Below are 136448 nucleotides of genomic sequence, written 5' to 3' on the forward strand. Positions count from 1 at the left end.
AAGATATTTCTGGGAATACATTCAGGGAAATTATTTGGGTGGAACTCAGAAATAAAAAGGGATGATCATCCATTGTATTATGGATCCCCTAATATCAGCGGGAAATTGAGAAACAAATTTGGAAAGAGCTTTCAGTTGTCTGTCAGAATAACAGGTTAGTTATGGTAGGGCATTTTAACTTTCCAAACATAGGCTGGGACTGACATAGTGTTAAGGATTTAGGTGGAAAGAAATTTGTTAAGTGTATACAAGAAAATTTTCTGATTCAGTATGTGGATGTACCTACAAGAGAAGGTGCAAAGCTTGACCAAGTCTTTTAAATAGTGGCACCACATTAGCCACTATTTAAATAAGGCAGGGCAGGTGATGAAGGTGTCAGTGGGGAAGCACTTCGGGGCCAGCAACCATAATTCTATTAGTTTTAAAATAGTGATAGGAAAGGATAGACTGGATTTAAAAGTCGAAGTTCTAATTTTGAGGAAGGCTAATTTTGATGGAATTAGGCAAGAACTTTCAAAAGCTGATTGGCTGCAGATGGTTGCAGGTAAAGGGACAGCTGGAAAATGGGAAGCCTTCAGAAATGAGATAACTAGATTCCAGAGATGGTATATTCCTGTTAGGGTGAAAGGAAAGGCTGGTAGGAGTAGGGAAAGCTGGTTGACTAGTGCAATTGAGTTCTTGGTTAAGAAGAAGAAGGAAACATACAAAAAGAAGAAAGTATAGACAGGAGAGATCGAATGAATCTTAAAAAGGGTAGAAAGGCAGTAGGAATATAATGAAGAAGGAAATCAGGAGGGCAAAATCAGACATGAGGTAGCTTTGGCAAATAGGGTAAAGGATAATCCAAAGGGTTTTTTATAAATACATTATGGACAAAAGGTTAACTTGGGAGAGAATAGTGCCCCTCAAAGATCAGCAAGGCAAGCTTTGTGTGGAGTTGTAGGAGATGGGGGAGATACTAAACGAGTATTTTGCATCAGTGTTTACTGTGGAGATGAATATGGAAGATGTAGCATGTGGGGAAATAGATGGAGGTGTCTTGAAAAATGTCTATATTACAGAGGAGGAAGTGCTGGATGTGTTGAAATGCATAAAAGTGGAATCCCCAAAATCCGATCAGGTGTACTGTAGAACTCTGTGGGAAGCTAGGGAAATGATTGTTGGGACCCTTGCTGAGATATTAGTATCATTGGTAGTCACAGGTGAGGTGCTGGGAACTGGAGGTTGGCTAATGTGGTGCCACTATTTAAAACAGATGGTAAGGAAAAGCCAGAGAACTATAAACCAGTGAGCCTGACATCGGTGGTGTATAAGCTATTAGGAAATCCTGAGGGACAGGATTTACATGTATTTGGAAAGGCAAGGACTGATTAGGGATAGTCAGCATGGCTTTGTGCATGGGAAATCATGTCTCACAAACTTGATTGAGTTTTTTGAGGAAGTAACTAAGAGGATTGATGAGGGTAGAGCTGTGGACATGATCTACATGGACTTCAGTAAGGTGTTCAACACAGTTCCTCAGTAGACTGGTTAGGAAGTTTAGATCTAATGGAATACAAGGAGAACTAGCATTTGAATACAGAACTGGCTGGAAGGTAGAAGACAGGGAGTGGTGGTGGAGGGTTGCTTTTCAGACTGGAGGCCTGTGACCAGTGGTGTACCCCAAGGATAGTGCTGGCTCCACTACATTTTGTCATTTATATAAATAATTTGGATGTGAACATAGTTAGTATGTTTGCAGATGACACCAAAAAATTGGAGGTGTGGTGGACAGCAAAGAAGGTTACCTCAGAGTATAAAGGGATCTTGATCAGATGGGCCAATGGGCCGAGGAGTGGCGAATTGAATTTAATTTAGATAAATGCAAGGTCCTGCATTTTGGAAAAGCAAACCAGTGCAGGACTTGTACACCGAATGGTAAGGTCCTGAGGAGTGCAGATGAACAAAGAGAACTTGGAGTTCAGGTTCATATTTTGTTGAAAGTAGAGTCACAGCTAGATAAGATTGTGAAGAAGGCGTTTGGTATATTTTCCTTTATTAGTCGGAGCATTAGGTGTAGGAGTTGGGAGGTCATGTTGCGGCTGTACAGGTCATTGGTTAGGTCACTTTTGGAATATTAAATGCATTTCTGGTTTTCTTCCTATCGGAAGGATGTTGTGAAACTTGAAAGGGTTGTAGAGCAAAGATTTACAAGGATGTTGCCAGAGTTGGAGGATTTGAGCAATAGGGAGAGGCTGAATAGGCTGGGGCTGTTTTCCCTGGAGTGTCAGAGGCTGAGGGTTGACCTTATAGAGGTTTATAATAAAATCATTATGGGCATGGATAGGATAAAAAAAAAGGTCTTTTTCCTGGGGTGGGGGAGTCCAGACTAGAGGGCATAGGTTTAAGGTGAGAGGGGAAAGATATACCAGGGACCTAAGGGGCAACTTTTTGATAAAGAGGGTGGGGCATGTATGGGATGAGCTGCCAGTGGAAATGATGGAGGCTGGTAAAATACATTTAAAAGGTATCAGGATGGGTATATGAATAGGAAGGGATGAGAGGGATATGGGAAAAGCTTAGGTTAGGATATCTGATCAGTACGGATGAGTTGAACCAAAGGGACTGCTTCTACCTATGATTATGTGGCCAAATTTCATACGAACACCTTCTATAAGTTTGTTGACCGTACCACCATTGTAGGCTGGATATCAAACAATGTTGCATCAGAATGTAAGAAGGGGATAGAGTGCTTGGTGCCATGGTATGATGATAATAACCTCTCTCTCAATATCAGCAAAACAAAAGAACTGATCATTGATTTCAAGAAGAAAGGAATAGGACGTGCCCCTATCTACATCAATGGAGCTCAGGTGGAGAGGGTCGAGAAGGTCAAGTTTCTAGGAGTGACAATAACTAACAATCTGTCCTGGACCTCCCACGTAGAAATCATGGTTAAAAAAGGCATAACAATGTCTTTGTTATAAGGCTTAGGAAATTTGGCATATGCACAAGGATCCTCACCAACCTTTATAAATACATCATAGAACACGTTCTATTTGGATGATAATGGCTTAGTATGGCAATTGTTCTGCCCAGGACTTTAAGAAACTACAGAAAGTTGTGTACAAAGCCCAGACAATCATGAAAGTCACCCTCCCATCTACGGGCTCCATCTACACTTCTCGTTCCTGCTGAAATGTTGCCAACACCTCAAAGACCCTTCCCAACCCTTCCCAACACTTCCAACCTCTTCCTATAGGCAGAAGATACAGAAGCTTAATCATATGTACCAACAGGAACAAGAACAGCTCTACTCTGCTGCTATTAGACTGCAGAATGGACCTCTCCAATTCAAATCTAATGTTGATCTTACTTTAGTGCACCTCCTGTGCAGCTATAACCTTGTAAACCTCTCTCTGTCTAAACACCCTAGATCTCTACATCTTTGTATGTTTTGATCTGCCTGTATTGCTTGCAAGACAAACTTTTCACTATACTTAGGCACATGTGACAACAGTAAATCAAATCAAATCAAATTAAATCACTTTGCAGGCAATAGTTGGGAAGGAAAGTGGTGAATAATTCTCAAAGAGCTTGCAGAGGGATGTAGACAGTTAAATGAAGGGACAAAATTTTCTGATGAAATATAATATAGAAAAATATGAGGCATAATTAGAAAGAAGGTTCTTTCACTCTCTCTCTCTCTCTCACATTCACTCTGTCTGTCCCCCACCCCCAACAATGTATCCTGCTGCAGGCTTACTGTTCAGCAACAAATGCAGGACAGAACAATTCTGTGACTGAGGAGCAGCTAGCAGTCTGAGACATGGAAATGTGGGAAGCTTGAGGCCTGGAACCAGAAACAGCCCAAGGGCTGGATTATCAAACAGCCCAAGGCTTGGAGTTAAGAGCAGCCTGAGACTTGGAACTGGTAGGAGTGTAGACCTGGAGCTGGGAGCAGCCTGAGGCCTGAAGCTGTGAGCAGTGTGAGACCTGGAGCTGGGAGCAGCCTGAGGCCTGAAGCTGTGAGGAGTGTGAGACCTGGAGCTGGGAGCAGCCTGAGGCCTGAAGCTGTGAGGAGTGTGAGACCTGGAGCTGGGAGCAGCCTGAGGCCTGAAGCTGTGAGGTGTGTGAGACCTGGAGCTAGGAGCAGCTGGAAGCCTGGAGCTGTGAGCAGTGTGAGACCTGGAGCTGGGAGCAGCCTGAGGCCTGAAGCTGTGAGGAGTGTGAGACCTGGAGCTGGGAGCAGCCTGAGGCCTGAAGCTGTGAAGAGTGTGAGACCTGGAGCTGGGAGCAGCCTGAGGCCTGAAGCTGTGAGGAGTGTGAGACCTGGAGCTGGGAGCAGCCTGAGGCCTGAAACTGTGAGAAGTGCAAGACCTGGAGCTGGGAGCAGCCTGAGGCCTGAAGCTGTGAGGAGTGTGAGACCTGGAGCTAGGAGCAGCTGGAAGCCTGGAGCTGTGAGGAGTGTGAGACCTGGAGCTGGAAGCCTGGAGCTGTGAGGAGTGTGAGACCTGGAGCTAGGAGCAGCTGGAAGCCTGGAGCTGTGAGGAGTGTGAGACCTGGAGCTAGGAGCAGCTGGAAGCCTTAAGCTGTGAGGAGTGTGAGACCTGGAGCTGGGAGCAGCCTGAGGCCTGAAGCTGTGAGGAGTGTGAGACCTGGAGCTGGGAGCAGCCTGAGGCTTGAAGCTGTGAGCAGTGTGAGACCAGGAGCTGGGAGCAGCCTGAGGCCTGAAGCTGTGAGCAGTGTGAGACCAGGAGCTGGGAGCAGCCTGAGGCCTGAAGCTGTGAGGAGTGTGAGACCTGGAGCTGGGAGCAGCCTGAGGCCTGAAGCTGTGAGGAGTGTGAGACCTGGAGCTAGGAGCAGCTGGAAGCCTGGAGCTGTGAGCAGTCTGAGACCTGGAGCTGGGAGCAGCCTGAGGCCTGAAGCTGTGAGCAGTGTGAGACCTGGAGCTGGGAGCAGCCTGAGGCCTGAAGCTGTGAGAAGTGTGAGACCTGGAGCTGGGAGCAGCCTGAGGCCTGGAGCTGTGAGGAGTGTGAGACCTGGAGCTGGGAGCAGCCTGAGGCCTGGAGCTGAGAGGAGTGTGAGACCTGGAGCTAGGAGCAGCCTGAGGTCTGGGGCCAAAAGCAGCCAGAGCACCAGGCAAACAGGCATTCTCAAGTGTAGAACATTATGAATTAAAATTTTATAATATATTGGGGTAGTGATGATCTATTATCGAGGGCGTATAGCAATGATCTGCTTTTTAGGTGGATCTGTGAATCAACCCCAGTTTCAGTCTGTATTGTTGACACTGCAACAAACTTCAATAAACTATATTGAAAACAGAAAAAGGGAAACATATAAGAACATACCATATTCATTACACTTTTATTTGCAAATGGAAAGTAATTTATTTTATGCTTTCACATAACCAAAATTGCATATGTGGTCATAATATGATTCAACTTCCAGTACAATATCAAATGAATATATGCTAGCCAACACACAGTGATGCATCCAGGTAGAATGCTGATAATTCACTGAGCAAAATATTATGCCAAATGCGTCACAGAAAAATAACTGAATCATTTCAGAAAAAGAAATAAAATAGCTTCAATATGTCAGTAAGGCATTCCGACTTCAGAAACAAAAGACAATATCAGTTAAGCTAGCAAAGATCTATTGTTAGCATTCTGGGTTAACTAAATAAATCCAGATTACAAGGGACTACATTTCTGGGGAATTTTGCTCTGAGAGATCAAACTCAAAAACCTAAGGTGTTATGGTAAAAATAATGGCAGTGGGCTGTAAGTCTGTATTTTCCTTTCAAATGCTTTTCTTGATTCAATTCCAAAATCATTGCACAGGAGGTTCTAGAGCATTCCAAATTATTAATGAAACTGCTGTGCAAATGTTCACATTAAACCTGTACTTCTCTGTCATTTTGGACATTTGAAAATAGCTGTTTTACTTTCATAATGAAACTAATACTTTCTTCCTGGTGCCTTTAGTTATAGTTTTGCAGTCGTAAGAATGCCCAGTTAAGCTTCAAGTATCCTTCTATCAGACAAGCAAATGTTAAAATAAAACTTTTTGTTGTTTAGTTACATGAAACCAGCTGTTTTGATATAGTTAGACCTCCTCAGCAGCTGGCATGTACACAGAAATAGAAAACATATTAGATATTTTTACGTAGCTTTTAATCGTAAATATAAAGGAGGAAATGTAAGTAGGACTTCCAGAAGTTCTTTGAATTTGATTCAAAGTCACAGAAAAAAACCATATGAAGCTGAGCCGTTTGCTTGATTAAGTGTTGCTCGAACCCTTTCAGCTTTGTGCATGTGGACTAAACAGGAGCCTGTGTCAGTCATTCTTTGCAACAGATCCACAAAATTATAAATCATGCACCTTAGTTTAAACGCTATTATTTTATTCTTCATGAGTGACACATTAGCATATTGAGATGTTGTACACATTTTTTCTATCCATTTTGTGAATTTCTAATATTTTTGGATGTACATTAAGAAAAGTCAATGTGAATACCTTCCATCATCTTTGTTTACTTTCAAAAGTACTTGAGGAAGTTAAGTGTAATATTTATCAGAAACTGGGAATACATTTAAGAGATAAATTCTTATGGCTGTAATGAATCACCAGGACTGGATGACGAGTTGTTGGTAACTTGCTGGAAGGTGACCAGCAAATTTATTTCAGATGTGTTCAGTTAGGGACACATGCTAGGACTAAATTTGCTTGTACATGAATAGGATGAGTGGAATCCACCTTGAAGAAGATGTAACTTTTCTGGTCATTCTTTGACACATCAAAACTAATTTCATTGAGAGAAAAACAGAGTTAATGATTTGAGTCTAGTATGATTCTTTGTCAGTTCTAAAGGTAATCATACTAGACTCAAAAGATTAGCTGTCTTATTTCTCTACAGATGCTACCAGAACTGGGGAGTTTCGTCAGCTCTGCATTTGGTTCAGAATTCTAGCATCTGCAGTAATTTGCCTTTATTTAAGTCTCATATTATGATTGAATCCATTTTTGACAGCAATTACATTCAGTGAACATTAATAATAGAAAGATGTAAACAGATGACTTTTGTTATAAATACAGCTGATGTTATTACCTGACACTTCAGATCCTAGACAGAAATCTAGTTTGATAGGTCATATTTTGATCTGTTTTGGTTTTAACCAAGTGGAATTTCATTGAACAATAACATACAATGCTGCAGAATTGACTTCACAAAAAAACAAAAATTATTAACAGATAAAACCAAGATATAATCCAACCAAACCAACAAGACAATACACAGTAAGAGTAGAGTCTCTGTATCTAAAACTTCTGTAACTTTAAGTCACTTGTGACTTCAACTTTTAGACTGAAATTACAGATATCTTCTTCCTGGAGCCATTATACAACCATAGTTAAATGTAACAGCTTGAAGTAGTCACTTCAGAATTTTATCGGCTCAGTTAAGCTTCAAGCGTCCTTCCATCCGACAAGCAAATGTTAGATCGACCTTTTAAAATAAAACCTTCATGGTCTTTCATATGTAAAACCAATTGTTTTGATGCATTTAGATCTCCTTCTTCTAATATGGCATTAACACTTACGTGGCACTCTAAGGTAACTTTGTTATCTATATATCCACTTCATCGGAGCACTGGCTAATACAGCTAAGGACTTCACAGGACTGTCCCAAACCTTAAAAATATTTCTCTGCAGCGAGGCCTCAAAAACTGTGTTAAAAAAAACCCACCATGGTCATACAAATGTTTAAGGTACATTATGCATATTGTGAATGCATTTGATTACCACAATGAGGTTTTATGTTTTGCTCTTTTAAATATACAAACAGTTTAAATAGCCCCAGTAGTGCACTGTAACAAAGCATTAAACAAGTGACAATTGAAACTTAGTAAAATGATAATGTAAAATTATGGAATTAAAGTTTCCAGAGGTGACAATGCAATGCTCACTGAGTTTGAAAGGATGTTTACATTCTAGGTAGACCTAATTTAATTCAAAATTACATATTGAGCTCTTTTTCTCATAAAACCATCAGAATAGTGTTTCTGCTTTGGAGTGAATTACAACTTAGGTGAATACAATGTTCAAAATACTAATCATTTTCAAAATGAGTTTGTGTTTCAAGTTTCCACTCAAACTTGTTTCCATCAGGTACTATTTAGAATTTAATTTGTTTTTTTGTTGTTCCATTAAAAATATTCTTTACAGCAATGGGTGTGGTCTCCTCATGTAAGTTTAATAACTCAAGTAAATTTAGGAAGGACAATTAAATATTCCTATAAGGTATCAACAATTCATATCTATAAAGCGCCTTCAATGTAGTGAAATGCTCCAAGTTGCTTCATAGCAGCCTAATCAGAAAATAATTGCCACTGAGCTACATCAAAGGAAACATAAGACAGGGAACAAAATTTAGAGACTGTGTCAGTGAGTACTGGAATTCTTTGCCTCCCGCCCACTTAAATTCCCCTCCCGTCCTGCTAAAACTTCAAGTGGGTCCAGGAGATTTGGCCCAATGTGAACAAATTAGAATCACGGTTTTTGTATCCAGGAACCAATATAGATCGGCAAGAATATCAGTGAGGCATGAACACAACTTGGTTCTTGTGTGTAACCACAAAATATATTAAACAAAATGCTGACATGAATTTGCTAGGATTGCATTAAACATGCAAAGGAATATTTTTTAAGTGAATTAATAAAGGAATTCAAAGTTACTCTGTATCATATTACTTATTTTGCCATTAAAAGCCCAAACTCAAAGACAATGAAAATATAAAACAGTAATAACTCAAATTAAAGCAATTGTGAAATTGACTTGTACCCTCCCCTCATACTTTAATCAAAAGGTCTTGGATAACCTTTTGTCGGTTGCTAAGGAATAAAGTCAGTACATTTTTTTTGTTCATGCAAAAATAATGATAAACATCAGTCAATGATTAAGATTCCAGACTGGAAAAGGTCAGATTTCAGGCATCTAAAAGTTGACCTGGTGCAGATTGATTGGAAATACATTTTGGTGGATAAAACAGCAGATGAGAAATGGCAGAGTTTCAAAACAGAGTGGTGTGCAAGCATGGTACTTAGAGTTGAAAAATAAATACAGGGTATCCAAAACTAGAATGCCTGGATGAATAAGGATATAAATGTGAAAATAAGAAAGGAAAAGGTGGTATATGATACACACCAGAATAATAATAACCATAGAAATCAGAAAAAGTGTTTCAAATGCGGGAGAGAGGCGAAAGTGGAATAAGGATGACTCAGAGATAGCATGACAAAAAGATGGCAGGCCAGTGCTAAACCAAATAGTGATATGTTCTTTAAGCTTATTAATTGTAAAAGATTAGTGAAGGATAGAATGGGTCCCAGAAGAACCAAGCAAGGTAAGCTGGTCTCTGAAGAAAAGAGTATGACAGAATTACTAAATGAGTACTTTCCTTCTGTGTTTACCAAATTAGAAGATGGTGACAATGGCTTAGTTGAAAATGTGGGCAACTGAGTAGTATAGTGATATACTGGTATTAAAAAGGCTGGCAGCATTCCAGGTAGGGAAGTCACCACGCTCAGATGGGATTCATTGTAGATTGCTGGAAGAGGTAAAGAAGCAAATTGAAGACCAATTGACAGGAACTTTCCTGGTCTCTCTGAATGCAGTATTAGTTCTGGGAGACTGGAAAATTGTGAATGTGACACTGTTGTTTAAAAAAAGGGGTAAAGGATATCCCAGGAAACCACAGGCCTATTATTTTGACATCAATAGGAGGAACACTGATGAAGGCCAAAATACAGCACAAAGTAAACATGTACTTGGAGAAAAATAAATTAATACTTTATAGTCAACATGGCTTTGTCAGGGAGGTCATGTCTGACAAATTGATTGAATTCTTTGATGAGGTGACACAGGCAGTGGATGAGGGCAGTGCTGTGATGTTGTATATTTGGACTGGTAGAAAGCATTTGATTGGGTGCCACATGCTAGGTTGGTTAGCAAATTAGAAATGTTTGGGATTGATTGGTCTTTGACAGCATGGATTAGACGTTGGCTACAAGATATAAAATTGAAGGTGGGTATAGATGGGCATTTGTCAGATTTGAGATGAGTTGAAAATGATAGTCCACAGGACCGTTGCTTTTTTTTGATATATATAAATGGTTTGGATGTGGGTGTTGAGGACAATATCTCTAAGTTTTCAGATAATATTAAGCTAGGGAGAATAGTGAATTGTGAAGTTGATGCTGAGAGATTCAGAGGGACATTAACAAGTTAGCCAAATAGGCAGGCACACTGGCAGATGAATTTCAATGCAGAGAAATGTGAGGTAATGTATGGTGAGACAATACAGTCTCAAAGGTACACCTTTGAGGGGACTACAGGAACAGAAGAAGTTTGGGATTCTAATTCATAATTCTCTGAAGGCAGCCAGGCAAATTGAAACAATTGTTAAAAAGGCTTATAAAATTCTTAGAGTAGAGGCAAAGAAGGTGGTGCAGGAAAAGCACCTCTGGTCAGACAGCATCTGAGGAGCAGGAGAGCTGATGTTTTGGGCATAAGCTTTTCATCAGGAATGAGGAAGGGCTTAGGCCTGAAATGTCGACTCTCCTGCTCTTTGGATGCTGCCTGACCGGCACCACACTCATCACCTCTGATCTCCAGCTTCTGCTGTCCCCACTTTCTTCCCTCATTCCTGATGAAGGGCTTATGCTCAAAACGTCGACTCTCCTGCTTCTCAGATGCTGTCTGACTGGCTGAGCTTTTCCAGCACCACACTCATTGTCTCTGATCTCCAGCATCTGCAGTCCTCACACTCTCCTAATTGTTTATAAGTAAAGGCATAAGTGTAAAAGCAAGGAAGTGATGCTACATCTTTACAAATCATTGATCAGTCCACATTTGGAGTTTTGTGATTAGTTTTGAGCAGCTTATGTAAGGAAGAATGTTAAAGCTCTGGAAAGAGTGCAAAGGAGATTTACTAGAATGGAACCAGAAATGAGGGATTTTAGATATAATATGTTAGAAATATTAGAAAAATTGGGCTTATTTTCCTTGGAGCAGATACAATAAAGTGGTGACCTGAATGAGGTGCTCAAAATTAAAGAAGGATATTCTGCTTTCACTAGTGAGTGTGTTAGTAACTATGGGTCACAATTTTTGGACTGTCAGCAATGGAGCTAGAGGTGAGATGAGGAGAAACATCTTTATTCAGAGAGTTGTTAAGATAAAGAATGCATTGCCTGGGAGTGTGATGAAAGCGAATTCCATCGGAGGTTTTAAAAGAGAGCGAGATATATATTAGAAAGTGATGAATTTAGAGGGCCATGAAGATAGGGCTGGAGAATGTGACTAGCTGGATAGCTCTTTTGGGAGTTGGTACAGACATGATCGGTCAACTGATTACCTCAATACTGTAAATTGTATGATTACATATGTGTATGAAGTATCTGAAGTCAGAACTGACTTCAGTTCACTTTTCAATTGCCTATTGTTATGTGGTGGCTCAGTCATGTGTATCAAATGGGCTGAGAGTCATAGATTCAGAGAGATCTACAGTGCAGAGAAAGGCTTTTCAGTCCATCATGTCCATGCTATGCAAAAACAACCATCTAATTATTCTAAGCCCATTTTTCAGCACTTCACATTATATGCCTTAGCATTGTGAGTGCATCGCAATGCTATGTCTAGTGACGATGGAGGCTCCAATTCTTTTACTATCATGTTGCTGACTGGGAATGTTGCCAACCTTTACTGTCTACCATTGGCATGTATGGGAAGGATTTACGAACTGGTACTCATGATAATCATCATGTTTGGTTGCATTATGGACACACCTTCCAAGGCCATCAAGTCTTGAAAGTAGACTTGAATTCGGAGCATCTAGCTCAGAGGCAGAACATTACCCACTGTGTCACTGGAAACCCATCCCTTCAAATGGCTGATCCTCTGGAAAAGTGGGTGACAGCAAATTGCTCTGATTTGGAGAGTTAGAGTTAAACCTATATCTTACTCTGCAGCATTTATACTGACCACGATAAGACTCTTTAATCCCACTCAGATGCTGTAAGTGGTAACTGCCAGGGTGAAAGAGACAAAAATACAGATGGGTAATTCACCATAAAATACATTTTGTGGCACAAACAAATAGAACATTGCACAGGGGAAAAGGAATTGGAAATGAAGAGTGAATGTATTAAGAATTTATTTTAGGCAATTTAAAACAATACCGAGGGAATTCACGTGGAATACACTTAATCTGCCAAACCTTAATGACAAAAACCTGGACAGGACAGAAACATTGAGAGAGGATCAAAAGCTTTTTTAAAGAGGTTTGAAACCAGCTTACATAGCTCAATGAGAACTGAAGAGGCCTTTTAATTAGTGTATAATTGTCTGTTTGGTTCCATCTGCAGAAAAGACCAACAGATTTATCAGAAAAACCAACGTGCATAATTCAAGTTACTTAGATCTTGTGTACACTTAAAATTTCAGCTAAAATCAATGATACATTTTGGCACATTGATTACTTTTGCTTTCTGAAAAAATATTTTAAGAAGATCTACATGATCAAATTTTTCCACAAATCTTCAAATGTTGATTCTCAAGGCACAAAGAAATAATTATTTTCCACTCAACTTAGTAGGTATTTTTCAGTGTTTCATTGTTGCTAGTCTTTTTCTGAGGCAATAGATCTCTTGTAGAGAGCACAGTATTGATCTCTGTGCCCCATAAGCTCCTGGGTTAATTGTTTTCCTTTATTTCATGCAGTTCTCCATTTTTGTTTCATCTGACTCAACCGAACAGATACTTTTTGTGACACGAATGCTGACTTCTTTTGCTGGCATCTTGTTGGAATCCCATTTTTTCTTCTAAGTGAGCAGAAACAAATTATTAAATATAAGAACAATCAGAGACATCATATTACAATACAGAACTAAGATGCACAGCAAAATGATTGTCACATGTCAACAAGTTAAGTATCTGTCTGATCCCATTATAGGCTTGACATGTATGCAGGTAAAGTTCATGGTGGAAAATTGAATACCTGAGAACAGGTGACTAGAGGTGATGTGTCTGAAAAATTGTTACAGCTTGATAACCAATAGTTAGTGCATAGGAGCAGATGTGGAAGAAGTAAGGAGTGGCTGCACTACCAGCTTGTTCCTGCCAGTGGGATGTCTCAGCCATTTTGAGGACGGTATTACTCTTCATGAGCTTCTGACTACAAATAATTGACTCCTGGCAGAATACTGGGCACCTAGAAAGTGGCTCCAGCTAGCAAGGAGGTTGAATCCATGGGAGAAATTCCTAAAGGAGAAGTAATTTGCTGGGGGTAGCACGGTAGTTCCACCCGGACGATTGTGTAGAGTTTGCACATTCTCTCCGCGTCTGCATGGGTTTCCTCCAGGTGCTCAGGTATCCTCCCACAGTCCATAGATGTACAGGTTAGGTACATTGGCCATGCTAAATTGTCCATAGTGTCCAGGGATGTGCAGATTAGGAAGATTAACTGTGGGAAATGCAAGGATGGGGTAGGAGCTGGGTCTGTGTAGAATGCTCTTTGGAGGGTCAGTGTGGACTCAATGAGCCAAATGGCTTGTTTCCACCCTGTAGGGATTCTAGGATTCTGTTCTATGATTCAATGGACCACATTATCTGAATTACTGTCATCTACAAGAGGTGGAAGATGTTTGGAATTCTCTTCCGCAACTGAATGCAGGATCTGTTTTAATTATAAATCTGAAATTGATGAATCTTTGTTAAGCAGAACTAGTGAGGGATATGGACCAAATGCAGTATATGAAGTTCGGCCACGAATCAGCCATGGTCCAATTGAATGATGAAACAGGGTCGAGGGACTGAATGGCCAATTCCTTGTTCCCATGTCTTCTGCTTGCATATATTCCAGCCCTGGAAATGTTCCACCCCACGATACCAATTTACATGGAATAAAGAGGTTCCTTTCTGGCCCAGAAGCAAATCTCAGTAACTACAGTGACGGAACAGAAGCGATACAGTAGGTTGACCAGTTCCTTAAACTTTTTGACCACAATGATACCTCAGTTGAGCTAGGTTGACATTGGCAACTCAAGATAGCAAGTCCCTGCTTCAAATCATCAAACCATTCCCAGAACTAGATGACAGTCAAGTCGCAGCATATTTTTGGCAAAATGTATATTTAATATATCTCTTCAGGCTGTTTTTAACCTGAAACTTTGCCTATGACAGTGGGGTTCTTTTCTACATTGTTACCTTAGCGGCTCTTGTTTACAAATAGTTTTGTAACAGAAACATTTGCATTTGTTTTAATTATGTTTGGCATGGATGATGTTTTGTGCTGGTGCCTCATTTCACTTGAATTAACATTGATCCCTTGACAAGTAAAGTAACATAAAAACAAAAGATTTGGTCATTCAATCATTTAGTTCTGTATGTAGGCGTGAAATATTGGATTTAGGCAATGACCATTTGCCTTGCGTGTTTCCAATATTCCTTTGTAGTTAGCTAACACAATCATTAAAGCAAATTATATAACATGTATTAATATTAATATGGTGGCTTGCACATTCTCGAGATATTCCAAAGTACTTTACCAGTATTATATTCATTATGAAGGGTTATTATGTTTTGTTGATATTCTCAGTACAGCCAACAATAACTTGCATTAATAATGTTTTTAATGGATTAGCAATTCCCATGCCAATCATAATAGTAATCGATTAGACACACAGCCATGCAAAGAAATATGCAACCAAAAGCTTGTTGAAAGGGATAGGCTTTAGGGAAGATCTTGAAGGAGGAGGCAGACAGAAACAGAGGCAGAGTCTGAACAGGGAATTTCAGAGGTAAGGACCCAGGCAGCTGAAGGCATAAGAGCTGATGGTAGACTGAAGAAAATCATGGAAACTCAAGTTTGGATGAGCAAGTTTGGATGAAGAGCATTACTGTTCTTGAAAAATCAGGCACACAAAACTGTCACATCTGAAAATTGCCCAGCCGCGCTACTCTGTTCAAAAATAATTATTCCTTTTGCTAACTCATTCATGAATGCAAGAACCAGTGATATGTCTGGGAATTGCATTTGTTTCTGTGTTAAAACATTCAGCTTTTGATTACACACAGTGAAGTGTACTACTATAGCCATGTCTAGAAATCTTAAATGTAAAGAATGCCCCAGAATGTACAAGCAATTGCCAGTCCCAGCTCTTCACAATATATGTTCTGAAGTAGTCATACCAGACACACAATGATAATTCTGTTTTTCTTCACAGATGCTGCTGGATTTGCTGAGTTCCTCCAGCAATTTCTGTTTTGTTTGTTTCTTTCACATTACAATTCCAGAGAGTAATTAATGTTTCTAACTGATTTGCTAGCAAGCCTCAATTATTCCACGCATCCTCATCACTAACTATCACATTGTCGAATTCTTGCTCAGATTTAATGTTACCTTCTGAGTCCAATGTTACTTCAGTAACCTTTGCTTTAGACCTTTGGTCTTTCTGAGTTTCACTGTCATTCAGAACTTTTGTTATGATCAAAGATAAGATCTACAAGCAGACAGTTTAAACTGATTCTCATCTACTCAAGTTGGTTAACCGTCATGACCACACTAATTGTTTATCTCTGTGAAATAACTACACAGAGGCCTGTATCTGATCCCCAAATCCCCCATTATTTACATGTGGACAGTACATGGGCTCTGACCAGTCAGATCAAAGCCAGTCCCGAGAATGAGGAAACTCTCTGAATCTCATGTTTATTTTTTTTCCTCTTCTTTTTATTGTTTTTTTACCCCCACACTATCGCCCAACTGCGGTAGTGCTTATTGTTTTCCCCCAGCACCCATGTTGTGTGTGTACAGGAGTGAGACACAGTGAGAGACACAAGGTCTCTCATGGTCATTTTTTTTTTCTTTTTTTTACTCCAAATCCCCTGTTCATTTTTTTCTTTTTTTTCTTTTTTTTTCTTAACCCCCACACTACCGCCTAACTGCGGTAGTGCTTATTTTTTCCCCAGCACCCATGTTGTGTGTGTGCAGGAGTGAGACACAGTGAGAGACACAAGGTCTCTCATGTTCATATCTGTCAGCCTAGGCTCCCTGATTGGCCCAGACTAACAACCAGGATCTCATAGTTAATGTGATCAAGCTGTTCTAATCACTACACTTTGCTAGTATAAATAATGATTAGATTTATCTACTATCACACTAAAATAAGACTACATCATTTGCTCAAATCCACAAGCAAAACTTGTGCATGATTTCATTCTTAGATATGAATTGAGACAATTTAGCAATTGATCACTTTCCACCTCTCACTTTGAAAGCATGACCTCTCGTTATTGAATCTTTCACCTCGGGGAAAAAGCTTGTCTCTACCCATCCTGTCTATACCCTTCATGATTTTGTAAACCTCAATCAGGTCCTCCCTCAATCTCCTTTTTTCTAGTGAAAATAAACATAACCGACTCAACCTTTCTTCATAGCTAGCACCTTCCATACCAGGCAACATTCTCGTAACCCTTCTCTGCACCTTCTCCAAAGCGTCCATATCCTTTCGGTAATGTGGCGCCCAGAACTGTACACAGTATTCTAAATGCGGCCGAACCAATGTCTTGTACAATTTTATCATGACTTGCCAGCTCTTGTATTCAATACCCCGTCCGATGAAGGCAAGCATACTATATGCCTTCTTGACCACTCTATCCACCTGTGCAGCAACCTTCAGGGTACAATGGACCTACACTTCCAGATCTCTCTGCCCATCAAATTTTCCCAAGGCTCTTCCATTCATTGTATAATTCGCCCTAGAATTAGACTTGCCTAAATGCATCACCTCACATTTTTCAGGATTGAAAACCATCTGCTGTTTTTCTGCCCAACTCTCCACTCTATGTATATCCTCCTGTACTCTCTGACAGTCCCTTATGCTTTCTGCCACTCCACTAATCTTTGTGTCATCTGCAAACTTGCTGATCATACCAACAGTGCCCTCTTCTAGATCATTTATGTATACCACAAACAACATTGGCCCTAATACTGACCCCTGTGGAACACCACTGGTCACCTTTCTCCATTTCGAGAAACTCCCTTCAACTACTACTCTCTGTCTCCTGTTGCTCAACCAGTTCTGTATCCACCTAGCTGGAACACCCTGCACACCATGTGACTTCACTTTGTCCCTTAGTCTACAATGGGGAACCTTATCAAATGCCTTACTAAAGTCCATGTATATGACATCAACAGCCCTTCCTTCATCTAACAACTTGGTCACTTCCTCGAAGAACTCTATCAAGTTGGTAAGGCATGATCTTCCCTGCACAAAACCATGTTGCCTATCACCGATAAGCTAATTACTTTCCAAATATAAATACATCCTATCTCTCAGTACCCGGTGTCTGGATGACAGAGGGAAGAAAAGCACGTTGTTCAAAACAGGTGGAGATCTGGGATTCTTGGGAATGGAATGTCCGAGCAGATGTGGTGGAGGAACTGGGAGAATGGGATGGAGTTCTTGCAGGATACAAGGTGTGCGTAGGTATAATCCAGGCATTGATGGGAGTCTGTGGGTTTGTAGTGAACGCCCGTCTGGAGTCTATTGACAGAGATGGAAATGGAGAGGTTAAGAAAGGGGCAGAAAGTGTCCAAGATAGATCACGTGAATTTGAGGGCAGGGTGAAAGTTGTTGGCGAAGTCGATGAACTGCTCCAGTTCAGCCTGGGTGCAGGACGCTGCTCCGATACAGTCATCGATGTAACAGTGGACAAGTTGGGGCACAGTGTCTGTGTAGGTACTGAAGAGGGACTGTTCAATATAGCCAACAAAGAGGCAGGCATAGCTGGGGCCCACCCGGGTGCCCATGGCTATCCCCTTGATTTTGAGGAATTGGGAGAAGTTAAAGGAAAAGTTGTTGAGGGTGAGGACCAGTTCGGCGAGGTGAAGGATGGTATTGGTGGAGAGGAACTGGATGGATCTGTTGGAGATGAAGAAGCAGAGGGCCTGGAGGCCATCCTGGTAGGGTATGGACATGTAAAGGACTGCATGTCCACATTGAAGTTAAAGCTCAGGGGTTCAGGGAACTGGAGGTTACTGAAGAGATGGAGGACATGGTTGGTGTTGCGGATGTAGGTGGGAAGTGCCTAAACTAAGGAGGAGAGGATGGAGGTGAGGTAGGACGAGATGAGTTCGGTGGGGCAGGACCATGCCAAGACAATGGGATGGCCGGGGTAGTTGTGCTTGTGGATCTTGGAGAGCAGGTAGAGCCAGGCAGTCTGGGCTGAGTGACAATGAGATGGAGGCAGTGGAGGGGAGCTCATCAGAGGCAATGAGGGCACAGACAGTGTGAGTGATTTTGGCATGAGGGTTGCAGTGGGGTCATGGGCAAGGGGGAGGTAGGATGTGGTGTCAGAGATTTGGTGTTCAGCCTCTGCGATATAGAGGTCCATTCTCCAGAATACCACTGCGTGCCTTTGTCAGCGGGTTTGATGATGAACTGGGAGCTGGTGCAGACAGAGTAGAGTGCTGTATGTTTGGAGGAGGGGAGGTTGGAGTGTGTGAGGGGGGGTGAAGAAATTGCAGCAGTCATCAGTAGTCAGCAATGAAGGGCTCTGGGGCGGGCACAAGGCCAGCGGGGGGTGACCAAGTCATGGATGAAGGTTGGAAGTGGGAGAAGGGGTCCTCAGAAGGAACTTTGGAGTTTTGTCAAAGAAGAAGACATAGACGCAGAGGCTCATATAGCTACTATCATACAGCAGATTTACACTAGATACCGCATTCATTTATGCAAATCTCCTTCATGAGCATTTTATCCTGGTCATTGTCCAGTGTAATGTAGTGTGTGAGGAAACTTTACTCAGCTGTAGTTAGCAAAGCATCAGGAATTCCTTATGGCAATGGTTAATTGTGGGTCAGAGTTGGGAATAGAAAGCGAGCAGGCAAAGATATCATGATACAATTTCTTATATTTGTCATGCTGTGAGCCATTTTGCTTGGAATGTTAAAAATAGTTCAATATTGCTTTCATATATCAATTAGACTCATTCCCAGGTAGGAGATATGTAATTTGAACTGCATGACTCCACCATGAAGTATGACACAAGTCATGTCTCTATTTTCAATCAATTGGACTAAGAAAATGTAATTTTAAACATATTTCCTTTTGCTCAGGAAGAAAGTGATTTTAGCAACTGTGCCCAGCAAAAAAATGTTCATGCATGAGGCTGTAACTTAAAACTGAAAGCACCAGTGGTGTTTTACTTCCAGAACCTTAGCAAGTACAGAGTCTATAGAAGGGAAATTCCCAGAGGAAATTCTGAATTTAACTGCCGAGTGGAAAATTCAGTGCCTCCAGAATGAGAACTCCAGAGTTAATCCAGAGGAAAACTAGGATTTCAGGACATACACCATATATATTAAAATAAAACATTGCTGAATATATCAGGAGATTAAAAATAAGCTTATTTGGACTTTTCCATGTATCTTTGTGACAAATTACCCTAAAACTGCCAACAATTGGTCAAAAGAAATCAAAAATTTATTTAAAGTTGAAACTGACTTAAAAATAAATGTAATAAGTTGCCATTTCATTAATTCTCTATTAATAATATATAATGTTGCTAAGCTTGTAACACTATTATGCATTACAAACATACCTCTTCTGTTCTGAATAACCGTCTTTTCTGTTTCATAGTTGGTGGGCCTTGTGTGAGGTGTTGTTTTCCAATCTGTGTATTTGTCCCAACAGTTGATGTCTTTTTATCAGTGCTCACTTTTTCATGTACAATAGAAGATACAGTCACATGGGTCTGGGTTTGGATTCCTCCTCCTAAAGTATCTGTTCAAAACAGGATTTTTAAAAATTGCTGCATTCTCAAACAGCAAATGAAAAATTACTAATACAGACAAATGGCACATAAAGAAATCCTCAACCCAAGATTTGATCCAGACATCCTTAAAACAATAGTCTCTTTGGACATCCTGAGAAACTGTGATGATAGTCTATATGAGCTAGATTCAACATTCATATACACCATGAACCTAGTTCCATCAGGAAGTTTATAGACAGCATAAGTGATTCTAAACCTTGGTGGGTGAAGGAGAAGGACAGTGAACTAAATTACTTGCAGCACTGTTTTGGGTCTTTTGTTGTGTAGTATTGGAATGTCAAACGTGAAATATTTTATGTGGAAACCGAATGCATGTTCAATAACTACTCTATACGATTATACAATGGTTCTAATGTGGTGGCATCATTTTTTCTATTGCACAAATCCATCATTTGTTTTGCATTGCCGAATCAAAAATCAATATCACACCTATTCTTTTTCTGAACAGAAAATTGGAGGGATATTTGAAACAGATGAAGAGAGACTAGGCTGCAGCGAGAGTGGCAAATTTGGATTGCTCACCAAAAGGTAAGCTGAGCCGATTGGTCTGCTCCAGTGATGTGAACTTCTAATGCTTTAAAGTATCTATCTGTCATGAATGTGCGATTGCAGAGTTACAAGTGTATATGAGATGCAAGGTTTGAGTGCGAGGCTTACCGCTGTGCTAAATGTGTGATGGTATAATAAAGCACATTGAGTTGAAGGGTTGGGATTGCTGATAGGTGAGGGTAATGATATGACCAGTGAGTGAGGCTGGTTACATGGTTGGTAGGATATGGCTTTTGAAGATCAATTTCATTTGTCTTGAAAATTCATATGGGATTATGAAAATTCTCCCTGTGCTGTGTAACGATGTTGCTTCTTTAACAAGGTTATGTGGTCCTTGTTTTCTTTTCAAAAGGGGTTATAAAAGGCGGAGGTCTGTCGTTCCTATTTTGTCTGGGTTAGGCTACTTTGATTGTATCTAACAGATACTGCCTAAGGCAACAATCAGGGAAAAGGGCTTTTCAGTTTTTTTAAAAACACTTGTACAATGAAAGGGGAGTGGCCAATTCTCCAAATTCAGGGAATTTTGCCAGCTTGGTTTAGTTTTAGCTGGTAACCCAGAGAAGCTGCTGGAGTGAAGATGTTCCATGCTTCAGTAAATGATCCCTAGTTGATTCTCTCTGCCATCTCTCTCCTGTAAGAACCTGTGTTTGAATTAACCTCTTTGCCAAGAGGTGTGTTTATGGGATGTTGCAGGAAATTGGAATAGCTCTTTGTTAAGTTGTGGGGAATATCGTGTCAGTTGGGTTTTCACATCATTGTTATTTTCAATTCTGTTTTCTTCTGTTTGTGATTCCTTTGGTGGTGTGTAAATAAATTCTGGTTTACTTGAAGCCAAGCGGTTTAACCAGCTGCATCACTTCTGGGATATCCACCTGACATCTGCCTGAAACAAGTCGAAAAATTAGGGTCTGTGCTACCTTCTTAAAATGTTTTGAGGGAGTCTGGTCTGGTCCATAACAGCTGCCATCCATATTTGAAGAGTACTACAAATGGCACTTACTTCTGTTGCTACTTGCTCCCTCTGCATCCTGAGTATGGACTTGAAGGTATCCTGTACCCTTGCCCCCATAGGACATTTCAGAATCACAGAATTGTTATGGCACAAAAGGGGCCAAATGGCTCTTCATTCCTGCACCAACTATTCAAATGACCATAATTACCTATTGCCAATGTCCTGCTTTTCCTCCACACACTTGCACGCTATTCCTATCCTATGACCTCCTTGTCTTTTCTCTTGTCTTCACTTTTTCCAAGGACTTGGTGATAGATATCCGTTGGTTTGGTGCACACTTGTGTGATCAGGTAGGTTGGAAGGAACTAGAGGCTGACAATAGTCATGCCATATTAAGTGACTCAGTTGAATATGCCTCCATCACGCTTCCAGGCAGAGAAATCCCTAACCAAACCATTCACTGTTTGAAAATCTCTCCTTTTTGCCACTTCTACCAATGTCTCCAGTACAGCTGAGCACTTTGTGCACACATTCTTTCAAATGTTCATCTATTCCTCATTACAGCATATATTCAGTTTTCAAATTACTCCTAGCGCTTTCAGTTACCACAATATGTATCTTCATTAAATGGTGTAGGATGCCTTTACATCATGTTGGTTACTTGTGCTATGACGCACCCCCTCCAGTAGTTACTCTGATTACATGCAGCAGTCACGTGGGTACTGTTTGCAGCATACTGAATGGATCTGCACTTATTCCAGGTTAGTTGTGGATTAATCATGATCTCTCTATTGGTTTCTCCCCACCTCAGTAATCAACAACATTTTCATACTAAAATGCCAATTAATAATTATAACATAAAAGTGTATATTTCGAACTCACCCTATGACAGGTGATGGAGACATTGAAAACATATTTTATGTACCGGGACAAATCAGTTGGAGAGTTTTGAAGTTCAATCATAGAAAATAATTTCTTGGAGGGAGTAGAACATCTGAATATATCAGTGGCTTTACCATCCAAACATCAGAGTTCAGTATCTTGAGTCATGTTTTGAATGTCAATAAGAGGTGGTGCTTAGATGAAAGGTAAATTCATCATTCAACCAGCTAAAGAAATTATGTGTGGCTATCTAGTACAAAAGAATTCTAGCGACCTGCATGGGCCACTTGTATTATCTTCACTTTTCCCGAGGACTGGGTGATAATCATCCATTAGTTTGGTCCACACTTGTGAGATCAGGTAGGTTGGAATGAACTAGAGGCTGATAATAGATCTCTTTGACCATGTTCCATGTCCAACAAGTGCTAAGACTGGATTTGCCGATGGAAAATCAAGATTTGACAAATCTGTTACACTTGAAGATGTTAATAACAAAATTGATTTAAAAAAAGAGCCAATGGACATTATTTGCTTAGATATACATAAGCCTGGATGTAAGGTTCATTTTCAGATGTTTCGTCACCATACTACAAAGAGCAGAGGAAAATCACCTATACAGCCTATTCAAAAAGAACGGGTACCAATGAACATAGTTCACCTATTTCTCAGCAACAAACCCAAACAAGCAAACAAAACACATCCAGGAACCATAGCCACTCTCCCCTACATCGGAGACATCTCTGGAATGACTGTCAGACTACTCAGACCCCTTGGCATCATGGCAGACCACAAACCCATCAACACACTAAAACAGCAACTAATGAACTTGAAAGACCCTATACAGACAACAAGCAAAACTAATGACATTTACAAAATACCTTTGAAGAACTGTAACAAATACTACACTGGACAAGCGGGCAGAAAACTAGCCACCAGGATGCATGAACATCAACTGGCCACAAAAGACATGACCCACTCTCACTAGTATCCTTACATATAAATAAGGAAGGACACCACTTTGACTGGGACAACACAGCCATCCCAGGACAAGCCAAACAAAAACATGCACAATAATTCCTAGAGGCATGGCATTCCAACCAGTACTCTATCAACAAACACATCGATTTGCATCCCATCTACCACCCTCTGAGAAAAAGAACCAGAAACGACATCACCACAGGAACTGACACCACCACGGGAAATGACATCACTGACCCAAGGAAACCTAAACACATAAATAGAAAGCGGGTCACTAACACCAGTGCTTCACTGATGATGTTACCTAGTATGGTGCTGAAATGTCTGAAAACGAACCTTTCAGCTCAGTGAGCAAACCTATATCCATAACCTCAAGCTCAGCCACAAATCTTCTCAAAACTTGCTAATTCATAAGTCTTTTTGATAAAGTCACCCACAGGAGGGTGGTTAAAGAATTTAAAGCACATTGGATGGGAGATAATGTCTTGGAATAGATTACTGATTGGCTAGGCAGAAAACAGACAGCAGGAATAAATGGATCATTCTTATGTTGGAAGGTTGTGACTATAAGGTTCAGTATTTGAGCCTTAGCTGTTTATAATACATAGCAATGATTTTGAGGTGGACACCAAATATAGTCTTATTTGCTGTTTGTCAGATGATACAAAGCTCAGTGGGAAGGTACATTGCTGTGTTCCACAGGGATTGGTGCTGGGTCCACTCTTGTTTGTCATTTATAGAAATTATTTAAATAAGAATATAGAAGGCATGGTTAGTAAGTTTATGGATGACACCAAAATTGGTGGTGTAGTGGACAGTGAAGAAGGTTATCTAAGATTACAAAGATATCTTGATCAATTGGGTCAATGAGCTGAGGAGGGGCAGGAGTTTAATTTGGATATATGCAAGGTATTGCATTTTGGTAAAACAAACAAGGGCAGGAGTTATACAATTAAAAGTAAGGGATTGTTTAGTGTTGTAGAACAGAGAGACTAGGGGTTCAGGTACATAATTTTTTTAAGTTTGCATCACATGTAAACAGGGTGATAGGGAAGACATTTAGCATGCTTGCCTTCATTGTGTAGGAATTGGGATGCCACATTGAGGTTGTACAGAGTGTTAGTGAGGCCTTTTCTGCAGTACTGCCATGTCATGAGAAGTATATTATTAAGCTGGAGAGGGTTCAGAAGAGATTTATCAGGATGTTGCCTGAAATGGTGGCTTTTACTTATAAGGGGAGGCTGGATAGGTTGGGACCTTTTCACTGGAGCATAGGAGGTTGAGGAGGTTTATAAACCTTATGGATGTTTATAAAATCACGAGGGGTATAGGTGAATGGCAGGTGCCTTTTCCTTAGGGTGGAGGATTTCAACACTAAGGGGGAATGTTTTTAAAGTGCTAGGAGAAAGATTTAAAAAGATATGAAGGGCTTTTTTTTACACAGAGAGTTGGTCGTGTGTGGAACCAACTTCCAAAGAAGTGATGAATGTGGGTACAGTTAAAATGTTTAAAAGGCATTTGGATAAGTACATGAAAAAGAAATGTTTGGAGGGATGTGGGCCAAGCAAGTGGGACTAGTTTAGTTTGAGATTATGGTCAGCGTGAACTAGTTGGACCAAAGGATGCGTTTAAGTGCTGTATGACTCTATAAGAAGTGCTTTCAAGATGATTTGGGCAGACTTAACGAATGAGCAAAAATGTTGTCATAATATACTGTGAAAAAATGTGAGATTATCCACTTTGGCTGGAGAAACAAATGTGCAGAGTGTTTTTCAAATGGTAAAAGATTTGAAAGTGTAGATATAAAAAGGGACTAAAGTGTCTTATCAAAAAGTCACTGAAGTTGACATGTAGGTACAATAAGCTATTAGGAAGGCTAATAGAATGTTAGCCTTTATCATAGTAGGATTTGAGTACAGGAATTGTCATGCCTTGCTTCAGTTGTATATGAGCTTGGTTAGACCAAGATGTATCCCTTGTTTGGGGAGTCTAGAACTAGTGTGCACAATATAAAAACAAGAGGGAACTTAAATAGGATCTAGATTAGAAGAATCTTTCTTTACTCAGGGAGTTGTGAGGCTTTGGAATTCTTTAACAAAGACGACTAGAGAATCTCAGTCTTTTTGAGTCTGTTTAATGCAGAGGTTGATCGATTTCTGATTGCCAGTGGTGTATTGAGTTATAGAGATGGAGTGAAAAAAAGTAATTGAAATGTTCAATAAGCCATGATCATATTGATCATCTTATTCCTGATGAAGGGCTCCTGCTCCTCGGATGCTGCCTGACCTGCTGTGCTTTTCCAGCAACACACACTCAACTAAGAGGTGAAGTAGTCTCAGGAGGGGTCTGGCCTGATGGAGATGCTAAGATAGAGAGGCACTATTTGAATATGATCATGACATATTCTGATCAATTGCTGAGAAGTGGTGGGTGCATTGCCAGTTTAGGGAGAGGCAAGAGATGCAATGGTACTTGGGGTGATCCTTCTGTCAGGACAACTGTTTGTAAAGGTTCTGCTAGAGTCCATTCTACTTATCTGGCTTTTCCATTTCTGAGCTGTAGTATTGCCTCAGAAATATGCATCCTGGCACCTTTTTTAAAATGTCTTCTATTTCTGATTTGTAGCATCCATAGTTCTTTCAATTTTTAAAAATCACTTCAACTATTTCAAAATCTTTGTTTTTTTTAAAATGTATGCAGTTGAAAGTCATACGAGCCCATGTTTTTATGTGTGGTTCTTTCCTTTCTCTTTTACTACAATCTCTTTAAAATACAATGCATCTTTATCTTATTCATATTTCTGATCAAAGAGCTACATCGGTACATACTGATAAGGGTACTGGAACCATTTTGTGATTCTAATTTGCTACCTGCAGTGCTTTGTCTTATTCATTTAGCATTGAATAACAGTCAGAAACAGAAATTCTGACAGATTTGTAGCTGCCGAAATCCACTGAGTTCCCTGAATTTGGCACAGTGGACATGCTGGCAACATGTTGGCAACACACATATATATAGATCTCATTTGTAATTGTTTAATAATGGACATACAGGTTATATTTCAGAATAGTAATACATCTGAGAAGTTCAGCTAACCCTGTAAACCTGGAGGTGTATGTAGTTCATTTAAATCATTCACTGAAGTTAGAACCAGAGTATTATGTTACTCTGATATTAACATACAGAAGGATACTTGTTGCATACATTCAACTTGTCTGTGCCTGTTATTTGAACAGACATTGGGGATTGATTTTTCTAATTAAATAATATGTAATGAAACATCTTACAAGTATGCTTAATATCACCAAAAATAATACCTAGCTACAACCTTATGTTACTGTCCTTAACTCCTGGCGGAATTCTGTTTCTTTATTTCACATTCTTTATCAAATTTTGTGACTATTAAAGAGTGTTAAGTTAGTCTGGAGGAATACTGAAATACAACGAGTAATGATCACTCTTGTGTAAAAAATGACCCCAAACTTTTAACCAAAAAATATCCAAACTTTTTGCACTTATTGTCTACTTGATACTGATGTCAAGCTTGGCCTGGTGCGAACTCTTTCTTGGAACCCACAGAATAGCTCAGTATTGAACATGGATGTTCAGCTCCTCATCTCTGCATACATCAACATGTGAAGTCAAGGTTGCCAGCTCATTGGTGCACACTGTATCCCCACCAATACTGCCCTCCTGGCCACATGGCATCAAGAAAGAACAGTAAAATAGCCCACTTCTGAATCAAAGTCATTGAGATTGTGCAGTAGATAAATAATTATGCAGCAGCTGGAGAATTGCAGATATCAATGAAGAATGTTGGAGAGTGGAGGGACTTGTCCACAGCTTTGGCAGAGACCCAAGAATTGCTGCACAGAGGAAAGCCTCACATGTGGCCACAGCTGACTTTGAAGACTTAAAATACATTAATGAAAATCATCAGAATGGATTCTCATTTTCTTGCACAATTCTCTCAATCTTTATTCTGAAAACACGCATGAAATTTAGGCACTGCCCATTTCAAAGCTAGCCTTGGATGGTGTATCAGATTCATGAAGAGCTAAAATTTTATCCCGACAGAAGACTAATATTTTGCAGTATCTCCCAGGGGAACTTGATGACAGGTCTATCATATTTCAGCAGTTTAGACTCAAGCATTGATTAATGAAGTGTTAGTGAAGACAACAATAGAATAGTTTCAGTTACGCTGTCATGTATATTTGACAGAATAGAGCTTAAGCCAACAATGATATTCAAGAGAAAAACATTCGCAAGAGAGAATAGATTAATGAAGGTGACTTGAAAAGAAGCATGAAGGAAGTTTACAATGTGGATTGTGTTAAAAAATTGAAGTTTGCACCTGGGACATGTTGTTGAAGCTAGATCAGAAATCAATGATATTCCAGACTCCATAGAGACAGTTGCCCAAGGCTGGAATCAAACCTGGGTCCCTGTGCTGTGAGGCAGCAGTGCTAACCATTGAGCCACCATGCTACCCTATTGCAGTGATTCCCAAAGGTAAACCAGCTATGCCTAACAGTCGGGTGTCTAATAAGCTTTTCAGTGGTAGCATAGGAAATAAATGGAATGCTTGCTTGATCAGAGGACAGGAGACATTCACTGAGGGAGGTAGCATTAGGCTCTAATGCTCCTTACCCAGTGAAAAGGTTGCAGTGGCCGAGAATTGAATTAGAATGGAGATTGTGATCAAGTCATTTAAGAAATGTGGGATTAAAACTGAAAGAACTGTGGACGCTGTAAATCAGAAACAAAAATAGACATTGCTGGAAAAGGTCAGCAGGTCTAGAAGAGAAGTCAGAGTTAACATTTCAGGTTGAGTTACCCTTCCTCAGAACTGATGGTTGCTAGGAAAGTGTGGGTTTATAGGAAGAAGGTAGAATGGAGGGAGGTGTTAAGGAGTAAGTGATAGGGAGGGATAGAGTTCAAATAGAGAGCAGAGCAGTTGGACAGACAAAAGAGTGGATAACAATCTGGCAAGGAGTGGGAATAGCTATTAATGGGGACTGTTAGTGGCTAACAAATGTTGTGTGTAATAGCAGACCATGTGATAACAAGGCCCGGTTTGTGGAGGTTGGAGTAAAGTCATGGGAGAGCTGAAGACTTAGAGTCGTTGAACTCGATAATGAATCTAGGAGGCTACAGGGTCCTCAAGAAGAAAATTAGGAGTTCTTATTTTGAATTTGATAAATTCGATGAATTAAGTGTGCAGAAATGAATGCCTGTTTCCATGGACAGTTATTATTTTATCTATAAAAATTATTTTAATAATAAAAATACTTCTGGCTCATTTTATGCTACTTTTTAGGGTTGTGTTGGGATTTTGGGGAGCAACCTCTGATACAGTGGTCCTAATAGCAAGGCAATGGGAAGGGATAGAATTCAATCCTTTCAAAAATGACCCTCATGTAAAAGCCCACCTCCTTTTTTGACTATGAATATAGTCATAGGGATTCAACTTTGACCTGAATATAAATGGTATATCCCACTTTGTCAGTGATGATATTAAACCTTAAATATAGTACAGTTCAATTCACTGGTCGTTCAAGTATTTTCAGACTTTTGAGGACACAACAAATGCTATATCAATATAGCTGTATGATAAGTCAATAAGACCATAACACATAAGGTGAGTCAGCCCATCAACTGTGCTCCACGATTCAATAAGATTATGGCTCATTAGATTATCACAATAATCCTCAACACCATTTTCTTGTCTTTCCCCATAAACCTCGATTCCCTTACTGATTAAATATCTTTCTCTTCTCAGCATTGCAATTACTTCACGATCCAGCTTCTATTGCACTCTGTGGTAAAGATTCACTGCCCTCCAGAAATTCCTCTTCATCTCTGTCCTAACTGGGTGACTGTTTTCTCTGAGATTATGCACTCTGCTTGTAAATGTTCCCACAAGGGGAATTCACTTCTCTACATTCTCTACATTCATCCTGTCAGTGTCCATATATTTCACTATGTTCATCTTGCATTTTACAAACCTTCAATGAGGACAAGTGTAACTCAGTAAACCTCATCTCATAAGGAAATACTTCCGTACCTTCCCTGGAATGGCTTCAAGCCAATATCTTTTCCCTTAGATAAGAGGCTCAAACCTTACATAATATTCCAACTGTGGTCTCACTAGTGCCTTGTATACTTTTATCAAGACTCCCTGTTTTTAATACTCCAGTGACTTGAAAATAAAACCAACATTCCATTTGCCTCCTCTATTTTCTGCTGAACTTACATGCTAGCTTTTTTTGGTGATTCATAAATCATACTGCACTCAGGCAACCTAAAAAGGGGCTGAATTTCATCTAAACTAAAATGGGACATCTTCACATATACTTTAAAAATAAAGAGCTTCATTCATTGTCAGTCCAAGGTCCATGTCATTCAATTTTCAGGCTGGCCCCAAAATGGGAAGCTAGTTCTCCACCTTATTTTAACATTTATATCAGGGTCCTGTGCTAGTGATATGGCTCAATGGCATGTTTGACATTAATGGGAATGGAGTGCAGGATACGCAATGTGCCCATTGGTTTGGACTTCAAGTGGCCTTGAAGGATTACTGAAAACTGCAGCCAAATATATGAGTACAGACAGACTGACAAAGACCTTTGGCGCATACAGCCTGTCTTGAACAAATGTGGCACCTTTTACAGCACCATAAATACATACTTCATTCCCCTCAAAAACCATGAAATTTCTTGGGAGTGGTAGAAACTAGAGAAAAATTCAGGCCAACGTGGAGAAATGTATCTGGAGAATTCCTTCCAAGTGAGTGAAATTAGCCAAGGAGATCAAGATCACTCCGAATAAATAATTTCATGTAGCATCTAACTTTTTGTACAATGCAATCTCTGACCCAGTCAGAAACAAGCCTAGCTCTTGCTAGAAGGCAGTCAGTGAATCAGAGACCATGTGCAAACCTGTTTCAGAAGTTCACAACCTTCTGAAATAAAACTGTTTTCTTGAGCTGGCTTAAAACTTAAAATTGGGAACTGAAATTTTCCCTAACCCATGTATTGGAACAAGCTGTCAGTAAAAGTGCAATTGATTTCTTTCATTGTCAAATAAATCCAAGTAGGTCTCCCGGAGGTCTGTGCTTTCTTAAGGTATAGAGTCCCAGCTTGTTATAGAATCATAGAGATGTACAGATGTACATCGGTCCAACCCGTCCATGCCGACCAGATATCCCAACCCAATCTAGTCCCATCTGCCAGCACCCGGCTCATATCCCTCCAAACCCTTCCTATTCATATACCCATCCAAATGCCTATTAAATGTTGCAATTGTACCAGCCTCCACCACATCCTCTGGCAGCTCATTCCATACACGTACCACCCTCTGTGTGAAAAAGTTGACCCTTAGGTCTCTTTTATATCTTCCCCTCGCACCCTAAACCTATGCCCTCTAGTTCTGGACTCCCCAACCCCAGGGAAAAGACTTTATCTATTTAGCCTATCCATGCCCCTCATAATTTTGTAAACCTCTATAAGGTCACTCCTCAGCAACAGAATTGAGTCAAACAGTCAGGGCAGTCAGGGACAAGGTAGGACTGATAAATTAAACTGCATTTATTTCAATGCAAGGGGCCTAACAGGGAAGGCAGATGAACTCAGGGCATGGTTAGGAACATGGGACTGGGATATCATAGCAATTACGGAAACATGGCTCAGGGATGGGCAGGACTGGCAGCTGAATGTTCCAGGATACAAATGCTACAGGAAGGATAGAAAGGGAGGCAAGAGGAGGAGTGGCATTTTTGATAAGGGATAGCATTACAGCTGTGCTGAGGGAGGATATTCTCGGAAATACATCCACGGAAGTTATTTGGATGGAACTGAGAAATAAGAAAGGGATGATCACCTTATTGGGATTGTATTATAGACCCCCCCCCCCCCCCCCCCAAAAGTCAGAGGGAAATTGAGAAACAAACTTGTAAGGAGATCTCAGCTATCTGTAAGAATAATAGGATGGTTATGGTAGGGGATTTTAACTTTCCAAACATCGACTGGGATTGCCATAGTGTTAAAGGTTTAGATGGAGAGGAATTTCTTAAGTGTGTACAAGACAGTTTTCTGATTCAGTATGTGGATGTACATACTAGAGAAGGTGCAAAACTTGACCTACTCTTGGGAAATAAAGCAGGGCAGGTGACTGAGGTGTCAGTGGGGGACCACTTTGGGGCCAGCAACCATAATTCTATTCATTTTAAAATAGTGATGGGAAAAGGATAGACCAGATCTAAAAGTTGAAGTTCTAAATTGGAGAAAGAACAAATTTGACGGTATTATACAAGAACTTTCAAAAGCTGATTGGAGGCAGATGTTCGCAGGTAAAGGGACGGCTTGAAAATGGGAAGCCTTCAGAAATGAGATAATGAGAGTCCAGAGAAAGTATATTCCTGTCAGGGTGAAAGGAAAGACTGGTAGGTATAGGGAATGCTGGATGACTAAAGAAATTGAGGTTTTGGTTAAGGAAAAGAGGGAAGCATATGTCAGGTATAGACAGGATAGATCGAGTGAATCCTTAGAAGAGTATAAAGAAAGTAGGAGTGTACTTAAGAGGGAAATCAGGGGACATGGGATCGCTTTGGAAAAAGAATTAAGGAGAATCCAAAGGGGTTTTACAAATATATTATGGACAAAAGGGTAACTAGGGAGAGAATAGGGCCCCTCAAAGATCAGCAAGGCAGCCTTTTGTGTGGAGCCACAGAAAATGGGGGAGATGCTAAATGAATATTTTGCATCAGTATTTACTGTGGAAAAGATATGGAAGATATAGACTGTAGGGAAATAGATGATGACATCTTGTAAAATGTCCAGATTACAGAGGAGGAAGTGCTAGATGTCTTGAAATGGTTAAAGGTGGATAAATCCCCAGGACCTGATCAGGTGTACCCGAGAACTATGTGGGAAGCTAGAGAAGTGATTGCTGGGCCTCTTGCTGAGATATTTGTATCATTGATAGTCTTAGGTGAGGTGCCAAAAGACTGGAGGTTGGCAAACGTGGTGCCACTGTTTAAGGAGGGTGGCAAGGACAAGCCAGGGAACTATAGACCAGTGAGCCTGACGTAAGTGGTGGGCAAGTTGTTGGAGGGAATCCTGAGGGACAGGGTGTACATGTATTTGGAAAGGCAAGGACTGATTCGGGATAGTCAACATGGCTTTGTGCGTGGGAAATCATGTCTCACAAACTTGATTGTGTTTTTTGATGAAGTAACAAAGAAGATTGATGAGGGCAGAGCAGTAGACGTGATCTATGTGGACTTCAGTAAGGCTTTCGACAAGGTTCCCCATGGGAGACTGATTAGCAAGGTTAGATCTCATGGAATACAGGGAGAACTAGCCATTTGGATACAGAACTGGCTCAAAGGTAGAAGACAGAGGGTGGTGGTGGAAAGTTGTTTTTCAGACTGGAGGCCTGTGACCAGTGGAGTGCCAGAAGGATTGGTGCTGGATCCTCTAATTTTTGTCATTTACATAAATGATTTGGATGCGAGCATAAGAGGTACAGTTAGTAAGTTTGCAGATGACACCAAAATTGGAGGTGTAGTGGACAGCGAAGAGGGTTACCTCAGATTACAACAGGATCTGGACCAGATGGGCCAATGGGCTGAGAAGTAGCAGATGGAGTTTAATTCAGATAAATGCGAGTTGCTGCATTTTGGGAAAGCAAATCTTCGCAGGACTTATACACTGAATGGTAAGGTCCTCGGGAGTGTTGCTGAACAAAGAGACCTTGGAGTGCAGGTTCATAGCTCCTTGAAAGTGGAATCGCAGGTAGATAGGATAGTGAAGAAGGCGTTTGGTATGCTTTCCTTTATTGGTCAGAGTATTGAGTACAGGAGTTGGGAGGTCATGTTGCAGCTGTACAGGACATTGGTTAGGCACTGTTGGAATATTGTGTGCAATTCTGGTCTCCTTCCTATCGAAAAGATGTTGTGAAACTTGAAAGAGTTCAGAAAAGATTTACAAGGATTTTGACAGGGTTGGAGGATCTGAGCTACAGGGAGAGGCTGAACAGGCTGGGGCTGGTGTTCTAGCTTGTCTCAACAAAGATGATGTGTTAAACTGGGAATTATTCTTTTGGCTATTCTCTGCGTTTTTCCAACCCTTTGTGTTAGCTAATGCATAGGTGAGGAGGTGGACACTGTGAGGCTTGATCAGGGCCTTAGGCCATAAGATCATAAGACATAGGTGCAAAAGTAGCTCGTTCAACCCTTCTTGGCTACTTTAGCATTCAATGAGATCATGGTATACTTTTCTACCTCGTCCCCCATAATCCTTGATTTGCTCACTGATTAAAAATCTATCTTGGTATTGATTGTACACAATGACCTAAGCCTCAACAACCCTCAATGGTAAAAGTTTCTACAGATTCACCACCCTTTGTCAGAATGAAATCCACCTAATCTCTGTTTTTAGCGGGTGACTCCTTTCTCTGAGGTGATGCCCTCTGGTGCTAGACTTTCCCAGAAATGATAACAATTTTATACTTCAAAAAGTTCTCCCGTCATTCTCCAAAACTGCTAAACGTAGTGAACTTTCTCCAGACTTCCTTCAAGGCCATATAATTCCTTTGATAAGGGGACCAAAATTGTTCACAGTCTTCGAACTTTGATCTGACATGCGCCTTTTATAGTTTTAGCAAAACCTCCTTACTTTTAGACACCATTCCTTTTGAATTTAAAGTCAATATTCCATTTGCTTTTCATATTACTTGTTGAACTTGGATGTTAACTTATTGTGATTAATGCATGAGATTCCCAGAACAAATCCACCAGTTCTGCAGCTTTCTGCAATCTTTCCCCATTTAAATATTCAGCTCTTCCTGCCAAAGTGCACAACCTCACTTTTTTCCACATTATATTCTATCTGCAAATTTTTGCTCAATTGCTCTGCCTATGTCCTTCTGCAGATTCTGTGTTACCCCCACTAATTGCCTCCCCACGTATTTTTGTGTCATACGTAAACCTTGTGACAGTACATTAATTTCCTTGCCTAAGTGATTGATAATTATTATATATAGTGAATAATTGGGACCCCAGTATCGAACCCTGCAGCAGTCCACTAGTTATAGGACAACATCCTGAAAATATCTCCTTTATCTCAGTTTTCTGTCTTCTATTAGTTAACCAATCTCCTTTTCCAGGCTCCAACAATACCCCAAATATCATGGGCTCTTGTTTTATTAAGTGTGACGTCTGGTATTTATTGAGTGTCTTTTGGAAATCTAAATATTTTATTTATTCAGGTTTACTTTATTTACCCTCCTTGGTACTTGCTCAAATCAATAAATTTGTCAGACATGACTTTCTCTTCATGAAGCCATACCAACTCTGCTTAATCATTTTGCATTCTCATCTTTTATAACAGATTGTAACACTTCCCAATGACAGATGTTAAGCTAACTAGTCTGTTTTCTATTTACCTCCCTTCTGTGAACAAGTGTGTTACTTTAGCTGTCTTCAAATCCACTGTGACATTTCCAGAGCCTAAGGGTTCTTAGAAGATTACTACCAGTGTACTGACCATCTCCATGCTTATTTCCTTTAGAATCCTAGGATGCACCTCACCACATCCAGGTAACTTATCAGCCTTTAGTCTCATTAGTTTGCTCTAGTTTTCTCATGTGATAGTTGTTATGTTTATTTTTTTTCTTCCATTTCCTTTAGTCCTTTCATTATTTAGTATTTTTGGAATGCTATTAATATTCTCTACTGTTAAGATTTATGAACAGTATTTGTTCAACACCTCTAACATTTTATGACTTCCCGTTATTATTTCCTCAGCCTTGTTCTTTCAGAGCCTACTTTTACCTCTCTCTTTCTTTTTATATATTTGAAGAAGCTTTGGATGTCCATTTTTACATTACTTGCTAGTTTGCCCTCACAGTTTATTTACTCCCATCTTTTGTTGGCTTTTAAAACTTTCCCAATTCTCTGACTTACCACCAGTCACTGCCATATTCTTTATTTTTATTCTCTCAATTTGACAATGTCCTTAACTTTCTTGTTTAGTCATGGTTGGCTTATTTCATTCTTAAAATTATTTTTCCTCATTAGGATGCATCTTTGCTGTGTATCATGAATTAGCTTTTAAAGTATATCCTTGATCATTAACTGTATTTTCTGCTAAACTCTCACCCCCAGTCCGCTCCAGCCACTCCGCCCTCATTTCCATGTAATTAACCTTATTTAAGTTTAGCACCGTTGTTTCTGACAAAGGTTTATTATGCACAAACTGAAAGCTACATTCTACCATGTAATGGTAGCTGTTCACAAGGGCTTCTTTTACTAGAGATCATTTAGTAAACCTGCATCATTGCACATTACCAGGTCTAAAATTGTTTTATCTCTGATTGGATCCATAATATATTGTTATTTGAAATTAGCCCAAAAATGCAGTCTATAAATTATTCCCGTTGGTTATATCTGTCAACTTAATTTTGCTGACTGGCTGAAAGAGTAATGTCACCTATGATTAATGCTCTGTCTTTTTTGCATGTCCTCATTACCTTCTGATTTATTCTTTCTCCTCCAGAACTCTGGTATCAGGACAAACTTGTACACTTCATCTTATAGTTAATTGTCCTGTGAAAGGAACCCGACACCCTATTAAAAAGCAAATAAACTGCAGGTGCTGTAAATCAGAAACCTGCTGAGCATTTCCAGCAATTTCTGTTTTTGTTTTCAACACCTTATTACTTTGCAACATTTTTCATTTTATAGATCTATGCACCAGAATATCAGATGTTGTACCTTTGATCCATGATAGCCACAGGAGGTGGGATTTTTCTTAGTGGGAGAAAGTGAGGACTGTAGATGCTGAAGATCAGAGCTGAAAAATGTATTGCTGGAAAAGCGCAGCAGGTCAGGCAGCATCCAAGTAGCAGGAGAATCAACGTTTCGGGCATAAGCGCTTCATTCCTGAAGAAGGGCTCATGCCCGAAACGTCGATTCTCCTGCTCCTTGGATGCTGCCTGATCTGCTGCACTTTTCCAGCAATGGATTTTTCTTAGTGAACATTATTAGTGATAGTACATCAGTTGAAATTCACAAAACGCCGTGATTTATTTCACATTTTGTGGTGTGTGTACTGGGACCAACACAACCTGTTGGTTGGAAAACATCTGAATGTTAATTTGGAAATTGAGAATTTAGATTAGTAATTTTTGAGAAGATTTGTAGCTCAGATTGATGGTAAGTATGTAAGTTAGCTCGCTGAGCTGAAAGACCTTTTGTCACCATGACTAGGTAACAGAGTCTCCGATGAAGCACTGGTGGTATGTCCTGCCTCTCTATTTATAGGTCTTGGTTTCTTAAGGTGGGTGATGTCATTTCTAGTACTTTTTTTCAAAGGAAGGTAGATGGGATCTAAGTTGATGTGTTTATTGATGGAGTTCTAGTTAGAATGCCATGTCTTTAAGAATTCATGGGTATGTCTTTGTTTCACCTGTGCTAGGGTGTGTGTGTTGTCCCAGTCAAAGTGGTATCCTTCTTTGCCTGTATGTATGGAAACTAGTGAGGGTGGGTCGTGTATTTTGGTGGCTTGTTGGTGTTCATGTATACTGGTGACAAGTTTCCTGCTTGTTTGTCCAGTGTAGTGTTTTTTTACAGTTCTTGCATGGTATTTTGTAAATGATGTTAGTTTTGTTAGTAGTATCTTTAGTTTTAGATAAGAAAAGGAGATTATGGTTTGTGGGTTCATGTTCTATGTTGTGTTGCAGTAGGTTTTCCTGGAAACAAAACATGATTTCTGACTTAAATGAAATCAGTTTAAATTTGATTCAACATTAAAGCCAGAAAGTTGCTTTGAAATGACTGAGATGTGATTATGAAATAAGAACCTTCAAAGATTTGATTCAGTTTAGCTACAATCATATCCAGCAGTGATCTCGATTACACTTGTTATTCTCCCAGATGGTGCACTCAAATGTCATTCAGGCGATAGGATGAAGAAGTGTTGACTTATTTTTGTCTACCAGTGGGAATAATATCAGCTGAACACATGCCTTTTGACTTTTAAATGGAGGTAATTTCACTGTGAATCAATTTTTAAAAAGAGCATGAGAGTGCGCAGGAGAATATTTTCACAAAGGCCGAGAAGGTATGTGCAAGACTTGATGGTCTTTTTGTTGAATGATCTTTAATGTTTTTAATGATTCCTTTTATACCAAGTCTAAATTACAAAGCATCATTGATAACTTTCTGAAATCATGCAACATTTGCTGTTTTATTCAGCATTCTTCCACAGAAGTATGGCCCAACTGCCAGAGATATTGTGCACATTGATAACATCATTTAAAAGGCATTTGGACAGACAAATGAACAGGCAGGGAATAGAGAGACATGGACCATGTACAGGCAGAAGGGATTAGTTTAGATTGATATTATGGTCAGCACCAGCATGGTGGGCTGAAGGGCGTGTTCCTGTGCTGTACTTTCTATGTCCTGTGTTAACAGCACTGGTTTGCATACACTTTTAGTTCATCATTTAAGCTGTTTTATTCATACATGTGGATGTGGATATCTCTGTGACTACCAGTTTCCATTCCTCATCCCAAATTGTTTTTAAGAAGTTGGAGGGTAAGCTGCCTTCTTGAACAGTTGCTGTCGACAGTTGCTGCAAATCCAGTAACAATGCTGTTAGGTAGGGAGTTCTGGCATTTTGATCTAGCAACAATGAGAGAACAATGATATATTTTGTTGCATATTTTGTGTTGTGAGTGTGTGTTTTAAAGTCAACTTTAGTGGTGCAGGTGTTCCCTAGCAGCTGATCTTCTTGCTGCTCTGGGTGATACAGGTTGAGAATTTGGGAGATGCTGTCGAAGCAGCTTGGGTGAGTTGCTGCAGTACATCTTGCAAAAGGTATGCTGCTGCCACTGAGCCACAGCAATAGATGGGCTGAATGTTCATAGAGTGCATTAGGGATAGTTTCCTAGAGCAATATGTCATGCAGCCAATCAGGAACAGGTAGTGAATTAGGTTTAATAAATACCTCTGAGTAAAAAAAGTAGTGAGCATAACACGATCAAATTTAGCATTCAGTTTGAGTGCAAAATTTGGATCAGAAACAATTGTGTTTAACTTAATTTAAAGAAATCAACATGAAGCAAGGATAGAGTTAGCTTAAGAGGACTGGGCAGATAGCAGGAAAGACAGTGAGCAAGCAGTAGTGGATATTTAGGTGGGTAATTCATGACTCTCATAAAAGTATGGAGAAAAGTTTCTAAGACAGGGATAAACCAACCATTGCTAATCAAGGGAGTTGATTAAGGGATTGTGAAATTGAAAAACATATAAGGAGGCCAAAGTCAGTAATAATCCCCAAGACTGGGATAAATCAGAACCCAGCAAAAGAGGTCTAAAAAGATAATAAAGAGAGAGAAAATAAACTATGAGGGCATACTAGCATAGAATGTAAAAACTGACAAGAAGAGCTTCTTTAAAGACATAAAATAGGAGAGGTCAAAATGAACATAAGCCCCTTAGAAAATAAATCTGCGGACATAGTTATGGGGCAATTAAATGGCAGAGGAATTAAACAGCTATTTTGCATTGTTATTTACAATGGAAAATACTTCAAACATTGCATAAATACTAAAAAGTAAGAACCATGAATTAAGTATCATCATCATCATGAAAGAAGTAGGGTTAGAAAAACTAATGGGGCTAAACTTAGTTCAGTCCCTTTATCCTGATGGCTTGTATCCGACAATCCTAAAAGATGTAACAGAAAAAATAGAGGATGCATTAGTTGTAATTTTCAAAAGATCCCTGGATTCTGGAGAAGTACCAGAGGACTGGATAACTGCTAATAGAGTCATAGAGTTATAGAGCTTTACAGCATGGAAACAGACCCTTCAGTCCAACATGTTTAGCTATCCTAAATTAACCAACTCCCACTTGCCAGCATTTGGCCCATATCCCTCTAAACCCCTTCCATTCATATACCCATCCAGATGCCTTTTAAATGTTGTAATTGTACCAGCATCCACCACTTCCTCTGACAGCTCATTCCATACACACACTACCCTCTGCATGAAAATATTTCCCCTTAGGTCCTTTTTAAATCTTTTTCCTCTCACCTTAAAACTATGTCCTCTAGTTTTGGGCTCTCCCACAAGGTAAAAAACTTTTGGCCATTCAGTTTAGCGATGCCCCTCGTGATTTCATAAATCTCTATCAGGTTACCCCTCAGCCTCCAATGCTCTGGGGAAAAATGCCCTCGCCCATTCAGCCTCTTCTTTGGCCCAAACTCTCCAACCTTTGCAGTATCCTTATATATATCCTTTCCTGAACCCTTTCAAGTTTCACAAAATCCTTCCTATAGCAAAATTAAAAATCACACAACACTAGGTTATAGTCTAACTTCTTCTCAGAAGCACTAGCTTCTGAGGTACTGCCTCTTTATCAGATGGTTGTGGTACATGACCACAGGACACAGAATTTACAGCAAAAGGGTTACAGTGTCATGGAGTTGTAATGATATGTTAAAGAACTTTAGTTAAAAATCACACAAAACCAGGTTATTGTTCTTAAACAAATTTAGATTAAGTCTTTCTCCTTTTAGAATGGGATATGGTGGTTTAGGATCTTTAATATGTAAATCCCAGAATTATATTCTCAAGGTGGTGTCAAGATTAGCGTAGTGCTGGAAAAGCACAGCAGGTCAGGCAGCATCCAAGGAGCAGGAAAATAGACGTTTCGGGCAAAAGCCCTTCTTCTCAAGGTGGCATCTGCTTATCTAATAATAGGTGTTATCTCAGCTCAGACAATACATTAAATGTGTGAAGGTAAAGCCTGGACCAATGTTGAGTCAATTCTATTTCTAAAGTGAAGCTTACAGAATCTTACATGGATTTATGTAATTTTTGAGCAAAATAAAATGTAATTCTGCAAAATCAAATTTACCCCATAAACTTATATGTACACATGTGCAGGAGAGACAGAGTGGACATGTATGTGAGTGTGTGCATGTGAAACAGTGTGTGTAAGCTTGGTCAAGTATGTGTATAAGTGTGATGGGGTATAACCTTGGGAGAGGGTGTGTGCATGGGGGTGAGTGCAGGGTGTGCATGTATGGGTGTATGAGAGAGAGCTTGTCTGTGTGTGTGTGTGTGTGTGCGTGTGTGTATAAGATAGCGAGTGTGTATAGTACAGTGGGGTCACCTGTAGTATAATATGAACCCAAGGTTCCAGTTGATGCCTTCCCCATGGGTATCCAACTTGGCTATCAGTCTCTGCGCAGCCACTTTGAGTTGTTGCTTGTCCCAAAATATACCTAGGAGGATGGTCACCTAGAGGTCCGAGGCCAAATGTCCCAGACTGCTGAAGTGTTCCCCAACTGGGAGGGAACACTCCTGTCTGGTGATCATTGCGTGTTGTCCATTCATCATTGTCACAGCGATTGTCCAGCCTCGCCAATGTATCAAGCCTCAGGGCTTCCCTGCCTGCAGCTTATAAGATAGACAACATTGGCCGAGTCACATCAGTACCTGCCGCGTACATGGTGGGTGGAGTCCCCATGTGTAATGATAGAATTTGTGTCGATACACTGACACATATTACAGCAGCTGCCGTGACAGGGTTGCATGGTGTTGAGATCGATGTTGTCCTGAAGGCTGGACAGTTTGCTGGGAACAATGATCTGTTTGACATTCAGTGGTTGTTTAAAGGTGAGACATGGCGGCATAGGGAAGGTCTTAGCAAAGCATTTGTCCTCATCGATAATGTGTTACAGACCGCGAAGAACATCACGTAGTCTTTTGGTGTGCACATGCACACATATAGGCTTATGGGGTGAATTTGTATTTGCAGAATTACATTTTATTTTGCTTAAAAACTGCATAAATCCATGTAAGATTCTGTAAGCCCCACTTTGGAAATAGAATTGCCTCAACATTGGTACAGACTTTACCTTTGTACATTTAATGCATTGTCTGAGCTAAGATAACACCTATTATTAGATAAGCTGACCATCTTGAGAATGTAATTCTGGGATTTACATTTTAAAGAACCTAAATCACCATATCCCATTCTAAAAGCTGAAAGACTTAATCTAAATTTGTATAAAAACTATAACCTGGTGTGTGATTTTTTAACTAAAGTTGTTTAAGATGTCATTATAACTCCATGACACTGTAACCCTTTTGCCGTATGGTCATGATTCACAACCACTTGATGAAGAGACAGTGCATCGAAAGCTAGTGCTTCCAAATAAACCTGTTGGACTATAATCCAGTGTTGTGTGATTTTTAACTTTGTCCACCCCAGTCCAGCATTGGCACCTCCAAATCATCCTTCCTATATCAGGGAGACCAGGACTGCACGCAGTATTCCAAGTGGCCTAACGAATGTCCTATACAGCAGCAATATGACTTCCCAACTCCTACATTCAATGCTCTGACCAACAAATGCAAGCACACCAAATGCCTTCTTCACTATCCTGTCTGGAACTCCACTTTCAAGGAACAATGAACATGCACTCCGAGGTCTTCTTGTTTGGCAATATTCCCCAGGACCTTACCATTAACTGTATAAGATCCATTCTGATTTGTCTTTCCAAAATGCAACACCTCACATTTATCTAATTTAAACTCCGTCTGCCATTCCTTGGCCCATTGTACTCTGAGGTAACCTTCTTTGCTGTCCACTACACCTCCAATTTTGATGTCATCTGTGAACTTACTAACCATACCTCCTATGTTTCTCTCCAAATAATTTATATAAATGATGAAAAGAAATGGACCCAGCACTGATCATTGTGCCATGCTGCTGGTCAGAGGCCTCCAGTCTGAAAAGCAACCCTCCTGCCATCTTCTACCTTTGAGCTAGTTCTTTATCCCTATAGCTACTTCTCCCTATATTCTGTGACAACTCTATTCAAAAAGGAATGGAGGTAAAATGCAGGAAACTATAGGCAGATTAACTTAACATCTGTTGCTTGAAAAGTATTGGAAACAATTATTAAAGAAGCAATAGCAGAACATTTGAAAATCATAAAGAAATGAAGCAGTTAGTATAACTTCACTAAAGGGAAATCATGTCTAATTTATTAGAGTTTTTGACAAAGTCTCAACCACGTGGACCAAGGGGAACCAGTAGATGTGTTGTATTTCAACTTCCAGAAGGCATTCAACAAGATACGTCACAAAAAATTAAGTCAAGAGATGCTTGAAAGAAGGGTCACTGGACTCGAAGCATTTGTCTCCATTGATGCTATGATGTGGAGGTGCCGGTGTTGGACTGGAGTGAACAAAGTTAAAAATCACTAGACACCAGGTTATAGTCCAACAGGTTTATTTGGAAGTACAGTTTATTTCGGAGCTCTGCTCCTTTATCAAGTGGCTTGTGTTTGGAAGTACAAGCTTTCCAAGTGCTGCTGCTTCATAAGGAGCAACTGTCTAAAAACTTGTACTTTCAAACACTAACTACCTGACAAAGGAGCAGAGCTCCGAAATAAACTGCACTTCCAAATAAACCTGTTGGACTATAACCTGGTGTCGTGTGATTTTTAACTTTGTCCACTGATGTTGCCAGACTTGCTGAATTTCTCCAGCAATTTTCATTCTTGCTTTTATGTTCAATTCATTTTGCAATAAAGGACAACATGTCAATAGCCATTTTTATGACTTCTGTACCTGTATAATATGTTTCTGTGACTCAGGCTCTAACACAACAAAATCATTCTGCAGATCAGACCTTGCCATATTGTTGACATTTTCCCACAATAATTCCGTCTGATAGATTTCCTGTTCTCCTACTCAACCAATCTATATTGGTCTGTAACTCCTCATATTCCCTTAATAACATTCTTTCTTAACTATAGAACATAGAGCAGAATAGCACAGGAATGGGCCCTGTTTTTGTAGGGGAATGGGTCTGGGTGGGTTACTCTTCGGAGGGTTGGTGTGGACTTGAGCCAAATGGCCTGTTTTCACACTGTAGGGATTCTATGATTTTGTGTTGTCTGAAGTTTTACCTTCTATGTCTTTACTACCCTCATTTAAGTCATTGACATAAATAGTAAAAAGTGTACTTTTCTGAAGGATGTCATTCATCATTTCCCATCAATCAGTAAAAGATCAATATCTGCAAACTATCTGTTTCTTGCCAGCCAACCACTCTCTAGTCTGAATGAACTTTTCCTGAATCTAGCTAATTTTGTAAGCATAAGACCAACTCATCTGCTATTTCAATAACATCTTCTGTTAAGACCCTAGGAGGAAATTCATCTGGACCCAGGCACTTGTCAGCTTGCAGCTCCCTTAATTTGCTCAATTTCTGGTGATTATTATGTTACCGAGTTTTAGTCTCTTTTTTGAATCTCTTGATTTGGAGCTCTTATTCAAAGATTTTTTTGTTCCTCTATTGTGAAGACAGAACATTCCATCTGCTACTTTCCTATTATCTGTTAATAACACCCCATTATCAGTCTCAGAAGAATCAATATGGATTTACAAGGATGTTACCAAGACTGGAATATTTGAGTTATAAGGAGAGGCTGGATATGATCATTTCCCTGGAGTGTAGGAGGCTGAGGGGTAACTTATTGAGGTTTATAAAATGGTGAGGGGCATAGATAAAGTGTGGGCAAAGGTTTAAGGTGAGGGGGAAAAGGATTTTTAAAAGGGACCTGAGCAGCAACTTTTTCAAGCAGAGGGTGGTGCATATATGGAACCAAGCTGCCAGAGTAAGTGTCGAGGTGAGTAAAATTAAAAGACATTTAGACAGGTACTGGATAGGAACATTTTAGAGAGATATGGGTCAAACATAGGCAATTGGAATTAGTTCAGATTAGTAAACCTGGTTGTCATGGCTGAGTTGAGCCAAAGGACCTGTTTCTGTGCTCTGTATCTCCATGATCTTAGTGATGGTATTTAATTACTTTACCACATTCTTTATATTAATGGAATGTCTGAAGTATCTTCCACTGTGATGACTGATGCAAAATATCTCTTTATTTCCTCTGCAATTTCCATGATTCTCATGACTCCCTCCCCAGATTCATTTCTTAAGGGGCCAATGTTCACTTTGACCTCTACCTTCATTTTTACAAGTTTAAAGAAGGTCCTATTGTCAGTTTTTCCATTCTTCACTAGTTTGCCCTTATCATTAATTTTCTCTTTCTTTATTACCTTTTTACTCCCAGGCCTTGGCGCTATCACTGACTTTAACCTCCTTATATGCGTTTTCTTTCAACTTTATACTCTCCTTAACTTGCCTAGTTAGCCATATTTTGTTTATCTCTTTCTTAAAGTATTTTCTCCATACTGGTATGGATTTTGCTGAAATTACCTCCTTAAATATCTGATGCTCTAATTTATTCCTCTGGATTAACTTTTACTCTTTGTCCGTCATTCTATATATTCTGACTAATCATCTGACCTGCCATTCATCTTTGCAACTATGTCGCTTTTTCCTTAAATTTGATGTTTTCCCTTACTTCTTTAGTTAACCACGGATGGCGACTCCTCCCATCAGAATTTTTCTTGATCGTAAAATATGCTTATTCTGAGATTTCTAAGCTATCCCCTCAATTGTCTACCACAACTTCTTTACTGATCTATCCCCTAACCTTGAATGCCAGTTCACCGGTTAACTTAACTTTCATACCCACACAGTTGCCCTAATTTAGATTTAAAATACTGGTCTTATACTGAAAGGTTTGTCTTTCAAATGGATGTAAAATTCAATTATATTGTGACTGTTGCTTCTTTGAGGTCATTACTTTAACTAGTCTCACTACACAATACCAATTCTAATATAACCTATTCTCTGGTTGATTCCAGAATCCGTCACTCAAGGAAACTATCTTAAAAGCATTAATGAACTCTTCATCCAGGTTACAAATACCATTTTGATTTTTCCAGTTTTAATATAGTGTAAAATCACCCATGATTATTTGCCCTCCCTTTATCACAACTATCCAATACTTACACATGTATAATTAGTCCTACATTATGGCCGCTATTACAGGACTCTGGACCATTCCCACTAATGACATTTTTTCCTTACTATTCCTCATCTCCACCCAACTGATTCTAGATCCTGATCTCCTGTACTAAGGTCATCTCCACCTATTGCACCAATGTCACCCATGATTAATAGTGCTATCCCTTCACCTTAATCTAGCATCCTACTCTTTTTGAATGTCATATTCCCCTCAATATTTAGGATCCAGTCTTTGTCATCCTTGTTTTGATTTGATTTATTATTGTCAGATGTACCTAGGTACAGTGAAATGTTTTGCTTTGTGTTTACTTCAGGCAGAATATACCATATAATGTGGTTTAGGGTAATAGAACAGAGTGAAGACTACAATGTCATTGCTGCAGAGAACATGCACAAAGGGTGAGATCAATATTAAATTTAAAATTTGAGAGGTCCATTCAGAAATCTAATAACAGCAACGAAGAAATTGTTCCTTAATCTTTTGGTATGTGTGTTTAAGGTTTTGCATCTTCTGCCAAACAGAAGAGGTTGGTAGAGATTATAACTGGGGTAGGAAGGGTCTTTGACTATGTTGGTTGCTTTCACAAGGCAATGAGAAGAAGAGATGGAGTCACTGGATGGAAGGTTGGCTTGCATGATGGATTGGGCTGTGTTCACAACTCTCTATAGCTTCTTATGGTCCTGGGCAGAGCAGTTGCCATACATCTCCACAATGGCTATCAGATCATAATTACTTACTTCAATGTGGACCATCAATTTGTTTACTTTGTTATGAATGCTAGGTGCATTCAGATAGTTTTGCTTTTTTAACACATTGACAGAGCCTCTATTTATCCCAGCATTTTCTGTTGCAGTTGGAAATGTTGTGCATAATGATAATGTAAAATACACAGCAGTCAACTTTTCAAGTAGGTCAGAATAGAACTTTCTGAAAGGGATGGAATTGATTGTGAAAAATTGGAAAAAAAAGCACTGGACACTATTTACCTCTCAACCTGAGTAACTTTACCAAAAGAAAAAAGATAACAATAAAACTGAGCTAGCAATTTACCACCTATCAAGACCACTTTCACTCTAGCAATGTCTGAAACTGTTATCTGATGACAGGTCATAACCTGAAACATTAACTCTGTTTCTCACTCCACAGAAACTGCAGAGCCTGCTGATTGTTTACAGTCTTTTTCTCTTCTTATTTCAGGTTTCCTACAACTGCAGTATTTGGCTTTTGAAAATATGAGGTTTCAAATTTTAACTTACTGCCTTGGTGTGGCATTGTCTTTGCAGACTGACCTCTTATTATATAAGCAATGTGATGAGCCTTCCCATTTGTATTGGACAATTATTGCCTGGATCATTGTGAGGGGGTTTAAATCCTTGAATCTGTTAAAAACAACAACAGCCTGTGACAAATGAAATTCAAGAAATTCAAATATTGTTGTGGAAAAGTAAATCTCATATGCCAGTCAGGTTGTTTGAACAAAGAACGCTGCTCTGAAACAGGTGAAAAGGCTTAAAAACTCAAACATATATTATTCAAACTGATTTAAAAGTGACATGGTAAGTAGATGATATGTTGCTGCCTGATATTATACTCAACTCACCAATCACAGCAGCAACATTTCCTTTATTCTGTGTTTTCAGTGTGACATGGGTCATATATTATTCAAAGGCTGGTACAAGTAACAGTGAGGTATGTGGTGCAATCATGGCTTCCCTTTCTCTGGGCCAGAGTCAGGATTTGAATCCCATGCCAGGATTTGTGGCCATAGAAGGTGTGCCTGTAATGTAGCCAAACAGGTTGTTCGCCAGCTTTATATCCTTCCAATTTGCCTGATAGTCTCTTGGTAAGAGCATGACAGTCCCTTGCTCTGTATTTCTGCAGGGGACAGTGACAGATCATGACAGTGTTTTGCCCATAGGCATGGACCAATCAAATGGAAACCCATTGCCTCATCCTCTAACAGATAGATCATGAGTTTACCATAATGTTAAAAGGGATTCCTCAAATTCCAGATTGATCATTCTCCCTGGTACATGACCCAGACCATGTCTTGTTCTGTCTCACTGTTTCCCTGAACTTACAGAGGTCTCTCTACCCTCTCTTCTGTCTCTCTCCCCTCTCCCAGCCTCTGTTTCTGTGCATCTCCCTCTGCCTGTTTCTGTCTCCCTCTTCCTTCTCCATTTCTGTCTTTCTCTCTGAATATCTGTTTCTCTGACTCTCTCTCCCCATCTTTGGGGTCTCCCCATCTTTGAGTGCTCATGACTGCCATCCTTTCCATTCCTCCACATCCTCTAACACAATGATTACAGTTCAACTGTGAATTATAAGCTGTCCCCTTTTATTGCCAGTGCATTTGCTTTCTGAGGTTGGAGTCATTCAGAATAAAGCCAGGACTGAGTGTCCAGGTGACCATTTGGCCAGTTATTCTGAGCTGTGTGCTATCTCAATTACGGGGAAGTTAATTGCAACATGAATAGAAGACACCATGACAAATTGTTTAAAGTGCCTGGTTACTGTGGCAACACCAGTAGTCAGGTCCCAAGAGCTCTCATGCTACAGTTGAACCTCCCTCTTCCTGGGATTAAGTGCAGCATTGTTTGAAAGTAGCAGGGTGTGTGGGTGCAGATCTGCAGGAAAGGGTGTCAAACAGTGTTCCCTTTTCATCTCATTATATTGAACAAGATTCCTGGAAAGAATATTGTGCAAAACATGACTACAAACCCGAAATGCTGCACTGACCCATTGCAGTTTTCAACTGTTGTCAAGAATGACGGTTTAATCCAGAATGATTGCCCTAGGCCATGTGTCAGGGAGAGGGGACAATCTGGAGTTTGAGGAATCCCTTTTAACATTATGGGTCTGTCTGTTTGGGGACGAGGCCATGGGGCTCCATTGGATTGGTCCACGCCTATGGGCAAAGCTGAGCTTTCCCAGCAATTTCTGTTTGTTTTTCATTTACGGCATCCGCAGTTCTTTCGGTTTCTACAGAGCGAGACAGAAACAGATACACACGTAAAGACACAGAGGGATCCAGAAGGAGAGAGAGAGACTGAGAGCTCTCTTGTGAAAACCTAAACTGAAGGGATGCCAGGAGCTGCGAGCCGCATCCACTCGGGCTGCTCTTGAATTGCCTGGCGCGCCGGTTTGAAGTGATTTAAACACCCATCTGCAAAGATAAATGTAGACAGATGTCCTTCTCCAAACCATCCGCTCTTAAACACTGCGATTATACTTACTGGAATACACATGCTCCGCGCCTTTCTCTAGAGCACTGGGCTCGCTAGTGAGGCTGCTGCAGCCGTTGGCAATGCCCGGCAGAGGAGCCTCTGTGTCGGTGTTAGTCAGCCACGTTGACTCGGTTTCCCTCGTCCAGCTCTCGTAGTACCTGGGCTCGATGGTGTCAGCACGGCTACCTCCACAGCCCATTCCGTCCGCTCCAAGGCGTGGATCGTAGCTGGAAAGCACCCTCCGCGCAGCCACGCCGTTTACTCAGCATCCAGTGTTTGCACAACAACCCCGGCCCACTCCAAAACCAGAGGGAGACATCACCGCTAGCTGTGTGTGTGTGTCTGGATGCTCTAATGAGATCCCCACACCTCCACACTCTCACCGGGGTGGGGGGGAAAAAATCCTGACGTCAAGGGCACTGTGCTCAGTAAATCCCGCACCTTTTAATTCTTCGACCAAAACGCCACACTGACCATCCCAGTTTCGTGAAAACGCTAAACAAGGCTGGCACTTAGTGCAAATTATGAACCAGAATCAATTTCTCTGCCGTAAGCAAAGACAAGGCTGCTGGAAATACAAAGTCCTTGGTGAAACTGCTAGACGTCAATTTCCAGGGATGCTGAAGGCTGGCTATTGCGTGTTGGCTTCAACGTCCCTTTTCATATGTTGAAATCGAGTTTATTCGCAATTATGCGATCGCCCACCCTGCACCAAGAATGCAGCACTGTTGCTGCTCCAGGACTGCGGTGGTGCTTTTGCGTTGTAATGATCAATATATCTAGATTTCAAACCCGTTTCAACAATGTAAATGTGAAAACACTAGGGCGTGATGAGGGCGATAGTGGTAATATCACTGGACTAGTAATGCTGAGCTCTCGATTAATGCTTTAGCGACGGGTTCAAATTTCCCCCACTAGTATAAATTAACGATTCAATTGTAGTAGTTATGTGGGACAATACATAATCTACAGGATGAAAAAGTTAGTCCATTATGGTCACAGCCAAACTATCTAATGCCAAAAAAAAATCCTCATGCGCCTCTAATGCTCTTCTGCTTTTCTTCAGTCTGCTCTCCATGTCACTCGGGACCCATAGCAATGTGGTTAACTCTGAAACAGGCAAACCACTCAGTTCAAGGGCACCAATGGGTAGGCAAAAATGCTGGTGTTGCCAGTGACCCCCACAGGCCTTGAAAGAATTTTGAAAATATGTTTGGAAATATAGAATGATGCTTCACAGGTCTAGTTTCTCCCCAGCGTTCTGTTTCTGATTGGACTAACGCTACTAAGGGAAGTCATTGAACAAGACAAATGAAAACACACTTAGGAGTTACCTGGGGAGGCGCAAATCATATGGGATGCCCTCATGTGGAGACTAAGTGGGCGAATTGGAAAAATACAGGTGGGGATTTGAGAGAAAAGATCATAGATTAACCTATAATGAATGCAACTATAAGTCAGAGCCCGGAATACTAGAATTACCTTTAGTATCAATATTTAAGATGAAAGTCTAATAAATCGAACTTTATTGTTTGAACTTGAGTCTGAAACCCACAATTCATTATGAACCATCTTTTCATTTCAGCATGCTTTGGTTTTGTTCACCACAATAGTTCTTCATTGTTGGTTGTATTTGAGAGTATCATCAAGCTCAAATAAAAGTTCTCTAGTCCATAATGGATTGTGGGTTCTAGCCTCAAGTTCAAACAGTAGGCAAAGTTTCCCACCAATGTGGTGTCAGGATGATGGTGCAATGCATACAGCTAATCTCGTACCCATGGACAAAAGAAGGGGGAGTCAATGTCAAGGTGTACTTACCCCACCCCCTCTCCCCCCCCCCCCGGAAACAATAGGCCAGTTATTTTAACATCTTTCGTTGGGAAGTTCTTAGAATCTATTATTGAAGAATTACTAACAGGACATTTGGAGAGTTAAAACACAAGCCAAGAGAGTTAGCATGGTTTTATGAAGTGTAAATCATGTTTGACCAATTTGCTAGTGCTCCTTGAAGATATAATAAGCAAAGTGGGTAAATGAGGATGCTGCGAATGTAACACATCTGGGCTTCCAGAAAGCATTTGACAAAATGCCACACAAAACGTTAATACACAAGATAGAATCACATAGAGTTAGGGGTAATTTATTGGCTTGAATAGAGGCTTAGCTAACCAACAGAAAGCAGAGATTCAGTATAAATGGGCCTTTTTCCTGATTGACAAGATGTAATTAATTGTCCATCATGGGGTTTGGTCTATGGGCCCCAATCATTTATAATCTATGTTAATGATATGGACGCGAGGTTAGACTGTACAAGAGCCAAATTTACTGATGATACTAAAACAGGTGGGAAAGTAAGTTGCAACAAAGAAATAAGGCATTTACAAATAATGTAGTTAGGTTAGGTGAACGGATCAAAATTTGACAGATGGAGTTTAATAGATGAATGTAAACTTAACCATTTTGATTAGAAGAATAGAAAGACAATTTCTTATCTAAATGGGGAGAAACTTCACAGTGTTTTGATGCAGAAGGATCTGGTGTCCTCATGCATGAATTTGGGGAGAAGGCAGAAGAATGGGACTGAGAAATAGATCAGCCATGATTAATGGGCTGATTGGCCTAATTCTGCTTGTATATCTTGTGATTTTTATGGTCTAATCACAGAAAATAGTATACAGGTACATCACACAAAGGAATTTTGGCATTTATTGCCAAAAGAATGGAAGGGAAATGTAGGGAAATGTTGCTGCAGCTGTGCAAGACATTAGTGTGACAGCACCTGGAGTATTTTGTACAGTATTGGTTTCCCTACTTGAGGAGAGATGTAGTTATATTGGAGGCAGTTCAGAGAACGTTCACAAGATTGATTTCCGAGATATGAGGTTTGTCTGATGAAGAGAGACTGAGTAGTTTAGACTTATACTCTCTAGAGTCTAGAAAAAGTAGGGGAAGTCTAATCAACGTATATAAGATGCTAAAGGGGCTTAACAATGTTGATGTAGAGAGGATGTTTCCTCTTTTGGGGTAATCTAGAATGAGGTCACAGGTTTGGTTTATGGGGTAGCAGATTTAAAACAGAGCTGAGGAGAGATTATTTCTCTCAAAAGTTTGTGAATCTGTGGAATTTACTACCCAGAGTGTGTTGGATGCTGTGATCTTGAGTAAGTTTAAGGATGAGATAGACAGATTTTTAATTAGTAATCTGTTAAAGGGTTACGGAGACTGGGCAGCAAAGTGGAGATGAGCCAAGATGAGATCAGAAATGAGGAGGCTCAAGGGGCTGTGTTGCCTACTCCTGCATCTAGTGTTTACATTGCTCTGGATGTTTTGCTAGAGCTCCTTGATGTCAATTCTATCAAATGTGTGTCTGGGTGGGATGCTCTCCAGAAAATTGGTGTGGACTTTTTGGGTCAACTGGCCTGTTTCCACACTGTGAGGATTCTAAGCATCTTAATAAAGATTGGACAAACCATGTTCGCTGTAATAATGTGGAGAATGGGTTCATGGAGGACATGTTCACGGGTACAGGATAGATTTCTCCAACAATTATGTCAAGGATCTAATTAAAGGAATGGTTAGTTTCGATCAACTTTAATATTGTACCCTATAAGGATGGAACTCTGGCAGTTTTAGCTGGTCTGGTCTGGCCTACGTGTCTCTCAAAACCCAAAATCAGAGCTGCCTTCTGCTAATTTTGTCAGTGGGACCCACATGCTGTGAATGAGTTGTAACTTGAAGTAAAGCAGTCTCAATGGAAAAGTGACCAAAATATGATAAAATCTTACATTGAGTTGGACGTTTATTTATCCTAAGATGCAACTGTTGCTGGCTGGACCCTAATTTGAGAAGATGGGGTGAGCTGCCTTTTTGAAATGCTCCTGTTCATTTGGTGTAAAGATTCCCACTATGCTATCCAGGAGTTTCTGGGATTTTCATACAGAGGGAGTGAAGGAATTGTGATATGTTTCTAAGTTAGGACAGTGTGTGGCTTGAAGCGGAACTGATATCCTAAAATATCACCTGCCCATGTCCTTTAGATCGTAATGACTTCAGGTTTGGAAAGTGCTGTCATGAATGGTGAATTGCCGAAAATCATTTTGTATTTTGTAGATGGTACACATTGCTGCTACTGTGCATTAATGGTGAAGGGAGTAAATGTTGAAGATGGGAGATAGGATGATAATCAAGTGGGCAGCTTTGTCCAGCATGGTGTCAAGCTTCTTCAGTGTTGTTGGAGCTGCACCCATCCAGGCAAATGGAGAGAATACCATCACATTTCGATTTATGCGGATGGTGGACAGGTTTTTGGAACACAGGAACTAAGTTTATGTGCTGCAAATTTCCTAGTCTCTGACTTGCTGTTATATGGCAGGTCCAGTTCAGTTTCTATTCAATACTAATCCTCAAGGTACTAATATCAGTGACGGGAATGCCGTTGAACATGAAAGGGCATTCAGTGGAGGTGTGAGGTCTCTCATTGAAGATTGTCCTTGCCTGGCACCTGTGAGGCATGAATGTTATTTTCCTCTTAATTCTGAAATACCTCCATGAAGCCTGGTATGCCGTCACCAAGTCACCCTTTATTTGCATATACATTATATATGACACTGACTTAGCTAGTTCAGAGCTGGCTCTTTGAGTGAGCAAAGCTCCTGACTATCCTATTTATTTTTTTTACCGTGGAAGAGATGCAGACACTCCTGTTTATTTTTTTGTCTTTTAACCCCCACACTCCTGCCTAACTGCGGTAGTGCTTAATTTTTCCCCAGCACCCATGTAGTGTGTGTGCAGGTGTGAGAGACAGTGAGAGACACAAGGTGCATGAACCTTTATTCAATTTCCACCACCAGGAAGAAAGGAAACACCCGAGTGGCCAGTAACAAGCAGTGCCCTTCACACCAAAGGGCAATGCTGTGTGATCAAACAGTGAAGGGGAGGGCAGGGATTAAATCAAAATAGAGTTGGAGGGGTAAGTAATGCACTCCACTCCCTGCGGCGCCCACCTCTCCCTGAACAACTCCAGGGTGTTGGTGGAGACCGTGTGCTCCTTCTCCAAGGACACCCGGGCTCTAACGTAACCCCGGAAGAGGGGCAGGCAGTCGGCCCTAACGATCCCCTCCACGGCCCGCTGCCTGGACCTGTTTATGGCCAGTTTGGCCAGGCCCAGGAGCAGACCCACGAGGAGGTCTTCAGACCTGCCCTCCCTCCTCCGTACCGGGTGCCCAAAGATCAGGAGCATGGGACTGAAGTGCAACTAAAAGCAGAAGAGGAGCTCATCCTATTTATTTATTTATTTTTTTGACAAGCAGTGGCCCTTCACATCAAAGGGCAATCACTCCTGTTTATTTTTTTTCTTATTTTTTTACCAAAGGGCCAACTCCTGTTTATTATTTTTTTTTCTTAACCCCCACACTACCGCCTAACTGCGGTAGTGCTTATTTTTTCCCCAGCACCCACGGTGTGTGTGTGCAGGTGCGAGACACAGTGAAAGACACAAAGTGCACAAATCTTTATTCAATTTTCCACCACCAGGAAGATATGAAAAACACCCGAGTGGCCAGTGACAAGCACTGCCCTTCTCATCAAAGGGCAATGCTGTGTGAGCAAAACAGTGGAGGGGAGGGGAGGGACTAAATCAAAATAGAGTTGGAGGGGGAAATAATACACTCCACTCCCTGCGGCGCCCACCTCTCCCTGAACGACTCCAGGGTGTCGGTGGACACCGCGTGCTCCTTCTCCAAGGACACCCGGGCTCTGACGTAACCCCGGAAGAGGGGCAGGCAGTCGGCCCTAATGACCCCCTCCACGGCCCGCTGCCTGGACCTGTTGATGGCCAGTTTGGCCAGGCCCAGGAGCAGACCCACGAGGAGGTCCTCGGACTTGCCCTCCCTCCTCCGTACCGGGTGCCCGAAGATCAGGAGCGTGGGACTGAAGTGCAGCCAGAAACAGAGGAGAAGGTTCTTAAGAAAATCAAAAAGGGAGTGCAAACGCCCACACCCAATATATACATGGTCCACGGACTCCACAGCGCCACAGAACAAGCAGTTGGGCTGGGAGTCCGTGAACCACCGCAATCTGCGGTTGCAGGGGACTGCTGCGTGCAGCACCCTCCACCCCAGATCCCCGAGAGAAAGGGGGAGGACTCCCGCGTAGAGAGCCCTCCACTGGGGATCTCCGCCGCCCGGTGGCAAATGGGCACGCCAAGGCGTGTCCGGACGGTGGATGAGGGAGAAGAGGTGGACGGTGTGCAGCAGCAGTCGATACAGGGCCCTCCTTTTTATGTCCCTAAAAGCAACAAAATTAAAATTCCGGAGGCGGCTCAGGTTGTGGGGCACAGGCTCCCGCGGGAAGTACGGGACCTCGGGGCCAATGTGAAATTCCGTCCGGGCCGGGGTGAGCGCGGACGGGATCCCACCGCACACCTGAGCGTCCTCCAACCGGTGCACTGCGTCGGGTCCGAGCACCGCCGTTTTAAGGCGTCGGATGGCGGTGGCCACGTACCGGACGTCTACCGCTGCCCTGCTAGCTATGTCCTGCGGCAGCGTCCAGCCCAGGCCCCCCGGCACCCAGCACGTCCCCGACCCTGGTCGCCCTCGCCGCCACGGCCCTCCCCTCCGACAGCCACTCGAACCCGCGAGTACGGAGGTGCGGATTCCTGAGCAACGGCTCCCTGACGACAGCCGCTACTCCAGCCGGAGGGTAGGCGCGACGCGATTCGACCATGTTCCAGACAGTGATCAGGTCCTGGTAAAAGACAGGCAGCACCTTGAGGGCGACCTCCAAACCGTCACGGTCGACGAACAGGAGCTGCGTGTCGTAGTTGAGGTTACGCACCTGGCGGAAAAAATACGTCGCCAGGGCGCACCACCTAGGAGGAGGCTCGACGTAAAGGTATCGCCGCAAGGTCTGAAGGCGGAACGTCGCGATAGGGAGACTCAGAACCTGCGCGGCGACCCAGTGCATCTTTTTGTCCCAGAAGAAGTCGACCAACGTTCTCTGGATGTCAGCGACAAAGCCAGGAGGAGGGACCAAAGTGACCAGCCGGTACCACAGCATGGCGGCCACCAGCTGGTTTATGACCAGCACTCGACTCCTGTAAGATAGCACTCGGAGCAGTCCTGTCCAGCGGCCTAGGCGAGCCGAGACTTTGGCCTCCAGCTCCTGCCAGTTGGCCGGCCAGGATTCCTCAGCCGGGCTGAGGTAGACCCCCAGGTAGAGGAGATGGGTGGTGCTCCAGCTGAACCCCCGTAACTCCTCCGGCAGAGAGTCCACCCGCCACGGACCGACCAGTAGTCCGGAACACTTGGCCCAGTTGATCCTGGCGGAAGACGCCGCCGAGTACACGGCCTGGCACTCACGCATCCTCCCCAGGTCAGCCGGGTCGGTGAAAGTGAGGAGCACGTCGTCGGCGTAGGCCGAGAGGACCACCCCCGTGCCCGCGCCGCGCAGAACCAGCCCCGACAACCTCCTCCGCAAGAGGCGCAGGAAAGGCTCCACGCACAGGGAATACAGCTGGCCGGACAGGGGGCAGCCTCGACGCACTCCTCTCCCGAAGCGAAGGGGCGCCGTCAGGGACCCGTTAACTTTAACCAGACACTCTGCGGCGGCGTACAAAAGTCGGATCCGGGCGACGAACCGCGTCCCGAACCCGAACGCCCGCAGAGTCCCGAGCAGGTACTCGTGATCGACCCTGTCGAACGCCTTCTCCTGGTCGAGAGACAGGAAGGCGCTCGGCAGACCAGCCCGTCGACAGAAATGGATCAGGTCCCGGACCAGGTGGACGTTGTCGTGTATCCTCCGGCCCGGGACCGTGTAGGACTGCTCCAGGTGAATCACGCGGGCCAGCACGGAAGCCAGGCGAGAAGACAACACCCTGGTGAAAATTTTGTAATCCGTGCTGAGGAGGGAGACCGGACGCCAGTTCTTCAAAGAACGAAGGTCCCCCTTCTTCGGCAGCAGGACGATGACCGCCCTGCGCCAAGAAAGGGGCAGCTGTCCGGCATTTAGACACTCCCCCAGGACCTGTGCGTAGTCGTTCCCCAGGACGTCCCAGAACGCCCTGAAGAACTCCACAGTCAGCCCGTCCAGCCCCGGGGTTTTGCCCCTCGAGAGCCGGTCGAGGGCGCCGGTCAGCTCCTCTAAAGTGACGGGAGCGTCGAGCCTTCCGGCGTCCTCCGGGCCGAGCTGCGGCAGGTCCTCCCACAGAACTCTGCGAGCGTCCTCGCTGGACGGATCCGGAGAGAACAGAGCCGTGTAATAGTTTTGGACGTGGGCCCTGACGCCCTCCGGGTCCGAGACGAGGGACCCGTCGTCGGCCAGCAGCACAAGGAGCTGCTGACGGGTGCCGCGCCTTTTTTCCAGCGAGTAGAAGAAGGGGGAGCCGCGGTCCAGGTCCTGCAGGAGCCGGATCCGCGACCTCACGTACGCGCCCCGAGCCCCGACGAGCTGCAGGTCCCGGAGCGCGGCCTTCTTCTCTTCGTACACCCCGCGCAGGGCCGGGTCCGCGTCGGGCTGACCGAGGCGTGACTCCAGGTCGAGCATCTCCCTCTCCAACTCCGCGATCCTGGATTTCCGCCTCTTGGTCGACCCCCTCGCGTACTCCTGACAGAAGACGCGGACGTGAGCCTTGCCCACGTCCCACCATAGCCTCAGGGAGGGGAAGCTTCCCCGCTTCCTTCTCCAGCCGGCCCAGAAACGACGAAACGAGTCCCGGAACCGCTCGTCCTCCAGCAGCAGGTTGTTAAAGTGCCAGTACGCGGAGCCGAGCCTGGCGCCGAACGGAAGGAGTTCCGCCCACACCAGGTGATGGTCCGTGCACGACACCTGCCGCGTGGAGGCCTTCGGAAAACAGGAGGCGTACGCCCGCGAAACGTACAGGCGGTCGATTCTGGACGCTCCGACCCCAGGCCTCACGAAGGTGAAGGCGATGGAGTCGGGATGGAGAGTCCGCCAGACGTCCACCAGGTCGAAGGACTTGACCAAGTCCCCCAACCTCTTCCCCGACGCGCAGCCAGTGCGGGCACCGCCGTGGTCCCTGCCCTCGAGGACGCAGTTAAAATCTCCCCCGAGGACGACGCACTGGTTCTCGTCGATGGAAGCCAGATGAGCGGACAGTTCTTCGAAGAAGCTCGCTCGCCTCGGCCCGGCCAGGGGAGTGTATACGTTCACCAAGTGAAGCACCGCACCCCCCAGCCGAACCGTCAGGTGAAGCAAACGGCCTGGCACCGGCTCCCTGACCCCCAAGATCTCGGGCTGAAAATGCGGGGCCAACAGGATAGCCACCCCGCCAGATCTGCGGGTGAGGTGACTCATGTAGACCCCCCCTCGCCACTCCAGGAGCCAGGTGGCTTCGTCTCCCGGGGTAGTGTGGGTTTCTTGCAGGAAGCACACCGCATACCTCCCGTCCCGAAGGACCGAGAGGGTCTGGAATCTGCGCTGTGACTCCCTGCTGCCGTTGATGTTGAGGCTGGCTATAGTAGTCTCCATGTCGGAAGCGTTGTGCTACCACCACCAGTACAGTTAAAAAACAAGTACAATTACTGGGAGGACGAGGGAGGGGCACAGGAGTCCCTCGCCCTCACCAGGAGTGCCCCCAGGAAGTTCCTGACTCGCTTTCGCTCGTTGACGTCGAGCCCAGGCGCCTGGTGTGCAGCGTGGGCCGACCAATAAACTTTCTCAAAAGAGCTCCAGCGGTCGAGCGCCAGTTGGGCTCTATCCCGGCGACCTCGAGTTTCCTCGACAAATTCCCGGAGTTCCTCGAGGGGGATGAGGGGGAGATCGGCGGGGGGCACCTGGGACTCAAAAACGTCACTGCAGACGGAGTCCGCGTCGTCCCCGGTGTCCGCCACCGACCCCGAACCCTCCTCCGGGAGGTCGCCCTCGGTCGCCGACCCCTCCCCCACCGAGAGGATGGGGGCTGGTCCGGCGCCGCCAACCGGCCTCGAACCCCCGGCGACCCCACCCCCAGGGTCACCGGCGGTACCTTCCTCGGCGCACCCCGTCCCGGAACGCCCCGAGTTCGGGTCGTCGGGCGGCGGAGGCTCGGGGCCCCGCTCTCCTCCCGACACCGGGACGCCTGGCTCCTCGGGGAAAAGGTCATCCCCCAGGAAAAGGTCGTCCCCCAGGGCCAAGGCACCCGGAAAAACAGTCTGGGAGGGAGGAGCGGGGATAACACCTACCTCCCCTCCGCCGCTCGGCGACCCAGTAAAGGGTCCGTTGTCGACGCCCGCACCGCGGCCCCCGTGGCCGTTGTCGGGCAGGTCGGGATTGTCGGGGGGTACCGTGGGCCTGTCCCCCGGAGAGGGGCAACGCCTCCGGCGCGCTGCAGGACTCTCTCCCCCCTCCAAAGGCCAGCACCTCTTCCCCAGAGAGACAGGGGGGGATTTATGGGCCTTCCCCTCCCCGCCCGTCGTGGTGGTCATGGGGCCTGAGGCCCCTCCCCCCAGCCTCTCCCGGAATACGATTGGCTGGGGGAAAGCAGGGGGCGTGGCCAGGGTGGGGAGGGTCAGCCGTGTCACTTCCTGCCCCGCCCCTGGTTTATCAGGTGATGGCGGGCGGGGCAGGGGCCCAGTTCCCTCTCCGGGGCCCGGAGACACGGTCGCTGCGGGAGGTCGGGCAGCGGTGGTCCCCCCGAGGTTAGTGCTAGGACGTGGCTGGGTGGGGCGGGGCTCGGGCTCGGGCTCGGGCTCGGGCTCGGGCTCGGGCTCGGGCTCGGGCTCACGGTCCCCCGGGCCAGGTGTCGCAGTGCCTGGGGCGGGCGTCGAAGCCCCAGGGGTTTCTCGGTGGGGGTCGGGGGTAGACATGGGGTCAGGGTCGGGTACGGGTTCGGGGGTTTGGGGGTCAGGGTTCCCGCGCCGGGGCGACGATGGCACGGCCGCAAGGGCATTGTCGTGCCGGGGCGGGGCAGGTCGTGGGCTGGGTGTCGGGGATGGGGATAGGGTGGTCTCCCCGTGGGCGGGCCTGACGCGTCGCGCCTTCCTGAGCGCCTTCCGGCCGGCCGGACGCTCACCCCCCTCCCTGCCGGAGGCTGGAGGATCGGATGCCTCCGGCTCAGGCACCGGTGCCGGGGCCTGCGGTGTTGACTCTGGGGGAGGGGGAGTGGGTGCGGCGGCACCACCGTCAGCCGTTGGCGAGGGCTGGGCGGCCTTCTGGGTAGGGCAGTTCTTTCGAATGTGCCCCACCTCGCGGCACAGGTGGCACCGCACGCCGTCCGCCGTCCAGAAGGCGCGGTAGGCCACGCCCTCGTGGGCGAGGGTAAAGGAGCCCTCGGTGACCTCCTCCCGGGCCAGGCAAATAAAAACCTGGCGTCGGAAGGAGTAAATGTGCCGGAGGGCGGGGTCCTTTAGACCGAGCAGGAGCGGTTGGATCCCTGACCGGATTTCCCCCAAGGTGGTGAGGTGGGGGAGAAGGAGCTCGCTGGCAATAAAGGGCGGGACGTTGGAGATCACGACCCTCTGGGCCGTAACCTCCAGAGGGTCGACGGGCAAATGTGTCCCGCCCACAGTGAGCCCCCTCTCCACGGCCAGGTGGACCGCCTGCTCGGTCTTTAGGGAAAAGATGGCCTTCCCGTACATCCGTGCCGCAGCGACGATGGCCAGTGGGCCGACCACACTAGCCATGGCCTTGCTACAGGCCTCGATGCTCATGTTAGGGTGGGGATAGGCCTTGACCCCCAGGCGTTTAGTCAGGTGCCTGAAGGGGGTCCGGTTCGCAGCTGGGGCTGAGACAGCCGACCCTAAGGCAGCGGCTACCCCGGCGTAGGTGCGGCTGGGCCCCGCGACCTTCGGGCTCGCCATCCTCTGCCGCCGGGTGGTGGAGGTTGCTGGGGGGGTCCCAGGCAACGACTGTGGAGACCTGCCTCAGGTGGCAACAGCAGTGGAGGCAGGCCTCAGTCCCAGGTGGGCCTTCGGTCGTAGTGGTGGGGGGCAGACCTGTTGGGGAAGGCCCCAAAGGCAAGTCCCAGGCAGCCCCCAAAATTGAGTCCCAGGCAGCGGATGTGGAGGCAGGCCTCGGGCAGCAGCAGCGGTGGAAGGCAGGCCTCCGGCAGGTCCTGGGCAGTCCCTCCAGTCACAGCAGTGGTGGGGGGGGGCAGGCCTGTTGGGGAGGAACCCCAAGGCAAGTCCCAGGCAGCCCCCAAAATAGAGTCCCAGGCAGCAGTGGTGGAAGGCAGGCCTCTGGCAACAGCAGCAGCAGTGGTGGAGGTCCTGGGGAGGGGCCCCCAAGGCAAGTCCCAGGCAGTGATGGTGGAGGTAGGCCTCAGGCAGCAGCAGCAGTGGAGGCAGGCCTCTCCTCAGGCAGCAGCAGTGGAGGAGGTCCTGGGGAGGGGCCCCCAAGGCAAGTCCCAGACAGTGATGGTGGGGGTAGGCCTCAGGCAGCAGCAGCAGTGGAGGCAGGCCTCTCCTCAGGCAGCAGCAGTGGTGGAGGTCCTGGGGAGGGGCCCCCAAGGCAAGACCCAGGCAGTGATGGTGGAGGTAGGCCTCTGGCAGCAGCAGTGGAGACAGGCCTCTCCTCAGGCCACAGCAGCAGTGGTGGTGGTGGAAGTCCTGGGGAGGGGCCCCAAGGCAAGTCCCAGGCAGCAGCAGGGAGGCAGGCCCCAAGCAGCAACAGGAACAGTCCTCGCACAGCCACAGAGTCACAGTCACAGAAATGGTCCAATCTCTCCAGCAGGGAAGGAAACACTCGAGTGGCCAGTCACAACTCCAGGGTGTCGGTGGACACCCGCGTGCTCCTTCTCCAAGGACACCCGGGCTCTAACGTAACCCCGGAAGAGGGGCAGGCAGTCGGCCCTAACGACCCCCTCCACGGCCCGCTGCCTGGACCTGTTGATGGCCAATTTGGCCAGGCCCAGGAGCAGACCCACGAGGAGGTCTTCGGACCTGCCCTCCCTCCTCCGTACCGGGTGCCCGAAGATCAGGAGCGTGGGACTGAAGTGCAGCCAAAAGCAGAGGAGGAGCTCATCCTATTTTTTTTTTTTTTTTTTTGTTTTTCCCCCGTACCAACAGTAACATACTGACTGTAGCACCAACCAGCACAGAGTCAGTCCCCTAAACTGAAGAGACTCTGAATCTCCTGTTTATTTTTTTTTTCTTTTTTTTTTTTATTAACCCCCACACTACCGCCTAAGTGCGGTAGTGCTTATTTTTTTCCCCAGCACCCATGGTGTGTGTGTGCAGGTGTGAGACACAGTGAAAGACACAAAGTGCACAAATCTTTATTCAATTTCCACCACCAGGAAGATATGAAAAACACCCGAGTGGCCAGTGACAAGCACTGCCCTTCAAACCACAGGGCAATGCTGTGTGATCAAAACAGTGAAGGGGAGGGTAGGGACTAAATCAAAATAGAGTTGGAGGGAGAAATGATGCACTCCACTCCCTGCGGCGCCCACCTCTCCCTGAACGACTCCAGGGTGTCGGTGGACACCGCGTGCTCCTTCTCCAAGGACACCCGGGCTCTAACGTAACCCCGGAAGAGGGGCAGGCAGTCGGCCCTAACGACCCCCTCCACGGCCCGCTGCCTGGACCTGTTGATGGCCAGTTTGGCCAGGCCCAGGAGCAGACCCACGAGGAGGTCCTCGGACCTGCCCTCCCTCCTCCGTACCGGGTGCCCGAAGATCAGGAGCGTGGGACTGAAGTGCAGCCAAAAGCAGAGGAGGAGCTCATCCTATTTATTTATTTATTTATTTTTTTTTTTATTTTATTAACCAAATTACAAAACACAGTTTACAAAAAACAGTTAACATTTACAGCTGTTTACAACAGCAATTTTACAAGGGAGAGGAGCAGCCAAGCTAGGCACCAAACCCTACCATTCAAACAGTTTATAGGGAGAGGAGGACAAACCCCAAATCCCAGTTCCACATATAAAGGTCAGTGACAATGACATTTGTACATTAAAAAGCCAACCCAGTTACATAAACAGTGTACAATACAGACCCAGCAAGTCCCCGTCCCTCCCACCTTCCGGCCACTCTAAGACAGCCCGCCCTATGTACCTTCCGGCTCTCGGTCCACCCCATGCCCCTTCCAGTTCTCGGTCTGCCCTGACGTACCTTTCGACCACCTCTAGGGCAGCCCACCCCGGTACCCACCCAGGGTGACAGCGGTCAGGACGGCCTACCCACCCTCCGGCTTCACTAACCACCCTCAGCACCTTTCGACCACCTCTGGGGCAGCCCGCCCCGGTACCCGCCCGGGGTGACAGCGCTGAGGACGGCTACCCGCCTTCTGGCTCTCGGCCTGCCCCTACGTACCATTGGGCTCTCACCCACCCCGATGCGCCGTCCGGCCAGTGGGCTATCCTGGCACACCTTCCGGCCACCTCTAGGACAGCCCGTCCCCTTCCCTGGGACGACAGCGTGCAGGGTAGCCCACAAGCCTTCCGGATCTCAGTCTGCCCCACGTGCCTTCTGACTCTCGGCTGCTCTGACACACCTTTCGACCACCTCTAGGACAGCCCGTCCCGATTACCCCTTCTCGGGACGACAGCGCTCAGAACGGCCTACCCACCATCTGGTTCCTGGGGTGACTGGCATCAGGGTGGCCTACCCACCCTCAGGCTTTCGGGACAGCCTACCAACCTTCAGGTTCACAGGATGGCCTACCCACCCTCCGGATCACAGGGTGACAGCTTTCAGGACGACCCATGAGCCTCTCAGCTCACAGTAAGACCTGCCAGACCCAGAGACACGCAAGACAGTGCAGCTGATAGACCCAAACAACACAAAAACAGTTAATTACATAAAAACAGAGTCCTTTCTGGTCCACTGTCCAAATATAGAGTCCATTCCCAGGAACAGAGTCCACTCCAGTTTACAAGGTGCATTGTCCAAAACAGAGTCCACTCCGAATGGCAGAGTCCACTCCCGAGGCAGCAAATACACACCCCATAGCACAGGTGTTCAGTCTCTGTGGAGTCCTGGCCCAGCCTTGGAAAACCAGGCCCACTCACAGGAACATAGTACATTGTACAGGTGCAGTTAACTCACAGGGGTTTGGTCCACTCCTGAAGGCAAGATCTTCACTCAAACTCCAGGATACAGCAACTGCTCACCTCCCAGCACACACACACACGCACAGGTGTTCAATCTTCAGAGGCCCAGTCCCAGGGCTAGGCCTCCCCACAGGAACAGCTTCTCTAGTGAAATGTATTTCTTCCACAAGGGCTCAGTCCAACCACCAAAAACAGTGAAGACACTTACACAAAAAGCAAAGAAAACTAGAGTCCAAGGGCTAAGCCCTACCACAAAATGAATATTGTTCTTTTCTCAAAAAAAAAGAAAAAGAGAAAAGAGTAACACACAGGCTGTAACCAGCCAGGGAAACAACAATCCCCTGATGAGAACTGAGTTACACCTGAAACACATTATGTGCATCAGGAGTTTAACAATCAGCCCTCACTAAAAGGAATGTCAGTTAAAAACTGACTAAATAATTCAGCCAGTTCAGGAATCAGGTTTTTCCCCCGTACCAACAGTAACATACTGACTGTAGCACCAACCAGCACAGAGTCAGCCCCCTAAACTGAAGAGACTCTGAATCTCCTGTTTATTTTTTTTTTCTTTTTTTTTTTTTATTAACCCCCACACTACCGCCTAAGTGCGGTAGTGCTTATTTTTTTCCCCAGCACCCATGGTGTGTGTGTGCAGGTGTGAGACACAGTGAAAGACACAAAGTGCACAAATCTTTATTCAATTTCCACCACCAGGAAGATATGAAAAACACCCGAGTGGCCAGTGACAAGCACTGCCCTTCAAACCACAGGGCAATGCTGTGTGATCAAAACAGTGAAGGGGAGGGTAGGGACTAAATCAAAATAGAGTTGGAGGGAGAAATGATGCACTTCACTCCCTGCGGCGCCCACCTCTCCCTGAACGACTCCAGGGTGTCGGTGGACACCGCGTGCTCCTTCTCCAAGGACACCCGGGCTCTAACGTAACCCCGGAAGAGGGGCAGGCAGTCGGCCCTAACGACCCCCTCCACGGCCCGCTGCCTGGACCTGTTGATGGCCAGTTTGGCCAGGCCCAGGAGCAGACCCACGAGGAGGTCCTCGGACCTGCCCTCCCTCCTCCGTACCGGGTGCCCGAAGATCAGGAGCGTGGGACTGAAGTGCAGCCAAAAGCAGAGGAGGAGCTCATCCTATTTATTTATTTATTTTTTTTTTTTTTTTCTTTTTTTTTTCCACAGAGAGAGTCACAGTCCTACACTGATCTGATATCTCCACACAATGGGGGGAAAACACCCGAGTGGCCAGTGACAAGCACTGCCCTTCAAACCACAGGGCAATGCTGTGTGATCAACTCCCCTGTTTATTTTTTTTTTATTTTTTTTTTTTATTTTTTTTTTTAGAGACTCTGAATCTCCTGTTTATTTTTTTTCATTATTTTTTTTTTTTATTAACCCCCACACTACCGCCTAAGTGCGGTAGTGCTTATTTTTTTTTTTCCCCAGCACCCATGGTGTGTGTGTGCAGGTGTGAGACACAGTGAAAGACACAAAGTGCACAAATCTTTATTCAATTACCACCACCAGGAAGATATGAAAAACACCCGAGTGGCCAGTGACAAGCACTGCCCTTCAAACCACAGGGCAATGCTGTGTGATCAAAACAGTGAAGGGGAGGGTAGGGACTAAATCAAAATAGAGTTGGAGGGAGAAATGATGCACTCCACTCCCTGCGGCGCCCACCTCTCCCTGAACGACTCCAGGGTGTCGGTGGACACCGCGTGCTCCTTCTCCAAGGACACCCGGGCTCTAACGTAACCCCGGAAGAGGGGCAGGCAGTCGGCCCTAACGACCCCCTCCACGGCCCGCTGCCTGGACCTGTTGATGGCCAGTTTGGCCAGGCCCAGGAGCAGACCCACGAGGAGGTCCTCGGACCTGCCCTCCCTCCTCCGTACCGGGTGCCCGAAGATCAGGAGCGTGGGACTGAAGTGCAGCCAAAAGCAGAGGAGGAGCTCATCCTATTTATCTCTGTCGGCCAGGACTTCCTGATTGGACTGGGTTAACAGCCCCTCAAGGGGAACTCATACTTTATGAGATCCTGATTTGGAGATGCAGGTGTTGGACTGGGGTGTACAAAGTTAAAAATCACACAACACCAGGTTATTGTTCAACAGCTGAAGGGACAGTGCTCCAAAAGCTAGCGCTTCCAAATAAACCTATTGGACTATAACCTAGTGTTGTGTGATTTTTAACTTTATGAGATCCACCTGGCTGACCTCATTCCAATCACTACACTTTTATAGCCTGGTTATTGTCCAGGTCTTGCCACATAGGGACACAGGCTACTTCAGTATCACAGGATTCAATAATGGTACTGAATATTGAGCAATCATCTGTGATTTATGACTTTATGATGGATTGAAGGTAGTTCATGAAGGAACTTAAGATGATTGAGCCTAGGGTGCTACCTTTAGGAAGTCTCCAGAAATATATTGAATCTGAGATGATTGACCTCCAGCAACACAACCATCTTCCTTTGTGTCAGGTATAATTCTAACCAGTGGAGCATTCTCCCATGATTCCCATTGATTCTAGTTTTGCTAATGCTCCTTGATGCCAACTCTATCAAATGCAACCTTGATGTCAAATGCAGTCACTCCTCCTTCCCCTCTGAAATCGGATTTCAGTCCAAATTTGGTCAAAGGCTGTATTGAGGTGAAGAACCGAATGGCTCTGATATAACACATTCTGAGGATCAGTGAGCAGGTTATGCCTTGCAAGTTGACAGCATTATCAATGACCCCTTCCAAAGTGATTTAGTTAAATGCAAAACTAGGGCCTTCAATGTATAAACAAAGTGAAATATGAGCATCTAAAAAATGAATACATAATTGGAAAGTAATACATATTCCTTTAAGGACAAAATCCCACAAATATGTGTTCTAAGCATGGTTAACAAGTGGAGTTAAAGATAATATTAGGTCCAAGGAAAAAAACTTACAACATTGCCGAAAATGTAATTCTCCTTATGTTTGAGAGGATCTTAGAATTTACCAAAGGAGAACCCAGGGATTGATATGGAGAGAGAAAAGGAAAGTCAGGTCTACCATTCCAGTACAGCTTGGCTGAGCCAAATGTGGCCATAACCCCACTTCCCTGCTTCCTACCAAGCCTCCCATATCATAACACTTCACTCTCTTCTCAATCAAAAACGTAACTAATTCAGCCTTAAATATATTTAATGATCCACTTCCCTCCGTGGAAGACAATTCTAAAAATGAATAACCCACTATGAGAAAAATAAGTTCTCCTTAATTTTGTCTTAAGTTGGAGACCATTTATTTTTAAATCATGCCTCTTACTTCCAGACTTGCCATAACAAGGCAGCGTCCTCACAATATTCACTCTTTCAGAATCTTCAAAACATTTCTATTTTTCTTGAGTCCTGATGTAAGGTCACCACCCTGGAATATTAGCATCGTTTCTCTCCACAGATGCTCCCTTATCTCATGAGTTTAAATCAGATCATCTATCATTCTTTCAACCTGCATTGAACTTAACCTGCTCCACCTTTCCTCATAAGACAGCTCTTTTTAGCTCAGGGATCAGTTGAGTCTTCCATCTCTAAACTGCTTTCCAATGTAGATATATCCCTTCTTGAAGAAGGAGACCAAAACTGTCAATAGTACACCAGTTGCAATCTTACATTTTTTAATACTTCCTCACATTGTATTTGGTTTTCCTACACTTGCTGTCCCCACACACTGGCTTTTTGTGAATCATGTACCAGAACGTCCAAATCTCTTTATATCCTGGCATTAAATTAGTTCTTCTCATTTAAATAATATTTTGATCATCTTTCCTTCCTGCCAAAGTTGGAAATTTCACATTTTCCCACATTATATTACATCTGCCAATTTTTGGTCCACTCACTTGACTTGTCCATATCTTTCTGTAGATTCATTGCATCTGCCTCACAGTTTAATTTCTAACTTAGTTTAAAACAGGAACAGATTTAGCAATCATACATTTGGTCTCTTCATTCAAGTCATTCCTCTAGGATACACAAAACCACTCTGTAATTAATAAATGAGGATCTAGTGAGAATGAGGATCTTAAGGAATCTACATAATTAAAGAAATGGTACTAGAAACATTTATAAGAACAAATGCCAAAAACCTCACAATCTCCATCCTAGGATTTAAAGGAGCTAGCTGCTGAGATTGTTAATGCATTGGCTTTGATCTTTCAGAATTCTGTTAATTCAAGAATAGTTCCCAATGATTGGCAGGAACCGTAATATTTGTTATTTATGCCAACATCAGTCATGCTAGTGCCTATTATTAGATGCACAGTGGTAGCAGTGTCTACTATCTACAAAGATACATTGCAAAAACTCACCACAGCTCCTCCAACAGTACCTTCCAAAGCTGTGATCTCCACAATCAAGAATGACAATGGCAACAGATACATGGGAACATTACGTCACTGGGTCAAAATCCAGAAAATTTCTTCCTAATGGCATTGTGGTTGAAAGAGTCTGAGACTTACAGGTGACTGAGTCAAGATCAAATTTATGAGAAATTACTCAGAACATTTACATTTCATCTTTCAGATTTTATTATCCTTAAGGCAGCTTTAAATCTTGACTCACTATCTCCACTACTTAAAGTAATACGTAACTATGTTACAAGAGATTCATACATGCAACCACCCCTTGAGTGACTAATGTAGATCCTTACAGGTATGAGATATATCTAAGTCACCTTTTTCATCTGCACTGCAGGCATCTATTGTAGACCTTTTGATAAGTAAGTGATTTTTGTTTGCTGGTTTGATTGATTTGTTTAGATAAGTAAATTCTCCTCATATGAATACTGTGAGGAGAATTGCCTCAAACATTCAGCTTTTCTGAGCAGGTAATGTTCTAACATGCACATATATTGCAACTAACCGATGAGGTGCTTAGAAGAGAGGAATCAATTTTCCTTCCTGACCTGGCCATAGTAATTTGCTCATATATTTTATCTAACCAGCAGATGTCTTGTTTCATTAAATATTGTAATTGTACCAGCCTCCATCGCTTTCCTAGCAGCTCATTCCGTACCTTCTGCGTGGAAAAGTTGCCCCTTCGGTCTCTTTTAAATCTTCCCCTTCACCCTTTTCCCCTCTAGTTCTGGACACTCCACCCAAGGGAAAAGATCTTGACTATTTATCCTATCCATGCTCCTCATGATTTTATAAACCTCTATAAGGTCACACCTCAGCCTCCGATGCTTCAGGGAAAACAGCCCCAGCCTATTCAGCCACCCCCGAGAGCTCAAATCCTCCAAACCTGGCAACATCCTTGTAAATCTTTTCTGAACCATTTCAAGTTTCACAACATACTTCTTATAGCAGGGAGACTAGAATTGCATGCAATATTACAAAAGTGGCCGAACTAATGTCCTGGACAGCTACAACATGAACTCCCAACTCCTATACTCAATGCTCTGGCCAAAAAAAGAAAGTATACTAAACACCTTCTTCACTACCCTTTCAACCTGCAAATCTACTTTCAAGGAACTATGAGCCTGTACTCCAAGGTCTCTTTTTTTTAGCAACACTCCCCAGGAGTTTACCATTAAGTGTATATGTCCTGCCCTGATTTCCCTTTCCAAGATGTATATCACATGAGAAGTGGGATGTCCAGCAGTTTGGGAAGAAAGTCAATAGTCTCCTGTGCTCCACGTCTTCTTTATGCTACCTCACCCTCACAGGGCCATCACTGACTGTAACTCTGTCACATCACATGCCTCTCACCAAGGCTCATTGACTACAATGGTCACTACTGCGTCACGTAAACCCAACAGCTCTCACCCATCTCATCCTTCCAAACAAAAAAACCTTGCCTAGGAGAAAGTGAGGACTGCAGATGCTGGATATCAGAGTCGTGAATGTGTTGCTGGGAAAGCACAGCAAGTTAGGCAGCATCTGAGGAGCAGGAGAATCGACATTTCAGGCATAAGCCCTACATCATTCCTGATGAAGCACTTATGCCCGAAACTATTTTTGGTCCACTCACTTGACTTGTCCAAATCTTTCTGTAGATTCATTGCATCTGCCTCACAGTTTAATTTCTGACTTAGTTTAAAACAGGAACAGATTTAGCAATCATACATTTGGTCTCTTCATTCAAGTCATTCCTCTAGGATACACAAAACCACAATCTACTTTTATTTCATTTATAAATATGATTTCAGCCTTCATTTGAGCTGTGCTATACTTTGCAATAGACTTTTGGGTGATTATGAATGAAAACTTTTGCTAGTCTGCCCCAACCCCACTTTTTCCACAGACCCCATTATTTCTATTACGCTACTTTCTATTAAGCAAGGCTTCTCTGGAATGCAACTCCCTCCACTCCAACCCCAACCTCACCATCAAACCTGCAGACAAGGGGGGTGCAGTAGAAATGCGGCACACTGACCTCTACACTGCTGAAGCCAGGCGCCAACTCACAGACACCACCTCCTACTGCCCCCTTGATCACGACCTCACCTCCCAGGCTATCCACAACTTCATCACCTCTGGGCATCTCCCATCCACAGCTTCCAACCACATTGTCCTTCCTAAGATTCACAAACCTGACTGCCCCAGTCGACCCATTGTCTCATCCTGCATCTGTCCCACTGAACTCATTCCTTCCTACCTCGACACTGTCCTGTCTCCCTTAGTCCAGGAACTGCCCACCTATGTTTGAGCCTCCAAAGCCTCATCTTCACCATGGACATCCAGTCCCTGTACACATCGATCCACCACGACAAAGGCCTCCAAGCACAACGTTTCTTCCTCTCACACCATCCCAACCAGTACCCTTCCACTAACACCCTTATCTGCCTGGCTGAACTAGCCTTCACCCTCAACAACTTGTCCTTCCAATCCTCCACTTCCTCCAAACCAAACGGGTAGCCATGGACACCTGCATGGGACCCAGCTATGCCTGCCCGTTTGTCAGATATGTGGAACAGTCCACCTTCCGCAGTTACTGGCACCGCCCCCCGCACCACCAACCTGTACCTCCACTACATTGATGACTGTATAGGCGCTGTCTTGTGCTCCCACGAAGAGATCGGACAGTTCATCAACTTTACCAACACTTTCCACCTCAACCTCAAATTCACCTGGACCATCTCAGCAACCTCTCCCCCCTTCCTGGACCTCTCCATCGCTGCCTCTGGTAGCAGACTAACCACAGACATATACTACAAGCCCACTGACTCTCACAGCTACTTAGACAACACCTACCCCCACCCTACCTCCTGTAAAAACGCCATGCCTTATTCCCAATTCCTCCATCTCCACTGCACCCCTGTTCCTAGGATGACCAATTTCACCTCAGAAAGTCCCAGATGGCTGCCTCCTTCCACGATCGCAACTTCCCTTCTCATATTGTTGACGATTCCCTCCACTGCATCTCCTCCACTTCACACACCACTGCCCTTGAACCCCACCTCCTCAGTGCAACAAGGACAGAACCCCACTGGTCCTCAACTTCCACACCACCCCTCCCCCCCCCCCCACCTCCGGATACAACGCATCATTCTCCACCATTTCCACTACCTCAAAATGGACCCCACCACCAGAGATATATTTCCCTCCCCACCCATCAGCATTCTGAAAAGACCATTCCCTCTGTGACTCCCTCATCATATCCACATCCCCCACTAGCCTGCACCATTCCCTACCACTGCAGGAAGTGCAAAACCTGCACGCACACCACTCCCCTCACCTCTGTCCAAGGCCCTAAGGGATCCTTCCACATGTCAGAAGTTTAACTGTACTTTTACCAATTTCATCTACTGCATCTGTTGCATCCCGTGTGGTCTCGCCTACATTGAGGAGACCGGATGCCTTCTTGTGGATCATTTTAGAGAACATCTCTGGGGCACCCGCACCCAGCACCCCACCGCCCTGTGGCTGAACACTTCAACTCCGCCTCCCACTTTGTCAAGGATATGCAGGTCCTGGGCCTTATCCACTACCAAACTGATGCCACCCAACGCCTGGAGGAACACCTCATATTCCGCCTTGGAACCTTGCAACCAAACACAATAAATGTGGATTTCCCCTCCCCCCACATGATCCCAGTCCCAAGCCTCCAACTCAGCATTGCCATCTGGACCTGTCCACTGTCCCCTATGACCTATCACCTTCACTCTCATCTTCAGCCACCTATCACTTTCCCAGTTACCTTCCTCCAATCTACCCCCTCCCATTTATCTCTTAAGCCCTTCATCAGGAATGTGGGTCATGGCTATGACCGAAACATTGATTCCTCTGCTCCTCAGATGCTGCCTGACCTGCTATGCTTTCCCAGCACCACACGCTCAACTCTGATCTTCAGCGTCTGCAGTCCTCACTTTCCAATATAAATCTTCCTGCAATTTTATGACAAGCAACCTCACATGTTGATGAGAATTAGCCTTATAGCACCGGAGTCCCAGGCTCGATTCCAGCCTCAGACTGTGTGGAGTTTGCATAGTCATTCCAGTGTCTGCGTGGATTTCCTCCAGGTGCTCCGGTTCCCTCCCACAGTCCAAAGATGTGCAGGTCAGGTGAATTGACCATGCTAAATTGCCCATAGTGTTAGGTGCATTAGTCAGAGGGAAATGGGTCTGGGTGGATTGCTCTTTGGAGGGTCAGTGTGGACTGGTTGGGCTGAAGGGTCTGTTTCCACACTGTAGGGAATCTAATCTAACCTATTTTAAGACATGTGCAATAAAAGGATAAGGAGATCAGAAGTAACAGACACGTGCTGAAGTTCTGAAAGAAGACTGGTATGTGCTAGAAATATTAAAAAATTGGCACCTAATCATGGCCAATCCTTTTTTACTTCAAATATTAATGGTTTGTATTTCACAATATCAACTACACATCCCAATATTTATGATGGGGCAATGGATCTGTCCACAAAATATTTAGCATGCTCTCACATGAAGACAGAAATTAAACTCACATTGCCCTTGCCACAAATAAAACATTAAACTATATCAACTAGCAAGACAATGACTAAGAAAACAATCTCCAACAGCTCACTCCACTTCCTGGACCCCTCAGTCTGTCTCTGGCAACTGACTCAACACTGACATCTGCTTCAAACCCACCAACTCCCATGGTTACCTTGACTATGCCTCCTACCATCTCCCTCCTAAAATTCCTCCTGCGATCCCTTACTCCCAATTCCTCCACTTCTACTGTATAATTTAATGGAAATGGTCTTAATCATGGTCTTGCTAGTTCATATAATTTAATATTTTATTTGTGGACATCCCTGCTTTAATAGTCACTACCTTTACAAAGGCTAAAATCTCAAATGTTTTGCAAACTATCCCAGCTTTACATATACTCAATATTGGAGACTCCACAAACTCTGGAGTAGAGAATTTCTCAACTCTGAATAAAGAGATTTTTCCTCAAATCAACCCTAAATATCAGTCCCTTACCATGAAACTGTGACCTGTGTTTTAAGATTCCCTGATCAACAGAAACTCCCTGTGCAGTCCCATCAGAATCTTAAATGTTCCAATGAGATTGCTCTCATCTCATTCTTCTAAACATCAGAGGGCGGAGACCTAATTGACTCAGCCTCTCATCATTGAGCAACTCCATCATGCTATGGTCTTATGGCACTCCACTCTTTACTGCATACCAAATGTTAAAATACATGGTTTTCAGTTTCTTGACCATTACCCAATCCTCTATCCATGCTATCACCCCAACTCACTAACTTATCTTGACCTTTAACCTTTAGTGCGACACCTTATTAAAAACCTTATGGAAAACATGTACTGGCTCCCCTTTAAGATGATCATGTGGAGGTGGTGTTGATATAGTGTCTAGAATGTTGGTTTGTATTGCTACAGGTTACAGTGGCTGGTCTGTTATGTTAAATTCCAACCTACATTTCTGAAGCAAAGCAGAAATTTGACGATAAATCCTTGTTTCATGTAAAGTGCCCATTTTGGTGCAGGGGCTGTTGTGGTGAAATGATTGTTTCCTTACCTCTGCACCAGGAGCCTGCGTTTAAGTCCCATCTACTTTAGAGAGGCATAATAATATCCCTGAACAGATCAAGACTTTTTAAAAAATCAAAAGCTGACCATGTTCGGTATACTTTTTAAAAAAAATTATGAAGGAGTTTAAGAAAACCATGTTGACTTGTTCTAATATTAAATCAAGAAAGAAACAAATACAGTTAACACTTATTGCAGTGTTGTTTATTGATACAAGTTAAATTCAGTAATAATGCCTTCATATAGTGTACAACTAAAATAATTCTGTTGGATCTAGAATTTTAGAAACAATTTCAGCAAGCTATCAAACCAGTAGTCCTTATTTCAAAGAAGAAAGTTCATGCAAGTAGGCACCAAGCACTTTGATTCCTTGAATGTAGTTAGACCTGTTGAAGGAACAATAAAAATTGTAAGAATATATATTTAAGTCTCTCTGATCAGGCAGCATCTGAGGAGAATCAACATTGAGTATTAGCTCTTCTTCAGGAAACAGATTTTCCAGTTCCTCAGATGCTGCCTGACCAGCTGTGCTTTTCCAGCACCACACTGACTCTGATACTCCAGCATCTGCAATCCTCACTTTCTCCCATATTTAAGTCTGTGTTATGGCTTGACTCCTGCCCATCATTAGTTTCAATAGCTTGAAGAGTGCCCCTCAAATTGCATTCATCCAGTCTTTGCTCTACTACAGATGGCAACAGCTTCCACACCTAGGACTTCACATTCCAACTCTGCCCTTAAAATCCAGTCTTTGACCAAGAATTTGGTACAGCCCCTCCACCCCAATTTGACTCAGTGTTCCTTCACTTGATTTCTCCTTGGGGAAATGCCCTGAGATATTGTCCTACAGGAAAGGCTTTATATAAAAAATAGAAACTGACATTCTATATAACTTGCAAAGTATTATGCCAAATATTAGTAGTGATCAAGCAGGTTTACAAAAATCTATATAGGGCAAATAAATATGGAAAAAGATACAAAAGCATAATTACTTTTATGAAGTGGAGGCTGCTGCTGGTTTGATGCTTGGTTACATTAATGCATTAGGGGAAGCTAGCTTACTAGCTGCAGAAAGGAATTAGAAGTGCCTGCTAACATAAAAAATAGAAAATATTGGAGACAAATCAGTAGGTCTGGCAGCATCTATGGAAAGTGAAAAAAAGTGTCTGTGTGGGTTTCCTCTGGGTGCTCTGGTTTCCTCCCACAATCCAAAGATGTGCAGGTTAGTTAAATAGGCCATGCTAAATTGTCCATAGCGGTCAGGTTAGGTGCATTAGGGGTAAATATGGGATAATAGTGTAGGGGAATGGATCTGGATGGGTTTCTTCGGAAGGTCGGTGTGGACTCGTTGGGCCGAAGGGGTTATTTCCACACTGTAGGGATTCCGTGATTTAACTTCGTTGGAGCTGGGGTCACATTGGACTCAGTGTCAATTCTATTTCTCTCCCCACAAATGCTGCCAGACCGGCAGAATTTCTCCAGCATTGTGCTCGTTTCAGATTTTCAACATTTTTAATACTTTGCTTTTAGAGATAGTCATGCTGTTAGGAGCAGATGAAATGGGGTGGAAAGATGTTCAGCAGCATTAACCATTAAAAATTCATGGGATGTGGGCTTCGCTGACTAGCCCAGGATTTGTTGCCCATCTTCAAGTGCCCTCAAGAAAGTGATGAGCTGCCTAAGGACAATGGCTATGATCTTAGGTTGGAAGTTCCAGGATTTTGACCTAGCAGTACTAAAGGAATTGTGAAACAAATCCAAATGAGGTTGGGGAGTGGAGTGGAGGGGAATTTTCAGGTAATGTTCCCATGTATCTGTTACCCTTGCTTGTGGAAAGTGCTGTTGTGGTGTAGGCGTACAAACATTTACCTACTGTAAATAGTTACTTTTATACAGATATATTCCTAAATGCAGCTTAATTCTGTTTTCATTTTGAGAACATAGATTTCAACCATATATCAACCTGAAGCAGCTTATTTTTCTCAGTATTTTGACTCATCATGAAGAGTAGATCAGAGAGGTTGCAAGTGCACAGAATTAAAAAAAAACTGACCCTCTCAGAAAGAAGGGAATTGCCTATATCCACCTCATGTGTTGTGTTATACAGGTAGGGGGAATTGGCATTAAGAAATGAGAGGGGTAATTGAGAACATTAATGGAATATGGGCATGTACTTAAAGAGTAGCAGACTAACTAGACAATAAGACAAAATCTGATTGGCTGAGTGTCCTGAGCTATTGGTTGGTCAGGATGGGAGGTGATGGTGGGAAGGGCAGGAAATGGGTTAAGAACATAATTAAAACAAACATATTAGATTCCCTACAGTGTGGAAACAGGCCCTTAGGCCCAATTAGTCCACACAGACCCTCCGAAGAGTAATCCACCGAGACCCATTTTCCTCTGACTAATGCACCTAACATAATGGGCAAATTAGCATGGCCAATTCACCTGACCTGCACATCTTTGGACTGTGGGAGGAAACCGGAGTACCCAGAGGAAACCCACGCAGACACAGGGAGAATGTGCAAACTCCACACAGACAGTCACCCGAGGCTGGAATCGAACCTGGGACCCTAGCGCTGTGAGGCAGAAGTGCTAACCACTGAGCCATCATGCTGCCCCTAAAATGTATCTGTATTCTTGCTTACTGTGCAAGCCTATGTGAATATCCTATTAAATACATCCTCCCAATACACAGGGCAGCAAAAGCCACAGACACTCGTCAGTATTACAGGAAGAAAACGCTGAGCAGGAAGAAGCTAACATTATTTTGTCTGAATGTAATTGTAGATTTGCACAAATTGACAGAAGTACTGAAATAACAAACTCAAAGAGGTGATTGGGGACAATACTTAAGCAAAATATCATCTCTTACCGGTTGATTTTCTCATTCTGTGAATGAGCACCATCATCTGCAGCTCCAAGCGGCAGTAACAGAACACTTTTTCCTGTAGCCTCCTGGAATGTCAGGGTAACTGGAATGGTCCCACCTTCCCTGGTCATGTCTGGTTCAACTCCAAATACTTCAGGAAAGAAAAGTGTTTATAGGTTTGTCATTAAAAACAAGATTAAAAATACACTGCAAGCATTAGCCAGTTGCATTATCACTACTCAGGATCCAGTGACCTAGAGTCATAGATTTGTAGATCACTGAAATAGACCCTTCAGTCCAACTTGTCCACGCTGACTAGATATCCTAAATTAATCTAGTCCCATTTTCTCACATTTCGCCCATATCCCGCTAAACCCTTCCTATTCATGTATCCATCCAGATGCCTTTGAAATGTTGTCATTGTACAAGCCACCACCACTTCCTTCAGCGTTTCATTGCGTACACACTTTTGAAATGAAAAACTTGTAACTCATGTTTCTTTTATTCTCCTCACCTTAAACCTACACCATGTGGTTTTGGACTCACCTACCCTGGGAAAAAGACCTTGGTTATTCACCCTACCCATGCCCCTTATGATTTTATAAACCTCTAGAAGATCACCCCTCAGCCTTCGACACTCCAGGGAAAATAGCCCCAGCCTATTCAGCCTCTCCCTATACCTCAAATCTTCCAATCTTGGCAACATTCTTGTAAGTCTTTTCTGAACTCTTTCAAGTTTAACAATATCTTTCCTATAGCAGGGAGACCAGAATCGAATGCAATATGCCAAAACCAATGTCCTGTTCAGCCATAACAAGGAAGAAGGAAGAAGCATACAGATTGCCCAAGAAAATAATAGGTCAGAGGTTTGGGAGCAATTTAGAATTCAGCAAAGGACCAAGGAATTGATTAAGAAGTGGAAAATACAGTACAAAAGTAAGGGAACATAAAGACTGATACTAAGAATGTCTGTAGATATGTGAAGAGAAAGAGATTGGTGAAGACAAATGTGGATCCCCTACAGCCAGAAATGGGGGGTACGTATAATAGGGGATAAAGAAATGGCTGAGCAACTGAATACATATCTTGGTTCTGTCTTCACAAAAAAAAACCGACAAATCAGATACCAGGAATGTTGGAGAATGCAAGATTTAGTGACAGGGAAGAACTGAGGGAGATCAGTATTAGTTGAGAAACAGCACTGGGAAAATTGAAAGTGGATAAATCCTCAGGGCATGATAATCTACATCCCAGAGCACTTAAGGAAGAGGTTCTAGAAATAATGGATGCATCGGTGATCATGTTCCAGTATTCTATAGACTCTGGAAGAGTCCCTGCAGATCGGAGGGTAGCTAATGCTACTCCAATATTCAAGGAGGAAAAGAGAGAGAAACCAGGGAATGAGACCAGTAAGCCTAACAATTGGTAGTGGAGAAAATTCTCAAATCCATTAAGGACTTTATAGTGGAGCATTTAGAAAGCAGTGGCAGAATCAGGCAGTTAGCATGGATCTATGAAGGGGAAATCATACTTGACAAATCTGTTGGATTTTTATGAAGACGTAACTGGTGAAGTTGACAAGGGAGAGTCAGTGGTATATTTGTCAAATGCTTTCTGAAAGTCCAAAGTCCCACATAAGAAATTATTGTGCAAGAATAAAATGCCTGGCATTGGGGGAAGTCAAACAAAATGAATAGAAAACTGGTTGGCAGAGAGGAAACAAAGAGTAGGAGTCCATGGACCCCTTTCCAATTAGTGAGATGCCATAGGATCAGGGCTGGGACCCCAACTATTCACAATATCTAGTAATGATTTGTATGTGAGAACAAAATGTAACGTCTAAAAGTTTGCAGATGATACCAAGTTAGTTGGGAGAGTGAACTGTGACGAGGATGCAGAGGTCCTTCAGCGTGATCGGGACAGGTTGGGTGGGCAAATCAATAGCAGATGCAGTATAATTTGGATAAATGCAAGGTATTCACTTTGGAAGCAAAAACAAGAAAGCAGATTACTACTTGAATGGCTATAAAAATTGGAAGAGGGGACTGAACAGCAGGACCTGGGTATCCTTGCACACCAGTTGCTGAAGGTAGGCATGCAGGTGGTAAAGAAGGCAGATGGTGTCTTGCCCTTCATTGCGCGAGGTTTTGAGTACAGGACCAGGGATGTGTTGTTGCAGTTATACAGAGCCTTGATAAGGCCACATCTAGAATATTGTGCGCAATTTTGGTTTCCCTTTCAGAGGAAGGAAGCTCTTGCTTTTGAGGGAGTGCAGCGAAGGTTTACCAGGCTGATTCAGGGATGGCACGACTGATGTATAAAGAGAGACTGACAATGTTAGGACAGTTATCCACCTTCAGGCCATTCAGTTTATTTTTCTAGCATCTTCTCCTTGGTGATGGCATCCATACTCAGCTCTGCCCCTCACTCCCAACTCCTGCATTCAATGCTCTGACCAATGAAAGCAAGTGTGCCAAAGATTTTCTTTGACCTCTGTCTACTCGAGTGACTGCACGGTGGGTAATCTCAGACTTATATAATTTTAATACGACTGGACAGTGCAGATGCAGGGAGGATGTTTCCGATAGGGAGTGCATCCAGAACCAGGGGTTACACTGAGGATTCTGGGGGACCATTTAGGATGGAGATGAGGAGACAGTTCTTCACCCAAAGAGAGATGAGCCTGTGGAATTCATTCCCGCAGGAAGTAGTTGATGCCAAAACATTGAATGTATTCAAGAGGCAGCTGGATGTAGCACTTGGAGCAAATGGGATCAAAAGATTATGGGGAGAAGGCAGGATTAAGCTACTGCGTTGGATGAGCAGCCATGATTGCGATGAATGGCAAAGCAGGTCCAAAAGGCTGAATGGCCTCCCTCTGCTCCTGTGTTTCTAACTTTCACTCTGGTGCTCAATGCATCAACCAAGAAAGGCAAGCGTACCAAATGCCTTCTTCACTACTGTAATTACCTGAGACTCCACTTTCAAGGAACAATGCATCTGCTCCAAGGTTCAAGAAGTATAAACTGAATTGTCTCACTAAAATACCAACACCTCACATTCTCTAATTTAAACTCCATCTGCCACTCCTTGGTCCATCTGATCAAGGTCCCATTGTACTGAGATAACCTTCTTGGCTATCCATTAAACCAATTTTGGTGTCATCTGCAAACTTAATAAACATACCTCCTATATTCACATCCAAATCATCAATATACATGACAAAGAGCAGTGAACCAAGTTCATGATCCTTGCAGCACACCTCCGATCACAGGCCTCCAGTCCAAAAAACAACCCACCATCGCCACTACCTTGTCTTTTACCTTCAAGCTAACTTTGTATCTAACGGCCAGCACTCCTTGGATTCCATGTGATCTAACCTTGTTGACCAGTCTATACTTGACATATGCCTCCTTTTTCTTTACCAGAGCCTCAATTTCTCTAGTCTTCAGCATTCTTTAAACCAACAGCCTTACCTTTCACACTAACAGGACAGACAGAATTCCTGTTCTGTCTCATTTTTGAAGGCCTCCCAATTTCCAACCAGCCTTTAACCTCCCAATCAATTTTGAAAGTTAGGGCGGATTTACTGCAGGTATTGTAAGTTGGTAGAAATCTCAGTGGATCAGGCAGCATCCATGTTCAGAGAGCAAGCTAACATTTCAAGTCTAGATGACTCAGAGCTGATGAACTTGGTTTTTGAAAGTTCTTGCCTAATACCATTGCAATTTGCCTTACTCCAATTTAGAACTTTAACCTTTAGATCAGGTCTGTTTCCATAACCATTTTAAAACTAAATAGAATTATAACCATTGGCCACAAAGTGTCCCCCATGGACACCTCAGTCACTTACCTTGTTTGATTTCCCAAGCAAGTCAAATTTTGTTCCTTCGAATAAGAAAATTTTGTATACACTTAAATTCCTCTTCATCCAAGCCCTTAATATTATGGCAGTCCCAGGTTATGTTTGGAAAATTAAAACTGCCTACCATTACAAACCTATTATTCTTATAGATATCAGATGTCTCCTTAAAAATTAGCTTCTCAATTTCCCGCTGCCTCTTAGATTTTTTTTGGGGGGGGGGGGGGGGGGGGGGGCTATAGTACAATCCCAATGAGCTGCTCATCCCTTTCTTATTTCTCATTTCACTCCAAATAACTTCACTGGATGTACTCCCATGAATATCATCCCTATATACAGCCACAAAGTTATCGCTAACCCCAAAAACTCCACATTCCCTCTTCTCCTGCCGTCCTTTCTATATTTTCTATAATCTGGAGCATTAAGCTGCCAACCTTGCACTTCCCTGGGTCACATTTCTGCAATAGCTATGATACCACAGAATCCATCACTCCTCACATTTTCCAGAACAATACAATGGTTTTAGAAAGCGATTGCCACAGAAGACTCCTGCACTACCTGCCTACCTCTAACTTTCCTAGAAGTAACCCATTGATCTGACTGTATCTGTGATTTTTCTACCTTCCTCAAACTGCTAACCATCAGATCTCCTGGCTCCTCAACTCCTCATTGCCTTTACCTGCTGCTATAACCTATTCATATGATCTGGTATGATTTGCAACAAAACATTTCTGCAGACATAATCATCAGGAACATTGAAATTTTCCCCGATCTTCCACCCCTGACAAGAACACGTCACTCTACAAAAGGCCATCTCTGCACCTTAAACAATCTCCAGAAAATAGCACAGACTTACTTCTCTATAAACAATGCTCTAGGATAACTTCTGCTCTATTTTTTATTCCTAAAAAAATTAGTCTACCTACTAGAATTTCAAGAAATGGAAGTCCTTGCATAAGATATTGTCAGAAATCAATGCCTCCAACCCCAGCCTTAAAAAGGTTTTCAATTCAATATATGGGTTTTATTCTCTTTATTACAATAAGATAAATGTCACAAAAGATTGTTGGATCCAATTTGTCAAATAGACTAAACTGCAGGGTTTAGGGGACATCCTGGAATCTGACATACTTACCTCTGAGTCAGGGTGAAAATAGATCTTAATTCAGCAATTTGTAGTGTTCTTGTTTGTCTCCTTTCTTGCTTTCAAAGAGTGTTGGTCCATTCACACCATCTCAAAAATTCTATTTTGCCATTCTCATTGACTCTGCATTGAACCTTTTACCACTTCCTTATTCCTTCTTGATCACAGAACCTGTCTTTTTCCCCACACTCCTCGTTTTCCTCCAAGGTCTAAAGTCTCTAAAGTCCCTCAGGTCTGGCGAATGCTCATTGTCACGACATATTAGTCCTGTTTGTCCCCAAATGCTAACCAGACTTCTAGCTTCTTTCCCTAGGTGTATTTCAGATTTCCAGCATCCACAGTACTCTACTGTTTGCAAAGGAGAAAGGATGTTAAAGAATTAAAATCTGGTTCATTAACTATTTCTAATGAGTATGGATGTAATCTAATGAAGGGACAGCAGAGACATTATTACAGTAGTTTACTAGGAAAGGAAATAACATTAGCTGCTTGTCAATCAACTGATGTTAACAAAAATGGGTGATAGAGCAAGTCTAGACAAATACAAACCAGTTAACTTAAAAAAAACTAACAGCAAAATTCACAACTGACCTTGGAGGAACCGGTGTAGGAGAGGTCTCAGCACAGGAGAAGCTAAGTGCTTAGTTTAAGTGTAACTTTACTGTAAGTCTACAATAGTGAGTAGAGTGGGTTCTTTCTTAAGTATATGTTTTATTGAGATTGGTCTTGTAATTAAATTTTTAAAAGTATAAAACATAGGACTAAGTTAGCTTGGAGCAGTGTGTTTTAGAGCAGTAAGATGGGGCTATTTTCTGGGTCTAAAGATTAAGGAGCAAAGATGGCCTTCAGCAGAGTGATGCGCTCTTCCTGACAGACGTGGGAGTCTAGGGAGAGTTTCCATATTACTGATGATTGTGTCTGTAGGAAGTGTATTTAGTTCTGAATCCTATCAGATCGCATGAATCAGCTGACGTGGCCGCTAGAGGCAAAGAAGAATTTACAGGTGCTAGGGGATGTGATGGATGGCAGTTATAGAAAGGGAGAAAAACCACAGATACAGGTCAGGTAAGGTCAGAGAGGAAGGCAGGTAGTGCAGGAGTCTCCTGTGGCTATCCCCGTCTCAAGCAATGATGCTGTTTTGGAAAATGTAGGGGGTGTTGGACTCTTACTTAGATTAGATTACTTAGTGTGGAAACAGGCCCTTTGATGCAACAAGTCCACACCGACCTGCCAAAGTACAACCCACCCAGACTCATTCCCCTACATTTACCCCTTCACCTAACACTACGGGCAATTTAGCATGGCCAATTCACCTAACCTGCACATTTTTGGACTGTGGGAGGAAACCAGAGCACCCAAAGAAACCCATGCAGACTAGGGGAATGTAGCATGAACAGCCAAGTTTCTGGTACCAAGACTGGCTGTAATGTTACAAGGGATATGTTCAGTCCCAAGTGATTGATTGTGATAGGGGTCTGGTCAGAGGCACAGAGACAGTTCAGCGGCCAGTAGCGAGAAGTCAGACTGGTGTGTTGCCTCCCTCGTGCCAGGATAAAGGGTGTCTGGACAGAGAGCAGAATATTCTCAAAGGAGGAGGGGGACTAACAGGGGTTGCTGTGCACATTGGAATTAATGATATCGGAAAAGAAAAGGAGGAGATTCTGAAGGGAGAATATAGGAACTTAATCATGAATTTATAAAGGAGGCTCTTGAGGGTACTAATATCTATATTACTCCCAGTGCTACGAGCTAGTGAAGGCTACTGAAGAGCTGGTGCAGGGGAAAAAAGGTTCACATTTTTGGATCATTGGAATCTCTCCTTGGGTAGAAATGACCTGAAGAAGGAGAATGAATTGCACCTGAATTGGAAGGGAACTAATATATTGGCAGGGAGATTTGCTAGAGTTGCTCAGGAGGATTTAATAAGGAGAGTGTTAGATGCAGCTCAGGGATGGACAGGACTGACAGCTTTACGTCCCAGGATACAAATGCTATAAGCAGCATAGAAAGGTGGCAAGAGGGGAGGTGGAGTGATGTTTTTGATAAGGCATAACATTATGGCTGTACTTAGGGAGGCTATCCCTGGGACTACATCCAGGGAGGTCATTTGGGTGGAAATAAGAAAGGGATGATTACCTCTTTTGGATTGTATTACAGACCCCCCAATAGTCAGTGGAAAATTGAGAAACAAATTTGTAAGGAGATCTGTTATTTGTCAGGATAATAGGGTGGTTATGGTAGAAGATTTTAACTTTCCAAACAGACTAGAACTGCATTAGTGGTAATGATTTAGATGGAGAGAAATTTGTTAAGTGCATGTCATAATAACATTTTCTGGTTCAGTATGTGGATGTACATACTAGATAAAACGCAAAACTTTACCTACTCTTGGGAAATAAGGCAATGTAGGTGACTGAGGTGTCAGTGGAGGAGCACTTTGGGGCTGGCGACCATAATTTTATTAGTATTAAAATAGTGATGGCAAAGGATAGACTGGATCTAATAGTTGAAGTTCTAAATTGGAGGAAGACCAATTTTGACGGTATGAGGCAAGAACTTTCAAAAGGTGATTGGGTGAAGATATTCACAGGTAAAAGGGTCAGCTGGAAAATGGGAAGCCTTCAAAAATGAGAAGCCTTCAAAAATGAGATAACAAGAATCCAGAGAAAATATATTCCTGTTAGGGTGAAAGGCAAGACCGGTAGGTGTAGGGAATGCTGGATGATTAGAGATTGAGGCTTTGGTTAAGAGGAGGAAGGAAACATATCAGGTATTGACAGCAGAGATTGAGTGAATCCTTAGAAGAGTACAATGGCAGTGGGAGTATACTTAAGAGTGAAATCAGGAAGGCAAAAAGCAGACATGAGATAGCTTTGGCAAATAGAGTTAAAGATAATCCAAAAGTTTTTTTTTAATAAATACATTAAGGACAAATGCATAACTAGAGAAAGAATAGGACTCCTTGAAGATCAGCAAGGCAGCCTTTGTGTGGAGTCACAGGAGATCGGTATTGAGTATTTTGCATCAGTGTTTACTGTGGAGAAGTAGATGGAGGATATAGAATGTGGGAAAATTGATGGTGACATCTTGAAAAATGTCCACATTACAGAGGTGGTGGGGCTGGATGTCTTGAAACTCAAAAGTGGATAAATCCACACGACCTGATCAGGCATACCATAGAACTCTGTGGGAAGCTAGACAAGTGATTGCTGGGCCCCTTGCTGAGATATTTGTATCATCGATAGTCACAGGTGAGGTGCCTGAAGACTGGAGGTTGTCAAATGTGGTGCCACTATTTAAAGAAAGGTGATAAGGATAAGCCAGGGAACTTTGGATTGGTGAGCTTGACATCAGTGGGGGGCAAGTGGCTGGAAGGAATCCAGAGGTACAAGATATACGTGTATTTGGAAAGACAAGGACTTATTAGGGACAGTCAGCATAGCTTTATGCATGGAAAGTCATGTCTCACGAACTTGATTGAGTTTTTTGAAGTAGTAATGAAGAGGATGAGGGCAGAGTGGTGGATATGATCTATATGGACTTCAATGAGGCGTTCAATAATGTTCCTCATGGTACACTGATTAGCAAGGTTAGATCACAAGAAATACAGTGAGAACTAGCCATTTGTAAACAGAACTGCTCAAAGGTAGAAGAGAAAGTAGTGGTGGTGGTGGAGGGTTGCCTTTCAGGCCTTTTCCCTGAGGTGGTGGAGTCCAGAATTAGAAGGCATAGGTGTTAGTAAGAGGGTAAAGATTTAAAAGGGATCTTAAGAGCAACATTTTCACAGAGAGTGGTGCATGTATAAAATGAGTCACCAGAGGAAGTGGTGCAGGCTGGTACAATTACAACATTTAAAAGGCATCTGATGGGTACATGAATAGGAAGGGTTTAGATGGATATGGATCAAATGCTGGCAAATGGAACTGGATTAGGTTAGAAGATTTGGTTGGCATGGACGGATTGGACCAAAGGGTCTGTTTCCCTGCTGTACATGTTTATGACTAACTGAGGATGCTGGAAATTGCCAGAGAAGCTCAGCAGGTTTGGCAACAACTTTGGAGAGAAAGCAGGGTTAATATTTTGCTTCCAGTGACCCAATTTCAAAACGGAGTTAAGTCAGTATGACTTGTGACAATGCTACCCCTTTAAGAAGGTTATGTTGTCTTTAGTATTTCCCCCCCCCCCCCCCCAAGAGGGGTCATAAAGGCAGACATGCTGCTATGTCTTGAAATATTTATTTAAAAACAATGGCAGGGGAGTGGCCAGTTCTCTCAGTTCAGGTTTGGTTTAGTTTTTTCAGCAGGGAGTCAGAAAACTGCTGGTGGCAGAGAAACTTCTCCAGTGAAGAGAGATTCCATACTTCAGAGGTCTTGCCTGGGTTTTCTCTCTGAAATCTCTCCTGCCTGTAAGAACCTATGTTTGAATTTACCTTTTGCTAAGGGGTGTATGTATGGGATGTTGCAGGAATTGGAACAGCTTTGTTAAGTTATGATATCATATGGATGGGTTATCAAAAAATCTGTTTTCTTTTGTTTGTGTTTCATCCATAATGTTTAAATAAATTCTGTCTTGTTGAAAGCAGAGTGGTTTGACCAGTTGCATCACTTCTGGAATATCCACCTTACATCTGCCTTTAAAATAAAGAAAAATGTTAGGATCGGGGCAACCTTCTTAAGATGTTTCGAGGGGGTTTGGCCTGGTCTATAACAGATTAACTGTAAAATGTGGATGCTTGCCCAGTTACTGCATGTTACGTTTACTGTGAATGGAAAACAAATATTTAAATAAGATGCCTTCACCAACCTGTTTTCATTGCATTCTTGCCAGCATTAAAGTGAGGATGGTTAAAGTTTTCCAGCCAGGCCTTTGCACCGTGACTCATGTAGGCATTCAGTTTGTTCGGACTTCCATATTCAGCAAAAGTCTTCTTGATATAACCTACAACCTAGACAGTGCAAATTAATTCTTAAGAGCGTTAGAAGGGGGAGGGGGAAGAAAAATCTGGAAAGTTGCCAGTTATGCTAAAGGGAAAACATTTAATTCCTCTGCAACTGTTAATCCAAATTAAGCTGCAAGCAGGTTCAGAGGAAGTTTGCTTTATCACAGTGTGGGATTTTACAAGAGGACTTGTTATAGCAAAGCAGCTGTTGATTGGACCCTAGGATACTATGGAGACAGTGAGTTTTGCAGATGCTGGAGATCAAAGTTGACAGTGTGTTGTTGGAAATGCACAGCAGGTCAGGCAGCATCCAAGGTGCAGGAAAATCGACATTTCATGCTGGAGCTCATCAGAAATGTGGCTGGGAGCCTTGGGGGTGGAGAAATAAATGGGAGTGGGGACGCGTGGCCGGGGTAGAGGGTAGTTAAGAGTGCAATAAGTGGATGGAGGTGGCATTAATGGTGATAGGTGAGTGAGGTGGTTGTTGTGGATAGGTGGGAAGGAAGATTCATAAGTGGGACAGGTCATGAGGGCGGTACTGAGCTGGAGGTTGGAACTGGGGTAAAGGTGGAGCAAGGGGAAAGGAGGAAACTAGTGAAGTCCATATTGATGCCCTGGGGTTGAAGGGTCCCGAGGTGAAAAATAAAGCATTCTTCCTCCAGGTGTCAGGTGGTGAGCGAGTGGCGATGCGAGGCCCAACACCTGCATGTCCTCAGCAGAATGGGGGGGTGGGGGGGCAGTTGAAACGTTCGGCCAAGGGGGCAGTGGGGTTGGTTGGTTGGTGCGGGTGTCCCGGAAATGTTCTCTGAAGTGCTCTGCAAGAACTTATCCAGTCTCCCCAATGTAGAGCCGACAGGTCCTGGGCCTCCTCCATCGCTACTCCCTCACGACTCGACATCTGGAGGAAGAACATCTTATCTTCCACCTCGGGACCCTTCAACCCCAGGGAATCAATGTGGACTTTACAAGTTTCCTCATTTCCCGCCCCCCCACCTTACCCCAGTTTCAACTTTCCAGCTCAGCACTGCCCTCATGACCTGTCCCACCCGTCAAATCTTCCTTCCCACCTATCCGCTCCACCCTCCTCTCTGACCTATCACCTTTACCCCACCTCCATCCACCTATTGCACTTTCAGCTACCTTCTCCCCAGCCTCATTCCTAATGAAGAGCTCCGGCCTGAAACATTGATTTTCCTGCTCCTCAGATGCTGCCAGACCTGCTATGCTTTTCCAGCAACACACATTCGACTCGAGGACAGTATTCTGAGGAACTCCTGTAGAGATGTCCTATAACGGAGATGGGTTGACCTTGAACAACTACAACCATCTTCCTGTGTGCCTGGTCTGGCTCTAACCAGCTGAGAGTTTTCCCCCTTATTTCCAATGACTCCAGTTTTGCTAGGTCAATTCGATCAAACGTAGAATTGATGCCAAGGGCACTTGCTCTGACCTCATCTCTAATTTTGCACCTTGTCCATGTTTGAACTAAGGATTTAGTGAGCTCGAGTGAATGGTCCTGATAAAATGTAAATTGAGCATTAGTGAGCAAGTGTTTAGTGGGTACAGTGAGACAGTGCTGTCTAATATTATTCAACAGTAAAGGATGGTAATTGGATTTGGCAAGCCTTTTTGGCTAGGATGAACTCATTCTGCCACTAGTCTCCGAATCCCACATTCTCTGATCTTATTAATTTGTCTATTATGGAGAACCATATCAAAGGCCTTTAGAAAATCCAGACCAATTACATATACATTTTACCATCAATCTGTAGCTCCTCACTGAATTCAAAAAAGTTTGGTCAAGCAAGGGTTTCTCATTTCTACTTGCAAGCAAAATCATACCACCAAACCTTGCTTACAAAAAGGAGAGTTCTTTGAATCTATTGATCTTGGCTGGTTTTGAACTGCTGATAAAGGACATTGTGCTAACACAGTTAAGGTCAGCTAGGTTTTAGTCATACACTGACAACAGAACAGCTCAACTTATCTTTTGATCAAATCAAAAAGAAATGCCAAAATGACACTCAAACCATTCCAAAAGGTCATTTTGGGCTTGAAACGTGAACAGAAGTTGGCAAACCTGAGTTTCTCCAGCACCGTGTTTGTTTCAGGTTTCCAGCATCAATAGTATCTTACCTTTACTGTTAAACTGCTAGTGAGAGATTTGATCAGATTAATTCCAGTAACTTCTGAGTTAGATGTACCAGATATTTTGTATGAGGGTGAATAGGACATAGAAGTAAATAAGGAGGAAAGGGGCTAAGGAGATTACGCAAAGTGTGTGTGGATCTAAAGTGGGACAGCAATGTCTGAAGCAAACATCTGTTGCTTTCTGAATAAAAGCTCCATACCTGCTTCTCCACCACTACTGGATCCATATTAGGTACCAATCGAATGGAAAACTTTCCAATAACTTTCCTGGGAATTACAGTTTTAGCTCCCAAACCAGCAAAAGCTCCCTCAATACCATGTAAAGACAAGCATGGATATCTCCACCTGTGCATCAGAATTTGTTCCTGTGAAGACATTATCAAAAGGGATACCACAGTTTAATAAGCAGTGACCACCAAAACATACCAGTTGTGCAATAAGCTTGAAAAAAGAAACATCTTTTCGTGTCTCAAACATTAACTTAAAAGTCAGATGTATTTTACATTAAAAGCATGCTTGTTCTGGATTTCAGCATTCCTTGCTGTAGTGTCAAGTTTCCATATCAAAGCAAATCAAACAGTGCTGCAACACTTACACTTTAGTACAAAGTTAACTTTTTTGGTTTAATTCAGCATTCATATCTAATCCCAAAGTTTTCTTTGGAAACAGTTCTAAACATAGAACAGTATAGCATAATACAGGCTCTTTGGCCCACAGTGATGTGCTGAGAATTCATCTTAATCTAAAATCAACCTAACCACAGCAGCATGGTGGTTAGCACTGCTGCCTCTCAGTGCCAGGAACCCCAGATTCAATTCCAGTCTTGTTTGACTCTCTGTGTGGAGTTTGCACAATTCTCCCCATGTCTGCGTGGGTTTCCTCCAGTGCTCGGGTTTCCTCCCACAATCTAAAGATGTGCAGGTTAGGTGAATTGGCCATGCTAAATTGCCCATAGTGTTCAGGAATGTGTAGATTGGGTGCATTGGCCTGGGGTAAATGTAGACTATTAGGGTTGGGGAATGGGTTTGGGTGGGATACTCTTCGGAGGGTTGGTGTGGACTTGTTGGGCCAAAAAGGGCCTGTTTCCAAACTCTATGGCTTCTATTTATTCTAACTTACACACCCCTCAATTTACTGCTGTCCACGTGCTGGTCCAGCAGTCGCTTAAATGTCCCTAATGTCTCTGACTCTACTACTACTACTGGCAGTGCATTCCATGCACCCACCACTCTGTAAAGAACCTACTTCTGCCATTCCCCCTATACCTTCCTTCGATCACCTTAAAATTATGAGACTTTGTGACATTTCTGACCTGGGGAAAGGCTTCTGGCTATCTACTCTATCTATGCTTCTCATCACCTTGTATACCTTTATCAAGTCACCTCTCTTCCTACTTCTCTCCAGTGTGGAAAGCCCTAGCTCACTCAACCTCTCTTCATAAGAAGTGTCCTCCAATCCAGGCAGCATCCTGTAAATCTCCTCTGCACCTTCTCTAAAGCATCTACATCTTTCCTGTAAGGAGGTGATCAGAACTGGACATTATATTCCAAGTGTTGTCTAACCAGGGTTTTGGTAGAGCTGCAGCAAAATCTCACAGCTCTTAAACCCAATCCCCTGTTAAGGGAAGTCAAATCATCATACAGTTTCTCAACAAACCTATCAACTTGGGTAACAACTTCGAGGGATCTACGTGCATGGACTCCAAGATCCTGCTGTTCTTCCACACTGCAAAGAATCCCGGTCTTTAATTCAGCATTCAAATTCAACCTTCCAAAACGAATCACTTCGCATTTATCCAGGTTGAACTCCATCTGCCACTTAGCCCAGCTCCGCATCCTGTCAATGACATGGTGTAGCCTTCAACAGCCCCTGACATCATCTACAACACCACTGACCTTTGTGTCATTGGCAAACTTATAACCCATCCTTCCACTTCTTCATCCAAGTCATTTATAAAAATTACAAAGAGCAGAGGCCCAAGAACAGATCCCTGCAGGACTCCACTGGTCACTGACCTCCAGGTGAAATACTTTCCATCCATTACCACTTGCAGTGTTCTTTCAGCCAGCCAATTCTGTATCCAGACAGCCAAATTTCTCTGTATCCCATACCTCCTAACTTTCTGAATGAGCCTACCGTGGGGAACCTTACCAAATGCCTCACTGAAATCCATATAGACCACATCCAACTGTTTGACCTTTGTCAACATGTATTGTCAACTTAACTACTTATACAATTGCTTGCTAAATTTAAGTAAATGGATGGAAAAAAGCTTCCTGTTTTTAAAATACTGTCAACTCCTTCATGTTAAAAGTAATTTTTTTCAGAAGACCTGTACCTGTAGTTAAGTATTCACTATTATTCGAAAGAGGTGTCAGCTGGTCACATTAAAAAATTCTAACTTTTCACTTCATAGCTAAGTAGGTAGATCTTCAGAGTATAAAAATTTGTAAATTAATGGTCTGGATTTTTCCTGAGAGGTTGTCAGGGCTACCTATTATTCAGAAGTAAATCAGTCAGTAACTATTGGTGTCCCCACAGATACATCAAATCTCCTCCACAGTTTTGCAACATTGGTGTTAAGATACTCAGCACAAGAGCTGTGAAGTTGAAGTTGCAGTACTTAAACAAGAGTTACCCACTAAAGATACCCATAAAAGATTAGACCTTCTCTATTAAGAGTACTTGAATATTAATTGAGAAATAAATATTCTCATTACTGACGAACCCTGAAGTATAGAATTCATTTCTAACTTGTATTAACAATCAGACAGCTATAAAAGTTAACACACTTATTTACTTGACTCTTTCTCACTTAGTCCCCATTCCTCTTTTCTTCACTTTATTTTGCTTTAGACATGATCTAACATTGAATTAAAGTATTCTAATTAGTTTCAGGTGTTGAACACTATATACCTCAAATGAATATTATTTGGTCTGATTGATTATGAAGGTGATAGATCTCCTACAGATGGTGCAGTGCTGAAATGACAGGTTTAAAATGCAAAAACCTGTCAGCAAGTGTCTGCGTAATAGCAGTGCTGTCCATTCATTCATCGCTGCTTGCAAAATCAAGTGTTTGGTGGTACTATCACTGCAGTGATAATCCAGAGGCTGAGGCTAACATTGTTCAATCAGTAAACATAGAAAATAAAGCCACTCAGTCATGGTGACCATGACAACGATCATCGATCATCATAAAAGCCCATCGGTTCACTAATGACTTTTAGGGAAGGAAATTGCTGTCTTTCCCTGGTTTGTCCTACATGTGACTTCAGGTATACAGCAAAGGGGTTACCCTCGGAATGGGTAACAAATGCTGGCTTTACCCATGATGCACAGATCCCATGGAGGAATAAGAAAAATCTGCTTAATGGTCAAAGTTTTAATTTCCTTCAGAATCCCACCTTTCACAAATCCACATCAGCCCATCCACGAGGGCAAATGCGTAATTCGAAGAGACTGTGAGGAACAGAGTTTGCATTTGGATATTACAATAACTGTCTACAGAATGTTAAATTGTAAATAAACATACCTTAGTGGTATGCAGCAGTTGGCAACCACCTGTATCTTTGCAATATTCTTCCATATCAAAGTCTATTTTCTCATACAACGCCTTTTCCTCCTCAGTGAGTGGTGCTACTGATTCATCAATACCAGGAATGAGAATTTTTCCTTTGTCTACCAACTTGCCTATTCAAACCAGGGTTTTGGTTAGACAGCTTATCAGATATGTCCACACAACTTCATATCCCTGTATCAACTAATATTTACTAATAATATTACAAACAAAATCATAATTTCTAATAACAGTCAGCACAATAAAGTGAAGCAGGTGAATGATCTGCAACTCATGCTGGAAGCCTGGATCACTAATAACAAACATTTAGGAATCTGTTACACACACAGACTTATGGGAGTATGTTTGTGACAAACAGTAAATTGCTGATTTCAGGCTCTCTGTTGGTGACTGAGATGAAACCCAAGCTTCATCCTAAATCTTGCCAGAAGGGGATAGTGTTAGAAGAGAAGGGCCAAGCACATAATCGATATCTGTGCAAGGAAGAGGAGGGAGTGTGAGAAGAGCAAGAGCGAGGGCGAGAGAGCAAGAGCAGAGTGAAAGCTGGGGGGGGGGGGGATGGTGGAGAGCGCAGGGAGGAGCGCGAATGGGCAGGATAGCTTGCGAGGGCAGAGGGAAGACTGCGAGGGCGGGAACTGAATGGGGGTGGGGGGGGGGGGTGTAGAATGAGTAAGAGGAGAGTGCGGAGGAGTGGTAGATGAGGCCAGATGGGTGGAGAAGACACAGCCTGTTTGTGCAGAGACAAACAAAGGATTTTAAAGGAAGCTGGTCCACTGTATAAATGGAATAAGTGTGTAAAAAAAAAGGAAGTTTACATTACAGGAAATGCAGTCCTTGATAACACATTTCTCATGTCTGTATTTTCTGCCCCTTTACTCACGTCAGCACTTAGAACGTAGTGCATCCCTCTGATTTGCAAACTATGTTTTATAAATTCTCTCATGGGAAGTGGGTGTGACTGGCTGGATCAGTATTTCTTGCTGTCCCTACTAGGCTTTGAGAATTCACTAATGTAAGGTCACCTACAGCGATTTTGATGGCAGTAATCCAGGAGCTCTTACTTAATAGATAGATCAAGTCTGTCATCGCTTCGTGCACAGAACCGCCAAAGACACCAGAATGCAGATCCTTGTTCGAGCATTCAACCTGCATTGAAACCATAACATGTTAGCCTCAAATACTCAGTATTTACACAGCAACTTCCAACTCCTTACTGTCAGGTTACTGCAGCAAAGCCTCTGAAAAGAAAACACCTTGGACAAATCAAAATGAAGGAGTGTCTTTCATTAAGGAATGGAGTGTAGTAGAAATTCAATGCCTCTAACCATCCTTGCATATTGACATCATTCAGGGGAATCAGCCATTGATTGTGCACAATCAAGACTGGGTCTAACGTCAAGCACAAACAACATCCACCAGGACTGTTAACCAGACTTTCTTTGCTGAAGATTCATCTGTCGAAGTGATGGGCAAATCCAATGATTGGGCACTCCACTTCATTGCAGACCTTCAAATACAGGTCATATTAAGTCCAACAGATGCAGCACTGGTCATTGACTGAAGGCATCATACCAGGGTTCCAGAATTTTTAAAAAAACTGGAATTAGAATGCTCAGATCCTGAAATCTGATTTGTTCTCAGTCTCCAACTTTTGTTTCTAGTCATTCTATTCCAAGAGCACAATCATCAGTTTTTTCACTCCCCATCACCTCATTTTATCCACCTGCCATTCCATTCTGTGCTTTCCTCCTACTATACTTTTTCTTCTGCCACTATATTTCTTAGGAGGAGCCAGTAAGTGGAGATTCTCCAATTTTGTGAAAGCAGCCACTTGACTGGCTGATGGCTCTCCAGCATTTTCGGTTTTTGTCAAAGGCTTCTACTGCACATTGAATCGGAAAGTTAAAAAACATCGCTAGTACTTACAAGAAGGAACAGTGAATTTAACAAGTGTACAATTTTTAACATCTGAAAAATGAAAAGAAATACTAAGGTGCAAAATAAAAGAAATGCAAAAAATGTACCTCCACAAAGAAGTAGCAGATGCCTCGAAGTCCATATGTTATGCAGGGCTTTTTCTTGCCAAGCCAGTAGTTGTCAGAAATACAGACAAAATCCACACTCTTGAAAAAGGTGTCTTTGCGGGCAAACACTAGGTCATCGAGACCCTCTGAACCAGATTCCTCCATCCCTTCAAAGCAGAACTTGATATTGACAGGGATTTCCTTCGGAAAGGGCACAAAGAAATCAGTCACAGCTCCCAATGCAAGAATTTATCTGACACTGCAAATGCAGTGAATGTGAATCACAGCCTCCAAAATGGAGTTATACAGGGGGCATGTGATACAGAAAAATTATATTCACATTTTTTCTAAAACAAATTTGATCACAGGCTTTGCTGACTGGGCCAGTATTTAATGTCCGTTCCTAAATTGTTCAAATGGCAATTAAGACTCAACCACATTGCTACACCTCTGGAGTCATATCTAGGTCAAAGTTAACAATCACACAACACCAGGTTATAGTCCAACAGGTTTATTTGGAAGCACTAGCTTTCGGAACGCTGCTCCTTCATCAGCTGGTCACAACCACCTTCTTTAACTTTGTACACCCCAGTCCAACACTGACATCTCCAAATCATATCTAGGTCAGACCACGTAAGGACATTAGTGAACCAGATGAGTTTTTCCAGCAATTGGGAGTAGTTACATGGTCATTACTGATGTAGCCTTTCCTTTAAATTTAAGAAACAAAAACCGAAAGAACAACCTGTTCATAGATCTAAAAATGATGAATTAATCTGGCTTAAGTACCACTGAACTGCATTTGATGCACAAAATTAATTGACTCATATACTGATAATAAGACCAGCATTATCTTTGGTCATTTATGCATATGTATCTGGACATGAGTACCAAGTACAATAACTATGATTTTCAGAGAGCTGCTTTGTACTGCTACGGTAAGCCATCCATACTTACATCACAAGCACTGTCAATAAGATTCTACATAACACAAAGTGGCTAACTCATCAATATGGCTGATAATACCGATTTATTGTTCGTTTATTAAGCAGGGTAAGGTGTCCAAATTTATTTTTTCCGTGTCGTCATACCATCTGCTTCAGTAGTTATCTTCTCAGGGATACTGAACTTGTTGTAAACTCAGAATTCAAACAGTATACAAAATCATTAGTTTGGCTTTACTGGGAGCATTGCATCAAGTTCCAGATGTCTCACTTTGTGAGACAGTGAAGGCACTGGAGGGAGTGAAGGCGCTGGAGGGAATGCAGATCAGATTCATAGGAGTGGTTCTAAAGATGAGAAACTTCAGTTCAGATAATAAGCCCTGAGTTCTCCAATATATTTGCCTTGGAAGAGAAGGTGGAGAGAGGATTTGATAGAAGTATTCAAATTTATGAGTGGCCCAGACAGAGCAGAGAGAAAAACTGTTCCTACTCCTGAAAGGATTGTGAATGAGGGGACAAAGAATTGGGGTAATTGGCAGAAATTAAAATGCGATGACAGAAAAGGTTTTTTTGCCAATTGAATTAGTTAGGTTCTGGAATGTACAGCATTCAAATGAAGCATTTAGAAGGGAATTACACTGTACTTTTTTAAAAAAAATTGTCGGCTTTATAGGGAGAAGGCCAAAGAGTGGCACTAGGGGAGATGCTCATTTGGTTTGCCAGTGCAGTCATGTTGGGCTGAATGGCCTTTTTCTGCACTGTAAACAACTCCATGACTATAGATTACAGATCATGTTGTTACTCAACCAAACTAAAAACTTGCCAAAGCTTCAGCTCTAGCCCATACTGGTCCATCTGCCCTCATTAGGATAGCATTAAAGTGACCAATGTCCCTACTCAAGACTGCTCTCAAGTTACTTCCTAGAAGAGGAAAAGTGCCGGAAGACTGGAAGTTGGCTAATGTGGTGCCACTGTTTAAGAAAGGTGGTAAGGACAAGCCAGGGAACTATAGACCAGTGAGCCTGATGGGAATCAGGAGGGACAGGATGTACATGTACTTGGAAAGGCAAGGACTGATTAGGGATAGTCAACATGGCTTTGTGCGTGGGAAATCATGTCTCAAACTTGATTGCGTTTTTTGAAGTAACAATGATTGATGAGGGCAGAGCACTGAACGTGATCTATATGGACTTCAGTAAGGTGTTTGATAAGATTCCCCATGGGAGACTGGTTAGTAAGGTTAGATCTCATGGAATACAGGGACTACTAGCCATTTGGATACAGAACTGGCTCAAAAGGTAGAAGATAGAGGGTGGTGGTGGAAGGTTGTTTTCAAATTGGAGGCCTGTAACCAGTGGAGTGAAACAAGGATTGGTGCCGGGACCACTACTTTTCGTCATTTGTATAAAGAATTTGGATGCGAGCATAAGAGGTATAGTTAGTAGGTTTGCAGATGACACCAAAATTGGAGGTGTAGTGGACAGCAAAGAAGGTAACTTCAGATTACAACAGGATCTTGATCAGATGAGCCAATGGGCTGAGGAGTGGCAGACGGAGTTTAATTTAGGTAAATGTGAGGTGCTGCATTTTGGGAAAGCAATTCTTAGCAGGACGTATACACTTAATGGTAAGGTCCTAGGGAGTGTTGCTGAACAAAGAGACCTTGGAGTGCAGGTTCATAGCTCCTTGAAAGTGGAGTCACAGGTAGATAGGATAGAGAACGCAGTGATTGTTATGTTTTCCTTTATTGGTCAGAGTATTGAGTACAGGAGTCGGGAGGTCATGTTACGGCTGTACAGGACATTGGTTAGGCCACTGTTGGAATGTTATGTGCAATTCTTGTCTCCTTCCTATCAGGAGGATGTTGCAAAACTTGAAAGGGTTCAGAAAAGATTTACAAGGATGATGCCAAGGTTGGAGGATTTGAGCTATAGAGAGGCTGAATAGGCTGGGGCTGTCTTCCCTGGAACAATCGGAGGCTGAGGGGTGACCTTATAGAGGTTTATAAAATCATGAGGGGCATTGATAGGATAAATAGGCAAAGTCTTTTCCCTGAGGTTGGGGGAGCCCAGAACTAGAGGACATAGTTAAGGGCAAGAGGGGAAGATATTAAAAAAGGGAAATCCAAGGAGCAACTTTTCCACAGAGGGTGGTGCCTGTGTGCAATGAACTGCCAGAGAAAGTGGTGGAGTCTGGTACAATTGCAACATTTAAAAGGCATCTGGATGGGCATAAGAATAGTAAGGTTTTGGAGGGATATGGCCGGGCTTTGGCAGGTGGGACTAGGTTGGGTTGGGATATCTGGTCAGCATGGATAAGTTGGACCGAAGGTTCTGTTTCTGTGCTGTACATCTCTATGACTCTGAGTGTTAAATATGGTTGTGATTCCCTAACATGGGAATGCCAGTCTGCGTCCCAACTGCAAATCCAGTGTGAAGTTGCATCCCAGCAGAAGTTGAGAAAGTAGTGGAGAAAATAGAAGGTAATGAGGAAAAAAGGAAGGATAAAAAAGTAGTTAGATTGCTGGCATGCTAAATGTAAGATCTGTACAAACATTCCAAAACTGAACTGGTCAGGATCATTTTGTTTTCAGAAAGTAATTGACTCTGATTGACAACCTTCAAAAATGGAGTCAAATCTGGAGTCAATGACTTAATAAGAAACTAATCTGTACAATATTAAAATTCATTCCCATCCCTTTGCAATGAAATGTGAATTGTCACTGAGTAAACACGCAAAATGCAGTGTCAAAACTTTGAGGAAGTGTACAAAAGTACCTTTTCTATAATGAAGTGGTTACTCAAAGTTCATAGTCCATGATGTGCCCACACAACAACTGTGGTCAAACATTAAATTGTGCACCAATTTTAGGAGGGCAAGTTTATTATCTGGCCAAGGAAGACTGTTGTAAGCATAAAACTTTGAACTGTTCTTTGCCTTCTGGAGATAATGCATCCCAGCCAATTTCTTTTTGTAAAAGCCAGAAAGATAAGGTTTATTACCTGATTTAGTTTTTGAAGAGCTTCAATACAGTTCAGCCATGCCAACACTGGTCCTTTGTCATCTGTAGATCCTCTGCCATATAGTTTTCCTATTAAAAAGTCAATTAGAAATATTTTAAAGAAGCAAGGTGGCAATCTTTTATTTTTAAATTCATTCAAACACACGTGGCAGCAATAACTGGCAAGGTCAGCTTTTTATTGCCCATCCCCAAGCACCTTCGAGAAGGTGGCAACAACTATGGCATGTTAAGTTTGGGTGCGTGGGGAGTTGCAATGTTGGTAATGACACTGAATGTCAAGGGAAGATGGTTACACTTAATGTTGAAAATGGTCATTATCTGGCATCAATGTGACTTGCCATTTAATTGGCTCGATCCGGTGTGCTGCCCAGATCTTGCGGCATGTAGCTGTGCACCACTCACTTCTCAATGCGAGGAGGAGTTAGGAATGGTGTTGAGCACTGTATAATCATTCTACTTTTCTTTAAATTCATTAATTGTATCGGAGCATTTATTGACCATCCCTAGTTACCTTCAAGAAGGGGGTGGTGAGCAACTGCCTTGAACTGCTGCAGTCTTCTCATAAAAAGGGAGTTTGTATTATTATAAAGAAATAATTGGAGGGGAGTACAGAGATAAATATAATCTGAACAATAACCTTCTTCGGAAGAAATTTCCACAAATACTAAATCAACAGGTCTAACAACCATTGACCCTTCTTAAAAATGGACTACCTCTAAAATGTTGGAGCCATTTAAACTTTAAGCACTTTTGCAAATGCCCGTTTGTACTTCGAGGTAAGAGGTTTAAAAAGTCTGAAGAGAGGCAGGATATAAATAAATAATTACTAGGCTTTGGTTGTGCAGTGTTCATGTCCCAGGAGTATAAATCCCACTTGCTCCAAAGGTATGTCATATCATGAATGAAGAAGTTGATTAAAAAGATCTAGAATTGCTTGGTAATACGGAAATTAAACAGAGCTAAAAAGGACACAATAAGTTGAAACTTTCTTTCTGGCATGAGGGTGCTGTTCAGTTAGAGACATAGTCACATAGAAGCAGACCTTTCAGACCACCATGTCTAAATGGACCAACAATACCAAACTAAATTAATCACATTTACCTGCACCTGCTGAACCACCATTGGCATGGATACATAGCTAAAAACAACTAACTTTCAATCTTACTTCTCAGACCAAGCAGGTAGATGTTGATAAGTCAGGGTGTTGCCAGGGAAAGTATCAAGATTAACAGTCTCCTTCACTCTTTCCCAATGAGAAAAGGTACAATGTGTGTATAAATATTTTCGCCAACACAGAACAGGGTACTGTGTCTTAAGATTTAGTACCTAGAATGCGCAAGCATGTCACTGTGAGCCCAGTAACTGAAGGTAAAGATCCAAGATTGATAGTTAACAGTTCCGGCTGCATCTCTACGCTCATGACAGTCCAATCAATCAGCACCCTATTCGCCTGACAGAGAAATTGATGTTCTCTTTAACTGGTTTTCTTGCATCCCAGTCCTGAAGAGCACAAAAAAAGCCCTGACTTCATGTTGCTTTCTAGCAGAAACAGAATTTAAATAAAATGATGATCACCAATTGTTTGTGGTCTGATGCAGGGACAGAGAGGAATTTCCCCTAAAAATGTTTATTTCAAAGAGCACAACCAGGAACCAAGTGACAGACACTAAATGCTTTCTGTTGACAAAAACGGCACTTTACTCAAAATGTGCAAGTTTCAGAAGCATCTCAAAGTAAATTGCTCTAATAGTGCCTCAGTGCCAGGGACCCAGGTTGGGCTGATCAAATAAGACTGTTTTGCTAACACTCTGTTTAGTGTTTTGATTTAAACTGCTTTAATAATGCTCTCCTTTTACAGCCACTCTCCCATTCCACTCAGCTCAATTCCCACAGTGGGTTGCTGTGCTCTTTGGTGTGTTCCAGCCATCTTCAGCAAACTCCATTTCATCTGTGGCCTCTGTTTGCTAACTTTTCATAGTTCAAGATTCCTGCTTATTGATATCAGTAATGCTCCTTTCTACTGTCTTCAGAGGTTCAGCATTCTGTTGGACAAGATTTGCCCAAGTTCATAAAACTCAATATTGTTCTGGAAATTGTTAAATACACAGACTTCTACCTGTTTGCCAGAGTTTTATTGCTGAAGTTGGGCAGCACAATTACTCAATGATTAGCAAAGCTGCCTCAGCACCAGTTCAATTCCACCCTTGGCAACTATCTGTGTTGAGTCTGCATCTTCTCCCCAGGTCTGCATGGGCTTCCTCCAGGTGCTCTGGTTTCCTCTCAAAATCTAGCAATGTGCAGGTTAGGTCGATTGGTCTTGCTAAATTGCCTATGGTATCCAGGGGTGTGTGGGTTAGGTGGATTAGCCATGGGAAATGCAGGGTAACAGATGGCCGGGGTGGGGGGGCTGGGTGGGATGAATTGTCCAAAATTATTTTAGTGCGGAAGTAGGCTATTCAGCCCATCAAATTACAGATCCTCTGAGGAGCATTCCACCCAATCCAAATCCCTACCCTATCCCCGTTACCCTGCATTTCTCATGGCTAGTTCATCTAGCCTGCACATCCCTGGACACTGTGGGTAATTTAGCATGGCCAATCCACTCAACCTGCACATTTATGTACTGTATGAGGAAACCCATACAGACACAGAATGTGCAAACTCCACACAGACAGTATGGAGTAGAAGCCAGGTCCCTGGCGCGGAGAGAATAATGCTAATCAATCACTGAGTCACCATGCCACCTAACTTTAGCGATAAAAATCTGGCAGTCAGGTAGAAGTCTGATTATGCAACAATCTCCAGAACAATATTGAGTTTTATGAACTTGAGTAAATCTTGTCCAACAAAATGCTGAACCTCTGAAGACAGTAGAAAGGAGCATTACTGATATCAATAAGCAGTGTGGGATATAGGTAAAGTAGTGTTACTTCTGCAATTATAATTAGTTATGCAAGGTAAACGAACTCACACCAGTGTGTAATTGTTTCAGCCAAGAGCTGAGTCAACTAGAATGGAAACTATGTGGAGGAAATACATAATTGTTTTTGTATTAGCTAAAATTGTATGCAAGAATGAAACGTGACTGCAAAACAATGGTAGATGTTACAGACAAATAGATAAGGTGCTGTGAGGATGTAGGTTAAGCCAGATACGCCTGTATAAACAGTAGGTATGGACATCTGGACCCCACTTTTACAGAAACACAGGAACAAACCCCAATTAAAGGGTCATAAGGATCAGTATGGTAGGGGAAGGCACAGATGGAGGGAGTAGATAATGGTGAAGAAAGGATATGCCTAACAGCGGGATGTGGTCAAACGGCCTTTGAGGCCAGAAATAAGTATTTTGTCACAGATAAGGCAAGAGATAAACAGGAGCAATGGGTGCTGGTCTTAGAGAAGAAGTGGAAGATGTAAACGGGGAGGAGGAATGAAAAAAAAGGAACCAAATTATATAAATATCGTGTATTGGATGAATTTGGTGCGTGTGTCCCTTGCCTTGTAGACAGTGGACATCACACCCTCTTGCAAGAGTAAAATAAAGGACACTACTGATTCAAATTTTGTCTCGGACTGAAATTATTGAAGTGTGTGAGCTTTGTTTCTCACAGCAGGAATCTTGAACTATGAAAAGTTAGCAAACAGAGGCCACAGATGAAATGGAGTTTGCTGAAGATGGCTGGAACACACCAAAGAGCACAGCAACCCACTGTGGGAATTGAGCTGAGTGAATGAGAGAGTGGCTGTAAAAGGAGAGCATTATTAAAGCAGTTTAAAACAAAACACTAAACAGAGTGTTAGCAAAATAAACAGCGAAGGTGGTTACCTCAGTTTACAATGGGATCTTGATCAGATGCACCAATGGGCTGAAGTGTGGAAGATGGAGTTTACTTTAGATAAATGCAAGGTGCTGCATTTTGGAAAAGCAAATCTTAGCAGGACTTATACACTTAATGGTAAGGTCCTCGGTCCTCGGGAGTATTGCTGAACAAAGAGACCTTAGAGTGTAGGTTCATAGTTCCTTGAAAGTGAAGTCACAGGTAGATAGGATAGTGAAGGCGGCTTTTGGTATACTTTCCCTTATTGGTCTGAGCACGGAGTACAGGAGTTGGGAGGTTATGTTGCAGGACATTGGTTCGGCCACATTTGGAATATTACATGCATTTATGATCACCTTGCTATCAGAAGGATGTTGTGTAACTTGAAAGGGTTCAGAAAAGAATTACAAGGATATTACCAGGGTTGGGGGATTTGAGCTATATGGAGAGGCTGAATAGGCTGGGGCTGTTTTCCATGGAATGTTAGAGGCTGAGAGGGGAAAAAGATATAAAAGAGACCGAAGGGGCAACATTTTCACACAAAGGTTGGTACATGTATGGAATGAGCTGCCAGAGGAAGTGGTGGAGGAGAGTACAATTACAACATTTAAAAGGCATCTGGATGGGTATCTGAATAGTAAGGGTTGAGGGATATGGGCCAAGTGCTGCCAAATGGGACTAATTAGGTTCCAGGAGGCTGTCGGAGAGGCCACAAGGGAGCAGTGGAGCCTGTCGGGATACTTGAGTATACAGTTTAAATTTCTTTCAGTTCTGGTTTTCTTCAGTTCCTGGAGGCAGTTGGAGAGGTCACATATTTGGGTGGTTGCTTTACCTGAAACACTAAAGGTAGTATTTCCCATCCATCCTCCTCCAAACAAAAAAAAACGTTCTGTGCATGAGTGACATATTTTCTTTCGTGTTTCATGATTTTTTAACAGTGGTCTTTTTGGGAATTTAGAATAGTAGGAATGAAGGTTAGGGCAGTTGAATGTTCCTCCTGCAGTATGTGGGAGGTGAGTGTCACCTCTAGTATCCCTGCTGACTGCATCTGTGCAAAGTGCACCGAACTACAGCTCCTCAAGTACCGTGTTATGGAACTGGAGCTGGGATGAACTTCAGATCATTCAGGAGGCAGAGGGGGTTTATTGAAAGGAATTACAGGGAGGTAGTTACCCCACAGCCACATGAAGGTAGATGGGTTACTGTCAGGGGTAAGAAAGGGAACTAGCTGGCAGTGCAGGGATCTCCTGTGGTGGTTCCCCTCAACAAGTATATTGTTTTGGATTTCTGTTGGGGGTGTGGGGCTTGCCTTACCGCGTAAGCAATGGGGCACAGGGCTCTGGCACACAGAGACTGTCCCTGTTGCCCAAAGAGGAAGCAGGAAGAGGAGCAGAGCTTTAGTCATTGGGGACTCCATAGTTAGGGAGACAAATTGGTGGTTTTGTGGGAATGAGGTGTATTGCTGCCCAGGTGCCAGGGTTCGTGATGTCTCTGATTGTGTTTTCAGGATCCTTGAGGGGGACGGGGAGCAGCCCTAAATAATGGTCCACACAGGCACAAGTGACATAGGTACAAAGAAAGGTGGGGATTTAAGGCAGAAATTGAGGGAGCTAGGATGGAAGTTTTGAGCTAGAAAAAACAAACAGTTATCATCTCTGGTTTGTTGCCTGTGTCACATGCTAGTGAAGCAAAGAACAGAGAGAGAGCAGAGCTGAATATGTGGCTGCAGGGATGGTGCAGGAGGGAGAGTTTTGGATTCTTGGATAATTGGAGCTCCTTCTGGGAAAGGTGGGACCTCTACAAACAGGATGGTGCCAAAATCCTGGGGGGAAACTTGCTCATTTTTTGGGGGTTATTTAAATTAATGGAGCAAGGAGATGGGAACCTAAATTGTAGTTCCAGTATACAGGAGGTGGAGGTTGGTGAGGTCAAGGATAGTTTACAAGGTCGCGAGGGGGCACTGGGAATCAGGACATTGGTTTGAAATGTGTGTACTTCAATGCCAGGAGCATCTGGAATAAGGTGGGTGAACTTTCAGCATGGGTTGGTATCCTAGACTTCGATGTTGTGGCCATTTCAGAGACATGGCTAGAGAAGAGACTGGGATGGTTGTTACAGATTCTGGGATTTAGATGTTTCAGCAAGAACAGGAAAGATGGTAAAAGTGGCAGGGTTGTGGCATTGTTGATCAAGAGCAGCTGAGATAACATTTGAGGACTCATCGAGCGAAGTAGTTTGGGCTGAGATTAGAAACAGGAAAGGAGAGGTCACCCTACTGGGAGTTTTCCCACAGGCCTCCGAATTGTTCCAGGGATGTAGAGGAAGGAATAGTAAAGATGATTCTCGATAGGAGGAGTGACAGTAACAGTAGTTATTATGGGGGACTTTATCTTGCCCAATATTGACTGGGAATACTATAGTTCAAGTCGTTTGCATGGGTCAGTTTTTGTTCAATGAGTGCAGGAGGGTTTTCTGACAGTACATAAACAGACCAATAAGGGATGATGCCATATTGGATTTGGTACTGGGGAATGAACCCAGCCAGGTGTTAGATTTGGAGGTAGGTGAGCACTTTGGTGATAGTGACCATAATTTGCTTATGTTTACAATAGCAATGGGCAGGGGTAGGTATATACCACAGGGAAAGAAGTATAACTGGGGGAAGGTAAGTGACTAAATTTGGTTAGTAAACTTGCAGATGACACTAAGGTAGGCAGAGTTGTGGATAGTGCCAAAGTATGTTTTGGGTTACAGAGGGACACAGATAAGTTGCAGAGTTGGGCTAAGAAATGGCAAATGGCGTTTAATGCGGAGAAGTGCGAGGTACTTCACTTTGGAAGTAGTAACAGGAATGCAGAGTCCTGGGCTAATGGTAAAACTCTTGGCAGTGTAGATGAACAGCAAGATCTCAGTGTCCAGGCACATAAATCCCTGAAAGTTGCCACCCAGGTTGATAGAGTTGTTAAGAATGCATATGGTGTGTTACCGTTTATTGGTTGAGGGGTTGAGGGATTGAGTCTTGGAACCACGAGGTCATGCTTCAGCTGTACAAGACACTGGTAAGGCCGCACTTGGAGTATTGTGTACAGTTCTGCTCACCACATCATAGGAATGGTGTGGAAGCTTTAGAAAGGGTTCAGAGGAGATTTACTAGGATGTTGCCTAGTATGGAAGGAAGGTCTCACGAGGAAAGGCTGAGGGAACTGAGGCTGTTTTCATTGGAGAGAAGAAATTGACAGGTGACTTAAGTTGAGACATACAAGATAATCAGAGGGTTAATTAGGGTGGACAGTGAGAGTTTTCCTCAGATGCTGAAGGCTAACACGAGGGGACATTGCTTTACATTGACAGATTTAGGACAGATATCAGGGCAGTTTCTTTACTCAGTAGTAGGGGTGTGGAACGGTCTGCCTGCAACAGTAACAGACTTGCTGATGTTAAGGGCATTGGACATGTATATGGATAATATTGGAACGGTGTAGGTCAGATCGGCATCAGATTAATTTCACAGGTTGGCGCAACATCGAAGGCCGAAAGGCCTGTACTGTGCTGTAATGTTTTATGTTCTTTTAGGTTAAGCTATCTGGTCAGCAGGGACAAGTTGGACCAAAGGGGTCCATTTCCGTGCTGTATATCTCTATGATTCTGACCAAATCCAACTCAGTGGATGGCCAATCAGTAAACAGATTTTTAATCTGCAAGGGAATCAAGGGTTGTGGGGTGAAAAGCAGGAAAGTAGAGTTGAGTAACATCAGACCAGCTATGATTTAATCAAATGTTGGAACAGATCCAATGGGCTCAATGGCTTACATCTGCTCCAATGTCTTATGTCCTAGCTATCGAGGACAAGTGAAAAGTTTGAGAACGACATACTTCCATGCAATGCAAGATAGGAGAGGCCAGGTTATTGAGTGTATTTAAGACTGAGATAGATAGGTTTGAGTATCATGGGGTTCCAGGGAGAATGGGGCTGAGAAACGTAACAACTGTCATTGAACGGCAGAGCAGACCTGATGGACTAAATGGTCTAACTGCCGCTCCTCTGTCTTATGTCTTAATTACGACACAAAGTTTCTTTATTTTAAGTTGGTGAGAATGGCGACCGTATAAACTTTTCACTGTATTTTATATTGAACACATGTGACAATATAAAATGATTCAATTTAAACCAATCCATTCATTGTTTATGCTGCACATGTTACCTCATCCCACACGATTAGCATCATCAATTTCTCCCTTCATGAACTCATGTAGTTTCCCTGTAAACACACTCAGGGACAGTAGTAAATTGCTAAAGAAGAGTGATATTCCCAATATAATTTCCCATCCATTTTAAGTAGCAAAAACCTAAAGTTTAATTAATTCTGACTTCTACTCCATGCAGAGGTCTAAAGATATCCCCAATTAACAGACTTCCCATCTAGCCTCCTGACCTAGACATCAAGAGGTAATCTCAAAAGCTGCACTAGTTATCTGAATATCCCCTTTATAGATCTGGCAGGTCACCTCAATACAAGACGATCTGTAACAAACAATGTGAAGAAAACCTCACATCATTCTGCTGTCTTATCCAGATCAATGTTAATAAAAAGGTTGCCTTCAAAGGAAAGACAGCAATGACTAGCATGTTGGCATGACTAACGGGAGCAGATCCTGACATTAAAAACAAAAACAGAAAATTATGTGATAAGTCCAAGAGTCAGGCATTCACTGAAAAAACAATTTTAGCATTTTCAATGCATAGCCAAATTTAAAACTGAAAGTACCAAATTGCTGAGTATATTATCAAAATAAAGACTAATATATTACGTAAAAATATAAGTAGAGCAGCCTCAGAAAATCCAGGAAGGGGAAATGCCAGTGACTAATAGATTTTTGGATATGTGCAAAACTCAGACTTTGACAAATTGCTGATACTTTGAAAGTATCAGCAAACCAATAACGACAAATATTCACATGACTTTAGTTAAACAAAAAATGGTTTTCAGTTCCAGATTACTTCACCACATTCTCTCATGATTTTAAAGTGATGATCAGCTGCATTCTAAAAAAAAACTGCTGAGAACAGGATCTGAATATGAACAAAACAAGACTGCATTAAAATGTTGAAACACATTTCCTAAGGCCAAAACTGAAACTCAAAATTGCTGCTTCAAGGAAACTAGACAAAGTAATAATGCTACACATGATTGAATAATAGCAATTTGGACTGAGATGTAATCACCATGAAAGTATGTACAGAAGAGAGAGATTAATACATACACTGCTTTGATTAATGTTTTACTACTAGAAGGGAAGGAAGGGAGAATGCCTCAGTCATGTACTATGGAACTTACAACCTAAATGATGAGTGTGCAAATTTCACAAGTTGTAAAACAGAGTTCAGTACTGAACTAGTTTATAGGTTAAACAGTTACCCATCCCTAAACATTCTTGAGCTAAGTGGCTTCTCGGGTCATTTCAGGGCAGGGCTGGGAGTCAGCTTGTAATTGTGGGTTTGAAGTCACGTGCAGACCTGACCAAGGATGGAAAATTTCCTTCCCTTGAAGGGAGTTTGTGAACCAGTTGGGCTTTGACAGCAGTGATTGTTATTAGATTTTTTAAAAATTCAAGATTTTCATTGATTCAAATTTTACCATCTGGTCCATCACAATGTAATTCGAACTCATGTCCCCAGAGTATTGGCTTGGGTCTCAGAGTCACTAGTCCAGTGACAATATCACTGGTATAACGCCTCAACTGAACTTGCCTCCAGCACATTCTTAGGCAGTAATTTCCAGATCTGAACCACTTGCTGCATGAAAAGGTTTCTCTTTATTCACTTTCGCTTCTTTTACTGACCAGCTCTGATTATTATTTTTTGGAAACTTGAACCGTTTTGCAGATTTGCCTGGTCAGAATGAAGTGAAAAGGTCAGAGACCAAGCGACCAAGCCTGCTTTAGGCAATGTCTGGTTCCAGAACGCAAGCTAGCAATGGATTTTCAGTGATGACTATAGATAAACAGAAACCCTCTCACCATCTTTCTCAACCAGTGTGAAGGGTTCAGTGTCCCATCCATCCTCAATTTGTGCAGGTTGAACATCCAGGTGACCATAGATGCATACAGTCTTCTTTTTTGGATCATTGCCTAGTGTCGCCAATAGGATGGGAGGAAGAGGGATCTTTGATCCATCAGACAGCTAATTTAAAATAAAGAAAAAGCACATTGTATTCAATGAGATGCTAAATTTACGGAAGATTGTTGCTGCAGAGACAGATGGACGAGAGCGAGTGGTCAAGCGACAAACAGAGCAAGCGAGAGCGCCATTTTGGCTGTAGAATTCCAAAAGAACTGACTACATGAATAAAACTGTTGAGATACCAAAAAGCATGAGGAGTGAGTTGTCAGCCCCAAGGAATTCACGTCACTTTGAGAAGGAAACAGTAAGGAGGAAAATATTGGAACTGACAGGTTTACAAAAACTTGAAGGAAGTTTCATATTAAACTTTGGTTCTCACCGTTTGTTGCCCAATATCAACTAGTTCCACAGATCCCCCCAGTTTCTCTATCTCTTTGCCCACAAACTCCACCATTCTTCGGGTTTCGTCTCTCTTCTCTGGCCATGTTGAGACACTCTGAATGGCCACCCAATCTGCGAGACGCTAGGGAAACCAGACAGTCAAGTAAATTAGATTTTAATATAAACAAAGTCATGATTTTCATATTTAAGGTGGAATTACACGTCAACTGAGGTTAAAGAAATGAAGTTTCAAATCAGATTAAGTGGCTGGATTAAAGGTTGCATTCTGCAAAGCACTGCGCACTATTGAATGTAAAGACCACAACTTCTTTTTTGTGTTATTAATGGTGGATTGAAAGGGGAAAAGAACTGTATCAAAGTCAAGGAGCACTGCATGTTTTTGAAAGCAAATAACCGGACCCCTTATTGTAAACATTGTTCACACATCCGCTTGTTCCAGTAGTAGTTGGACAGTAGTTTGCAGGTGAGCTGGAGCCAAAAGGGTTGTGTACAAATAGAGCTCTGGTTAACAACAAGTAGCTGGTTGATCTGTGGATTAATGATAAACTAGTGATGACAAAAGCTTCAACCAACCAACAACTATGCAATTGGTTCGGTGCTAACTGAACAGCTTGGAGATTGGAACAAGACAGACAGAAGCAATCAGATTTCCATCAGCTCAGGAATGGTGCCAGTTCTCTGCAGCAAAACCCACTTAAAGGCTGAAAACTTTTTTTAAATTCAACAGGTGCTGTAAAATTTGACTCCAATAATAAATAGGAGGCCTTTCATGTGTGTGAATCAGTCCTATGCACCTCCTGAAAACCAGTAAAAATATCTGGAAAAGGACTGAGAAACAGCATTCCAATCGGCCCAAGAACTATCTCTGCTGATCATGTGAACAGGGACCAGTAAAGTGCCTTCCTAGTGTTTCCTTCTGCCCATCGTTCGTTCGTATGTATATAATATATAGTGGGAGTTTATAAAGGGAGTTTTCCTTTTGAATAATGGAGTTATATGCTAATGGTTCATTATACCTGTACCTAGAGTCCATTTCTTTGGCATAAATAGAATTTTCTTGTGAAACCAGAGTCCCAATCCTTGCTTTCTGGCAACCTCGGTCTGAAAGATCAGGAAATTGAGGAATTCATGCATTTTTAAAATCATTAACTTTCATGACAACACTAGGAATAGTGGGGCTGGCTTTCCAGTGTGCTAACACAATACTGTAATAAGAACCAAATATAGCGCTTCCACACAAAGGAGAAATTTAGTACTCTGGCTTTTTATTTCCTGGCACAGTAACATTTTAACAGAGTCTCACCAGTCTAAATAGTGAGAAGCTGGGATGACTAGAAATGAGAGAGCACAAATTCAGTTTTAAATGTTATATCAAGAGGAAAAAATACCAATACATAGAGAACAACTTGAACAAATTAACAGTCACCAAATCAGTACAAAAGAAAATTTCCAAACTAAGCACAGAGGTTCATTTCTAGAGGGATAGAATTGAGAAGTACAGAAGTTATGTTAATTTTGCATTAAATTAATCAGAGTGCATAGTCTTTAGTTTCCACACTGCAATAATACAGAAGCACTTGGGAGGGTGCAAAAAAAAAAAGGAGGATGGTGAGAACTTACTGCGGAAGGTTAAACATGTAACAGCTCTTTTTTCTAGGGGAGAAAACTGAGGGATGAGCTGATAATGGCCTTCAAGATTTGGAAAGGGTTTCAGAGGGTAGATGGTCAGAAAATGATTCCATTTATTGGGGTCTCCAAAATTAGAAATCATAAGCTAGTCACTAACTTCAGTGATTGGATTCAGGAGAAACAGTTTTCCTAAACAGTGGCAAGAAAATGAAATGCACTACCACTAGGGTATACAGACAAACAGCAGAATCAGTTAAAAGACAAGCCTGATAAAAGCATATGGGAGATACAAATGGAAAAACCTGCTGATAGGGGTCAATGAAGCGCACTTAAAGGACGTTTACAAGGGGGAGAAAACACAAGTGCAGACTTGTTAGGGCAACTGTTCAGTTTGTGTGGTAGACTCAATTTTACTCCATGTACTTCTGGATATAGAGCAGCAGCTCTAAAGACCTTGGTTGGGAGCATAGCTGGGGGTCAAACAGACAGAATGTAGGATTGCTAGCTCCCCCCCCCATCTGAAACTGCAGCTTACACCATGCCCAGACAGTCTAGTACTTGCATTGTCCTCCTTATCTCTCAGTGTCATCAGGCCAGTAAGGACAGTGATGCAAGCTTTACAAATTTTATATCACTCCATCCACACTCACCACTTCATCTCTTTCACACAATCTGTTTAGTTGCCTGCACCCCAGGAATTTGTGTTTTTCTTCTCAAAACCATTTCAAGATGTCATATGAAGGTGATACAGCAGTCTGACTGCAGAGATAAAATCAGATCTTACCACATCCTACTCCTGACAACAGACACTGTCTCCTTACTGCATCCAGTCTTCTAACCAAAATAATAAAGTTGAACATACTAACTGCAAAGTTTAAAAATCACAATACCAGGTTATTATCCAACAGGTTTATTTGGAAGTACAAGTTCCTGTAGCTAGTCACCTAATGAAGGCACAGTGCTCCAAGAGCTTGTACTTACAAATAAACCTATTGGACTATAACCAATGTTGTGCGATTTTCAAACTATCCACCCAGTCCAACACCGGCACCTTCGCATCATACCAGCTGCACAGTGACAAAACTTTTCTGTTGAAATTATAGTTGCAGAGGTGTCTGCTCTACACTCTGGTTACACAACTTGGGTACTGAGTGCAGATCATATTTGATCACATACTGGGAAAAAGCAGGAAAGTTCCTCAGGTCTTATGCAATGCAGCGGTATACATTACAACATGTCTCATTCTCAGCAATGACTCACAAATCAACAGATTAGATTTAGAATACATTCCTTACAGTGTGGAAACAGGCCCTTCAGCCCAACCAGTCTACAGTGACCCTCCAAAGAGCAACCTACCCAGACCCATTTCCCTCTGACTAATGCACCTAACATTATGGGCAACTTAGCATGGCCAATTCACCTGATCTGCACATCTTTGACTGTGGGAGGAAACCGGAACACACAGAGCAAACCCACGCAGACATGGGGAGAATGTGCAAACTCCGCACAGTCACCCGAGGCTAAAATCGAACCTGGGACCCTGGTGCTGAGGGGCAGCAGTGCTAGAGGTCACACTAATTTTCCTCTCATCTTGCTCAGATTATGAATGCTCCTTTAACATACTGCAGAACATTTCCAGAAAAAGTTAGTCTAAGGAAATATAAAAGAGAGTTATGGAGAACAGATTAACAGCTACAAAGTGCACCAACAAAGTAACTTACTTTTACGTACAGCTCTTGGTTAGCATCAATGTACTTGAAAAGTTTGTCAAGGTTTGCCATGGCCCCAGAAAGCAGAGAGCGGCTGAAATTCTGAAACAACAATAGTGCTGAGTAATGTCACTGAATAGAGCATCTTGCCGTTTATAAGGCCAGGCTATGCTGAAGCACCGCCCAGCCACGCACCGCAACATCTGAATTTAAGATTCAGATCTTATTAACCCTCTATTTACCTTTTCTGACAAAACCAAAAAGAATCCTGGTCAAAAGGTGACAGCAATGCAAAATCTTTCCCACTTTAAAAAAGTTAAATTGCATAAGCGCTCCACCCAGTTCTATTTTGGCATGTCAAACACCATCACTTTTTGAAATATTCTTATTACGTCTGTTGCAGCTGCTGTTTGATGTCACACTAATCACAACAGGTCACCAACATAGCGGGGAGAATTTACCCACAGTAAGGAACAACAACAAGGAAACAGAAAACAGAGTCGTCCTCCAATCTGAAACAGTTATAAATAAGAGGGGAGAAAAGTGACATTTATTCAGACTGGAAAGCTTGTAAACCCACATTGCTTACACATTTTATTGAAAAGTATGCTTTATTAATAAAAAAAATTAAAAGTGTACATAGTCACAAACGCAGTTCGGTTCTGTAAAGCAGCATATCAAACAAATATCGACATTTGACTGTATCCAAACAAACCAAAGGCTTACTTGAACTAGATTATGTTTAGGTGTATTTGAGATAGTAGGAGTGTCCAATAACTGAACAGACCCCCACTTAACTTCAGCATGAAGATCTCAGACTGTGGTCATACCTACTGTGCCTTCGCGAAGCTGCCTCAAGCTTTAGTGTGTCTCTGGACCTTGGAATGTGCCAGTCTCAACACTCAGTCCACATCAACTTTTTGCTCTGGAAGAACAAGAAGTTTCAGGCAGACCAAATAGTTGAGTTGATAGTTCTCCAGGCGCAGTCCATGTTTGTCTCGGGGAACAGACATTAAAGCAGAGTTCTGCATCATGGAGCTGCTAGGGACAAACATCAACAAAAACCATTGTAGCTCTCGGCAGACTTCCCTTTGCAAAAGGCACATTTCAGAATGCGATGTTCAATACACTCAAATCCCCCCAGTTGCTTAGAGGGCAGACTAACCGGTCTCACAGGAAAGATCGTGCAGGTAGTGCTCTTCTCACCACCAGCCAAACAATATTGGTGTTTGTTGGAAAGTTCCGGTGATGAAGCATTCTGCCAAATGATTGACTCAGCTCAGGGAAATCCATGATAGGATCCACCCTCTCCTTTTCCCAGAGTCTCAAGGGTGCTACATGCTGACCACTTCCTGATGGACTTGTAGTCAACGGTGCTTTTCTTTGCAAATTTCTCCACGAGGGAGAAGTGATAGGGGACTGTCCAACTATGGAGCATTCCAAGGCAATGATACCAGTCTAATCCTTCATAACACTGGGGACAGGTACAACCTCCACACAGTGATAATTGGTGTTTGCATACGGAGGGTCAATGCACACCTTTATGCAGCCATACGTCTCAAAGGACAGATCCCTTCATCGTTTTCAACTTGCAGGCCTAAAGCCATGATCTCACTGAATGGTGCAGCAGATGCAACATTTGCTTCTACTTACTGCTCCTTCATCCTGTGGTCTAAGTAGACAAAAGGTGTTTATGAAAAAAAAACAACTGTAGATGTTGAAAAGCTAGTTTCTAATGTGTGCCCAATTGTGGATTAGACACTAATTGTGCTAGTTCTGAGAAGTACCTCTCCCTCAATTAATGTCAAAACCATTAGCACATAGAAAATCTGCCATGAAACTGCCTAACTAGAACATAGAACAATACAGCACAGTAGACTCTTCAGCCCCTCATGTTGTGCCAGCCATTTATCCTACTCTAAGATCAGACTTACTTATATCGCCTTCATTGTACAAATCTTCCATGTGTCTATCCAAGAGTCACTTAAATGGCCCTAATTGACCAATGGTTTAGAATATAAGTTGGCTATTCTGCCACAAACCAGCTTGATAATTCATTTCAAGAACACAGGGTTAATTTGGTGCATGTATATTGTGGGATTCTAGACTTTCACACAAAGCATGAATGTGTGGCAGTGTCACAAGGCTTCCGAGCCATATTGACATATCTGAAAATCCAAAGGCATTGGGATAGGCAGAGTGTTATTTTTACAGCACAAGAAAGAAAGAAACCCTTCAACCCACCATGTCCATCATGATGACCATGTCAGTCATCAAATAGCAATCTATTCTTGTTCTGTTATCCAGTACCTAGCCTGTAGCCTTGTATCCTATGACATTTCAAGAGTTCAACTAAATATTTAAATTTTGCAAGGGTTCCCACCTCTACCATCCTTTCAGGCAGTGAGTTCCAGATGCCCACTTCTTTCTGGGTGTAACAAAATCTTTCCTCAAATGCCTCCTAAACCTTTATATTAAATCTATTTCCCCTGTTTACTGACTCCTTTACGGTGGAGAAAGGTTTCTTGCGATGGTAGATATTTATGCCCCTCAGTTTTATACACCTCATTCAGGTCCCAATTCAACCTCCTTTTCTAAGGCAAACAACCCCTGGATACTTAAACTTTCATAGGTGAATTGCTCTAGCCCGGGCAACATCCTGGGTGAATCTCTTCCTCACCCTTTCTAGTGCAAACACATCTTTCCTATAATGTGGGGATCAAAACTGTGCACAGCACTCCAGCTGTGCATTAACTAACATATACAGCTCTATCATGACCTCCTTGTGTTCACTGCCTCAACTAATGAAGGCAAGTACCCAAATGTGTTCTTAAAAACCTTATGTAGATGACCTGCTGCCTTCGAGGATTTATGACATGCACAATGAGGTCCCTCCAATCCTCTGTACATCCTTGGGTCCATCCATTCAAGGTGTACTCCATATGGTCCCATTGTGAGCCACAATATCTGATTTGTTTGCCCTCCTGCTTCAGAATACCCTAGTGCTGCTCAGGGACATGTTTGGCCTGGCCCCAGGGAGGTAACACACCACATTAGAGACACACAGCTGCTGAAAAAACCTGTCTGTGCCTTTCATTGAGCCTCCTGCCACTATAGTTCTCTTTCAACTTTCCTTTGTGCAGCTAGGCTCTGACTTCACTCCCCAGAGGAAATCATTACTCTTAAATTGTCCAACACAAAAAAATCTATTGAGCAAGATGCATAGTTTGGCCTTCCTGACTGCCTGTCAGCATCCCTCCTTCTGCCTGCTGATCGCTCATTCCCTGACTGACAGCATATCCTTAAGGTATGGGATGGAGGATCACATCTCAAAACATGCTATCCATGCAACTGTGCCTGTAGCCAAGTTTAAGCACCAAAACACAGCAATCAAGCTGGTCAGACAGGTGACAATTACTGTAGAGGTGATCATCCAAACTACTGTCCTTAACACCATGACCCACCATAACAACAACATGAAGTCATTCTCAATGAAGATTCTAAATTCATACATTAGACCTGCTGCTTATCGTGCCTGGACAATCTTACTCAAAAGAAAGATAGAAGGTTGCTGCACCCATGAACTGAGCTGAGCTGTCAGGTGTTACATGGTAGTGTTCATCTTCATGGCTTTGTACATCCATCCAAAGTACAGGCTATCCAAAACACACAAAGTGAGGTCTCTTTCGTCTTTCCTATCTATAATGATGAACTTGTCAAATGGTTGAATGAACTGTTTCAGTCAGTTTTGAGCAAAGTTCTCCACACAGTAAAGGATTCCTCCACATCTGCGAAGACTAAGCAGTACTTCCATGTCAATCACAATACAGTGTCCATGTGTTCATTTGACATTGAGTGGTACATGGTGAGTAGACTAGCAAAAAAGCCACAGACACCTGCCCTGAAGCTATATGCCGTGGTGATCTAGACTTGCCACTAGTGTATGAATCACCATTTGTTGAAACCGTCATCTCAGCAGCAGTGGTACAAGTTTTAACGTCACCACTCATGTCCAAATCAATAGTGTTTCCATGGGATTCCCTTTAGGCCCATCTCTCAAACATTTTTGTTGGGTTCCATAAGAAATCTGCCCTCCATGACACTTATCCATTGTATGTTTCTGATATGTTGGCAATACCTTTGCTATATTCGAATCAACAATTGTGCATAAAAATTTGTGTTTTAATGAACTCCAACACAGGGCATATCTAGAAATGAAGTGCTTACCTGGTGAAGCTACAACGTAGAACTACTTGCGTACCAAACAGTATGTGCAGCCGCTGGTGGACAAGGCTAGGCAATCCAATGAACAACAGATCAGATCAAAGCTCTACTGTCCTGACACACCCAATTGTGGATGGTGGTGGACAATGAAACAACTCTATTGGACATAGCTCCATAAAATACCCCCACCCTCAAAATGATGTGGGAGCAGAGCTCTTAAAGTGCAAAAGATAAGGCAGAAGCATTCACAAATCTTCAGCCAGAAATACTGAGCAAATGATCATTTCAGCATCCTCCAGAAATCCTTAGCATTGTAGATGCTCGTCTTCACCAGATTGATTCATTCCATGTGATATCAAGAAATGGCTGAAGGCACTGAACTTGCTGCACCCTAACTCAAGCTGTTCTAGTACTGGCATCTAGCCAATAATGTTGAAAAATGTCCTGATATGTCCTGTACTCAAAAAGCAAGTCAAATTCAACCTGGCTGCTCTTGACAATCAGTAAAGTGATGGCAGATGTCAACAACGGTGCTATCAACGGAGCTCAGTAACATCCAGTTTGGGTTCCTCTCTGGTCACTCAACTCTTAATCTCATTACCGCTTTGGTTCAAACATGGACAAAAGAACTGAGGTGCGGTAGGAGTAACTGCCCTCAACATCTAGGCTACATTTCACCAAATGGAGCATCAAGGAGTATTGGCAAAACTAGAGTCAATGGAAATCATGGGGAAAAATCTCCACTGGTAGGAATCATACTGGCACAAAGGAAGATGGTCATGGCTGTTGGAGGCCAGTTATCTGAACTCCAGGACATCTTGTGGGAGTTCCTTAAGGTTTTGTCCTGGACACAACTATTTTCAGCTGCTTCATCAATGACTTCCCCTTCATTATAACATCTGAAATGGGGATGGTCCCTGATGACTACACAATATTCAGCGCCATTTGTGACTCCTCAATTAATGAAGCATTCCATGCCCAAATGCAGCAAAACCTGGGGTACCAAGGCTTGGGCTAAGTGCTCAGTCACATTCGCAGCACACTTATCAAGCAATAGGCATTTCCAACCTTGTCATCGTCCTTTGTTATTAAATGGCATTATCATCACTGAACTCCCATTCTGGGTATTGCCACTGACCAGATACAGAACTGGACTAGTGAAACTAATACAGTGGCTGCAAGACAGATGAGGTGCAAGGAATCCAGCAGCGAATAACAACATCTCTTGATTCACCAAACCCTGTCCAAAATCTACAGAGGGACAAGTCAGCAGCATGGTGGAAAACGTTCCACTAGTCTGGATGCATGCAGCTCTAACAACGCAAGATTGACACCATTCAGAACAAAGCAGCCTGTTTGACTGGCACCACAATCAAAATCATTCAGTCGCTTCACCACTGATGCACACAGTCTATATTCTCCACAACAAGACAACAGAAATTCATCAAAATTCAGTACCTTCCAAACCCACAAATCTTTATTATTCAGGAGGACAAAAGTAGCGAATACATTAGAATAACACCTCAAAGATCCCCTCCAATCTACTCACCATCCTGACTTGGAAATATTTTATAATTCCTTCAGTGTTATTGGGTCAAAATTCCTCCCTAACAACAGTGTGGGTATACTCCCAGCACATGGTTTTGTGCTTCAAGAAAACAACTCATCTCTACCATCTCATGGGTAACTAGTGATAGGCAATACAGAGTGATGCAGCCAAAGATTCCTATATTCTGTGAGTGAATAAAAAAGATACACACTTACATGGAGGATCTAATGAAGTGGAGGTGCCACTGTTGGACTAGAGTGGACAAAAATCACAACACCAGGTTATAGTCCAACAGGTTTATTTGGAAGGACAAGTTTTCAGAGCGCTGTTCCTTCATCAGGTAACTAGTGGTGCAGGATCATAGGACCCTGAATATGTAGTAAAAGTGTCATAGAATTGATGTGACATATTAAACAAACCGGTCATGTCATTAATCACTTAGAATGGGGATGCAGATTTCAATTATTTAATTAATTAACTAATTTATATATATAAATCCCAGAACTTCTATCAAGTCACAGTCCTGAGGTAACTGAAGGTTTTGTAGAAAAGTGACATCTCAGCTTAGATAATGCATTGAAGGTGTGTGTTTAGAGTCTGTCTGTATCCCAACCTTGAGTCAGATTGGTTCTATTTCCAAAGCAGGAATTCATGAAATGTCACATGTACCGACTGCCTACAGATTGTGTGCTTTTTGAACAAAGTAGAATGTATCGGCAAATACAAACCTGTAAATTCAAATTCAGCCATAAACACTTGTGCGTGTGTGTGTGGTGGGGGAGGTGAGAGTGTATGCATGAATATAACAGAGTACATGCCTGTGAGGGGTGGGTGTGAAAGTATATATAGTGTAGTGGGATATGAACCCAAGATCCCAGTTGAGGCCATCCTCATGGGTACCGAACTTGGCTATCAGCCTCTGCTCAGTGACTCTGCATTGATGCACATCCTGAAACCCATCTTGGAGGACAGTCACCTGAAGATCTGAGGTCAAATGCTCTTGATCAAGTGGACTTAGTGATAAGCAACAATACAGAGTCACCAAGCAGAGGTTGATAACCAAGTTTGGAACCCATGAGGATGGCTTAACTGGGATCTTGGGTTCATGTCACACTACAGTTGCCCCACTACACAATACACTTTTACACACATACATGCAAGCATGGGCACACATACACACATATACTCTCACACTCTATGAAGCATGCACACACTCATCTTTCTCCCACACGCACACACAAGTCTATGGACTGAATTTGCATTTGCAGATACAATCTATTTTGTTCAAAAAACACACAATTTGTAGGCAGTCAATCCAAGTGACATTTTATAAATTCCTATTTTGGAAACACTGACTCAAGTTTGGGATACAAACAGACTCTAACCTTACACCTTCAATGCATTATCTGAGCTAACATGTTACTTTTTATTTTACATACTGATAAAACCTTTTTCTTGTGACTGTGACATGAAAGAAGCTCTGGGAATTACACAGCAATCCATTGAGACCTGGATCCCCATTCTAAAATGATTAAAGACTTAACAGTAACCTAGGTTTGTTCAATACATCACAGTTAGACGACACTTTTCCTATAAATTCTGTGCTGTATGATCCTGCTACCTGATGAAGAACAGCACTTGTATTTGCAAGTAAACCTATTGGACTATAAACTGGTGTTGCAAGGTTCTTAACAGAGGATTTAACACAGGCATAAGTTAGTCACAGTTGTCCCTTGTGCATAAAAATCAGAAATTCTGTGAAGACGTTCCTGACAGGTACCAAGTGACTCTTCATCCCTGGTTCCTGATTTCTTTTCCATCATTTGTTTGGGACACAGCATTTCCTGATACATAATCCCAATCTGCACAACCTCTCTGCCTTCTGGTTGTTCTTGCTGACATCAGGAGGCACTTCAGCAAGTGACACCAACATCAGACTGAATACTTTTTTTTTAAAAAAAAACCTTGCACACCAGGGTCTGATTTGCCAAGTGGTTATATCCAGTATAAGATATATGGGAGCCAGTTGTACCCATGGAGTATTTAGATGGTTTGGTAATGGAAAGAGGATGCAGTTCATTCACATTGTTTTGTTGGATTTTTTTTGGACAGATTGACTATATTTCAACTTGTGCTGGAGTGTGGAGGAACGAAGCAAATTGTGCACCATCTTAGACTGTGAGCTCCAGTTACTGGCATTAAACATAAGGAGACAATGTCAGTGTTAATGGACTAGCAATCTAGACTCCCAGGGCATAACTCTGGGGATGTGATTGATTCCTATAAATGGCAACTGGTGAAATTTAAATTCAACTAATTCACTAAAAAATCAATCAATTTTAGAACTGAAAGCTAGTCTCTGTAATGGTGACTATGAAACATTGATTGACAAAAAAACTCATGTGGTTCACTAATGTTCTTTAGGGAACGAAATCTGTCATCCTTACTTGGTCAGGTCTACATGCAATTCCAGACCCACAGTAATGACTCATCACCCTCTGAAATGGCTTAGCAAACCATTCAGTTCAAGGCAGTTAGGGATGGGCAGAAAATGCTGGTCTTGCCAGCAATGCCCATGTCCCCGTGAAATAATAAATTTAAGAAATGCAGCTTTAGTTTCTTTTGTTAAAAGAAGTTCAATCAAGGTTTTCAGTTGATAGATTCAAAACTCACATTTATTTTGAAGCAGTTTTTTTATGACAGGTCCCAATGTCCTTGTGCCTAAAACAGCTTAAAATTAAGAGTATCCATGAAGACATGCAAACAGGTACAATTAGAGATAACTTCAAACGATGAAGGCTGACCTGTGAGCAAGTCTATTTTCTAGCACAAAACCTACAGAAACTTGATCTGCAGTGAATTTAAATAGGTGCTTAAGACTCTGCAATTTTTTGCATAGGTTTTATCAGTTTTGGCAAAATAAAAGTACAATCAAGCATGAACTCCAGGCAATGTTGTCTTTGCACTATGATCTGCAAGAGGTAAAAGATTAGAAAAAAAAAGCATTCTGCGTTTTTCAAGTCTGTTGAAGGTTCAGGAGCTCAAACTGTGTTCAGCACTTCAGGGAAAATGAGGCCAGGCCAAACTAAACATGGAGTATCGGGTTGACCACTGTACAACACTGAAGCAAAAATGTGATGAAAAAAGGTGCCTAATTCTTCCAAATAGCTCAACTCTTAAAACAAGTTAAATTACACCTTAAGAACCTGAATTAGCACAAACAATATATCATCCGCACAGAGAAATTGAGTTAAACAATAAATGTGTTTCGGTAATAATTAACTTGCACTGTGTAAACCACTCCCTATCAGAAGTTGAAGTGACCTCTTAACAATTTTACTACAACCATTTCAAATTTGCATAAAAAACACTAGTTAAAGTGACTTCTTTATCCAAAGTTGCAAGATTATATGATTGAGTTGGAAATTCCTTTGTAAAGAAGTAATTGTTAATGGACTAGCAATTTAGATAAACAGAACAAGTATAAGATTGTGGGAACAAGGTACATGCAGAAACTAATCTCCCAATCTGCAGGAATCAAAATGAACTTTATTCCTTTGGTTCAAGGACACAAATTTTAAACATTGTTTAATCTCAGTTAATTACGCAGCATTCAGGTTTATAATCTAACTTTTACTTCTAATTTACATATCATTAAAACTTTGCTGAACATTACACTTTTAATGAAACAGCCATTAAGAGGCAAGACCGTAGTTCAAGATGTATTAGTTGGAGCTGCTAACTAAGGCAGTACTGTGTGAACTCTGATGCTGGCCTACAAACTTTCTACCAATTTGACATGAGTTTGGCTCAGGCACCAATCAATATAGTCTCTTCAAAATCAAGTGTCACATCTCTAAACTTGTGACCCACAGGCCACTGGGCAATGTCACCTGAGACATGTCAGAGCCACCTCTGGTGAATGCAAGATAGTAACTAGAGAAACTAATTAACCTGAAACTTGTGCATTGCTTAACGAAAGGCATGTGGGATTACCTAGGCAACAGACTGGCAGAAATATGCTGAAGGGTTTGACAACTTTCGGCACATACACAAACACCTAAGGCAGCAAAAGATAAGGAAGAAACAGAAAGCACTCCAACTTGGGGCTCAGAGTTGCATGACAAAGAGACTTATTCCATAAATCTGATGGAAAAGGTGCCTAATTCTTCCAAAGTGCACAATTTCTCATTCCTGATGAAGGGCTTTTGCCCGAAACGTTGATTCTCCTGCTCCTCAGATACTGCCTAACCTATTGTGCTTATCCAGCAGCACACTGTCAATGAGGTGCAGCTAAGACCCACAACATCCTCTTTGCCACTGAATTAATACCATAAATCATTGTTGTGGTTCTGTTCGCCGAGCTGGGAATTTGTCTTGCAAACGTTTCGTCCCCTGTCTAGGTGACATCCTCAGTGCTTGGGAGCCTCCTGTGAAGCGCTTCTGTGCTGTTTCCTCCGGCATTTATAGTGGCCTGTCTCTGCCGCTTCTGGTTGTCAGTTCGAGCTGTCCGCTGTAGTGGCCGGTATATTGGGTCCAGGTTGATGTGTTTGTTGATAGAATCTGTGGATGAGTGCCATGCCTCTAGAATTCCCTGGCTGTTCTGTTTGGTTTGCCCTATAATGGTAGTGTTGTCCCAGTCGAATTCATGTTGCTTGTCGTCTGTGTGTGGGGCTACTAAGGATAGCTGGTCGTGTTGTTTTGTGGCTAGTTGGTGTTCGTGTATACAGATCATTAACTGTCTTCCTGTTTGTCCGATGTAGTGTTTACTGCAGTCCTTGCATGGGATTTTGTACACTACATTAGTTTTGCTCATGTTGGGTATCGGGTCTTTTGTTCCGGTGAGTTGTTGTCTGAGCGTGGCTGTTGGCTTGTGTGCTGTTATGAGTCCTAGTGGTCGCAGTAGTCTGGCTGTCAGTTCAGAAATGCTCCTGATGTATGGTAGTGTGGCTAGTCCTTTGGGTTGCGGCATGTCCTCGTTCCGTTGTCTCTCCCTTAGGCATCTGTTGATGAAATTGCGAGGGTATCCGTTTTTGGCGAATACCTTGTATAGGTGTTCCTCTTTCTCTTTTTGTAGTTCTGGTGTACTGCAGTGTGTTGTGGCCCTTTTTGAATAGTGTCCTGATGCAACTTCATTTGTGTGTGTTGGGGTGGTTGCTTTCATAGTTTAGGACTTGATCTGTGTGTGGTTTTCCTGTAAACCTTTGTGGTGAATTCTCCGTTCGGTGTTCTCTGTACCATCACGTCTAGGAATGGGAGTTGGTTGTCCTTTTCTTCCTCTCTAGTGAATCAGATTCCTGTGAGAGTGGTGTTGATGATCTGGTGTGTGTTCTCTATTTCTGTGTTTTTAATGATTACAAAGGTGTCATCCACGTATCTGACCCAGAGTTTGGGTTGAAGTTGTGGTAAGACTGTTTGTTCTAATCTTTGCATTACTGCTTCTGCTAGGAGTCCAGAGATCGGTGAGCCCATGGGAGTTCCTTGCAAGACAAATTCCCAGCTCGGCGAACAGAACCACAACAACAAGCACCCGAGCTACCAATCTTCTACCAAACTTTGAACACCTACGGGCGAGAGATGCTAAGACAAGCTAGGAAATGGGAATCCTATGCCAACCGCCTAAGTGCCACATACGAACAACTCCAGTTCCTGCATGGAATGCCAAAAGAATCGATTCCTTCCGCCATGTGTCAGATACAGACCACCAGTCAACAATCCACAAGCCAGGGACACAGCCAGACAGAACGGATTCAGGATGATCCAGGTAATGATCAGACGCTCACAACAGACTACACAAATACAGACAAGAAATTGCGTGCCAAAAATCGTTAATTTTAAAAACCAATCAGGAATGGACCTGGACCATAGAACAGGCCGTCACCATAGGATAGAACAGGACCACACACCGCAAAAAAAAAAAGCACTAAAAGAAAAAATGGCCAAACTAACACACAAAGAAGAGGACACCACAACACACACCAGGGTTAAAAACCTCTCCCACAGACACGGAAAGAATACTGGCCAAGGGACTCAACTACAACCACAGGGACGCCAAGACAGCAGACTCCCTAGCAGCACTAGAATCCACACTCAGGAACAATGGACTGACAGAAGAGACACAACAAACTGAGACAAAGTATCGTACCGCTGATAACAAGAAAAAAAAACAAACACATAACCTCAACACCAAGGAGAGGGAAGCACTAAAATCACTAAGAAACGATAAGAACATAATTATACTACCAGCAGACAAAGGCAAAATGACGGTCATCCTGGACAAAGCAGAGTACATGCAAAAAGCACAACAACTACTTGCAGATACCAACACCTACCAAAAGAGGGAGTTTGACCTCACCCCACAGCTCACCAATAGGATAAACAACACACTGAGGAATCGACAAAATAAACGGACAGATAACCAGGTCTGACCTACAAAGAATGAAACCTGAAAGCAACAACACCTCCAGATTCTATGGACTACCCAAAGTGCACAAACCAGACATCCCACTCAGACCCATGGTGTCCCTGGTAGTGATACTATCACACAAACTGGCTAAAGAACTACAGCAGAAACTGAAACACCTGATCAGCGGATCCAGACAATCTATACAATCGACACAGGAATTCTTGGACATCATCAGAAATATACACATAGACAAGGAAGAAACCATGGTCTCATTCGATGTAACGGCACTGTTCACCTCCATCGACAAAACACTAGCCAAAGAAACAATAGCCAACCTGCTGGACATACATAACAGACAACAGGACGTTGAACTTATCAACAAAGACAGCATACTCAAATTACTGGACCTGTGCCTCACAACACACTTCACATTCAATAAACAAATATACGAACAAATCAACGGAACACCCATGGGCTCACCGATCTCTGGACTCATAGCAGAAGCAGTAATGCAAAGGTTAGAACAAACAGTCTTACCACAAATTCAACCCAAACTCTGGGTCAGATACGTGGACGACACCTTTGTAATCATTAAAAACACAAATAGAGAACACACACCAGATCATCAACACCACACTCACTGGAATGATTCACTAGAGAGGAAGAAAAGGACAACCAACTCCCATTCCTAGACGTGATGGTACAGAGAACACCAAACGGAGAATTCACCACAAAGGTTTACAGGAAAACCACACACACAGACCAAGTCCTAAACTATGAAAGCAACCACCCCAACACACACAAACGAAGTTGCATCAGGACACTATTCAAAAAGGGCCACAACACACTGCAGTACACCAGAACTACAAAAAGAGGAAGAGGAACACCTATACAAGGTATTCGCCAAAAACGGATACCCTCGCAATTTCATCAACAGATGCCTAAGGGAGAGACAACGGAACGAGGACATGCCGCAACCCAAAGGACTAGCCACACTACCATACATCAGGAGCATTTCTGAACTGACAGCCAGACTACTGCGACCACTAGGGCTCATAACAGCACACAAACCAACAGCCACGCTCAGACAACTCACCAGAACGAAGGACCCAATACCCAACATGAGCAAAACTAATGTAGTGTACAAAATCCCATGCAAGGACTGCAGAAAACACTACATCGGACAAACAGGAAGACAGTTAACGATCCGTATACACGAACACCAACTAGCCACGAAACGACACAACCAGCTATCCTTAGTAGCCACACACACAGATGACAAGCAACATGAATTCGACTGGGACAACACTACCATTATAGGGCAAACCAAACAGAACAGCCAGGGAATTCTAGAGGCATGGCACTCATCCACAGATTCTATCAACAAACACATCGACCTGGACCCAATATACCGGCCACTACAGCGGACAGCTCGAACTGACAACCGGAAGCAGCAGAGACAGGCCACTATAAATGCCGGAGGAAACAGCACAGAAGCGCTTCACAGGAGGCTTCCAAGCACTGAGGATGTCACCTGGACAGGGGACGCAACGTTTGCAAGACAAATTCCCAGCTCGGCAAACAGAACCACAACAACGAGCACCCGAGCTACAAATCTTCTACCAAACTTTGAACCATAAATCATTTTCTGAAAGCAGGCTTCTCAGGTTTATCTGCAGTTCTGACGATTAATATGAAGTTGTTCATTTTGGAAAGGTGAATAAAAGAACAGAGTGCTACTTAGAGAGAAACTGCAGAAAGCCTCAACACAGACTTCAGGGTATTTATACATGAAACAAATAAAGCTAATACCCAGGTATAGTAGGTAATCAGGAAGGCTAATGAAATGTTGGCCCTTATTTCAAGGGAGGTTTGAGTAAAAAAGAGTGAGGAAGTGTACTGCAACTGAACAAGGTGCTCGTGAGAGCAACATTGGTACCCTTATTTAAACAAAGGTACAATTTCATTGGAGGCGGTTCAAAGAAAGTTCACGAGGGTGATCCCTGGTTTTGGGGGATTGTCTTATAAGCAAAGGTTTAATAAGTTGGAACTCTACTCACCAGATTTTAGAAGGAGAGGTAATCCCATTGAAACATGTGATTCTTAAGAAGTTTAACAAGATAAATGCTGAGCAGATGCTTCCCCTTGTGGGAAATAAGGGGCAGCAATTTAAGACTGAAATGAGGAGGAATTTCTTGTCTCAGGATTTGGAACTTCTTGCCAGAGACCTGTGGAGGCAGAGACCTCGAGTATATTCAAGGCTGAGATGGATAGATTCTTGATCAGCAGGAGAATTATGGGTTACAGGGAAAGGGCATGTGACGAATGTTGGACCAGCCTTGATCCTGCTAAATGACAGAGCCGGCTCGAAGGGCTGAATGGCCTGTTCCTATTTCTTCATGGTCTTATTATATTCTAGAAATCACAGGAGGAACAGGGATAAACCTTCTCAGAGTAAACTGTAAATAGAACAGTAAAGTAGGGCCAAAGTTGAATAAGTACAGAAAATTTATCTTGAAATACAATAGATGCATTTGAAAATGCCAAACCAAATACCACATTTACAACAGTAGTATCTCATCATAATGAATATCTGTGAAGCTTCAAAGAAAACATGAATATTAAAAACATGGTGACTATTATAGTGCAAGAAATATGGATGATATATGTAGGTAGCATCTAATCTGCACTAGACATCCCTCAATCACAATGAAGGACCCATTAAATTGCTTACTTTGCTGGTGTTGCTTCATGGGGAACTCACTGTTGATGCAAAATTGTTTTGTGGGATCTTTAATGGTCACCTGAATATGCAAACTAGAATTCAGCTTAATCAACTCATCCCACCTGTGGCATTTCTCATACGTGGAATTAACAGTAAGAGAAATATTAGCTCAAATCATGGGGTGGCATGATGGCTCAGTGATTAGTACTGCTGCCTCACAGTGCCAAGGACCAGGGCTCTATTCCACCCTTGGGCAGACTATCTGTTTGCACATTCGCCCTATGTCTGTTTGGGTTTCCACTGGGTGCTCACGTTTCCTACCACAGTCTGAAAATATGCAGGTTTGGTGGATTAGCCATACTAAGGTACCCACAGTATTCAGGGACATGTGGGTTACGTGCATTCACCATGGGAATTACATGGATAGGTGGGGGCTGATCGGAGGGTTTGTGCGGAGTTATTGAAACAAATGGCCAGTTTCCACACTGTTGGGATTCTGTTCTGTTCATAAATGGCTTCCCCCTCCAATAGAACCTTCAACTCGAAGACTCAAAAATTGACAGAATGCAGCAGTCACTCATACCTGTGCAAAAATAAATCCATTAATTCATTCCCAGTTTTGCTTATACATAGCAAATAGGAAATTAAAATTACTACTCTCCTGATTTAAAAAGTTAGCAATGGACAGCAGTTCAGATAATCAGAGATAAATTTCTTTCTACATCTGTTCTATTTTTCCTATAATCGTTTTATAGCTGAGCAGTTGCTTCTAAAGCATCTTAAGATGCAGTGGTAGTATCCCTACCTCTGAGCCAAGAAGCCCAGGTTCATTTCCCACCTGCCCTAGAGGTGTATTATAACATGTCTGAACAAGTTGATTTAAAATATTTGGGGGGCCTATGCGTGCAGTGATAGGGCACTGCTTTAGAAGGACCTATCCTGAATGACTGCTATAAAATACTGAAACAAAATATTAAGATATCCTGGCTATTTTAAATAATTGCTTACAAGTTGAAAATCCTCTTAACAGTATGTTTACTAGTGACATATTTTACAGCTCCTTCAGATGTTTTTAGAAATATTTCTCTCATTTAGTTTTGGTTATACTTGAGTTTTAACACAAGAAACTTAAGCTCCTGTCACAATGTTTAAAAAACCTATTGTTATTGTTATCTATTCTCCTGGTAGTTCTGACAAAATTTCAAATGCCTTTGCTCAGCTTGCCAGCCCTCCTGGATTGGCCTGGAGTTTTCAGGAATTGAAAATCAATCTCCAGGGCATTGCTGTGAGAAACCCTGGAGAAAAATCACAGGAACATGAAACAATTAGATTTCCATTATTTTCTTGGAACATTTCACTTTTCTAAAATGGAAAGTGTAGGAAGTCCCTGCTGGCTAACAGTCAAGCAACATCCTACTGGTGTAGAAAGGCAGAGTGTCACAAGGATAACATGTTGGCTGAAGTGTAGAGAGCAAGAGGTGATAAAGCCTCGAAGAATACATTTCATCATAAAGTGCTGGAGGAACTCTGGTTTCCAGACTGGTATGTCTATTCCTCAGACTCGAAATGATAACTGTTTCACTCTCCACTGATGCTGCCAGACCTGCTGGGTTTCGCCAGCATATTCTATTTTTATTTCAGGTTTCCAGTATCTGCAGTTTTGGCCACCCCATTCATGATTCAATATCCAAAACACTCCAGATAACCAAAGATAACAAACACATTACTATTTCTGAGCCAACACATGGTTAAAGTGAAGAGACAGGTCAGGCTGGAACATGACAGGAAACAAGGAATGTGTGCTGGAATAAATTGCAATTATTTCAAGGCAAGAGGGCTGACAGGTAAAGCTGATGAACTCAGGGTGTGGATAGACACATGGGACTGGGATATTATAGCCATTGCAGAAACATGGCTGAGGGAGGTACAGGGCTGGCAGCTGAATATGCCAGGATGCAGGTGCTTTAGATGGTGGAAAGAGGGGAAGGGGTGCCTTTTTATAAGGCATTTTTGATTAAGCTCTGTATCACAGCAGTAATCAGATGAAATAACTGGGGGAATCATCCAGTGAGGCTTTGTGGGTAGAGCTAAGAAATAAGTGACATAATTGGCATTGTACTATAGGCCCCTAAATAACCAATAGGAATTAGAGGAACAAATTGGGAGCTTGGGAATTAGAGGAAGAATAGTGGGAGCTTGGGAATACTCGCAGGAGCAATAGGGTTGTCATAGTTGGGCATTTTAATTTTCCTAACTTAGACTGTGACTGCCATAGCATTAAGGGCTTTGATTGGGTCGAATTTGTTAAGCGCATTCAGGAAAGTTTCATCACTCAGTAAGGGGCAAAACTCAACTTACTCTTGGGAAATAGGGCTGTCTGGTGACTGAGGTGACAGTGGCAGAGCACTTTGGGACCAGTGACCATCGTTCTATTAATTTTAAAATAGTTATGGAGGGGACAAAACTGGTCCACAGGTTCAAGTTTTAAATTGGGGCAAGGTGAATTTTTCATGAAAAAAGGCAGGAGCTTGCAGGGTAATTTGTTTGCAAGCAAAGTGACGTCTGGCAAGTGGAAGGTCTTTAAAAGTGAGATAGGTTTGCAGGAATAGGGAAACCTGGATGATAACAGATATTGAGGCTTTGACCAGAAAAAGCAGATACGGCTCAGATACAGGCAGCTGGGATCAAGGGAATCCCTGGAGGTATACAGGGAATTCAGGAGCTTACTGAAGGAGGAAATCAGGAGGGCAAGAAGGGAGCACGAGATAGTCTTCTCAGTCAAGGCTAGGGTGAATCTAAAGAGGCTCTTTAAGTATATTAAAGGAAAAAGAATAACTAGAGAGAGTATAGGACCCCTCAAGGACCAAAGGGACATGTCACGTGTAGAACTGCAAGATCCTCAATGAATATTGCTCCTCTGTTCATTGCAGAGAAAGACATGAAGACTTGGGAAGTTAGTGGTCACATCTTGGGGATATTCCAAATCACAGTATTAGAATGTATGTATTAGAAAGCATGAAGGTGGATCAATCTCCTGGTCCTCACTGGATATATCCAAGAGCACTGCAAGAGTCGAGAGAAGAAATTGTGGAGGCCCTGACTGATATTTTTACATCATCGTTAGCCACAGGTAAGGTCCCAGAAGACTGGAAGGTAACAAATGTTGTGCCCGTATTCAAGGAGGGCTGCAAAGAAAATCCTGGTTAATATAGACCAGTAAGCCTAAAATCTGTGGGAGGTAAACTTGGACAAACCCCTAAAATATACATACATTTGGAAAGACCAGGTTTCATTAGGAAGAGTCAGCATGGCTTTGTGCTTAAGAGATCGTGCCTCACTAATTTGTTAAGAGCTCAGTGACGAAGTGACCAGGAAGACTGACGAAGGCAGAGTGGTAGACTTAGCCTTTATGGATTTCAGCAAGGTCTTTGATAGGGTTCCACATGGTTGGCTGCTCTGCAAGGTTAGTTCACATGGAATCCAGGGTGAACTGGCAAATTGGATACATACTTGACTTGACGGTAGGAAGCAGACGGTGATAGCAGAAGTATATTTGTTGAACTGGAGACCTGTGACTAGTGGAGTACCTCAGGGATTGGTGCTGGGTCCAGGTTATACAAGTGTATAAGATCATGCCAGGCATGGATAGGGTGAATGCACTCAAGTATTTTTCCCAGGCTTGTGGATTTGACGGCATCAGTTTAAGGTTAGAAGGAAAAACATAACAGAGAACCTGAGAGGCAACTTCTTTTTAAAACAGAGGAGGGGAGGCATATGGAATGACCTGCCAGTGGAAGTGGTTGAAGCAGCTATATTAACAGCATTTAAAAGGCATTAGCACAAATACATGGATAGGAAGGGTTACAAGGATACAGGCCAAGTACAGGAAAATGGGGTTAGCGTGGATAGACATTTTGGTCAGCATGGACTAGCATGGACCAAGGGGCCTGTCTCCATGCTGTAGGTCTCTGATTCTATATGAAAATAAACATATGGAAATATTAAACAGGTCAGACAGTTTCTGTGAAGAGTGAAACTAGAGTTAACATTTCAGGTTCATCAGACCATCTCACAGAACTTATTCTAAGGTGGTAAGCCAGGCCCTAAATTTTATTTACTTTTAGGTAGATGCAAGATATTCGAGGAATGATGCAGCTGGTCAAACCACTCTGCTTTAAACAAAACAGAATTTATTTCAACATTACAGATGAAATACAAACAAAATAAAACAATTTAGAGTAACTTATTTGATAAACCAACTGACAATATCGCAACTTAAATGAAGCTATTCTAACCCCTGCAACATCCAAAAACACACCCCTTGGCAAAAGGTAAATTCAAACAGATTCTTACGGGCTGGAGAGTTTACAGAGAGAAAGTTCAAGCAATACCTCTTTTGAAGCATGGAACCTTTTGAGAGCTGCTTCTCTAGGTCCTGAACAGTTTTTTGACTGCCTGCTAAAACTAAACCAAACTAGAAGTAACCTGAACTGGGAGAACTGGCCGCTCCCCTTTCATTGTACAACTGTTCTTAAAAAAACCTAAAGGCCTCCTGTGATTGTTGACTTAGGCAGTTTCTGTCAGCCATTTCGGCACCACTGCCTTCTCAACCTCTCTTCGAAAAAAATACAAGGATAACATTATCTTGTAAAAGGGATAACACGTAACATCTTAGCTTAAAGTTGCAAACTTTGAATCATAGGGATTTACAGCATGGAAACAGACCCTTCGGTCCAACTAGTTTATGCCAACCAGATATCCTAATCTAATCTAGAACCATTTGCCAGCATTTGGCCATATCCCTCTAAACCCTTCCTATTCATATACCCATCCAGATGCTTCTTAAATGCTGTAATTGTACCAGCCTCCACCACTTCCTCTGACAGTTCATTCCACACACGCATCACCCTCTACGTGAAAAGGTTGCCCCTTAGGTCCCTTTCATATTTTTCCCTCTCACTGAAGGGAATGGGACGGGACGGCACGGCACAGAATACTTAAGATGTGAAAACAGGGCCTTCGGCCCCACAAAGTCCACACCGACCCTCCAAAGAGGGTAGCTTGTCCAGACCCATTCCTCTTATTCTATTATCCTATATTTATCCCTGACTAATGCACCTAACCTACACATCCTTGAACACTACAGGAATTTAGCATGACCAATTCATTTAACCTGCACATCTGTGCATTGTGGAGGAACCCCACGTAGACACAGGGAGAATGGCTGTGTGGAGTTTGCACGGTCACCAGAGGATGGAAGAGCCCAGGTCCTTGGTGCTGTGAGGCAGCAGTGCTAAAAATCCAAGCCACCATGCCACTTCCACCCCAGAGAAAAGACCTTGTCTACTTATCCTATCCACACCCCTCATGAGGTTATAAACCTCTATAAGGTCACCCCTCAGCCTTAAACGCTACAGGGTAAGCAACCCCAGCCTATTCAGTCTCTCCCTTTAGCTCAAACTCTCAACCCTGGCAACATTCTTGTAAATCTTTTTTTAAAACCCTTTCTGGTTTCTCAACATCCTTCTGATAGGAAGGACACCAAAATTGAGCAATATTTCAAAAAAGGGCCTAACCAATGTCCTATACAGCTGCAACATGACCTCCCAACTCATACTTCATACTCTGACCAATAACGAAAAGCATACCAAATGCCTTCTTCATTATCCTATCTGAGACTCCACTTTCGAGGAACTATGATCCTGCACTCCAAGTCCTCTTTGTAAAGCAACATTCCCCCAGGACCTTACCATTAAGTGTTTAAATCCGGATCTGATTTGCTTTTCCAAAATGCAGCACCTCACATTTATCTAAATTAACTCCATCTACCACTGTTCAGCCCATTGGTCCAGCTGATCAAGATCCCGTTGAAATCTGAGGTAATCTTCTTCGCTGTCCACAACACCCTCAATTTTGATGTCATCTGCAAACTTACTAACTATACCTCCTATGTTCACATCCAACTCATTTATATAAATGGCGAAAAGTAATGGACCCAGCACCAATCTTTGTGGCACTCTACTGGTCACCGGCCTCCAGTCTGAAAAGCAACCCTCCACCACTACCCTCTGTCTTCAACCTTCGAGCCAGTTTTGCATCCAGATGACTAGTTCTCCTTGTATTTCGAGAGATCTACCCTTGCGAACCAGGCTCCCATGAGAAACTTGGTCAAACATCTTATTGAAATCTATATAGATCACATCTACCACTCTGCCCTCATCAATCCTCTTTGTTACTTAAAAAAAAACTCAAATCGAATTGAGACAGGATTTCCCATGCACAAAGCCATGTTGACTCTGCCTAATCAGTCCTTGCCTTTCCAAACACATGTACATCCCACCCCTCAGGATTCCCTCCAACAGCTTGCCAACCACTGATGTCAAGCTCACCAGTCTATAGTTGTCTGGCTTTTCCTTACCACCTTTCTTAAATCATGGCACATTAGCTAACCTCTAGTCTTCCAGCTCCTCACCTGTGACTATTGACAAAACAAATCTCTCAGTAGGGGCCCAGCAATCACTTCCCTAGCTTCCCACAGAGTTCTAGGGTACACCTGATCAGGTCCTGGGGATTTATGCATTGCATGACATCCAGCACCTCCTCTGTAATGTGGACATTTTTCAAGATGTCACCATTTATTTCCCCACATTCTACATCTTCCATGTCCTTCTCCATAGTAAGGAATGATGCAAAATACTCATTTCATATCTCCCCCATCTCATGCGACTCTACACATCTACATAGATAGTTTTTATTGTTAAAACCTTGTGGGATATAGGTAAAGTAGTGTTACTTCTGCAATTATAATTACTTATACAAAGTAAATGAACTCACACCAGTGTGTAATTGTTTCAGCCAAGAGCTGAGTCAACTAAAATGCAAACTGTGTGGAGGAAATACATAATTGTTTTTGTATTAGCTAAAATTGTATGCAAGAATGAAATGTGACTGCAAAACAATGGTAGATGTTACAGACAAATAGATAAGGTACTGTGAGGATGTAGGTTAAGCCAGATACATCTGTACAAACAGTAGGTATGGACATCTGGACCCCACTTTTACAGAAACACAGGAACAAACCCCAATTAAAGGGTCATAAGGATCAGTATGGTAGGGGAAGGCACAGATGGAGGGAGTAGATAATGGTGATGAAAGGATATACCTAACAATGACCCACAGTGGGATGTGGTCAAAACAGCCTTGTGAGGCCAGAAATAAGCATTTTGTCACAGATAAGGCTGGATAAGGCAAGAGTTAAACAGGAGTAATGGGTGCTGGTCTTAGAGAAGTGGAAGATGTAAACAGGGAGGAGGAATGAAATAAAAAGATAGAAACCAAATTATATAAATATCATTTATTAGAGGAATTCTGTGTGCATGTCCCTTGCCTTGTAGGCAGTGGACATCGCACCCTCTTGCAAGAGTAAAATAAAGGACACTACTGATTCAGATTTTGTCTCAGACTGAAATTATTGAAGTGAGTGAGCTTTGTTTCTCACAACCTGAAAACAAAACTGCAGATACTGCAAATCAAAAACAAAAAAAAGTTGTTGGAAAAGCTCAGCATATCTACAGCATTGGTGCAGAGAAAGCATAGTTAATTATCTCAGTTCCGGTGACGCTTGGGTCCTCAGGAACATTAACACTGACTTCCCTTCACAGATGAAGCCATACCTGCCGTACAGTTTTTTTTTGTTGCTCTGTGCACCAGTTAATATTCTCTGCCTTTGAGCAGTGACTACAGATTATCCATCCGTCCATTCACTTACTTATTTAATCACTCAGTCATCACTACCAAAAAACATTCTCAATTTCACAACTCAGCCGTCCAGCTCCTGCAGTTAGTTGCTTTCTCCTGAATGGGATGACGCGCAGACAAAACTCCGAGAACTACAAAGTGCATACATCCAAGAAGCAACCAGATAGACAAGTCTCGGATCCATACTTACCTCCACCAAACCAGTTCCAAATCTGAACGCACTGTGGGCCAGATAACATTCCCGTTCTTCCGGGGTTTACTGTGACTGACAGCGGAGAGGACCCGCTGATTGGTTAGCACAGGTAGGGGCGGGGCTAATAACACAGACACTGGTTTAATTGAAAAGGGTTTGCAGCCAGTTTTGGAGTCAGGTGATTGGGGGGGGGGTAGTACCTTATTGTATTCTTTTTCCTTTTTTGATTCTGTAGAACAGATCCTGGTCTGCAGCCTCTATATCCAAACCCTCCCGCCACCTGAAACTGGTCCCTCCGTCCGACTCTGACTTGCTTCCTTCGTCGTTGCATTTCCCCTGGCATCTGGAATGTTACATCAACACGCCTTACTTCTACTGGCCTAAACTCAGGTTACCAACACTCCACCGTTGGCCTGGAGCAACTGGAGGTCAATGTCTCAGGACTCTCCCTGGTGCAACTCTGCAGAATGAAAATCAAAGGGGAGAAAAATCCAAAAAAAGTAAATAAACAGGAGTGTCCTAGGTTCTGTTCGCAAAAAAAAAACATAGAAGTGTCAAAGGTTCTGCAAAAAAAGTAAAATAGATAATGATATTTTTGTTTTTTAATTGGTCTTGCTTTTCTGAAAATTAAAAATATTCCAAGAAGGGAGGGAGCAGTGGGAATTGGCTAATAATTGGAAATTAGTATTTTTGCCTTCCACATGGTGTTGGAAGTGAGTGGGTGATGTGATGGCAGGCTAATGGCCAAAACATGTGGGCAAGGCACATGATAAAAGCCCCAGGAATCTATTTAACTGTTGGTTGGCAATCCTGCTGCAAATGTTGACATTTTTCTCTGGCACCTGTGCTAGCTGATATGTCAATCTGTTCCCATTTCATAACATCTCAAAATCACTTTTTCGTCTCCAAAGAGCCACCCTTACCTGACCTACCTCAGTATTATCTCATCCCCAACTTCCCTTTACAATCTGAGGTCCATTGGCCTTGTTGTCTTCAATGTCTCCTGATATCCTCCAATTTGCATCCTACCCAGTGCATTTCCATTTCATTTGCTGAAAGAACTAAAAGTGAAGCCTGGGAAACAGATTCTCTGACTGGATGTGACAACTGGAAGGATGTTCAGGTTGTCAAAAGTCAAAACCAGGACACTTGAAAAGACATTGTAAGACAGAGTTCTGGATGGGGCAGGTGACCAATGGCAGGAGACTGGGAAAGGGGTCATTGAAAGTGGAGAGGTCATGTGATGTGACATCTTACAGAATAGAGTTGAAAAGTCCTGTCCCTCTCCTGTAGTTATGTTAGAGCCCAGGTGTCTTTGGAGAAGGGGCATGCGGTGTCCACCAACACCCCTGGAGTCGTTCAGGGAGAGGTGGGCGCCGCAGGGAGTGGAGTGCATCATTTCTCCCTCCAACTCTATTTTGATTTAGTCCCTACCCTCCCCTTCACTGTTTTGATCACACAGCATTGCCCTGTGGTTTGAAGGGCAGTGCTTGTCACTGGCCACTCGGGTGTTTTTCCTATCTTCCTGGTGGTGGAGATTGAATAAAGATTTGTGCACTTTGTGTCTTTCACTGTGTCTCACACCTGCACACACACACCATGGGTGCTGGGGAAAAATAAGCACTACCGCAGTTAGGCGGTAGTGTGGGGAAAGAAAGGAAAAAAAAAGAAAAGAAAATTAACAGGAGATTTGGGCTTTAGTTTGAAGAAAAAAAAATATATATAAATTGGCCATTGAAGGGCAGTGCTTGTCACTGGCCGCTCGGGTGTTTTCCCCCCTTTTGGAGAGTGGATCAGTGTGTGCACATGTGTAAGGACCCTGTTGCTGCTTAGGGCCTGCCTCACTGCTGCTGCCTGGGACTTGCCAAATAAAAAAAAATAGAGTTGAAAATTCCTGTCCCTCTCCTGTAGTTATGTTAGAGCCCAG

At 42.9% G+C, this 136448-nt stretch overlaps 2 protein-coding genes across 3 annotated transcripts; both read right to left on the reverse strand.

Moving 5' to 3' along the window:
- Positions 1-10532: 10532 nt before the first annotated feature.
- On the reverse strand, positions 10533-49096 carry LOC140477185 (brain and acute leukemia cytoplasmic protein-like). Its single transcript, XM_072570634.1, has 3 exons — positions 48460-49096; positions 19649-19830; positions 10533-12867 (listed from the first exon to the last, which is right to left on the reverse strand). Exons 1-3 carry the CDS (start codon positions 48647-48649, stop codon positions 12754-12756), a joined length of 486 nt encoding a protein of 161 aa, XP_072426735.1. The 5' UTR covers positions 48650-49096; the 3' UTR covers positions 10533-12753.
- Positions 49097-73624: 24528 nt separating this feature from the next.
- On the reverse strand, positions 73625-134609 carry LOC140477187 (cytosolic non-specific dipeptidase-like). Of its 2 annotated transcripts, none has more exons than XM_072570635.1 (12): positions 134519-134609; positions 111679-111768; positions 108306-108449; positions 107824-107986; positions 97966-98054; positions 94020-94220; positions 93057-93141; positions 91951-92108; positions 88616-88780; positions 86129-86270; positions 76323-76470; positions 73625-73833 (listed from the first exon to the last, which is right to left on the reverse strand). In XM_072570635.1, the coding sequence occupies exons 2-12, from the start codon at positions 111736-111738 to the stop codon at positions 73767-73769; spliced, it is 1422 nt and encodes a 473-aa protein (XP_072426736.1). In that variant the 5' UTR covers positions 111739-111768; positions 134519-134609; the 3' UTR covers positions 73625-73766. The 2 variants fall into 2 exon arrangements, with proteins under 2 accessions (XP_072426736.1, XP_072426737.1); XM_072570636.1 differs by lacking the exon at positions 134519-134609 and adding an exon at positions 134339-134361.
- Between the last annotated feature and the right edge of the window lie 1839 nt (positions 134610-136448).

This window comes from Chiloscyllium punctatum, chromosome 5, assembly GCF_047496795.1.
Source record: "Chiloscyllium punctatum isolate Juve2018m chromosome 5, sChiPun1.3, whole genome shotgun sequence".
In the NCBI taxonomy this organism is placed as follows: Eukaryota; Metazoa; Chordata; class Chondrichthyes; order Orectolobiformes; family Hemiscylliidae; genus Chiloscyllium; species Chiloscyllium punctatum.

Coding starts and splice junctions, on each gene's coding strand:
- LOC140477185 (XM_072570634.1), bottom strand. CDS start 48,649: ATGGGCTGTGGAGGTAGCCGTGCTGACACCATCGAGCCCAGGTACTAC. Junction 19,831..48,459: donor CGCGGAGCATGTGTATTCCA/GTAAGTATAATC, acceptor TGTTTTGAACAG/ATACTTTAGGAGGAGGAATC. Junction 12,868..19,648: donor GGTTATTCAGAACAGAAGAG/GTATGTTTGTAA, acceptor CTGCTCACTTAG/AAGAAAAAATGGGATTCCAA.
- LOC140477187 (XM_072570635.1), bottom strand. CDS start 111,738: ATGGCAAACCTTGACAAACTTTTCAAGTACATTGATGCTAACCAAGAG. Junction 98,055..107,823: donor CACACTGGTTGAGAAAGATG/GTGAGAGGGTTT, acceptor ACTTTTTAATAG/GAAAACTATATGGCAGAGGA. Junction 88,781..91,950: donor AACTGCTGCATACCACTAAG/GTATGTTTATTT, acceptor ATGTCTTCACAG/GAACAAATTCTGATGCACAG.